The sequence below is a fragment of the Humulus lupulus genome, chromosome 9 (genome assembly GCF_963169125.1).
Source record: "Humulus lupulus chromosome 9, drHumLupu1.1, whole genome shotgun sequence".
NCBI classification, from domain to species: Eukaryota; Viridiplantae; Streptophyta; class Magnoliopsida; order Rosales; family Cannabaceae; genus Humulus; species Humulus lupulus.
In genome coordinates, this window is record NC_084801.1 from 138,986,665 (window position 1) to 139,130,843 (window position 144,179).

The window sequence follows — 144,179 nt, forward strand, 5'->3', positions numbered from 1 at the left end:
CGGCTGTCGAATTGGTCTGCTCCACACCTGAATGGAGAAATACCAACATGCAAGCATTGCAACCATAGAAATACATTAAATGCCGGAACATTAATAACTACACTATTCCTTAACTTTAATATGTCTCTAAAAGACAATCGCTTGACTGATTCTTTCAAAGTTGAGGTCCAATTAGCTGGAATTGACCAAGATCTTTCTTCCATTGGAGCTACTCTTCACTACCAGATGGCATAACAGACTCCAAGATCACGCTCTGGATCTTTCTTTGTCAACAACTGAAGAAGCATTACCGGTCTTGATAGACTCTACCCAAGTTCCAACATGCACTCATATTGCAAGGGAATTCTCTACAGATTATCTTATGAAGATTTTGCTCAGTTCATGGATAACAAACTATGAGATGCTCCATCAACCTCAAAAAGTTGTCCAGACTTTTATTGAACCATCTTATCACAAGAAAGAAGATAGCTCTGTCGAAATAGTCTTTGACAAAACTCAAACAAAGACTCCCAGTTGCTTTACCACCCAGTATATGACGACTTCTGTCACACCAACTGATGTGGAAATCCATTCCTTTGATTCTCAAGGAAGCCCTATTTATGCTTTCAAATCTTCGAATGGACATAAGTATTGGGATGTTTGCGACTGCAAAAACTGCCTAAAAATAGAAGAAGACCTCCCAAAGCCAAAGCGGCATCCTAGCTTAGGAAAATGACTTAAGCAACATCTAGATAAAGGAGGAAAAGGAATAGGATTGTTAGGCCAACCCTCTGGAAAGTTTGACTATATAGTAAAATATTCTACTCCCAAAGGCTTACCTGACTCTCCTCCAGAACCAACTGGATGAGACATTAAGCTTCCTCCAATAGACGCCCAAGAGCCTCCACTTTCAGCTACTCAACAGAACATTTTGCCATGCTACAAAAAAGCAGCATAACGGATGCGACATCATGGAGAAGCTTTTCCTGCTCAAAATCAGTTCCAACAAATTCCACAAGTATGTATGATGACTACTACTGATTATGAGCAAGATTTTCCTCCTCTCAAGAAATTTGATAGACAAGATGACCAAGGTACGGTTTCTCACCAACCAAAGGCTCAAAACCCCACAACCAGGAATGTGGATGGATCTCTCAAAAAAGTATCTCTGGCTGAAGAAGTTCTCAACTAGCAATCAAAAAATATGATTGCCCAAAACAAGATCTTAAAACAAGTCAAGTTACAAAATACCAGAATAGAGACAATAGTAAAAAAATCTTAGACTACTGTCATCGATAAACTCACTGTAAAAATCAAATAGACTCATGAAGAGCTTATAGCCATCATTAAAGCAAACTTAGTCCCAATGCTGGTATTCCTAGCGAAAGAAGCCGAGATGAAAAGCCTTAAAACTTAATATGAATCCCTCAAGAACCGGTTCTGCCAGCAAGAACCGACGAAGGCACCTTCAACTAGATATTTGGGAACTTCGTATTTGTTCGGGATAACTACGGCATCGGTCCTTTGGCAGTTTGCTACAATACCAAAGACCTCTCAACCTTTTCCTATTATTGGATCTATGCAAGAGGACTCTGTTGTAAGACTAAGACACATGCTTGATGAAAGTCAACAACAGAAGACAAAAAAGGGGAAGAAGAAAGAATCACCAAGCCAACCGACATATGAACTTAAGAAACTTATGGTTCATCCAACCACAATTCCTCTGTCATGAATGATTCAACATACAAGAACTCTCCACATCGCAAAAATAGAAACGGACTCAGACGATCAAAGTTGTTCGGCTAGTTCAGACACTTTTTAAGATGACTGGTTTGAAGTTAAACTTTTAATGATACTATACCTAGTGATCTTGAAAGCCTATCTAATGAAAACTTATCAAGCGATGAAGATGGAGCATTTCCAAATTTGATGGTTCAACTTGCTGAATCAAACTCACAGACCGAACCAATTATCACAAGTGAAGACGAAAGTGGAAATGAATCAACAACACCACATGTTCCCCAAAAATGAAAGAGTAAAAGTTCAAACTTTCAAACTTTTACTTTAGATGACCTCCTTCCATCAAAATGGCATGAAAGGTTCCAAGAGTTTCAAGCTTGGCATAGCCTAGAATCACAAAGACCAGAAGCACAAACGGGGATGGTTCTCCTCAACTTTGTCTCTCGTTTTACAAGTACCCTAGAAGACTGGTGGACAAGTCTGGGCGATTATAGACAGATGACGTTTTTACAACTTCCATTTGTCAGCAATGCCCTAACCAATCTGTATATTGAATTATGCAGACAGGACGCTCAAGTCACTGAAAGACCACACGCATAATTATTCAAGCTAAAATGTTGTTCAATGGATAAGAGAGATTTGGAGAAGCATTACAAAAATATGACTCAACAGTTCTACCAAATAGGTGGAATTGATGATCCAAATCTAAAACAGACTTTCCTCTCTTCCATACCAGAACCACTAGGAGAAGAAACCTTTAGACTTCTCTCGGGAGCAGGAAGAACCCTAGCCGATGCTACGATTGGAGAAATCTATCAGCTAGTTCTAAATGCATTAGAAAAGATGTGCTCTCAGCACAAATTTATCCAAGAATTCATGAAACAATCCAAGAAGCTCAAAAAGGTTTGCAGCCAAAAGGACCTACGGATCAAATGTCGATCAGAATCAACATGTTCTTGTTTTCCAGAAAAAAAAAAGAAACACAACAAAAAGGTTTAAAACCTTTAAATCCTCAAAGGAAAAATGACGTCGCTCGTTCAAATTTCTAAGGAGGAAGCGCTCTTTCAGGAAGAAGTCCAACAGATGTTTCATCTGTGGAAACAAAGGACATTATGCCAAACAATGCCTTAAAGGGGAAACTGCCAAAATGGTCTCCCACATTCAACAAACAACTGGCGTATCTCTCAAAGAAAATGACCTAGAATCCATCTTCTCTACTGATGACGAGATAAATCTAGAGTCCCTCTGTGCATTCGAATAACTGAAGGCTTCAGATGAATTCTATCACATGGTAGCAATTAATACAATATAACCATCACCAATCATCTCCATGCAGATCCTCTCTACAAAAAATGCTCGGCCAGTCAAAGTAGTAGCCTTCTTTGCTATGGGAGCATCATGCACCATGATGAACTTGATGTTCTCCCTCTAGAATATTGGAGAAAAGAAAAACAATTATTCCATGTTGCAAACAGAAGCATTTTCTGTACAGAGCTGATCAGTAAACTAATTAAATTACAGTTCTTCTTAGGATGCTCTATCATTCGTAGAGTAATTGGCTCAAAATTACCAGGAAAAGATCTAATTATTGGTTTTGATGTCTACACCAAGAAAAATGGTTTACGAATCCTTCCTGGTGGCCTTGGCCACAAACAACATTTTGCTCCATGGGAATACATACCAAACTATTTTCTAATGCCTCCTGATCCATTCTCCAAGGCCAGCCAGACAAAGGCGCATAGAAAATTCCTGTGCTACAAGTCATGCCGAGTTCCTCCAAAAATTTGAACGCCCTCTATGGAAAAATCAACAATTCTTCATCATTTTACCATTCAAGCTCAAAGAAGATGTTACCCCTACCAAGGCAAGTCACCCACGCATGAACCCAGAGCATCAAAAAATGGCAACTGAGGAATGCAAAGAACTACAACAACAAGGATTGATCGAACCAACCACCTCTTCATGGGCATGCCATGCTTTCTACATCAATAAGAGATTAGAACATGCTCAGGGAAAACAAATTCTGGTCATCAATTACAAGCCCTTGAACGAATTTTTGGCAAATGATAAATTCCCCCACCAAACAAGAATTCCCTATTTGCAAGCCTGTCAAAGGCTCAAATATTTTTGAAATTCGATCTAAAGGCAGAATTTTGGTAATTGGGTATCAAACAAGAAGATAGGCCCGAAGCAGCCTTCTGCATTCCAAATCACCACTATCAGTGGACTGTCCTTCCCTTTGGTCTCAAAACAGCCCCATCACTGTTCCAAAAGGCCATGACCCCATTCTAGAAAAGGCCCTGATCTACATTGATGATATATTGCTCTTCTCACAAGATGAACAAGCCCATCAAAATCTACTAGCCCAATTCATCTCTCTCACAGAAGCCCATGGGGTCATGTTATCCGAAAAGAAAAAGATCACTAGACAAGCCCAAATTGACTTTCTGGGAATGAAGCTTATTAAAGGCCAATATGAGGCCCAACCTCTCATAGCCCAAGAATTACTAAAGTTTCCCGAAAAGGACTTCACAAAGCTCAAAATCCAATAGTTCTTAGGAATTGTAAACTATTTACAGGATTTTTTCCTGCGACTTTCAGAAATTACAAGACCACTCAGTGACATGCTTAAATATCAAACTCCACCATGGTCACAAGAGCAACCTGTAGCAGTAAAAAAACTAAAGGAGATGATGCAGACACTACCACCTTTGCAGATTCCTTCTGATCGAAAAATAATCTTGAAGATAGACGCTAATGATCGGTATTGGGGAGCTGTTCTACTTGAACAAGACAAGACAGGGAAAATAAAAATATGTGGATACAAGAATGGCCACTTCAAAGATTCTCAGCTCCACTATCATTTTACCCTAAAAGAATTATTGGCGATAAAGATGCATATTACAAAATTTGAATTCCATCTGATAGGTCATCATTTATGGTAGAAACAGAATTTTCTGCGTCAAAAGGAATGATCGGTCTAAAGAAGAGCAAGACGACAAATGCCCAACTTTTGAGATTGGTAGTCTGGTTTGACAACTACTCTTTTGACATTAAACACATCCAAGGCAAAGACAATACTGTGGCTGATTTCTTATCCAGATCACCCCTTGCTATAAATCTAGCCTCAGGATACTCACCAAGAACCATCCCCATCGTCGCCCAAAAATCATCACATACCATCCCATTCATACTCTTGATGGCTTCTTCCTCTTTTGTCAAACACAATCAATCTTTTCCCCGAGGTGCAAAAAATATCCTTTCAAAGACGTCCCACATTTCAGCCAGAGAAAGAGCAACTCACAGAGCAATCTTTCTTCAGAATTTTATGATTTCCAAACTTGGACCTTCTATACAAAATGAATTTGGAATCCATCCAAAGTATCCATTTGCCCAAATCCTACTTCTTCGAGATGTTATCTTCACACAAAAACCAGTAGCTCACTTTTTCTAGTATTTGGCCAGTGATTTTACCATAGTAGTCGAGGTACAAACTATGGCCTTGCACACATCAATAAAATCATTCTTGGACCAAGAAAGGTTCAAACCGGCTTACCAAGTCTAAATGGTCATTCTGTCCTGGTTCGCTCCATTGGAAAAATGGAAAAAGGTCCTATCGGTTGAATGGAAAAAGGTCCAAAATAATAGGCCCACCTTTATCTACCCACGAGGCCCAAATGTTGCCAACCTAATGAATTGTTATACTATTCTCTTTCCTATTCTTAATGCCGAACTTGATGCAGAACAAAATATAGTTATCAATCCAACATTCAAAGTCTATGGGTCAAAAGAAGAGCCACTATGTGGTCTTGGGGGCCAAGAATACATGGACATCCAAAAAAGTCTGTTTGAGAAAAATTAGACTATACCTCCTGAATTATGGCCCAAGCCAGAAGAAGACGCTCCTTGGGAATCGTTCCCTTCTAACTATGCTTGCAAAATAACGAGGGCACTTGAAGCCTTCCATATTACAGAAAATGAAACAAATCAGGCTGCCAAACTCGAAGAAACTTTAGAGCAAAAATATCCGTCACTATACAAATTGACCGACACTGAAGGCGTAATTTTGCAAAAAAGTAATTACTTTGAAGATTCTCAATACCCACATGCCGACACTGCAGATATGCAAGATCCTTTTCTCTTCCAGTACACAAAAAAATGGGATATGGGATATACAGACTACGACACCTGCCCTCCAGCTGGTAGTGATCAGGATGAAGAAGAACCAGCAGGATGGAACCCACTTCATGACGACCATACATATGATTTTGACTATGGGGCCAGCCATGAAACAATTTTTAAATAAAAAATCTGTCTTTTAGCCTTTTGCTTTGGTAAGGGAATCTTATCCCTTATCTTGTATGTTTTACTTTATGCTTTTGTCGTTTAGCCTTTTGCTTTGGACATGGAATCTTATCTCTTATCTTGTCTACATTACTTTATGTTTTGGTCAGGGAATATTATCCCTTATCCGGTCCAAACTATGGTTGGTTTTTACTAGGATGGGTTAAGTTTGTATGCTTGAGTACATGGCTATATAAGGCCTTCATCTCTCTTTGTGTAAGGCAGAGAATTACAAAGTAATAAAATATCAGAGTGTTTATTATATAAAATGTTCTTATAAATCTTTCCTTCAGAGAAATCAGAAGTAAAGATAGTATGCAATCTGAAGGCAACTATTGTTATAAGTTATTAGATTAACCTTCGATTTAATTGTTCTAGAAATCTATCCTTTATGATCGTAAGTCATGCAGTTTGGAGTGTAAGTCGTGCATATCCGTGTGAGAAATTGTTGGGTTTATTAATTCGTTAGTTTGTCTAACTAACATACAGCAGAAACCCTAAGAAAGGGACTTAATGGATTTGGGAAAATTATTTTGATGAGGGAACATGTGTATTTTTAGCCAAGGGCAGTGTATGTTTTAGAATAGTTTAATTGTATTGATTGATTTGCTTTGCATGCTAGTTGTAATATTAAAATTCATAAAGTGTAGAAACAGGTTAGGTTAATTTGTTAAAATTGTTGAAAATGATTATGAGTATGTTAAGAATGTTGTGTGAATATATGCTTGCTGATTTTTATTATTTTTAGAACGGTGATTTGAAAAAATAATTTAAAAGGAAGCAAAATATGTCTTGAGTTCATATTTTAAAACTAAGATGGGAAAATGTGTAATTTTGTACATGTGTCTTGCATTTTGTTTAAATATGACATATTCTGAAATTTTAGTATTTAAAAGTTGTGAAAGTTGAAGTTTAAAAGTGCTTAAAATTTGAATTTATTGAAAACATACATAATATGAGTTCTTTTACCAAATTTAAATAATTATGAATAATGTGATTTTATGACCTAACAATCTCTGGAAAAGAAAATAAATATGTGACATTTTATTAGTCTAAAGAAAAATATTATTTTCTTAATTTTGCCAAATTATAAAGAGAGCTTTTATAAAGTTAATTAATTATTTTGAAAAAGTGTGTTTCCAAAATAAGTTATTAAATAATAAACAAGTTTATTATTTTGAACAATTTAAGCTATGATCATTATGAGTAAATAAATTTTTGTAATAAAATTTATGTATGACATAAGTATGATTTGAGTTCAATAACCTCTCACTTCCAAAAGCCAACCCTTAAGAGAACCATTATTCAATTCCTCTCGGAAAAGTATAGATTTCATATCTGTATATTATGTCCCCAACCATTTACATCAATGAGTTCCCAAAACAAAAGTTTTCAGCCTGATCATTATGACAGACCATAATGAGTGAATTAAAGAACTCATATGACATAAACAAGAGTTCACAATAACATTAGGATTAAGATCAATTTGTATATGATCATCTTATTGATATGTTAAATTTATACTTATAAAGTAAACAATATTATTTAGTATTAATAACATATCAAGTCTTGTTCATGTATGACCACTTTATACAAAGTACCCCCAATAAGATGCCCTACTACATCAATAATCTGGATCTAGATTACATGTATTCATAATACTAGTGAACCGTACATGCAGTATTTAATTCAAATATTCCATATAACTTTGTTTTACTGCAAACTGTTTAAATTCGTTCTCTACAATCTTAATCCTCTTGTACCAATACAAGAATGTAGTCACAATTATGAATTTGAGAATTTTCTGATATTCATATAATATTATTGTATCGATAATAATAAATAATAAATATACACTAAAATTCATTTCAATTATTTATTTCATAAAAAATTGTTCAATACATATGCTTTAAAGGACGTTAATCCCAACACGAACGCTACGTCATGAACCAGGAGAAGATGTGTTGTCCATCGAGGAGTGTACTCCCAAAATTTCTCGGTACGAGTGTAAGACTATTACATTCACCAAGGACGACACCGCACATGTCAGGTTCCGACATAGCAACCCTTTGGTAATAAAGTCCTGAATTGCCAATATGATCATTGAATGAACCATGGTTGTAAAATTTCCTTAATAAGGCTTAGTGCGTTGATTAGGGGATGAGGTGCGTTGATTAGGGGGTGAGGAGGGAAATAATTGATTTAATTATGTATTACGTGATTACATGCATGATTATATGAATTATGTAAGTTATATTATAATATGATTATATTGTCATGTTTAGGTGTATAAAGCATGCATGTGGGCCCAATTCTTATTAGAAAGGTATTTTAGTAATTTTGGCCCGTTGATGGCATATTTGAATATATATATATATGTGTGTGTGTGTTTTATGATTGAGACCACATTATTATGTGGATATATTTGATTTATTTGACATGAGACGATCCTAGGGAGCAAGTTAGCGGTTTAGTCATAACGGGGTCAAATACCCAGCTTGGCGTGAGCCCAGGGGTATTTTGGTAATTTAGCACATTATCAGGATTTATCGAGTAATGGGAAATTATTTGGTGATTGTTGAGTATATTGGAAGTAACAGGAATTATGAGGCATTAATTGTGATTAGCGGAAAGTTTGGTAAAAACTGACTTTGCCCTTAGTGAGCTTTGAGAGGAAAGTTTGGACTTAGGGGCAATATAATCTTTTCATGCCCTTGGATAGACTTAGTATATTGGAAACCTCAGAAGTAACCAGAAAACACATCAAAACACCCAGCTATTTCTCTTTCTTGGTTATGATTTTCCCTCATACTTGCTTTGTTCAAAGCATTGAATTCTTGGAAGAATTAGTAATAAATTGAAGGCTTAAGGCTAGGACTGGATTCGGTGCAGCTAGAAGGTCAGAATACATAGTTGATGGTACTGCTAAGGCTCGAGACGAGATCGTGCTCGGGGGCATTGTTAATTAACTTGTGCTTGGACAAAAGGCAAGAAAACTGCACCCAATACGTGATATATGTGATTAGGGCTTGGCCTAGTTGTTAAATGTAGATATGATTAGGCTCGGGCCCATGTGAATGAGAATGATTACGATTATACATGTGATTGCTTGATTAAGCATTATTTGCATTATCTGTAAATGCTCTGTATCTAGATAATTTTAAATGATTTATGCATGTTTGCATTATTTTACTGAAAGGGGATTGACTTATAAGTCAACGACGACAATAGCGCGATGAGCGCTGGTCAAAAGAATTGACTTATAAGTCAAGGGCGGCAATAGCGTGGTATGCTAGTCGATATGATTACGCCTAATCAGGAGCATGATATACGCTTGACCGACCCTATGGTCGTTGGAAAATTAAAGCACCAAGTATGTTGGGCTAGCTCTAAGGCTGGTTATACAGAGGATACGGTAGTGGCCCCCAAGGTGACTCTATAGTCCCATATCCATGGGCAACAATCCTTGATTTGACTTATTAGTCATTTATTTAGGGCAGCGGCCTCGAGAAGACTCTATGGTCACGTATTTAGGGAAACGGGCCCCGGTGTGACACTATAGTCACTTATCTGAATAGAATGCATGCATGAGTACTGTTATTACTGCTAGGCATACTTATTATGATTCTGTAATATGTTATTAACTGCTTATGAGCATGTTTAAGTTTTCTTGCTAAGCCTTGGCTCACGGATGCTATGTGGTGCAAGTAAGGGGAAAGGGAAGTTGGACTAACCATGAGTTTGATAGCTTCGGTGGCGACGTGTACATATGCGGCTTCTCGACCACCACGAATGGGGTTTCTCAAATGAACTAGGTTCAAACTCTATTTTGTCGCTTAGGTCGGCTGGTTCTAACTTTTGAATTGCAATTAGCCTTTTAAACGTTATTTTAGGTTCCCAAGTATGAACGTAAACATTTTTATGAAATGGTTATTCCTTTTGAACAAAATATTTAACCCTAAACTTTTAACCACATTTAGTTACACGTTTATGGCCAAGAGATTCGTTTAGAGAGTCTAGCATTATTGAAAACACACAGTGTAACAGTCTTATATATCTAGGGAGTTACAACTTGCTATCAGAGCGTGCCAAGGTTAAGGTTTCCTGAAGACTGGCTGGGCATGTAGACTCGCCATTGAAGACAAGCTCGACTCAGGGTTTAGTAACTATTAATGTGGTTATGTGCTTAACTGCTTAAATAGGATATAAATGCCTTATCTGCCTGCCTTTTTAGGAAGCATGAGATATTCTGATAGGGCCTGGCCCTTGATTGTTGAATGATTAATAAAGACATGCTTATTAGCACTGATATTGCTTGTGAACGTTAAAGAAACGCTTATTAGCGTTGTTATATGTATATGTAGGCTAGAAAATGCTTATTAGCACTGTTAATACTGGTAAATGTTAAAGAAATGCTTATTAGCATCGTCATTTGTCTATAAATGCCACAAAATGCTTACTAGCATCATTATTTTCTTATGAATGTTAAGAAGTGCTTATTAGCACCATGATTGGGTATGAATATGAATCGACATGCTTATTAGCATGATTTTTGAATGCGAATGCTTGTTTGTTTGGTCTTGGGCTGTAGGGCGGTAAGAGGTATTGTTATTACTACCTTACTGGCCGAATTGATTACTGCAGATGTTGGTATTAAAAGAACAAATCAGAGATACGTAGCGGGGAATAGACTCTTTTTAATAATTATTAATACCACCCAAGATCATCCACACACACATATATATATTAAACCACATACAATCAGATTAGAGATTACCTCTTGTAGCCTATCAAGTGTCCTCAAATCTTTTTGTATAAAATCAACAATCTTCCTATCCAAATTCTGAAGACTCACACCTTGATCTTCTAGACCAATCCTCAAACACACAAGATGTGTGTGGGAACGTAGGATTCAAAAGGTTGATTTATGAATCTAGATGTACTCAACACATGAAATCTAGAGAGGTTTGATAGAAAGAAGATGAATTGAATAGTTTTTCAAGTTTAAGAAAAACTATTGCTTCTGTTTATGAGAGAGAGAGTCTGTGTCTAACAATAATTTATTTTTAGGTTTATAAAGATGATTGACTAATTTAATTAATCTTTATTTTTATTAAAATAAAATTGACCAGTTATATCCTATTTAATTATTTAATTTAAACCATATTTAAAAAATAATAATTAAATATATAAAATGAAATAAAAAATTATTTGAAATTCAAAATTAAAATCACATGGATAGGAAATATCAATGTGTGGTGCCACTCACTGTGCAGTACATTGAGTGGCATGAGCCACATTAGGGTTTTCCCTAATTTTCTTATTTATTTATTTAAGTAATATTTAAGACAATATATTTATCCCAAAATAACTATCAATCAATTCAAAATTAGCTTTATCTTAAAATACCAGTTTATCCCAAAATAACTATCAATCAATTCAAAATTAGCTTTATCTTAAAATACCAGTTTTAATTAAATAAATAAATAAATAAATATATTATTCTAAATTAGATAATTATTAATCTATCTTTAAATATTAATCCAAACAAGACTAATATTTATTTTAACCTATAGTATTTCAAAATAAAAACTATATTGTTAAATAATTGACTAATTCATAATTAATCAATTGCACATAGTCATCACATAATTAATTAATTGCCCTGGAAAATTAATTCCTTTGCATTTAAGTCATCTTTACAAATCTTTCTTTTGACATCCTTACCCTTGACAATGTAGGACAGAGGTGATCTGAGGACCACGTACCTATAATACGAAGCTCCAGTAAACCACATTATTAATCAAACTCTTTAATCCAGTAATCTTATTTATTAATTCCATGATTACTCCGCTATAAATATGAAATTGCACTCTAAGTATTTATAGAATTATATTGATAGAGTTTTCTCTTGTAGTCCATTGATATAATCAATAAATGTAGTTATGTCCTCCCTTTATTAGTTTGTTTATTAGAGTTGGTCAAGATTATTTTTTTACCCTTCTAATTACACCTTGATCCTTAAGTATCATTAATTCACAAGCGAATAATTAATCTATAATCAAATTGTAGATTTGAGCTCAATAACTATTCAGTTCCAGAATTAACCCTTAAGGGAACCAATATTCGATCCGTTATGGATTTCATTATTGTAATTCTTGTTCCCAGCCATTCATGATATTGAATCTCCAAAACAAAAGTCATTAGCCTCATTATACTAAGAAACCTTAACGAGTGAATCAAAAGATCCAATAAACACAAACAGGAGTTCATGAATACTCAGGATTTAGAGTGATCTGCAAATGATCATCTATTATGATAAGAATAAAATCTTTATGCCAAACAGTAAGTTTATAAAGATAATTAATTCTTATCGGTCTAGTCATATACAATCTCTATTATATACAACACCTTTACTAAGATGTCTATCCACATCAGTAATCCGAATCTAGCTCACTTGCATCCCGTGTGCTTAGTAAACCGCACTAGTAACCATTCATTAAAGATCCATTGTTTTAATATGCTACTGACAATTTTATTCATTATATATGATATGAATTCTCTCGTACTAATACAAGAACATATTATCATGAATGAATAAAGAATTTTTTTAATATTATTATATAATTAATTCAAACAATAATTACAACATTCAAATATATAATAAAATTGTTCTTTTTATTTAATTTAATATAATAAAATGTCTTTACATGCTTTTAGAGCATTAATCCTACCAGCAACAAGGTATAAGCTTGGAAGTATGCTTCTAGGGAAATAAGATCTGCATGCCAACCAAGGAATATAGGCCGAAAATGATAATCAGGGTTAGACCCCTCCGCCAGCTCTTCAGAACTGGCAGGAAATGCTGGCTGAAATGCAAGGCAGATTATAGAGGCAGGAGGAAGAGATTTGCCTCCTGAGACAGCAACAGGTTCCTGCAGGGAGCATTCAGCCAGAGGTGCCACCTGTGTTGGTGTCGGCAGTAGTATAGCCGCCAGAGGCTAGGAATAGATGGGAACCTCTCTATGAAAGGTTCAAAATGCAGGACCCTCCAGGTTTTTAGGGCGGTGTAGATCCGGCCAAGGTCGAACAGTGGATTAGTATGGTTACCGCTATCCTGGATTTCGTAAGGGTAGTTGGTAATGTGAGGGTGGCCTGTGCCACATACATGTTTTGGGAGGATGTCCAAATTTGGTGGGAAGTAATATCCCAGACCAAGAACGTGAACACCATTGATTGGGAGGAGTACATAATGGTATTCTATGAAAAGTACTATAATGATGTAGTTAGGGTTGCAAAGGCAGAATAATTCAGCAAGCTGCTACAAAGAAACATGTCAGTGACAGAGTATGCACTAAAGTTTGACAGATTAGCCAAGTTTGTTGCAAACTTGGTACCCACTAATTGGACAAGGAAGGAAAGGTTCCTTTAGGGGCTACAACCTATGATAGCCTGGGATGTTCGCATTACCACCATTCCTAGAATGAAAACATATGCACAGGTGGTAGAGAAAGCCCTTATTATAGAGGGCGCATAAAACAAAATTTGGCGATAGAACGCGACCAAGAGAGATACCAGGAGGATGGGACCACCATTTATGGGTTCAGGTAGGGGCGGAGGCCCAAATGACCAGAAAAGGAAGGCTCCAGATGCCTTTTCAGCTCCAGGCCTTGACAGAAGGCCACGTGGTATACAGATAGGGTGCCAGTGCGACAATGAGGGCTGGAGGACTTACCCAGAGTGCGCTAGATGTAGGAGGTGCCATGTGGGAGAGTGTCGGGAAAATTCCTGCTTTCTATGCTGGATAGTGGGACACTTAGAGAAAGATTGCTCGATAGAAAGAAAGGAAGAATCAAGGAAGGCAGAAAACTCGACCCCAGCTCGAGTGTTCGCATTGACGTAGGCAAAGGCTGTGGCTAATCCCTCAGTAGTAACAAGTCAGCTTTCTAGTGTTGGAAACACTTATACTGCTTTGATTTATTCTGATGCTACACATTCTTTTGTTTCTAGTATGATAATTGATAAACTGTGTAGGCCATGTGATTATTATACTGTGGGTTTCGGAACCTTACTGCCCACTGGGGAGTTAGTAGTTTCCAAGAGATGGGTTAGATCACTGCCAATGATGATGGATGGTAGAGAATTGTTAGTTGGCTTGATAGAGTTGGTTATGAGCGACTTTAACATGATCCTGGGTATAAACGGTTAGTTAAATATGGGGTAACCATAGACTGGAAGAAAAAGATGATAACCTTTGAGCCTGAGGGTGAGGATCCCTTTGTATTTGTTGGCACTGTGCATGGACCCCATGTACCTATGATATCAGCATTGAGGGCTAGATACATACTGGGAGGTGGTTGCATAGGATTCCTAGCTAGTGTGGTGGATACCACTCAGGTCAAGCCAGTGGAACTAGAAGAGACTAGATTAGTCTGTGAGTTCCTGGATCTGTTTCCTGAGGATTTATCAGGGTTTCCGCCACACAGAGAGATAGAGTTTGTTATAGAACTTGCACCAGGGACAGAGCCAGGGTCTAGGGCACCGTACTGAATTGCCCCAACAGAGTTGAAAAAACTAATCGTACAGTTACAAGAGTTGTTAGACTTGGGTTTTATTAGACCCAATTTCTCTCCATGGGGTGTGCCAATCCCATTTGTAAAGAAGAAGGATAGTTCTCAAAGGATGTGCATTGACTATAGGGAACTGAACAAGTTAACCATTAAGAATAAGTATCCTCGACCACGGATAGATGACCTGTTTGATCAGTTGCAGGGTAAGAAAGTATTCTTGAAGATAGATATTTGATCTGGTTATCACCAATTGAGGATCAAGGAGGAGGATATATCAAAGACTGCTTTTCGCACAAGATACATGCATTATGAGTTCTTAGTCATGTCATTTGGTTTGACTAATGTCCCAACAGCTTTTATGGATCCTCAAACAGGGTGTTTAAAGATTATCTGGATCAGTTTGTAATCGTCTTCATTGACGATATTCTAGTTTATTCTCGGTCACAGGAAGAACATGAGCAACATTCAAGTTGGTATTACCGAGACTGAGAGAGCATAAACTGTATGCGAAGTTCAAGAAGTATGATTTCTGGCTACCACATGCGACTTTCCTTGGTCACATTGTCAGTAGAGATGGGATCAATGTTGTAACGCCTTGGTTACTCCAAGACCGTTATTGTGAACTTGAAAGAGTGCTTAACTTGCTAAATGATTCATTTGGTTATAAACGTGCATCTAGGTGTTATTAATAGGCTAAGGTCAAAAATCTTGATCAAAAGGAATGGATAAATTTTATTTAAAACATAAAACTGTACATGGGTCCATGAAAGTGTTTACAAAATTATTTACAATCCAAAATGATCAATACAGTGTAAAAATTACAACCCATCGACCTAAGCGGAAAAATAGGGTTAACCCCTAGTTCCTCTGAGAAACACCTTGGTTGTGGTGGTCAAGCGGCCGCATATGTACACATCTCCACCTAAGTTCTCCACTCAAGGCTGGGTGAGCTTTTCTTTTCCTTTACCTGCACCACATAGCACCTGTGAGCCAAGGCTCAGCAAGAAAATTTATTACTGCATGTATGTAATATCAATAAATGATTATGATAATCATTCTGAGGCTTGTAGCCCAATCAGATAAGTGACTATCAATATTGATTCTAGTAATCATGCTTGGGCTTCCAGCCCAATCAGATAAGTGACTATTGAGTCACATGCTGTGCAGGTAACTAATAAGTCAACCTCTAAGGATATGTTCCCTGTATAGATGACTAACAAGTCCATCTCTAGGGTTTTCCTCCTTAAATAGATGGCTAATAATTCCATTTCTGGGGATCTGCTCCCTAAGCCATGTGATGTATCAGTCACCTTAGCCTTTTGGCTCTGGCTCTAAGTAACTAGCCTTTAGACTAGACAAGCGCTTTTGTTTTCATCGAACTTAAGGTCGGTCAAGCATTTCATGCTTATGTTGATTGGATCTAATCTTTTCGGCTTCCGTTAAACACGCTACTGCCATTCTTGACTCATAGGTCAATTCCATACGACCACTGCTCGGTACTACTGTCGAACTTGACTAATAAGTCACAGCTTCACAGTCAACATTGACACCATTGCTAATTCTGAATAATAAGTCACTACCACTCATAAGTAAGCAAGACTGCAAAGCATTTAATATGCAACCAATGTCCACATATAGAGCACTCAACATGCCTCATCAATAACCATGCATGCCACATATTGGGTGTAGTTTTCTTACCTCTGGTTCAAGCGAGAAATAATAAAAGAATGACCTTTGATAATGATCAATCCTTTGGTCCTTTATTAGTCACCTAGTCATAACCAAATATGTAATTCCATTAATAAAATAAATCATAAAAGGTTCATGTTCTAAACCTCACTCCCGGGACCTCGAATCCTACTAACACAGTTAGCAGATTCGATCCTGACTTAAGAATTGAAACCTCGAGCCTAAAACCCTTGAAAACTCCTCCCTGGCACAAAAGGAAGGGGTGGGCTACGACTTGGACTAGTGAGTCGCGGCGTGCCCCCAAGACAGAGAGCACTCTGCCTAGGTACCAGGGGTGGGTCGCGACTTGCCTGGGCCAAGTCGCGACTTGACAACACGAACACAGCACCCCTGCTATTTTCTCCATTAAAGCTAGCCAAAAACCTTCACCAAACAACACAGAAAATCACTCCCAAGCATTACCACAACTTACCGATCATTCAACCAACAAAACCCAAGCTTTAAACCATTTAAAACCTCATCAAATTACCATCTATTCAGTCCAAAATATAAACTAAAAACTAGCTGAAAATAGTGCAAAAATCAGAAAAATAAAGCTTAGAATTCTTACCCTTGGCCTGAATTGAACCCCTTCCAAAGCTGAACCAATATCTTAAGCTCACAAGCCTTGATTCCCTCAATCTTAGCTTCAAAATTTCCAACCTAGAAGAAGATAGAGGAGATGATCATGGGAGAGGAAGGAGAATCTTTGTTTTGCTTTAGCTTTTACCCTTCTACATCCATCTATTTAGTTTAAATATATCCTAAGGTCAAATGACCAAAATGCTCCTAAGCCTAACTTATTTCCTTAACAGCCACCAAGGGCAAAAGTGTCATTTCTCCTCTAATCATGTTAATCATTATTAACAACCACCAATTCCCGTTATTCCCAAATAGTTAATAAATCATATCCCATTACCATTTAATTCCCGGTAATGTACTTGTTGACTGCGTTTTTAGCCAACGACGTGAGAACGTCAAATACGACAAACCTTCAAGAGAATGTAAATGACAACAGACGGTATAAACAAGAAAAGTAAATAACACACATCATTTTTATAGTGGTTCAGCCCCGATTGTCGGTAATAGCCAAATCCACTTAGAGTTGTGATTTATAGTTCTATACTCAAGATCAGATGGACTGAGCCAACTGAGTTTCTTCAGTACAGATTGTGAAAATACAAGAGTTCTCTCAAATATCAGCACTTTCTCTCTCTAGAATACACATACCCAATTTTCTCTCTCTAGAAAGAAGAAGCAACAGAAGCCCGTCTCTAATCCCATAAGCCCTCTATTTATAGGCCTGGGATACTCAACTTATATCCCCTTTAGATAGGGATATTTTATTATTCATCTTATATTTATATTACAAGAAATATTTAAAATACAACTAATTCCTCAATTTGAGTGAGGAATGAGAGATTCCCGGGTGCCTAGACCAATTCTTGCTAGAGTCGCTCTGGGGACTTTGACGTAGTCTCACATGCATGTTGATTACTCCTTCAAGCTTTCCTTGGACCAAGATGAAACAAGCTTGGCTCTCCTCGGACCAAGGTGGTCCGAGGCAACACCCTTGCTTCTCACCTCGGACAAGTCCGAGCTTACCTTCTCCAATCAAGGTTCGATCGGACCTTGTGGCCTTCTCCTTGGACCAAGGTGGTCTAAGGCATCCTCCTCTTGCCTTATCCTTGGACCAAGGTGGTCCAAGGCATCCTCCTTGACATCTCTCCTTGGACAAGCCTGAGGCACTCCCCTTTAGCATCTCCCAACTATGTCCGATCGGACATTGTGTAGGCTCTCCTTGGCAAAATATAAGTCTCCATTCTTGGCTTGCATGGGACTCCTCCTCCTTATCACTTACCTTGGACACGTTTGAGCAAACACTTAGGAAACCTTGGGAGGCTTACCTCAAACACACCCTTGGGGTCTCCTAGGACCACATCTTGAGTTCTCCTCGGACCTCATCCTTGGGTTCTCCTAGGATCACTCTCTTGGGGTCTCCTAGGACCACATCCTCCTTGGGGTCTCCTAGGACCACTCCCCTTAGTTCTCCTAGAATGCATTATCCTTAGCCTCTTAGGATGCATTCTCCTATTTTTTGGGTATATCATTTGCCCCCCAAGTTTATTATACGATTTTCCTCGTATGATAAACTTTTCTTCTAGCAAAATGTTCTCAAGGTCATCAAAAAACTCCTATCCGGTTGATAACTTTCACGTAAACTCCCACGACAGGACTTGCCTGGTGATTTCTTCAAACTCCATTTTCTTGATATAATGAAAACACAACCTTCCTTTTGATTCTCCCTTTGTCTATTTTATCATCGTATAGACAGGTTGTTGAATATCTTCAATTTGGTTGCGCTAGGATTAGAAAATCTAAGTTAATCTTTTGGGCATGCATGGGACCTCTCCTCAGACTTGGTCCGAGCCAACCTTTTGGCACACATGCATGGTCTTCTCCTTGAACTTGTCCGATCAGAGCTTTCATGACCTTTCCTTGAACCAAGGTCCAAGCCAATGACTTGGCTTCTCCTCGGACATGGCCCGAGCCAAGCATTTGGCTCCTCCAACTGCAGTCCGATCAGAGCCTTTGTGGCCTCTCCTTGGCCAAGGTTTAAGTCTATTCTCTTGGCATGCATGGGCTAGGGTCCGAGCCATGCCTTCCTTGGCTTTCCTTGGACTAGGGTCCGAGCCCATCTCTTGAGGTGCCAAGGACCTAGGTCCGACCGGACACTTCTTGTCTCCTCTTGGTCGGATGTAGCACCTTAGGCACAAGATTTATGGGCCTAGATCTTTGGACATAAGCGAGATGCTCCTTGGATCTACATGCATCCGATCGGCCATCTCAAGGTATGCTTGGACACCACATTTTTCAAACACTCTAAGCACCTGTATTGATCGTGAGCATGGAAAAACAGGCATAAGCCGTGTTGACATGAATGCAATGCAATGCATGGAACAGTAGCCAACCTTATAAGCATGCACATCCGATCGGACATAGGCAGCATCACCATTTGGACGCTTCTCCTTGGAACTAGACACACCTTTCGGACCAAACATGGTATACTCCATGCTATAATTTTTTCAAACTTTTCACCTTTAGGCACTCTTAGGACCTTTTAGGAAAAACCATCAAAGCACCTTGTTCGAACCTCCCATAATTATTTTGAAAGATTGATTTCTCTCAATCAATCTTAGTGAAAACTTGACTTCTCCTCCCAAAGACAAATTTTCACCATGTAGCATTTATTTTGCATGCATTTGTTTGATTCACTCCAGGGAATGTTGATCGATGATACATACTTTGTTGACCAGGGAAGTTGTATCTGCTCTCCTGAGCAAGAAAACTTTGCACCTGATCAGCTAAACTTGTACCTGTTGGCATTTATACTTTACTTCTCCTTGCTAACTTAAAACATTCTAAGTCTCCTCTAGACTTAAAAAGTTATAAGTTTTTCGTGAAGAGTAAAGTCACTCTGGTGTACGCCTTATATTTTCGCATGAGTACTTAGTTTTCTAACTTAGAAATTCTAGACATTTCATAAGTCCATGCTAAGTATACTTTCTCACACTCTTATTGCTCTAACATTTTATGAGCATGATGTTTATGGTGACACGAATATCTGCTCCTAACTTGAAATTTTAAAAAATTCCAAGTTACTTAAGCTTTGCCAAGCAAGTTAGCTTAATGGCCTTTTTGGACTTCAAAAATTTACAAGTCAGCCTAAAAACAGATATATTAACTCGTGCTCTTATTGCCTGTGTTAAATTATATACTAGCATACCCCATGTGCCCCCCAGGTGGTTGAGGGTTGAAAGATCCTTAGTCACTTGCTACCTGACTGAATCTGTTCGAGCAGTTAATTACTAATGAAACACATAGAATATATGGAAAATACTCAAGTAGTTGAACACTGCTTGAACATATCGACCAGTTGAACACTGCCCGATTCTACCGACCAGTTGAACACTGCTCGGATAACTAACACACATGCATATTTGTAGCAAGAATCGACCACGCTGCGCGTAGTCTCTTTTATTACTCGTAAATTAAAAATAACAAAACATGTCTAACAACGAGTCTTAAACAACCAAAATTGTTCAAAATAAAATGACTGGTTAGCAAATAACCAGTTCATACACCAAACTTAAATAACAAGTCTAAAAAACTCGAAATCAAGCTACCACTCTGAAAGCGGTATTTAAAAATAATATCTCCTTTGATGCTTTATGTGCACGCCACTCCAGTGGTTCCTGCTCCCAGCACTCCTCCTCAGCATACTCCTCCTCTTGCTTCGTTGCTCTCCTCAGCTAAGGGTGGACCTCCACATATAGTGTCTACGGTGAAGTCCACAGGTCCAGGCTGCAAGGGTGGAGATCTTTGACGCTTGAATCCGGAGTTGCTTCTACCTCCTTCTCCTAGGGGTGTCTCTGCTCGGTACTTCTTCAACTTGCCCGACCGGAGAAGAAATTCTATCTCGTCCTTGAGGTGGTTGCATTCATTCGTGTCGTGACCATAATCTTCATGGAAGCGACAAAACTTATTCATGTCTCTCTTCCTCATCTCTCTCCTGATGGGTGGAGGCTTCTTGTAAGGAACCTCCTCTTGACTAGCAAGATATATCTCTGCTCTACTGGTTGAGAGAGTAGTGTAGTTGGTAAATTGAGGCTCATACTTGGTTGGCTTCTCACTTGAATCCACCTTTGCCTTCTTTTCTTCATGGTGGTCAGACCCATTACTTCCACGTTTCTTTCCACCATCACTAGGAGAGTCAGTTGGTTTGCTTGGGTTGTTTATGCCATTCTCCCCTTTCTCTATCGCATCATCCAAATTCATATATTTTTCCGCCCGGTCAAGAAATTGTTGAAGTGTTGAGATTGGATGGCGATGGATGCTGTCCCATAGAGGACTCCGATAAATTATCCCAGCAGATATGGCAACCATCTTCCCCTCGTCTCCTACAGCGGTTGCTCTATTGGCTTCTCTCATGAATCTCTGTATATAGCTCTTTAGAGACTCATCTTTTCCTTGTTTGATATCTGCCAAGTCATTGGCGTAAACTGGCGGAGTCCGGGCAGTGCTAAATTGTCTGCAAAACTCCTTCCTGAATGCCTCCCAAGAGGTAATGGAGTTTGGTTTAAACCTCCAATACCACTCCAGAGCAGTGTTCGTCAAGGTGGTGGGGAAGACTCTACACCGATAGTCATCACTCACTCCAAGCAGTTCCATCTGGTCCTCAAACTTCTCAACATGTCTTATCGGGTCTGCCTTTTCGGTATAAATTGGCAGTACCGGTGCTTTGTACTTTGCTGGTGGTTGGGCTGCTCTAATCCGAGCACAAAATGGGCTACCACTCTGGTAGTCGATCGCATCTATCTCGGAAGGTCGTTTCGACAAACCTTGCACTGCAGCTGCTAGCATGTCAAGCTGGGCTTGGATGGCTGGTGCAACTGATGAGGTTCCAAGGTTTTGACCGCCTGGTCGGGCATTACCATCTGGCGCGCCACCGTCAAGTATTTTTACTTGACTGGTAGGGCGGTCCAGATTTTGCCCTTCGACCGAGACAGTCCTCCTCTTGTCGGTGATAACATCCCTTAGATCCTTCGACTTCCTAGAGGGCTTACTATGCGGGACTTCCTCTCTCCTGCTACGCTGCTGGTCTGGGTGCAGTGGAGGCTTTTTGGCGCGCTCTGGGCAGTTTTCTCCTCCTTGTGGGTTATGGCCCTCCTTTTCCTTTGACTGGTTGGTGGGATGACTATCAGCCTCGTCACGACCATGCCCATCTTTGAACTGTGAGGTCCTCTTCTCTCTAGGAGCTTTATTTTGCTCCTGCCCAGGTGGAGTCTTTTTACTGCCCGATCGGTGACTTCTGGAGGAGGTTCTAGAGTGCCCCCCTTGGGTTGAGGTAGTGTGCGATCGGACTCCATCTCCCTCACCAGGTGGGTTATTACCACCCTTCCTTGGTCTATCATTGTTCTTACCACCAGCTTCTATGGTCCTTGCTCCTGGAGGGGGTCCTCCTCGTGCTGCAGCTTGGGCATTGGCCTGGGCCAACTGGGTAGCTGCCTCTAAAGCAAGTGCTACTTCACAATGTCTTCGGTCGACCTCCTCCTGTTGTTGTTTGAGCTCCTCGCTCCTAGCCTCCATATCGCGTCTTTGCTGCTCTAACGCAGCTCTCTGCCTGGCCATCTCTTCAGCAAACACCTCTTGCCTAGCGTGGAATTGTGCCATCTCCTCCTGGAAGGCCCCCATGGCCTCTTGGAGCTCTTCAACTCCTGGAGTCACGTCCTCGAGCATGACTCTAGGCTCATTCTCATGATATTGTGGGCTAGGACCTTCAGATCTAGCGGGCTCTTTAGAGGAGCTTGTCCTCTTGGAAGCAGCAGTGGTGCTCTTAGGTGCCATCTTGCTTCAGGGACCGTCTGTTCTTCTCTTCAGGCTCTCAATGAAAGCACCAAAATGTTGACTGCGTTTTTAGCCAACGACGTGAGAACATCAAATACGACAAACCTTCAAGAGAATGTAAACGACAACAGACGGTATAAACAAGAAAAGTAAATAACACACAGTATTTTTATAGTGGTTCAGCCCCGATTGTCGGTAATAGCCTAATCCACTTAGAGTTGTAATTTATAGTTCTATACTCAAGATCAGATGGACTGAGCCAACTGAGTTTCTTCAGTACAGATTGTGAAAATACAAGAGTTCTCTCAAATATCAGCACTTTCTCTCTCTAGAATACACATACCCAATTTTCTCTCTCTAGAAAGAAGAAGCAGCAGAAGCCCCTCTTTAATCCCATAAGCCCTCTATTTATAGGCCTGGGATACTCAACTTATATCCCCTTTAGATAGGGATATTTTATTATTCATCTTATATTTATATTACAAGAAATATTTAAAATACAACTAATTCCTCAATTTGAGTGAGGAATGAGAGATTCCCGGGTGCCTAGACCAATTCTTGCTAGAGTCGCTCTGGGGACTTTGACGTAGTCTCACATGCATGTTGATTACTCCTTCAAGCTTTCCTTGGACCAAGATGATACAAGCTTGGCTCTCCTCGGACCAAGGTGGTCCGAGGCAACACCCTTGCTTCTCACCTCGGACAAGTCCGAGCATACCTTCTCCAATCAAGGTCCGATCGGACCTTGTGGCCTTCTCCTCGGACCAAGGGGGTCCGAGGCATCCTCCTCTTGCCTTATCCTTGGACCAAGGTGGTCCAAGGCATCCTCCTTGACATCTCTCCTTGGACAAGCCTGAGGCACTCCCCTTTAGCATCTCCCAACTATGTCCGATCGGACATTGTGTAGGCTCTCCTTGGCAAAATCTAAGTCTCCATTCTTGGCTTGCATGGGACTCCTCCTCCTTATCACTTACCTTGGACACGTTCGAGCAAACACTTAGGAAACCTTGGGAGGCTTACCTCAAACACACCCTTGGGGTCTCCTAGGACCACATCTTGAGTTCTCCTCGGACCTCATCCTTGGGTTCTCCTAGGATCACTCTCTTGGGGTCTCCTAGGACCACTTCCTCCTTGGGGTCTCCTAGGACCACTCCCCTTAGTTCTCCTAGAATGCATTCTCCTTAGCTTCCTAGGATGCATTCTCCTATTTTTTGGGTATATCAGTACTAAACATCAAATTACCCCGAGACTCACCCCGAGCCTGGTAAATAACCCTGTTACGACCAAACCGCTAACTTGCATTCTAAGATCGTCTCATGCCGAATAGCTCGAACAAATCCACATTATAATGTGGTCTCATCCATAAGTCATAAACATGCATGAAAATGTACAAATATGCCATCAACGGGCCAAAATACCCTTACAATGAAAAGTGGACCTACATGCATGCATTTATTATCATATAATAATATAACTCACGTAATCATGCATATAATCATTAATTGCATAATAAATCAATTATGGCCCTCCTGGCCCCCTAATCCAGGCTTTAAACCACATTAGGGATTTTGGGACATTACCAAGGTGGACCCAACTAAGTTTGAGGTAGTCAGAGATTGGCCCTAGCCAAGGAACGCCTCAGAGATCAGGAGTTTCCTTGGGTTGGCAGGTTATTACATGCATTTTGTGGAAGGGTTCTCAAGGATTGCTACCCCACTAACAGAACTGACATGCAAGACCAAAAAGTTTGTGTGGTCAGATAGGTGTGAGAACAACTTCCATGAGTTGAAGTGGTGATTTATTACAACTCTTGTATTGTAGTGTACTGTGATGCCTCGAGACAGGGTTTGGGTTATTCCCTTATGCAGGCAGGGAAGGTGATTACTTATGCATCACGTCAGTTGAAGGATTATGAATAGAGATATCCTACTCATGATCTGGAGTTAGCAGCAGTGGTCTTTGCATTAAAGGTATGGAGGAATTAACTTTATGGGGAGAAGTGTGAGATATACATTGACCATAAGAGCCTAAAGTATTTCTTCACGTAGAAAGACCTGAACATGAGACAGAGGCGTTAGTTAGAGCTGGTGAAGGATTATGACTGTTAAATCTTGTATCTCCTAGAAAAAGCCAACGTGGTGGCAGATGCCTTAAGATGGAAGGGATCGGGGCAATTAAATAGTGCAAGATAGATATCCAAGGAATTGGCAAAGGATATGACTAGAGGTAGAATATAGTTAGTGGTGGGCCAGTTAGCCAATATAACACTACAATCTACTCTTTTGGATAGGATAAAGGAAAACCAGTTGAGTGATCCACATCTGATGAGGATTAGAGGGGACGTCCTAGCTAGAGTGGCAAGGGACTATATAGTGTCAGGAATGGGCTTACTGAGATACAAGGGATGGTTCTGTGTTCCGATGGATACTGTTATCAGACAGGAGATTCTGGATGAATCTTATACTACCCATTACTCTTTACATCCAGGCACCACAAAGATGTATCAGGATCTGAGGACTTTGTATTGGTGGCCTAGGATGAAGAAGGATGTAACTGAGTATGTGGCTAAGTGCCTGATGTGTCAGCGGGTCAAGGCTGAGCATCAGAGCCCAGTAGGGTTATTACAACCTCTGGATATCCCATAGTGGAAATGGGAGAATATCACAATGGATTTTGTAGTTGGGTTACCCAGGACCATGGGTCAACATGATTCGGTGTGGGTTATCGAGGATCGATACACCAAATCAACTCACTTCTTACAAGTGAAGGCAAATTATACAGTTGATCAGTAGGTAGATCTCTATGTGAGAGAGATAGTGTGCCTTCATGGGGCTCTGAGGTCGATTGTGTCAGATTGGGACCCCACATTTACTTCCAAGTTTTTGGGAAGTCTGTAGAAGGCTATGGGTGCACAACTGAAGTTTAGTATCTCATATCATCCTCAAACAGATGGAAAATTTGAGAGGACGATACAGATTTTAGAGAATATGCTGCAAGCATGGGTAATGGACTTTGAAGGGTCATGGAGTAAGTATTTTCCTTTGATAGAGTTTTCCTATAATAACAGCTACCAGTCGACCATTGGAGTGGTTCCTTATGAGATGCTGTATGGTAGGAAATGTAGCTTGCCCATTCACTATGATGAGATGGGAGAAAGGAAATACTTGGGTCCTAAGGCAGTTCAGATGACCAATGGGGCTTTTGAGAAAATTTGACCTTGGATGCTCGCATTTTAGAGTTGACAGAAAAGTTATGCAGATCCGAAGCGTAGGTACGTGGAGTTCCAAGTGGGAGACTATGTCTTCCTTATAGTTTTACCATGGAAAGGGGTGGAGAGATTTTGAAAGAATGGCACGTTGAGCCCTAGGTTTGTAAGACTATTTGAGATCCTGGAGAGGATTGGTCAAGTGGCCTATAGATTGGCCTTACCTCCGACATTGTCGGCCATACACAATGTGTTTCATATTTCAACGCTTCTGAAGTATGTGTCAGATGTGACTCATGTATTGAGTTACAAAGATCTAGAGCTGCAGACAAATCTTCCCTATGATGAACAACCAGTCCAGGTACTAGATAGGAAGGACAAGGTCCTGAGGAACAAAACCATACCTTTGGTTAAGGTATTATGGAGGAACAGCAAGGTCGAGGAGGCAACCTGGGAATTAGAGTCCAACATTGGGGATCAATATCCTGAGTTGTTTAGGTAAATTTTCGAGGATGAAATTCCTGTAAGGAGGGGACGATTGTAACGTCCCAATTTCCAATAAGGTTTAGTGCCTTGATTAAGGGGTCCGAAGGACAATAATTGATTTAAATATATATTACATGATTATATGAATTATGTGAGTTATATTATAATTTGACTATATTGGCATGTTTAGGAGTATTGAGCATGCATGTGGCACCGTTTCTTAAAAGAAGGATATTTTTGTAATGTTGGCCCATTGAGGGCATATTTAATATATGTATGTGTGTGTGTCTTGGTGTTTTATGATTGAGACCACATTGTTATGTGGATATATTTGAGTTATTCGACACGAGGCGATTCTAGGGAGCAAGTTAGCAGTTTACTCATAACAGGATCAAATACCCTGCTCGGGGTGAGCCGAGTAGTATTTTTGTAATTTAGCACATTACCCAAATTTATTGGGTAATGGGAAATTATTTAGTGATTATTTAGGATATTGGAAGCAATGGTAATTATGAGGCATTAATTGTGATTAGCAAGATGTTCGGTAAAAGACGTTTGCCCTTATTGGGCTTTAAGAGGAAAGTTTGGACTTAGGGGCATTATAATCTTTTCACGCCCTTGGATATACTTAGTCTACTAGAAACCTCATAAGTAACCAGAAAACACATTGAAACACTCACATATTTATCTCTCTTGGTTCTCTCTTTCTCTCCTACTTGCTTTTTTCAAAGCATTGAATTCTTGGAAGAATTAGTAATGAATTGAAGGCTTGAGGATATGATTGGATTAGGTGTAGCTAGGAGATCATAATTCACAGTTAAGGGTATTGCTAGGGCTCAGGACGGGATCGCCCCTGGGGGTCATTGTTAATTAACTTGTGCTTGGACCAGAGGTAAGAAAACTGCACCCAATACGTGATATATGTGATTAGGGCTTGGCCCGTTTTCCAAATGTAAATATGATCAGGGCTCGGGCCCTTGTGAATGAGCATGATTATGATTATGCCTGTGATTGGTTGATTAAGCATGCTTGAATGCTCTGTATCAGGATAATTGTTAAATGATTTATGCCTGTTTACATTATTTGAATGAAAGGTGCTTGACTTATAAGTAAAGGGGGGCAATAGTGCGCTAAGCGTTGGTCGATATGGTTAGGCCTAATCAGGAGCATGATATACGCTTGACCGACCCTTTGGTTGTTGGAAAATTAAAGCACCAGGTACGCTGGGCTAGCTCTAAGGTTGGTTATACAGAGGATAGGGTAGTGGGCCCGGGGGTGACTCTATAGTTCCATATCCTAGGGCAACAAGCCCCGGTTTGACTTATTAGTCATTTATTTAGGGCAGTGGCCCCAGGATGACTCTATGGTCACGTATTTAGGGAAACGGGCCACAGTGTGACACTGTAGTCACTTATCTGAATAGAATGCATGCATGAGTAAGGTTATTATTGCTAGGCATGCTTATTATGATTGTGTAATATGTTATTAACTACTTATGAGCATGTTTAAGTTTTCTTACTGAGCCTTGACTCATGGGTGCTATGTGGTGCAGGTAATGGGAAAGAGAAGTTGGACCATCCATAAGTTGGAGGCTTGGCTTCGGCGGTGACGTGTACATATGAGGCTGCTCGACCACCATGGCCAGGGTTTCTCAGAGGAACTAGGGTCAAACTCTATTTTTCTGCTTAGGTTGCTTGGTCGTAACTTTTGAATTATAATTAACCTTTTAAATGTTATTTTGGGATCCCATGTATGAACGTAAACATTTTAGTGAAATTGTTATTCCTTTTGAACAAATTTTTTAACCCTAAATCGTTAATCATGTTTAGTTACATGTTTATGGCTAAGAGACTCGTTTAGAGAGTCTAACACTATTTAATACACACAGTGTAACGGTCTTGGCTATCCAGGTCATTACAATAGTGGATTGTGGTTCTTTTGTTAATATCCTTTTTAAGACAACTCTTGAAAGAATGAAACTTTCAGTTCAAGATCATTAGCCCTGCACGTAGACCTTATATGGTTTTACTGAAGAAGGAACGACTCCAGTAGGGACAATTAGACTAGCAATAATTATTGGAGCTACAACAATGAATAACACGGTCATGACAACTTTTGTTCTGGTCGATCTTCCTTTGGCTTTGAACGCCTTGCTTGGAAGGCCAATACTTATTGATTTGAGAGTTATTACATCCATTTTCATCTAATGATGAAGCTCCCAACAAATGTTGGAATTTGATGTGCTAAAGGGAATCAACATGAATCTCGATAATGCTACAACTCTTCCATTACAACAGCTAAAAAGGCTTAATAACGACCAACATGATTTTCGCTGGACCAGCAGAAAATACACCAACAGTAGTAATGGAGATGAGCATATTAGAGACACAAGAGCAAGCTTCCCCATATGAGCAGAACACCTCAAAATAGGATGCTTCTCAAAGTGAAGAAGTTGTATTGATCCTCTCTTTGGGAATTATGACACTGGAGTGGGACCAATTGAGGACCTTGAAGAGGTTCCGCTCGCCCAGGAAGATCCATTATGAATTGTTAAAATTTGAAAAAACTTAGATGAAGAGGTCAAACTTTAACTCATATGTTTTTTAAAACACAACCAAGATGTGTTTGCCTGGTTGCAAGATATTGGAATGGAGAACATCTCAGAAAGTATTATCAGTGACACTGGTTTCCAGGGACCTACTTGCCCATTTTTTTCGACTAGTGTATTTCTTGTTTTTGTTATTTTTGGTTGTAAACCCATGATTTTGCCCATTTTTGTAATAATCAATTACTTTCTAGACTATTTGTTTGTGCTTGGTCGTAAGACATGTTTATTCCCTTTACAAATGACAAGTCATTTAATAAGATTCAATTTAAGATGTTTTCATTAAAAAACATTCATTGCTTGAACAAATTTTTTAATTCAATAGACACGGTTTTGTCCTTTTTATTATGAGTTATTTACAAGGGAGTGTGCTTGACACATTCAAATTTTGCCAATTTTTGTAATTTTAACAAGTATTGCATAACATGTGTGATTTTTCTTGACAAGTATACTACTTTATGAATATTAATTCAAGCAGCAGGTTTAGCTCGAACAGGCTTAGTTATTTTGCAAGTGACCAAGGACTTACCTCATCGATCACTTGTGGGCATATAGGGTATACATAATCTCACATAAGCAAAAGAATAACAAGCATAATTGAGTAGTACTTAGAAATTTTTTACAATTTTTAAAGTGTTGTGCTTCATCCAAAAAGAACATAAAAATTAAAAAATTTGCTTGTTCATACGAGCAGGAAAGTTAGAAAACTTATATAGCAATTAATTTTTATATCTAGTCAAAATTAAATGAGTAACATAGTGTATGTAATGCAAGAAAAATATTACACAAAATACTCGAGATGAAAAGCTACTCGGACAACCAATGTTTTTACAACACGAACATTAATTCGCGGGTGATCCAAAGTAAAAAGAAAGAAAAAAAACATCATTGGTCGACCACATCCTCCTCGACCTCCTCACAAGACAGGTTGACCCCCAGATTTATGGAGATTTTAGATCCAGGAGTCTCAGGAGATGCAGCCTCAACAGATTCAGCAGCCTCACAAGCAAGGCATCTTGCAATCTCCTTCACTCGGAGCCTATTTGGCACGTATTCAAAATCTACCCCTTTATTGTTTTTCCAGAACATGAAAAAACAATTAAAGGTGTAATTCTTGAATCTAGACATACCTGATGAGTATTTTTCTTTTTGCTGAGAAAGTTCCTCCTCAGGCCTCTTTATCTGTTCTTCGTTATCCATTTTCTTCTGCTCATGATCCTCGAGGAGGAAAGTCTTTGTCTCCTTCTCTTGGAGAGCTTTAATAACTTGGCTCTTCCCCTTAATCTCAGTGATCTTCACCTGTAGATCCTTCTCGAGCTATTTAGCCGCCCCATGGTTCTTTTTATATACCTCTTTGAATTTCTCCAAAGTGGCACTGGTCTTCTTCAGCTCGTCGAAAACAACCTTTGCTCGAGGCTGAGTATGGGTAAGTGTCATCACACCCTGAAGAATTAAAAGAATTAGATGTAAGCAGCAAACTTTGATCAAATACATGAGAGATAATAATCAAAGTGCTTACCAACAACACCTATGAGATAGCGCGACCAAAGGCTGCATCCATAGAGGTCTCCTCGAGGGTAGCGAAGGCCTCGACACTTAAGCGATGCTGAGACAACTTTGTGGCGTGGTTGTCGATTTCTTTAGCCGCAGAGTTAAGCTTCTCAAGTATGACTCGATAGGTGCTGGGATCAACTACTGAGCGAGCAAGAGAGCTAATCGTAGGTGGTGGCTTATGATTGGTGGGAGGAGGAGCCTGGCTTGTTGCAGGTGAAATAAATGGAGCATGAGGATCTTGCCTAGGCTGCTTGGACGGAGGCTAGTCTCTGCTCGATCCAATGTTAGTATGGGTTTTTATTTTTGACACTCTCTTGGTCGAGGCAGGAGGAGAGGCTGAAGTGTATAGCTCGAAGATCTCAGAGTCTGACATGGATGTAATAAAAAGAAGATATGTTAGAAAAATTCAAGGAAATATAAAAGAAAAGCGAGCAAAACAGCTAAAGTAAGCATGGTACCTATATCTACACTATTGTTCGAGCAGGGTGAATAAAAAAGCCTACGTATACATTTAGCTACTGGTGAAGTTATACTGTAATTTAAATTATTACTTGGGATGTCCTCCTCCTCATCATCAGAAGAAAGTGAGATATTGAGACGATCTTCATCCTTGACCAACACTTGTTTCCCATTCCCTTTAACCTCTGAAGGTGCTAGGAATTTGGTGTGAGGAGCATCTTCCTACTCCCTTATACTTATTCCCCTTGCTCTCCTCCTCGTAGGAGTAGGGGTTGCCTGGGGCTGCTAATTCTGCCCTTTCTCTTCACCAGTTTCTTGCTCGGTGGCTTTTCCATTAGTAGCGCTTTCGGTGGTGGCGTCCTTGGTAGTTTGGTGGGGCTCGAGTAGGCCAATCAACCTAAGATTGGAATTATTCACTAACAGCCTACAATTTTTCTCATCGTTCATAAGGCTGTCTAGCAAAGCTACTCGAGTGAGCATGCCTAAAGTAGGAGGAGGTCATTCCCATTGGCCTAAAACAATGAAGGGAAAATAAGCTAAGTATCAACTTATAAAAGAAAAAGAAAAATGAGAAATGAGAAATAAGAAAATCTCATTACTTATTTATTGAAAGGATAGATTTTTTGTGACCAGGTCGGTCATCAGAATATACTCCCTAAAGTATGCGCCCACATTGCTCCTAAATGTTGGCTTGGTCAGGAACACTTTGGTCGTGTCCTTGTGGCAAAGATAGAAAAATCCAGTACCATGCTAACTCATATTGGACTTAAGATCGAACAGGTAATGGACTTCGTGGGGAGTTGGAGGTTCCCACTTGCGAAGGTGGTAGATGATATATAATACTGAAAGCATTAGGTATCCGTTTGGAGTAATTTGGAAATGGGAAATACTGAATTATTCAAATACACCCCTGGAGTACTGATGGAGCGGCAATGTAGCACCAGCTTGTACATGGAAGTGTGACCTGGCGCTAAAGGCTCCACTCTGAAAGTTAGCTCGATGGTCGCCCAAGGAGTCACCATGCTAATCCTCGAATATCGTACCTTTCAGGGTAACCTTCAATAGCACTGCTCAAAAGAGTGCTTACTGGGACAACATGCCTTGCCACGTTTTTCTTCTTCAAAGGATTGAGCTTTCCCTAAGTCTAATGGTGTAAGTCACCTCCACAGCTGGTGCAACCCTTTAAGTCTGCTCATTCAGCCCTTGTTGTTAGGCATTATTCCCACTGGTCTGTTGCTTGCGACATGGGGGTCTGTAGCTATTCATTCCCTAGTCATATGCTTTACTCTGGCCATATCTGGAGAATAGAATGCAACAGTTACAGCCTCTTGAACAATTGAATTTCTAATTGTTGCCCTCCTACTAGTCGGGATTGCGATCGAGAGAGTATCAACATAGTCATGATGAACAACATAGGTACAATCTTTTGGAAGGCATTTCTTTATTCCTTAGTGCAACTCATCAACCTTACGGCGATACTTCTCATTGGGGACAAATTGAAAATCATATTGATGGGATTGCTCCCCAGGTTGAGTAGGATTTTTAGGAGTATCGCGGTTGAGATCAATATCAGGTTGATTTTGATCCACCTCATCAACCAACATTTGGAGTAAATCTGGGTAAATTGAATAATCACTTATCCGATGATCACATGCATACATCTGGTAACAAAGAACGGGGAAGTGAATTATTCGACCAACATATGTGTGCCTAAACAGAGTGTGTTGCTCGAATAAACACAATTTGTATTCGACCAGATGTAAAAATTGATCCAAAAGGCAGTTTAAAAGATTTTTCTCAAACATTTCCACTTACCTCGAAAATTCCCACTATTTTTCAGAAGTTGAAAATTGAAAAATTTTCAATCTACAAATTTTTCTAGCATCCAATACATAATCAAACATACCCTAATTCTAGAGTTCATCTTTCTACTCCCAAAACACTTATTTTACAAGAAAGTGAATAATTTTTTCAAGAAAAAACCCAAAGATCTCACGGTTTGCTCAAGAACACCAATAACTCAAAAGTGAAAATTTTGAAATTACCACTGAATTTGCAGAAAATTAAAGAAAAAAAAATATGAGAGAGTGATCGGGAAACTTACTTGAATGATGATCTTGAAGAAAAGCTTGATGCAAAATTGGATTGAAGAACTAGAAATTGGGGAACAAGAGCTTCAGGTTTGAGAAAGATTTTGAGAGAGAGAGAGAAAGAGTTTGAGGAATTTGACAAGGGTGAAATAGAAAGGGAAAAGGCATGGCTATATCTAGCCCATGCCCGCAAGCGAGCAACTGGCATAATCAAGTTAAAATTCATCATAGTTTTTTGAGATGATGTGACGTCAGCTGCATTGAAAGTTGTACCGTTTCCTCTTTTTTATTACAATAAAATCATCATTTTCTTATTTGATGTGACTAGAACATGCATTGGAAACATGAAACCGCCTCTTACTTTATCAAAAAGTATTATCATTGCTTGTAAAAGTGGGACTCCATTTTTTGATATGTTAGAATTTGAAAAGGTATCAGCCTGGTCGAAGCATGCAAGTTTATTTAAACTTGGGCGGAAAATGTTTAACCCAAAATTAGACACGGTGATGTGACACATGAAAATGACATTTGGAAACATAAAGTATTCAAGACTGCAAGTACTGGTCGAGCTGCATGAGCTGGTCAAGCATAATCAAATTGAAGGAAGTTTTCTTCCTTGAAGAAATTGAAGTTGATTACACAAAGAGTGCTGGTAGAACATAATAGCTTGCTCGAGGGTCAAACGATCTCATAAAGCTGCTCAAAGGTGGATACTATTCGTAGGGCATGCCAAATAACAAGATTGATCCTAATTTCAAGGGATATCTATGTAACCGATACCTAAATGTACCTTTTGTATTATTTTAAATATGTAATCAGTTGTAATATTCCCACGCTACATGTGTAGGACCTAGATCATGTTTGTAAGGCCCGTGACCCATCAAGGGACTCTATAAATAGAGATCTCTCACAGTCATAATTTTCTTATGCGCACTTTACATACAAAATACCTATCGAATTGTATTCTCTTAGACTTACGAAACTTAGTTGATCCTCGTTCTTCTTGATCTTGAGTCTAAGACATTCTTGTTTAATATAAGTGCAAGTGGATGTAGGTCATTACAAACTCCTGGGGCCAAACCACTATAAATTCTTTGTGTCATTTTACTTGAATTCAACTCTTTAAATTATTTACTATCGTTCAAATTGACTCAGTGGCATTGACTAAAATGTTGGTCAACAAATGAAAATTGAAGACATTATAACCATGGTGTTCCAAGATCTTTTCTTTGGTAGAATGGCCCCTCATAGAAGTACACACTTTCACAATGGAGTGGCCCCGATACATCGTACTCCACATCAACAATCAAACGTTCTAAGTATAAACCTGCAAGGGGGAAAGTAAGGGGGGTTAGCTAAAAGCCGAGTAAGGAAGTACAAACAATGAAGGAAAAACACAGCATAAAAACATAAACGACATGTCTCAGAGATTCATAACATGCCTTTCCTATAGGAATCATTTATCAACATAAGTCATATGAAAACATAACCATGATAACATAAGTCATAATCATAATCATAAGATTATATGAAACATAGCATAATCATACAACATAAGATCATGGCACCCCTATTGTCCATGTCACATGTGAGATTATATGAAACATAAGCATAATCATACAACATACGATGTTGGCACCCCTATTGTCCATGTCACATGTCACTCTCCTTTGGTCACTTACATGACGCCCCTATTGTCCACATTTTACCTGACACCCCTATTATCCAGACTTTAGGCATATCTGCCTTTAATAATGTTGTAGCACTAGGCTAAGCAAAGACAAACAAATCTTTACATATCTCATAACTAGAATCCATTAAAAAACAAAACAGAAATCTAGCTAACTTTCTTACATCAAGTCCAAGCAAGCAAACATACCAAGAGTACAGGAACACTTAACAAAGTGCCTAGAATTTATACCAAATACTTTTCTTAATATTACATTCAATTTATTCCAAACTTCCATGTAAAAATACGTTTGTATGTACCATACTTGCAAAAAAACACCCAAAGTCGGGATCACATTAAAACCCAGCACCAATAATATGAAACACATTAACATAAACAAAACGATTATCAAACTTTGAAATATAGTTTTGCCAACCTATGCATTACACAAAACATTTCATTTTGACATGTCATGCCAAATAGGACCCTTAGAATATTTCAACTCAAACCCTACTAATAGCACATGGCTATAAAAATTCAAAACATTAGTCATTGGCCTAGGCCGAATTTATCATGCATTCCATAGGCTCCTAAACTTAATAACTTATCACATGTAATAGTAGTTTAAACACATAGTGATAGTTTAAACACATAGTGAGATACATGATCTAATATACTTCCTAACACACAATGAATCACACTTTAATTCATTCTCACAGAATAAAAACAACAAGAATGGCATCAGGGTCTAAACATGCTTAATATTCTTTATACCAAATAAATCACATAAAGTCATGTCCTATGATAAAATAAATTTTAACAAGACTATCATGCCTACTACATTACATTATATATATACATATATTTCTACAAATAGAAATTCAACATGCTTTCATAAAACCATAAAATAGCAACCAAGTCCCTAAAATGAACTATGAGCCATAGCCACCACTGAAAATAATCACAAAATTATAATCAAAACTAAACATACTCTTATCCCTATCTCCCACTAAAATAAAAATTATATAACTAGCATGTGTACTAGATTAACCCTATAACATAGTAACAACAACATTCATTCAATTCATATAAAATAAATACAATGCATGCTCTTAATATGCTTGTGCCGAGAGTCTATATGTGTGTACCCAAAACAAGGCTTTCACTATTATAACAACAACGACATGCTCATCTTAAAAAAAATATAAAATCCAATATATATATAGTCATCACCGAAACTTATAGAGAATTAGCAGCCAAAGTTCAAGCAACAATTTACAACATGCTTTCCGTATGAACAATAACACCAAAATCATTATTACAATATATTCATGCTCATTACATCATAGATCATACACGTAACTCCAAATAACAAGCCCATCAGAAAACACATATTCCAAAACACCAAAATATCACAGATCAATGACAAAGAACCTAGCATGCTCCTAAGGAGGTGAGATGAGAGAACAACAAATAGAACTCCACTTACCTCTTGGATGAGCCTTGGCCGAGCACTATAATGCTTTCCCTAGATTGGCTTTCTTTTCATAGCACTCCACCCTAGTGCAACCATCAACCATTATAATCTTAGATTAATGAGGAGAAGAATTAGTAGAAGAGGGAAAAGAAAAATAAACTACATAAAATTAACGACACAAACCTTTTTACCAATATAACACTATCGATTTTTAGCTTATCCTTCTCTCTCTCTCTCTCTCTCTGTGGGTGGGAGGCTAGCGTTTCAAAAACGAGAGAAAGAGGCTTAGGAACCTATTTATTGGTGATTACTTGGTTATGGAAACCAAAATGAGAAATTCTATATTAATTTTTGTAATTATTGGGTATTGTAACGTTGAGCCAAGTTTTTGACCTAGATATCTTATGAACTAGGTTGAGTTTCTTCTATCATTATACCCATTTTACCACTGCTGGGTCTAGAGTTACGGAATTTCTAATTAATGCATCAACCATTGACTTTCCCTTTTTTTTATTTCTTCTCACTCTCTTCCATTTCCTTTGTTCAAATTATGAAAATAGACAAACAAAGTGAAAAGAATCTCTTTTGCATAATTACACCAAGGTCAAATTTTCATATAAGGTAATTACTCAATTCCTTTTCCTTGCTCCTTAATTAAGACCACACAAACCTTGTTCTTTATCTGACTCACACACAATCACACCCATTACAATCACACACATACACAACAAGCACACAAAATGGAAACAATAAATAATATCATTTAATCAAGTAATTCAAATATTAAAACAATAAATAAACAAGACCATATTGTCTACAATAAATTCAAACATTTAAAATAAATAAATAAATATCATGGTCGCTACAATTATCGATTGAACCATCTGTTTCGTTAAATGACAATTCAAATCCTGAATTTTGAAAAATAGAACAAAATAATACCTTGAGCTTGATTTTGGTCAAAGTAATTTAAAATATAAGATCAATTGTTGGGTCCTTAAGGATACGATGAGTTCAGAGAAGCAAATAGTGTCTGAGGAGTAGAGGGAAATAATATATTTTAAATTATTTTGACTAAAATCAGGCTGAAGATATGATTTTGTTCTATTTTGCAAAACCTAGGGTCCAAATTGTTATTTAACAAAAAAGATGATCAATTGTTAACTTTTGCATAATATAATGGGCCAAAATGGTATTTACACTTATAGTTTTGTATTGTTTTTTTTTACTCTTTCGAGTCATATATATATAAATACTAGATACAAGAAACATGCAATGCATGTTTGCTTATTTTTATTTACAAAATTTATTAATTATTTCGATTAAATTTGTATCATTGTCATATAAATTTTAAATAAAAAAATAATATTATATATAAAATGATGACATAAACATATTAAATGAAAAATTAAATCAAAATATTATTTATGATTTTTAAAATATATATAATATGATAATCTTTTAAAACATAAATGATAATTTTTTAATAAAAATTAAGATTATGTAATTGTTGACGCGGTTCTTCGCCAACAGGTAATTAAGAAAATAAGAGGAAGGGATTAGTGCTTATGTTGAACCGAAATAGATGAATGATCTTTGGAAAATGAGCTGGTGACACAATCACGTTTTAGGTGGTTCAAAGGTTAAAATCCTTCTACTCCACCAGTCAATATTATTGTTATATCCTCGGTATTCTTTTACAGGGTATTTCTTACACAATAGAATCCAACCCTTTGCAACTCCCAGGGTCTCCATATTTATAGGAGAGGGCACCTGGGAGTTGGTAAGAAGGTCTTCCCGTGACCTTGTTACCTATCATGTCAACTCTGTGACATTCATGATTAATTCCTAAAACCTGACACATGAAGTGTGGTCTAATCAATAGGTAAAGGGGGATAATGGACCACACGGCTCAACCCAGTCGTGGGTGCCAGAATGCGCACGTTCATGCTACGTGTCCGAGAAGTTAGGGATATATCAGACACGTGATGTCTGGTATATGCACGTTTACCTTGCGTGGTTGACTTTATAAAAGGTCACAGCCTCCAACTCTAACTCGTGGTTAACAACGAGCTGGATGCTTCCCTCAACCTGTGGCCTTCAGAGTCCAAACTCAGTCTAATCTTGACGAACCCTTAGGTTACCTCGAGCTGAGGAGGTAGGATCTTTCGATGGCGGCTCCGGTCTTGGGGATGTCCACGTGGTAGACATGATTAGGCCGTATCTCAGCTTGCTAACAGCCCGTGGGAAAACCAGGGCGTACATTTGCCCCCCAAGCCCCTGCTCGTGGTACACGACGTTCCATAGGGCCACAGTAGGGGCTTTTAGGCTTCCCCATGAACTCTTCATATTCCACATTTTACGCAGGCGCCGAATACGTGGAACATCGTGGTTGGTGACGGTACGTCTTCCGAGAACCGCATTTAATGGCCTAGCCTATACTCAGCCGTCGTTTCGTCTTTCGAGTGGAGAGCCTTGGATCCCACTTCAGGGCAATCCAACGGCCCTCCTCACGTGGCCCTTCACATATATAAAAGGGGTGGCCACCTTACGCATGGGCCACCCGTTCATTTGAAATTTTTAAGAAATTTTTTTCTTCTTCTCTCTTCCTTTTCAAAAGAAAAAACCCTCTTCTTTCCGGCTGCCATTCCCAGCACTCAAGAAGTTCAGGTGCAAGGGCTCCCTCGAAGCTTTGGAATCAACTACTCCGACGAAGCCCCAACCCAGGCGATCCCTTCATCCTCTTCTCTACCAGAACATTTTGCAAGTCTCCTGACTGTGCATGTTTTGAAATTATTTTTCACTGTAGCTTAGGTAAATATTTACTGTAGCCACATGCAAGGTTTTGTTGGTTTTTTGTGGGCATGAAGGGTGAAAGCCTTTTAGGTTAGGGTATCGTTTGCAGTAGAAAACCATTTAGGAGCATTGTTTATAGGGTGCGTTTTCTGGGGAAATTTTCTGGGTAGGATTTCAGGTATGCTTGTTTAAAATACCCAATACTTTGGGTGCAAAACCGGGTAGCTTAGGGGACACGCTTCACAGGCGGTTTTGCACCTCTCGCCTATCGAGACTTTCCTTCCAAGGAAAATTCTATCCTGACCCTCCTGACACACGAATTCCGAGTAATCGGGGATCTGTTGGGAGCTCAGGTGCGTGTTCATAGAACCGCGTGGTCTCACTCTCCATGGGTTGGGCTTACCTCAGCTCGTGCCAAGGAAACACACTCAGATTCTTCTCCATTTGAAGGTCGCCTTTTTCTAAAATTTCTTCTTTTTGTTCGCTAGGCGACCAGATGGGACCCAAGAAGAATGCTCCCAAGAAGTCCATAGGCAGCTCGTCCTCCCAACAAAATAAGGGAAATGAGGTGATGGCTGAATCCCCGATTCCCAACTTCGGGCCAGCAGTGGAACGGGAGCTCGAGGTGGCCCCCAACGCGTTCTTCAAGGCGGAGAAGATCATCTTGAAGATCACTGACCAGGCGAGGGTAAACAAAATATTCCTCTCCCACAACATCGAGCTGGGGAGAGGAACCGTGATTGCCCGACCTCCCTTAGAAGGCGAGCGGAGCTGTGCGCCGCTTGATGAGGTGTTCTCGGCCTGGAGCGACGAACATTTCAAGGCTGGGGCCTTCCTCCTGCTGGACCAGTACTTCGCCGATTTCCTCAACTACGTGAGGTTGGCCCCATTCCTACTCCCCCCCAACTCTTAGCATTTGTTGGCGGGGTTAAGATACCTGTCCTTGAAATAGGAGTGGGAGGTCCCCACTCCTGCAAACATTCTGTATTTATTCTACCTCAAGGCCAGCCTGGAGCAGCGGGGGCGAGGTGACGGGTTTTATTACTTGACCCGGTTCCCCAACACGGCTGCGGTCATTGAGCTGCCCAGCCACCCCAACGACTTTAAAGACCAATTCTTTATGTCGACGGGGTTCCGAAACTGCGAGCTGCACTACTTCAACCGTCCTCGTAAGTGCCCTTCAACCTTAGCTCGTAAGCTAAGTATCAGTTAGCTCTTCCTGTATCCATTTCTGACTTAGATTAATTCTGCAGCTATCTTCGTGAGGACAGAGAAGTTTGTGATCCTCGGGAGCCAGTACGAGACACTGGCGGGCTTGTCCCCAGTGAAAAGGACTATCGTCAGCTCATGACAGACGAGACGATGTTGGCCAGTAAGCTGATCTCCCCAGGCCAGACTCTGAACCTGAGGAGGCCTCGGGTGCCTCCCCCAGCTCGCGATATGAGGCCTATCATCGTGGAGGAGGTGGCGGGGGATGAGGATGAGGAGGACGAGGAGGACGAGGTGCCCCTCGTGAGGACGAGGAAGCGAGCATTGGAGGTCGCCAAAAGAATGAACGAGGAGCAGCTGCAGGTCCCTCCGGCCAAGGTAACCCATATATGTTTAGGAACTTAGATAGGGCCACTGCAGACCCCCGGCTAGCTAGGTTCAATCCTAAACAGATCGTCCAATGCCATCGAAGTGACCCAGACTTCGATGAAACCCTGCTCCACTGCGTCGACCAGCTCGTGTTGGATTATGAAAGTAGCCGCCCTAGGGGTACCATAGTTGTAGACAACACCCTAGCCTTTAGGTCGGTCCTATTCGAGGAGTATGGGACTAACCTTCTGCATGGCCATCACTCCGGGAGGGTGCCGTAGCTCCGGGTCTTAGGCAATACGTAGAAGAGTCTAGTCCTGAGACAGCCTCGGATCCAGAACCTGCGCCAGCCCGAGAAGTAATTGTCTTAGATTCCCCCGCGGAAGCTCCGGGGCCGATGGTCGTGACCATAGATTCCTCTTCTAGCTCGGGGGGTAGGATTCCCATTAGTATATATATACTTGAGTTTCGCTTTTTTCCCCTTTGTTTTTGTTTTTGCATGACTGCTTACTGATATATTGAAGTTGTCTTTGTTTTGCCAGAGGAGATGTCTTAGCCCGGGGGAAAAAATCTGCGAGCCATGTTCACCGGAGGGAACTCCTAATCTGGGGCCTCTGGGCCCAAAATGAAGAAGCTCCGGGTGGCGAAGAAAGCCGCTGGGACCCCAACCAAGTCTCCTGCAAAGGAGAAAGAGCAGCCCCCAGCCGCCCAGGCCGAGGAAACTGCACCTCCTGCTACAGGGGGAGCATGCCCCCACCACCTCCGCGAGCTCCGACCTTCATCCGGGACATAGGGGTGGAGCCCGGGGTTTCGGAGATTGCGCCTCCCGAGGTGCGCATCCCAGTTGACCCCCAGGACCTGGAGAAGATTCCAGATGTCTTTCGGGGGACGGTGTATGAGACGGTGAGCTACGCCGTCAGCCACTTCTACCGCTTCAACGAGAGGGAGCTGCGGGCCATCGAAACCAGGAGCCCGGTGGGCGAAATGGAATCATAATTGGGCATGGCCTTAACGGTAAGCTCACTTTACCCTTATTTTTGACTATCATGCCTTGCCTGTTTTTCCTCTCTTTTTTTTTTCTAAGGCAGTTGCCTCTTTGTTTTCGCAGAGCGTCCTGGTCCTTCACCGGAGCATAGCCAGGGCCAAGGCCCAGCTCGAGGATATGAGGGGCGAGCACTAGGCGGTTGTGGCCACCCATCAAAATTCCTTGCAGACGGCCCAACAGCAAGAAAAAGAAGCCAAGGATGCCCTGGTGACTGTGCAGGACGAGCTGGAGGAAGCCTGTCCCAAGCTTCAAGAGGTCGAGGCTACCAAATCCGCCCTCGCCGCTGCGAAGGCTGGGGCCGAGGAGGCCAAGGCCGCCCTGGAAGCCGAGAAGGCAGCCTCCAGCACCGCCATGGAGGACATGGTCTACCACTGCTGGGTCTAAAACTCTGACGGTGATTTCTCCTTCTTGGGAGCGGATTTCTGGGAGCCCTTGCTGGAGGGGTTTAAAGCTCGCCTCCAGAAAGATGCACCTTCTGAGACCGGGGAAGCCTTCGTCGTAGCCAAGCAGGAGGGCGAGACGGCGGCCTCCACGGGGCCGACTGGTGGAGCCTAGGGCCTTTCCATTTTTCATCCACTCTTTTATTATTCTCATTTTTTTGTTGTTGTAACTTTGCATGAGGTTTTTTACCTCGAGACATCTAACTATCAATTTTATTTTTAATCGATTTACTTCCTTTTGCCTTTATGCATTTTAGTTACTATTTTGAAAAACGTAGTTCGCGTTAATTTTTATCAATATCTCGTGCTCTTTAAGAAAAACAACGATCAATCAATTTAAATTAACTTCTAAGTTTTGTGACCTGGTTATGTCCATGAACTTAGTTTGAAAACTTAGTTCGCGTTAACTTTTATCAATATCTCATGCTCTTTAAAAAAAAAAACAACGATCAATCGATTTAAATTAAAATTAAAATTAACTTCTAAGCTTTATGACCTGGTTATATCCAGGAACTTAGTTTGAAAACTTAGTTCGCGTTAACTTTTATCAATATCTCGTGCTCTTTAAGAAAAACAACGATCAATCAATTTAAATTAACTTCTAAGCTTTGTGACCTGGTTATATCCAGGAACTTAGTTTGAAAACTTAGTTCGCATTAACTTTTATCAATATCTCGTGCTCTTTAAGAAAAACAATGATCAATCGATTTAAATTAACTTCTAAGCTTTATGACCTGGTTATATCCAAGAACTTAGTTTGGAAACTTAGTTCACGTTAACTTTTATCAATATCTCGTGCTCTTTAAAAAAAAACAACGATCAATCGATTTAAATTAACTTCAAAGCTTTATGACCTGGTTATATCCAGGAACTTAGTTTGAAAACTTAGTTCGCGTTAACTTTTATCAATATTTCGTGCTCTTTAAGAAAAACAACGATCAATCGATTTAAATTAACTTCTAAGCTTTATGACCTGGTTATATCCAGGAACTTAGTTTGGAAACTTAGTTCACGTTAACTTTTATCAATATCTCGTGCTCTTTAAGAAAAACAACGATCAATCGATTTAAATTAACTTCTAAGTCTTTAAGGCGACCTGGTTATATCCAGGTACCATATGCCCCCCAAGTAACTGGGAAAGGGTCTTTCGTGGTTACTTTAGATTACACTTGTAAATATGTACAATCATAAACGAAAAATTTAATTCTCATTGCTTAATAAAAAATGGCCCTTAGGCCTTACAAAGGGGGTCATTGATAATATCTCTTCAAATGGATGGCGTTCCAAGTTCGTGGGACTGCCCCTCCATTAAGCCGAGCTAATTTGTAAGTTCCTTCTTTAATGACCTCAATGATTTGATATGGTCCTTCCCAGTTCGGTCCCAATACTCCGTCTTTGGGATCCTTACCGGCTAAGAAAACCCTCCTGAGGACCAGGTCGCCCATGCTAAAGGCGCGCTTTTTGACTTTTGAGTTGAAATAACGAGTGATTTTTTGCTGGTAAAATGCGACCTGGAGTTGCGAATCTTCTCGTCTTTCATCAACCATGTCAAGGGAAGTGCAAAGTAGCTCGTGGTTGCGGTCCTGGTCATATGCCTGGACCCTGTGCGAAAGTACCTTAATCTCCACAGGGAGGACTGCCTCACTCCCAAAGGTCAGGGAGAAAGGAGTATGACCCGTAGGAGTCCGATGCGAGGTCCGGTATGCCCACAGAACCTGGGGGAGCTGTTCTGGCCAGACCCCCTTCGCTTCGTCTAGTCTCTTCTTGAGGCTCGCCTTTAACGTCTTGTTGACGACCTTGACCTGGCCATTCGCCTGAGGATAGGCCATAGAGGAGAAACTTTTCACAATTCCGTACCTTTCGCAAAATTCGGTGAAGAGGTCGCTGTCGAACTGAGTCCCATTGTCGGAAATGATTTTCTTGGGCAGCCCGAATCGGCAGATAATGCTCTTAACCACGAAGTCGAGGAATTTTTTGGAAGTTATCGTTGCCAATGGTTCTGCCTCAACCCACTTCGTAAAGTAGTCAATGGCCACCACGGCGTAACAGACCCCGCCTTTTCCAGTAGGGAGGGCGCCAACCAAGTCGATCCCCCAAACTGAAAACGGCCATGGGGACGAGATCACCTTCAGTTCGACCGGGGGAGCTCGGGCAACAGTGGCGAATCACTGGCACTTGTTGCACTTCTTGACATATGAGATCGAATCCTTGGACAGAGTGGGCCAGTAATATCCTTGCCTTAGGACCTTTAGGGCCAAGCTTTGCCCCCAGTGTGATCTCCGCAAAAACCCTCATGCACTTCCTGCAGGATGGCCTTTGCTTCGCCTGGAAGAACACATCGTAGGAGAGGTAGGGAGTACCCACGTCGGTATAGCATCCCGTCTACCACCGTATACCTTGGGGCCTGGTACAGTACCCGCTGCGCATCATTACGCCCTTCAGGTAGTTTCCCCTCAGTGAGATACTCAAGGATGGGGGTCATCCAGGTCGGCCTAGCGTTGATCATCTTGACCTCCGCCCTGGCTTCTTCTATACTTGGTTTTTCCAAGAACTCTACCAGAACTAATCCCAGAGCTTCCGTCTCCAATGAGGTGGCAAGCTTGGCAAGAGCGATTCCCACCATGTCCTCGTGTGACCACACAAACACATCCAGGTTATCCCAGTTTGTGCATGATGACACTTAGACTGATTCCCACCATGTCCTCGTGTGACCACACAAACACATCCAGGTTATCCAGCAGAAATCTGATCAGCTCCGCTTTCCTCTTGTTATAGAGGTTTTTCCCGAGTTTGACCATCTGTGAAGGGTTCTGCGGATCGATGTTTACTTCCTCGAGCTCCTCAATAGCCTGGAGCTCGGACCTGTCCTCGCCTATTCGGGGGTCAATATCCTCTCTTAAGACGATATTTTCCCCCTCGGCTCTCTGAGGTTTTTCAATCTCAGGATCAGCTAAGAGTTCTTGAGATTCCTCTCCACCACCTTGGATGGCCATTGCTAGCTGCCCGGGTTTCGATTTTCCCTTCATGAAAATGTTGTAGTATTCCTTGGCAGCGAGCTGATCGCCATGGACCGTGCATACTCCCGTGGAAGTAGGGAATTTCATCGCGAGGTGACGAACGAATGTGACGGCCTCAAAAGCTATGAGTGTGGGTCGTCCCAAAATAGCATTGTATGCAGCGGAGCAGTTGATGACCACGGACTCGAGGAGTTTGGAGACTGTCCGAGGTCCTTCTCCTAAGGTGATCACCAGCTAGATAGTCCCTCTGGTCGCTGATCCTTCTCCCAAAAAACCATACAACATCATGGATGTCGCCTTTAGCTCGGCGACAGTCAGACCCATCTTCTCCAGTGTGGACCGGAATAGAAGGTTTACCGAGCTCCCATTATCGATCAGCACCCTCCTAACCTTCCGATTAGCGAGCTGAACTGCTACGACCAGAGGGTCGTTATGAGGGAACTGGACATGGTCTGCATCTTCTTCTGTAAAAATGATCGGTTGCCTCTCCAATCGCTGCTGCTTTGGCAGACGCTGCTCCGGGGCGAACTCTACTCCATTATGCGCCTTGAGTTCTTTTACGTACCTCTTCTGGGCACCCCTGCTCATGCCGGCCATATGCGGACCTCCAGATATTGTGGATATCTCTCCTTCTATCACGGGAGGTGGGATGTCCTGATCTATCCGAGATTTGGGCTGACTGACCGGGACTTCTGGAGCTGGTCAACTTGCTGGAACCCTGTTCCGCACGTACTGAGCCAAGGGGCCAGCTCTGATGAGAGTTTCGATCTCATCTTTCAAATGCCTACAATCATCAGTATTGTGGCCAACATCGTTGTGAAAACGGCAAAACTTGGAGGTGTCTCTCTTCCCCTTCTGGTGTTTTAATGGCTCCGGCCTCTTCCAGGGGAGGCGAGTAGAGTTATCTAGGAAGATGTTCTCCCTAGAGTGGGTGAGTTCTATATAAGTCGCGTAGATCGACTTGAACTTGTCTACGGAATTATTCTTCTTTGGGCCATGCTGGCTGCCCTCGCCGTTCCCCTTTCTCTTGCCTCCGCCGAACTGGTTATTCTATGTGACATTTTGGGTCACTCCAGTGGGCTGCTCAGGGACCTGGCTGGTCCCTGCAGCTGAGGCTTCGGCCTCCTCCAAGTTGATCCATTCCTAGGCCCTATTTAGGAACTCGTTCACCGAGCTACCTCCCTTCATTTGTATATCTTTCCAGAGTCCCCCTCCGATGAGGATCCCAGAGAATCAGCCTTGACGCGGCAGCTGGGAGGATCAGAATGCCCTTTTGAAGTCAGCAGAGAAAGTCTTCCAGGAGCTGATTGAATGTCTTTTGCTTTGTTTGAACCACTGCCTGGCTCGTCCAGTCAGTGTGGAGGGAAATATCAGACACCTCAACTCGGGGCCAATGTTGTGGGACATCATCAGGGTGTTGAACATCCCCAGATGATCCGACGAATCTCCGTCTCCATTGAATTTGGACAGGTGCGGCATACGGAAACTGGGTGGGTAAGTCGTTGCTGCTATGCTGGGGGCGAAGAGCTCCATCTCGTCCCCTGAATCATATTCATCTTTCTCTTTCTCCGACAGGAGCTTCCTCATCAGCTCCTCCATCTGAGTTAGGTGCTAGAGGGTTTTGTCCTGATTTTCTTGGTTACTCCGGGGCTGCTCAACAGCTCCGGATCCATTGTACATATTTGGTGGGTTATTGCCCCTCCTATCTTGAGATAGGTTATTTGGGGCATTCCCGCCATTACGTACTTCGGACAGGTCCCCCCCTGAGCAAGCATGGCTGCCACCTCCTACTGGCTCTCCTCTATGAGAGTTAAGGCGATCTCGAAGGTCGCCCCCCTGGGTGGTTTGAGGACTTTGTGCCGAGCTTAAACGCTGACGCAGGTCTCCGCCAGAAAGGACGCTCCAGGGACTTCCGGTCCAGTAGTTCCCATTAGAAAAGCTCGGAGTCCGCCTTTGGGGGTGAGGATTCGGGCTCCCTCCCGGCGCCCCGCTACGTCGGGAAGGTCCCACGGACGGCGGGCTTCTCCTACTGCTTCCATAAGTTGGGATATCTCGGATGGGCCGAGGTGGAGACGGATATCTTATTGGTGAGGGAGGATGCCTGACCAGAGATGCGATCCTGGTTCCATCAGGGTGGATCAAGTTAGGTGGGGGCCTCACGACCCTGCCAACCTGCGGGTCCCGTGCTTGGTGATCTGGACGAGGCGCAGGATGGCTGGTGGGGATGGGCTGATGCTGTGAGTCCTCCCCGGATCTCCTTCTGGACTTTCCTCAAGCTCTCCTGGGCGCGCTCGAGGCTGGTTGGGAGCTGGGAGTTGAAGTTCGGACCGAACGGCTGTACTGTTGTTCGGCTTTAGGCATTTCTTCGAAGTTTGCCTCTCGATGGTGCGGCGAGGGAATAAAGTTGGCTATCGGAGGTCTGTCCAAGCGGCTAGGCCTGGATCGATTACCCCGGTGGGACTTATGAGTCTCGCCTTGCCTCTTTTCGACGTTAGCGTCGGTTGTAAGAGGAGGTAGTCGGGCCAAGACATCCTTGATCTACTGATTAGCTTTCGCTAGTTGGCTCCTCAGCTAAGCGTTTTCCATCTCTACCGCAGTGTAAAAATCTGGGTTTGGATTAGGTGGCCGGGGCGCCGAACTTCCAGTGTCATCCTGGCCCACCGGCTGCTTGCCCGGCCGCTGTTGGACCTCAGGAATTTGTTCACCGGGGATGGTGATATGATGAGCCTCCTGCCCATCATGCTGTTCCATCTCGTTACTGTGTCTGGATCGAGTGGTCACCATAGTGAATGTTTGCGACAACACCAATCTGACTAGCTCTCAATGAAAGCACCAATCTGTTGACGCGTTTCTTCGCCAACAGGTAATTAAGAAAATAAGAGGAAGGGATTAGTGCTTATGTTGAACCGAAATAGATGAATGATCTTTTGAAAATGAGCTGGTGACACAATCACGTTTTAGGTGGTTCAAAGGTTAAAATCCTTCTACTCCACCAGTCAATATTATTGCTATATCCTCGGTATTCTTTTACAGGGTATTTTTTACACAATAGAATCCAACCCTTTGAAACTCCCAAGGTCTCCATATTTATAGGAGAGGGCACCTGGGAGTTGGTAAGAAGGTCATCTCGTGACCTTCTTACCTATCATGTCAACTCTGTGACATTCATGATTAATTCCTAAAACCTGACACATGAAGTGTGGTCTAATCAATAGGTAAAGGGGGATAATGGGCCGCATGACCCAACCCAGTCGTGGGTGCCAGAATGCGCACGTTCATGCTGCGTGTCCGAGAAGTCAGGGATATATCAGACACGTGATGTCTGGTATATGCACGTTTACCTTGCGTGGTTGAATTTATAAAAGGTCACAGCCTCCAACTCTAGCTCGTGGTTAACAACGAGCTGGATGCTTCCCTCGACCTGTGGCCTTCAGAGTTCAAACTCAGTCTAATCTTGGCGAACCCTTAGGTTACCTCGAGCTGAGGATGTAGGATCTTTTGATGGCAGCTCCGGTCTTGGGGATGTCCACGTGGTAGACATGATTAGGCCGTATCTCATTATTAGGCCGTATCTCAGCTTGCTAACAGCCCGTGGGAAAACCAGGGCGTACAGTAATATAGTGATATTTTATAATATTTTCCCTTACAAAAATAATAATATTTAAATTTACATTAATATAAGTATTGTATATTTAGTCTTGTATTAAATATTATTTTATAATATTTGAATTCATATTAATACATATTATCATAATAATATTTTATAACATTGAAATTTATATAAATATAATGCTTAAATATCTAATCCTATATTATATATTATTATAATAAGGGTTATTTGCTACAAAACCTCCTATTCTTTTACAAAAGTTGCGACAAACCCCCCAATAAAAAATTTTGGTGGCAAAATCCCCTTCCCTTAATGGTTTGTTGCAAGTTACCCCTTTCAGGTATTAAATGCCATGTAAGCAAGTTAAGTGCCAACTAAGATACACGTTACCCCATATAAAGTGTTGTAACGTGTAGAGTCTCAGAACTTTACTTAGCTAGCTAGATAGTAGTAGTAGTAGTAGTAGTAGTAGTAGAAGTAGTAGTAGTAGTATTAGTAGTAGTAGTATGTTTATTACTGTGGATTTTGGTTCAAGCCGGGACTTAGTTGAACACTCGTAGCAAAACTTATAGATTTTATAAGTTTAACCTATATTTTAAGAATATTAATTATAACATAAGGTTTGATTGATATAGCTGATTATGAAGATGTCATTTATTATACTATAAGGTTTTGATATAACCAATAAGATCATGACACTTGTCGTGTGCATGTTTATTGAGAAATTAAGTATTTTTGAGGAATAATTTTATAAGAGAAATATTTGAAAACCCCAGATTCTGCCAGCAACTTTAAAAACGTTATATGACTTAGTCAAAGCTGTTTACCCAATTCAAATTAGGTTGAAAAAGTACAATTACGTGTATAACATTTCAGCGTATGCCGATATATCGCAGCTCTAGGGGCGATATATCGCCACACAGAGAATACGAAAAACACGCATCTTCGCACAAACGCATCGTCGAGCCTCAGGATATAGGCCCAGGCGGTACATCAGCACTAGGGGAAGATTTTCAAATTATTTTGAAACCGAGCTCAATTCAACACTCAACCTCTTTGCAAGCCTCTGAAAGTTTTGACCAAGTCTTAAGCCTCTGCTGAACGAATATTCAAATGTTTTTCAAGTAATATTCATTATTTTTATTCAAGCTAAAAGAAGATCTCTATAAATATGACCTAGTACCTAGCCATTTCTCTCATTCTTCAAGCTGTGATCAGAGCCTTCAAGCTGCTAGGTTTACTTTTGAGTGATAAACACTTGGGTTGGGGTTATAAGCTTTATCATTTGAAGCTTTAAAAACACTTGGGAAGTAAGGTTAATAGTGTGTTTTTCGATATCGAGGTGTAGTTCGGTTCTAGTACATTCAAAGGTATTCCTATTCCTATTTCATTTCTGTATGTTTCATCAGTTTCTTATAGTTTTCTATACTCAAATCCTAACTCGCTATTTTCCATTCTCGGTTAGGTATTTAAGTTCTTTGAACTTAAGGTTTTCTTTCGGTAAGCTCTTCTTCTTGGTGGTTTAGTTCATTTCTTTTCATCTCTTTCTTTAGAAATACTCACCTTCTCATTATTGGTTTTTAGGAGTGTCCCAAATTCCGTCCTTGTTCTCATATCCCGGTATTGGTAAGGAAAATAGGATAGAATTTATATGTTTATATGATATGTTGTGCTATCATATGTTATGATAAGTTTATGTTGTGTTATGTTTTTATGTTATCTAGGGCTCATAATTGCTTAGCTAGAAAATCTTAGTGTTTATCATTTTCATGGTTTAGGGTTATGATTTACCCTACCTCGATTAGTAGACTGAGGACCTAGATGAGTAATCATATACTACCATGTGATTACTATCTCAATTATTAGACAGAGGACCTAGATGGTTTATCACATGCCATGTTAATGAGTTAATGGCCATTAATATTGTAGTCCTATATACGTTTTATAGTCATATGTTTATAGTTTATGTTTATGTTTTTGTTTTATGCTTTTAGTAGATTTTCCTTACTGAACGTTAGGCTCATTCATTTATTTTTATGTATGCAGGAAAATAGTTATGGCGGCGGAAAGATTCTTGGCAGCTTGGGATTGTGTATTGAGGAAGAATGGATTCGGTGGACTGCGTGAACGATTCGAGGACGACGTTGTTTCAGTCTTTTTAATTATGTTTTCTATGTATTTTCCGCACTTGATTTTATAACAAATTTATTTAAGATTTAAGTTATGTTTTATTTTCAAACAATGGGATCCCATACCCTGAATTTATGTACTTCAACATTTACTTAGAGTTTTTAATAAAGTTTGTGAATGTTTCTTTTGTAAGTTTTCGTGACAGTAGTGTCTATGTATAGTAGTTTTAATGGTCCAAAGTCTTATAATTAGTTGGGTCATTATAGTTGATATCAGAGCAACGGTTCATTTGCATGAAGTTCTCCTTGATACACACGCTCAAGCTTCGATTTTAACCGCCAAGTAAGTGCCTATGATTATAGTTATTATGTTTATATGTATAGCTAATGATTTTAGCCTTTATGTTTTCAGTTAAGAATGAATGGAGCATTAACTTATGAGGATATCCGAGCCATTAAGGCTTTGAAAATAATTAGAGAACCAAGAAACACCGTAGGAGTGCTAGAAAGAATCACTCAGAGACTACTTTTCTTCCACAGGGAGATAGGTCACCTCCAAGAAACTAAGCAGATCATGATGAGATCAACGGAGCAATGCGTTTAAGTAATTTGACTTTTTAGAGATTATCCTACTGTGATTGTAGCCTTAGAAGATATTTGGGAGACGATAGATGATGAAGATGAATTTCCTGTAGCTATGAGATATTATTTTCTCATACTTAGGTTTACTTCTAAAATGGAATTTCAATTTACAAAAACATAGAATTTTTACGAATCTTCCTCGAGGGCACTTTGAGGCTCAAGATAATGATGACTATGAAGAAATAGATGATGACATGTTAGATGAAGGATAGGATGTTGAAGATCCCGATTTCTAGAATAGATTAGTTTTTATTTATTATTTGTTTTCTTTTATGATTGTACATAGCGAAAAATGTTTTCCAAATAAATACCATTGTTATTATGTTAACATGTATGAGTTTGATTTTCTTTTGCAATCATAATAAATAATAAATTTAATAAATAATGACTAAGTTTGGTGAGGGTGGATACAAATCAATGAACCGGGTTCACTATATTGAGAGTTAGGGGGCCATAGTAGTGGGAATGATTTTACTGATCACAACCCTCCCTCAATATGGTTAACTTTGAACAACGACGAGTTTCGAGCCTGAGAATTAAGTCATATAGGATTATTAGAAACAGACTTAGAAAATAATAAAGATGACTTATTTTTCTAAGTATAGAAACCCACTCTAATGATAAAGAAGGCTTATATAATTTTCATAAGAAATCATAATTAATAGGTCCGAGTTATGTTTGTTCAGATTAAGTGTTTGCCTTAGAGCCTATTAGGGTAAAGTTCTAACATGTTTTTCTCAACTGTTAGAACTCTGCTGAGATGTCGCTCTGAAGATCTTATCACACCAATGCTAATGCCTCCAACGCTGCTCTTGAGAGCAATGAATCCCCTCTAGTTCGCAGAAGGGGAGTGCGTGCTACTAATCAGAATGCGCCACTGCCGCCAGTTGACAACACTGCAGAAATTGCTAAACTGCAACAACAAGTTGAAGAATTACTGCAACAACAACGACAACAGGCTCAGCCTCAGACTCAGCCTTCGCCTCCGCCACAGCCTCAGCAAATGGCCCCAGCACCCCATCAAGTTGGTCCATATGAGGGATGGCCAGTGGCGAACTATGTGCCATACCCAGCTCAGCACATGGAGCCAGTTTATGAGCGGTTTCGTAAGCAACATACTCCGAACTTTGAAGGGACTACATACCCCTTCGAGGCGGAAGAATGGCTCAAAAATGTGTAGCCAATCCTAACGCACATGAATCTCGGCAACGCAGACCGCATATCCTGCGTTTCGTCTCTGCTCAAGAAAGATGCCCGAATTTGGTGGGACTTAGTTCAGCAGACTCACGATGTCGCCACCATGACCTGGACCAGATTTATGGAGCTGTTCCACAAAAAGTACTATAATTCGCTTCAAGAGTCAAGGAGTTCGCTGGTTTGAAGCAAGGGAGTTTATCGGTGGCAGAATATGCTAGGTAGTTTGACCGATTAGCTAAGTTTGCATTGGAAATGGTTCCAACTAACTTTCTAAGGGTGACCAAGTTCGTTAGAGGACTTCGACTGAAGATTGAGCAAGGGGTTAAGCAAGCAAACCCGGGAAATACTACCTATGCCGATGTTCTAGAAACGGCAATAAAAGTCGAAAGGCTGCAGGCTAATGTTAGTAAAGAAGAAGCCAGTTGACACTGTGTATTTATAAAGGTGTAGGACTTGCTAATCAAGTCATTTACTTAAAACGTGTCACTAACCATGAATGTGCTAGGGTTAAAAAGGGTCTTTTGGTCTCAAAAGACACATTTTATATAATTAAACAATTTTACACTTGGAATCCCACAAAGAAACAGTGTTTAAAAGTCGGTTTACAGAATTTCCAAAATACAGACAACCATCAGCCATTCTAAGGCAAAACAGACATTTCTGGTTGCCCTGTTCCTGCCTTCCCCTCAACCGTGGCGGTTGAGCAGCTGGTCATTTACAATCAGCTCACAGAGCTCTCAAAGTCAAGGTTGATCAAGTTTTCCCTTGCCTTTACCTGCACCACGTAGCACCCGTGAGCCAAGGCCCAGCAAGAAAAAATAATATGCATCACAAACAACAATAACATATACTTAACCCTTTAGGCATGATCAAATACTTAACACTCATATTAACCACATAACATGTGCTCAGAATCAAATATGCAATTAAACGTTAATAACAATCAGGTTACATGATTATCAAGGCCGACAACTTAGGCCGCACCCTGTGTTTACCCCACTGACTCTGGCCCGCTTAAACCGAGGTCAGTGCATAATAAGCTGTCCTCGACTACCAGTGGCTGAGTCGCGCCCTGTGTGCTAGTTTAATCTTGGCACTCTTAGGTCATTGGTTTACTGTTTACATGGCATAATACCATCCTTTCAAAGCATACATATTAGGGAACCCTTAGTCCCTTTACAATTACACAACCGGGTGCAGTTTTCTCACCTTTAATTTCCACATTCACTGACTACAAGCGATGTCCCTCAAATTCTTGACAAAGGTTTCCGGGTATAGTTCTAGCATTCGGGACATCGAATTCCGCCAAGTACGGTGGTGGAATTGATCTCGAGCACCCTACGTTAGATTCCCGCGCTTAAAATCCCCAAAAGATCAAGAATGCACCTAAGGGCTACGACCCTTGAAACCTAGCCGCGGCCCGCCCCTAAAACAGAACCCAAGCCCCTCAGTAGGAAGACACGCGCTGCAGCCCTGCCCTATGGCGCCGCGACGATCCCCTTTGGCCAAGCCTCCCTTGCTTCTTTGCTTCATAGGGCCGCATCGCTCTAGAACAGAGCCGCGGCCCAAACCTTCGTGCCCAGAAAATCCACCTTATCTAACATCCTAACCTTATTCAAAACCACCCCAAAGCACCCTAATTCAAAACCCATTAATCACAAAACTTTTAACATGATTCTAACAGCATAATCCAACAGAAATTCAGCATAAAAACCTACTAAAATCCCATTTTGATTCCTGAAACCCAGCAGCTCAAAACACCAAAAACCAGTCATGCAAACTCAGATTTTAACCTCTAAATTACGAATTGAAGCTTACCTTCTTTATTGAACCACTTCCTTAACAGATTCCTGAGCTAAAATCCAAGCATCTCACCTTTAATTCAACCCTTAAACATCAAAACCATAAACACCCTTATTACTTAGCCCAAACTCAGAATTCTAATGCTCAAAAATATGATTCAACCCTTACCTTAATCTTGGTTGAGTTTCCTTAGCTGAGCACTAGATTAAACCTTCAAGATTCCAGCCCAAACCACTGAATTCCCAGCTGATTTCCCTTAAATTCCAGTGGTTTTTTCTTTGAGAGAGAGAAGAGAAGGAAGAGAAGAACAAAATAGGTCAGTTTGTGTTTTATTCTACCAGTTTATATTTTGTTTAGTCTAACCCTTGGTTAATTAAGTCAATCCCGAGGCTCGGGGTGCCGGAAACGTCCCCGAGGGCGAAACGGTAAAATTCTGCAATGTTCCCGCCTAAGATTCCTAACCTCAAATGTATCTTCATATATTTATTTCCATAACCCGATAACCAAGATAATCATCTAATACCTGAATTACCCCTTGACTTGCCCCAAGTCAAATATTAAGCTCCGTTGTGAATTTCCCGCTATCTAGCTCTCTAGGATCGCCTCAAGTCGCACGCTGCAGATCTACCCACATATTAATGTGGTTCTCACAGATATAACATTTAACCACACTTACATTCATATAATCACACAAGCATGCTTATCATACAATCATGCATTAATTCAATGAATTCACACATAAACCAATTATGCCCTCCAGGCACACTAATCAAGGCCCTTAAGCCATATTAGTGATTTTGGGTCGTTACAACTATCCCCTCCTACTGAGAATATCATCCTCGAAATTTACCTGAATAGCTCGGGATACTGATCCCGCATCGCTGTCTCTAACTCCCAGGTCGCTTCCTCGACCTTACTATTTCTCCACAACACTTTAACTAACGGAATTGTATTATTCTGTAAGACTTTGTCCTTCTGATCCAAAATGTTAACTGGTTGCTCTTTATAGGACAAGTCTGAGTGCAACTCTAAGTCCTCATACTTCAGCACATGTGTTGTATCTGAAACACACTTTCGCAACATGGAGACATGGAACACATAATGAACTCCTGATAGCGACGGTGGCAAGGCTAACCTGTAAGCCACCTGTCCAATCCTTTCTAGAATCTCGAAAGGTCCAACAAACCGAGGGCTCAGCTTGCCCTTTACTCCAAATCTCCTCACCCCTCTCAATGGTGAAACTCGCAGAAACACATGGTCCCCAACCTGGAACTCCACGTCCCCACGCTTAGGATCAGCGTAGCTTTTCTGCCTACTCTGCGAGGCAAGCATTCTAGCTCGAATCTTCTCAATAGCTTCATTAGTCTTCTGAACCATATCTGGCCCTAAGTACCTCCTTTCACCCATCTCATCCCTATGAATGGGTGATCTACACTTTCTCCCATATAACATTTCATAAGGAGCCACTCCAATCGTGGATTGATAATTGTTGTTATACGAGAACTCAATCAATGGTAGATACTTACTCCAAGATCCCTCGAAATCAATCACACACGCCCTAAGCATGTCTTCCAACACCTGAATCGTCCTCTCAGACTGTCCATTAGTCTAAGGATGGAAAGATGTGCTAAACTTCAACTGGGTCCCCATAGCTCTCTATAGAGCTCCCCAAAACATAGAGGTAAAGATAGGATCTCGATCAGATACAATAGACTTTGGAACCCCATGGAGACGAACTATCTCCCTCACATACAACTCTGCATACTGTTCCGCCGTATAGGTCGACTTCACTGGCAGAAAATGAGCTGACTTGGTGTATCTGTCTACTATCGCCCACACTGAGTCACAAAGTCCCACTGTCCTGGGTAGTCCTCCCACAAAATCCATCGTGATGTCCTCCCACTTCCACTCTGGGATGCCCAGAGGCTGAAGCAATCCTGTTGGTCGCTAATGCTCAGCCTTTACCTGTTGACATGTCAAACATCTAGACACATACTCTACCACATCCTTCTTCATGCCGGGTCAATAATATAATGTCGGTATATCCTGATACATCTTCGTGGTACCCGGATGAAGCGAGTACGGTGTAGTGTGAGACTCATCCAGTATCTCTCGTCTGATCCCCTCATCTGCCAGAACACAAATCCGTCCCTGATATCGAAGCATACCAGTCACAGAAATAGAATAATCCTTAGCTGTCCCCGCTAAGACATACTGCCTAACATCCTGCAACTGCGCATCCACCAATTGTTCATCCTTGATCCATTCTAGCAGGGTCGACTGCAAGGTAAGATTAGCTAACTGGCCTACCACCAATTCTATCCTTGCCCTGGCCATCTCATCAACTAACTCTCTCAATATCTGGGTGGAACTATACAATTGTCCTGGGCCCCTCCTACTCAACGCATCTGCCACCACATTGGCCTTCCCTGGGTGGTAAAGGATATCGCAGTCATAATCCTTAACCAGCTCCAACCAGCGCCTCTGTCCCATGTTCAGATCCTTCTGAGTGAAGAAGTATTTCAAACTCTTATGGTCAGTGTATATCTCGCACTTCTCCCCATACAAATAATGCCGTCAAACCTTCAATGCGAATACCACTGCTGCCAGCTCCAAATCATGGGTAGGATATCACTGTTCATACTCCTTCCGCTGTTGTGATTCATAAGTTATAACTTTCTCATTCTTCATCAGCACGCAGCCTAAACCCATCTTCGATGCATCACAGTAAACCACAAACTTTCCTTCCTCTGAAGGAAGACTCAGCACAGGTGCAGAAATAAGCGATCGCTTCAACTCTTGGAAACTGTTCTCACACTTCTCCGACCAAAAAAACCTCTGATTCTTTCTTGTCAACTCTATCATCGATGAAGCAATCTTTGAAAATCCCTCCACAAATCGCCTGTAATAACCTGCCAACCCAAGGAAACTCCGCACCTCCGAGGCGTTCCTTGGCCTCGGCCAATCTCTCACAGCTTCTACCTTGGACGGATCCACCTTAATCCCTTCTGCGCCAACTATATGTCCAAGAAAAGTCACCTCCGACAACCAAAACTCACACTTCTTAAACTTCGCATATAACTGGTGTTCCCTTAACCTCTGTAAAACCTGTCGAAGATGTTGTTCATGCTCTCCCTCTGAACTGGAGTTTACAAGAATGACATCGATGAAGACAATGACGAACTAATCTAAGAAGTCCTTGAACACCCTGTTCATCAAATCCATAAAAGCTTTCGGGGCATTGGTCAAACCAAAAGACATGACCAAGAACTCATAGTGCCCATATCGAGTTCGGAAAGTCGTCTTCGGTATATCCTCATCTTTGATCCTCAGCTGGTGATAACCAGATCGTAGATCAATCTTTGAGAACACTGTCTTTCCCTGCAGCTGATCGAACAAGTCATCAATCCTTGGTAGAGGGTACTTATTCTTGATAGTCAACTTGTTCAATTCTCTGTAGTCTATACACATTCTCAGAGTCCTGTCCTTCTTCTTAGCAAACAACATTGGAGCGCCCCATGGTGAGTAGCTAGGTCTCATGAATCCCAAATCCAGAAGCTCCTGCAACTGTATCTTTAGTTCCTTCAACTCAGCTGGTGCCATTCTATATGGTGTCCTTGATACTGGCTCTGTCCCCAGTGCTAACTCAATCTCAAACTAAATCTCCCTGCACGGTGGCAACCCTGGTAGATCCTCAGGAAATACGTCTAAAAACTCACACACCAATCTGGTCTCTCTCGGACCTGCTGGGATAACCCTAGTGGTATTCACTACACTGGCCAGAAAACCTATGTATCCCCCCTGCAACAAGTCTCTGGCTCTCAATGCTGAAATCATGGGTACGCGGGGTCCACATACCACACCCACGAAGACAAAAGGATCCTCGCCCTTAGGCTCAAAAGTCACCATCTTCTTCCTGCAGTCAATAGTAGCCCTATATCTGACCAACCAGTCCATCCCTAAGATCATATCAAAATCCTCCATGTCTAACTCAATCAGATCTACCGAAAGTTCCCTACTATCAACCATCAATGGCAGTGCCCTAATCCATTCTCCTAGAAATTACCAGTTCCCCTATAGGCAATAAGGTCCCAAACCTTGCAGTCTGATATTCACTAGGTCTAACAATCTATAAATCACTTTACTAGAAGCAAAGGAATGTGTGGCACCAAAATCAATCTATACAGTAAAAGGAGAGCCAGCGCTAGAAAGCTGACCTGTCACTACCGAGGGACTAGCCTCGGCCTCTGCCTGCGTCAAAGTGAATACTTGAGCTGGAGTCAAGCTATCCACCTTTCCTACTTCACCTTTCTTCACTGTTGGGCAGTCTTTCCTGAGATGCCCCACAGTTCCGCACACAAAACAAGCTTTCGCTCGACATTCGCCCAGGTGACGGCTTCTACACCTCGGGCAGTCTGGATAGGTCCGCCATGCCTCGCCGCCACCCTGACCACCCCGACCCCTCTTATCAAGACCAGCAGCGGTCGAAGTGTCAGGAGTCTTTCTCTTGAAGTCACTGGGGCCTCTGCCCCTACCTACCCTTGAATAAGGAGGCACCACTCTGTGGCCCTTGCGCCTTACCATACTTTCCCTCCAAATCTTGTTCTCCACTTCCTCAGCGGTAAGAGCCTTCTCAATGGCCTGGGCATAAGTTGTTCCTCCAGGTACCGTTGTAATCCTAACATCCCGGGCTATCATAGCATTAAGCCCCCTGATAAATCTATCCTGCCTAGCAGCATCAGTAGGCACAAGATCTGGTGCAAACTTCACAAGCCTATCAAATTTTAGGGCATACTCTGTAACAGTCATATTGCCCTGCACCAAACCCACAAACTCATTAACTTTTGCTACCCTCACGGCAACATTGTAGTATTTCTGGCTAAACAAGTCTCTGAAGCCTTCCCAACTCAGAGTAGTGACATCCCTGGTCTGTGAAGCCACCTCCCACCAGATGCGGGCATCCGCTCTCAACATATACGTGGCATAGGCCACTCTGTCATGTCCCTCTATCCTCATAAAATCTAGGATAATAGTAATCATAGTCAGCCATTGCTCGACCTTCAATGGATCAGGTCCCCCTTCAAAGATTGGAGGTTGCTGCTTCCTGAACCGCTCATATAACGGCTCCCACCTATTCCCAACCTCCCCAGACTGCACAACTGGTACCAGTACAGGTGGTACAATAGGGGCAGCGCTCCCTGATGGAGTCTGCTATTGCAGTAGACGAATCTGTTCATCTTGGCTCTGTAATCGAGCTTGCATGTCTGCCATGAGCTGCTGCCAATTCTCAGGGACTGGCGGAGGAATCCGGTCTTAGTTATCACCCCAGGTCCCAGACCTAGTGTCGGCTAGTCCCGTAGATTTTCTTGGACGCATAACTATCCAAGTCAATCTGCAATCAACGACTCGGCAGTCAGACCATGATGACAGGGTAAAAGCTTCTCCAAAATCCACCAAGGGAACATAGCCAATCACAAATAATCAGAATATAGGCATTCATCCACATGCACCAGGTGCTGATAAGCATGCCCCAACGTTACCACATGACAGCTAAGACAAAAACATTCATCCATGCTCAATATACAATTAATCATTCAAATATTCATTTACATGCACATCAATGCTAATAGGCATGCCTTAATATTTCCATACAGTAGTCAAGGGCCAGGCCCTATCAGTATCCCATACATCCTATTAATCCAATGGACAACAACATTCATAATCCATTCCAAGCAGATAAGCATATAAGCATACATACACATTACCAAACCCTGAATCGAGCTTGTCTCTAGCAGCAAATGTACATGTCCAGCCGGTCTTTAGGAGCCCTTAAACCTAGGACGCTCTGATACCAAGTTGTAACGCCCTGGATAGCCAAGACCGCTACACTATGTATTTATAAAGGTGCAGGACTTGCAAATCAAGTCATTTAGTTAAAACGTGTCACTACCCATGAATGCGCTAGGGTTAAAAAGGGTTTTTTGGTCTCAAAAGACACATTTTATATAATTAAACAGTTTTACACATGGGATCCCAAAAAGAAATAGTGTTTAAAAGTCAGTTTACAGAATTTCAAAATACAGACAACCATCAGCCATTCTAAGGCAAAACAGACATTTCTGGTTCCCTTGTTCCTGCCTTCCCCTCAACCATGGCGGCTGAGCAGTTGGTCATGTGCAATCAGCTCACAGATTTCTCCAAGTCAGGGCTGATCAAGTTTGCCCTTGCCTTTACCTGCACCATGTAGCACCCGTGAGCCAAGGCCCAGCAAGAAAACATAATATGCATCACAAACAACAATAATAGATAATTAACCCCTTAGGCATGATCAAACACCTAACACTCATATTAACCACATAACATGTACTCAGAATAAAAGATGCAATTAAATGTTAATAACAATTAGGTTACATGATTATCAGGGCCGAAAACTTAGGCCGCACCCTCTGTTTACCCCACTGAATCCGGCATAATAAGCTGTCCTCGGCTACCAGTGGCTGGGCCGCGCCCTGTGCGCTAGTGTAATCTTGGTGCTCTTAGGATGTTAGTTTACTGTTTACATGGCATAATGCCATCCTTTCAAAGCATACATATTAGGGAACCCTTAGTCCCTTTACAATTACACAACCGGGTGCAGTTCTCTCACCTTTAATTTCCACGTTCACTGACTACGAGCGACGTCCCTCGAGCATGATCTGTTTCCCGAGCTCTAGCTTAACACCTAGTCACAACCAAGGTAATAAATTCCATTAATATCCTAATAAAGGTTTCCGGGTATAGTTCTAGCATCCGGGACATCGAATTCCGCCAAGCACGGTGGCGGAATCGATCCCGAGCACCCTAAGTTAGAATCCCGCGCTTAAAATCCCTAAAAGATCAAGAATTCACCCAAGGGTTGCGACCCTTGAAACCTAGCTGCGGCCTGCCCCTAAAACAGAACCCAAGCCCCTTAGTAGGCAGACACGCATCGCAGCCCTGCCCTGTGGCATCGCGACGCTCCCCTTTGGCCGAGCCTCCCTGGCTTATTTGCTTCGTAGGGCCGTAGCGCTCTAGAACAGAGCCGCGGCCCAACCCTTCGTGCCCAAAAAATCCACCTCATCTAACATACTAACCTTGTTCAAAACCACCCCACAGAACCCTAATTCAAAACCCATTAATCACAAAACTTTTAACATGATTCTAACAGCATAATCCAACAGAAATCCAGCTTAAAGACCTGCTAAATTCCCATTTTGATTCCTGAAACCCAGCAATTCAAAACACCCAAAACCAGTCATGCAAACTCATATTTTAACCTCTAAATTATGAATTGAAGCTTACCTTCTTTGTTGAACCACTTCCTTAACAGATTCCTGAGCTAAAATCAAAACTTCTCAGCTTTAATTCAACCCTTAAACCTCAAAACCTTAAACACCCTTATTACTCAGCCAAAACTCATAATTATAATGCTAAAAAATATGATTTAGCCCTTACCTTAATCTTGGTTGAGTTTCCTTAGCTGAGCACTAGATTAAACCTTCAAGATTCCAGCCCAAACCACTGAATTCCAAGCTGATTTCCCTTAAATTCCAGTGGTTTTTTCTTTGAGAGAGAGAAGAGAAGGAAGAGAAGAGAAAAATAGGTCGATTTTTTTTTTATTCTACCGATTTCTATTTTGTTTAGTCTAACCCTTGGTTAATTAAGTTAATCCTGAGGCTCGGGGTGTCGGAAACGTCCCCGAGGGCGAAACGGTAAAATTCCCCAATGTTCCCGCCTAAGCTTCCTAACCTCAAATATATCTCCATATATTTATTTCCATAGCCCGATAACCCAAATAATCATCTTATACCTGAATTACCCCTTGACTTGCCCTAAGTCAAATATTAAGCCCCATTGTGACTTTCTCGCTATCTAGCTCCCTAGGATCGCCTCAAGTCGCACGCTGCAGATCTACCCACATAATAATGTGGTTCTCACAGATACAACATTTAACCACACTTACATTCATATAATCACACAAGCATGCTTATCATACAATCATGCATTAATTCAATGAATTCACACATAAACTAATTATGCCCTCCTGGCACACTAATAAAGGCCCTTAAGCCATATTAGTGATTTTGGGTCGTTACACCAGTAAGCCTGAGCCTAGACAACAGAGTAAACCTCAGACTAGTCGGAACAACAACCACAACAACAACAACAATCAGTCAGAAAAGAAGGCATCTGGACAATAAGCAGTCCCATAGCGATAAAAGGGCATGAACGAATAATGGAGGTAATAGACCGAGTTATGTAGAATACCCGTAATGTGCTAAGCGCCAGAAGAAACATCCTGGTGAATGTCGGGCAAACACTAAGGGATGCTAAAATTGTGGCCAGGAAGGATACCGGAAGAGAGAGTTTCCCCAGCTCAAGCTAGAGGGGAAAAAGGAAGACAAGATGGTTCCTGCCAGGGTATTTGCCTTAACCGAAGGAGAAGCTGATGCTAGCAATAAAGTGGTCACAAGTCACGTTTCTATCCTCAATAATATATGTTCTGTATTATTTGATTCGGGAGCCACTCATTCGTATATCTCGTTAGGAATGATATAAAATCTAGACAAACCTTGTGAAAGATTTAGAACTAGGTTTGTAACAGAGTTGCCTTCGGGAAAAGTAGTTCTATCATCACGGATAATACGAGGCGTACCAATCAAGATTGAGGACGAAGAACTAGAAGGAGACCTGATAGAACTAGAGATCAAAGACTTTGACGTAATATTACGCATGGACAGGCTAGCAAGGCATGGCGTAACCATTGACTGCATACACAAGAAAGTGACGTTCGAGACTCTTGACGGCTAGAGACTGTGCTTCATGGGACAAGTTTCAGGATTACGCACTCCACTAATATCATCTCTCAAAGCTCAAAGGATGATAGAAAAAGGATGTCAATAATTCTTAGCTAGCATCACAGATGTGGTAAAGGAAACACCACTTAAGGTTGGATATGTCTGCATTGTAAGAGAATTCCCAGAAGTATTTCCCGATGACTTACCAGGGTTGCTGCCAACTCGGGAAATTGACTTCACGATCGAAATAGTACCAGGTATCGAGCCTATCTCCGAGGCACCATACCGGATGGCACCTACAGAACTCACTTGGGTTTCATTAGACCGATCCATTCGCCATGGGGAGCACCGGTTCTATTTGTGAAGAAAAAGGACGGAAGCATGCAGATGTGCATATATTACCGCGAGCTAAATAAGGTGACGATTAAGAATAAGTACCCGCTACCCTGGATTAACGATTTGTTTGATCAATTTCGAGGTGGAACCGTGTTTTCAAAGATTGATCTACGGTCAGGGTATCACCAACTCAAGGTATGGGAAGATGACATTCCTAAGACAACTTTTAGAACTCGTTATGGGCATTACGAGTTTTTAGTTATGTCTTTCGATCTTACCAATGCTCCAGCCGCGTTTATGGATTTAATGAATAGGGTCTTTAAGGATTACTTCGATAAGTTCATCGTAGTGTTCATCGACGACATCTTGGTGTACTCAAAGGACGAAGTCGAGCACGAGGAACATTTTAGGATGACCTTGTTACAATTAAAGGAGCATCAAATCTACGCTAAGTTCAAGAAGTGTGAATTTTGGCTTTCGCAAGTAGCATTCCTCGGGCACATTGTATCCAAGGATGGAGTTGCAGTAGACCCATCTAAGGTAGAGGCTGTAAAGGATTGGCCAAGACCAAAGAACGCATCAGAAGTACGGAGCTTTCTGGGATTAGCAAGTTATTATCGAAGGTTTGTAGAAGGCTTTTCTAAGATAGCCACTCCACTCACCAACCTAACCCGGAAGCAACAAAGGTTCAACTGGACTGATAAGTGTGAAGAGAGTTTCCAGTTGCTTAAGGATAAGTTGTGCTCAGCACCAGTACTCTGTGTACCGACACCCAACGACAAGTTTGTAGTCTACTGCGATGCGTCGAAGCAAGGGTTGGGTTGCGTACTGATGAAAAATGACAAGGTAATAGCCTACGCCTCAAGGCAGCTGAAGGAGTATGAGCAACGCTATCCAACACACGATTTAGAGTTGGCAGCGGTGGTCTTTGCGTTAAAAATCTGGCGCCATTATCTTTACAGAGAACAGTGTGAGATTTATACAGACCACAAAAGTTTAAAGTACTTCTTCACCCAGAAGGAGCTCAACATGAGGCAGCGCAGGTGGTTAGAACTAGTGAAGGATTACGACTACGAAATCCTATATCACCCGGGAAAGGCAAACGTATTTGCTGATGCACTAAGTAGGAAGAGTTATGGAAGTCTAGCAGCACTAGCTGGAATAGAAAAACCGCTACAGCAGGAGCTGATCAGTGCCGAAATAGAAGTAGTCATCGGTAAGCTGGCTAACTTGTCTATCCAGTCAAGTTTGTAGAAGATATACAGATCAGGCAAGGGCATGATGGCACATTAGTAGCACAAATGGATGCAGTTATAGAAGGGAAGGCCACAGATTTCTCAATATCAGGTCAAGGGTTATTGATATATAAGGATCGGGTATGCGTGCCAAATGATCAAAGGATTAAGATGATGATCTTAGAAGAAGCACATAGTACCCCATTTTCAGTTCACCCAGGGTCGACCAAGATGATGCACGACATCAAAGCAATATATTGGTGGCCAGGAATGAAGAAGGATATAACGGAATTTGTGTCTAAATGTTTAGTATGCCAGCAAGTGAAAGTAGAACATCAGCAGCCTGCAGGCTTATTGGAGCCACTTAGCATACCAAAATGGAAATGGGATGATATAGCTATGGATTTTGTGAAGGGTTTGCCACGAACAAGTAAGCAGCATGATTCAGCTTGGGTAGTAATAGATCGACTAACCAAGTCAGCTCATTTCCTACCTGTTAAGATATCATACATAGCGGATCAATAAACAGACATCTATGTCCAAGAGATTGTACAGTTGCATGGAATTCCCAAGACAATAGTGTCTGATAGAGGATCGGTGTTTACATCGAGATTTTGGGGAAGCTTACAGCAAGCCATGGGTACTAAGTTAAGTCTTAGTACAACATTTCATCCTCAGACTGACGATCAGTCCGAGCGTACCATACAAATTTTAGAAGATATGTTGCGTGCTTGTGTACTTGATTTCGAAGGATCATGGAGTAAGTATTTGCCGCTGATAGAATTCTCCTACAAAAGTAGCTACCAGTCAACGATCGAGATGGCACCTTATGAGTTACTTTATGGAAGAAGGTTTCGATCTCCATTACATTGGGAAGAGGTAGGAGAAAGACAACTTCTTGGTCCCAAAGCTGTTAGAAAAGCACAGGAAGCAGTAGCGCTAATTAGAAAGCGTATGCTCACTGCTCAAAGCCGTCAGAAAAGTTATGCGGATGCCAAGCGGCGGGATGTGGAATTCAAAGTCGGAGATCAAGTCTTCCTAAAAATATCTCCTATGAAAGGTGTGAAGCGGTTTGGGAAGAAAGGCAAGCTTAGTCCCTATTTTATAGGTCCTTTTGAGATATTCAACAAAGTGGGAGTAATTGCATATAGATTAGCCCTACCGCCAGCTCTAGCATATAGCCACAATGTGTTCCACATCTCGATGCTGCGTAGATATGTGTCAGACCCATCTCACATCCTCAAGTATCATACAATAGCACTCCATAAAGACTTGAGTTATGAGGAACGACCGGTTAGCTTCCTAGATAGAGGGATGAAGCAGTTATGGTCCAAAAGTATTCCGATAGTCAAAGTCCTATGGAGTAATAGTTTTGAACGAGAGGCGATGTGGGATTTGGAGGAGGACATGCAAACTCGGTATCCGGAATTGTTTGGTAAGTAAATTTCGGGGAAGAAATTCTTTTTAGTAGGGAAGAATTGTAGAATCCCAGAACTTTACTTAGCTAGCTAGATAGTAGTAGTAGTAGTAATAGCTAGTAATAGTTATAGTATGTTTATTACTGTGGATTTTGGTTCAAACTGGGACTTAGTTGAACACTCGTAGCAACACTTAAAGATTTTATAAGTTTAACCTATAGTTTAAGAATATTAATTATAACATAAGGTCTGATTAATATAGCTGATTATGAAGATGTCATTTATTATACTATAAGGTTTAGATATAACCAATAAGATCATGACACTTGTCGTGTGCATGTTTATTGAGGAATTAAGTATTTTTTAGGAATAATTTTATAAGAGAAATATTTGAAAACCCCAGAATCTGCCAGCAGCTTTAAAAACGTTATATGACTTAGTTAAAGGTGTTTACCCAATTCAAATTAGGCTAAAAAAGTGCAATTATGTGTATAACATTTCATCGTATGCCGATATATCGTAGCTCTAGGGGCGATGTAACGCCAAAAGGAGAATACGAAAAACACGTAACTTTGCACAAACGCATCGTTGAGCTTCGAGATATAGGCCCAGGTGATATATCGCCTACAATGGGTGATATATCGGCCCTAGGGCAAGATTTTCAAATGATTTTGAAACCGAGCTCAATTTAACACTCAACCTCTTAGCAAGCCTCTGAACGTTTTGACCAAGTCTTAAGCCTCTGCTGAACGAATATTCAAATGTTTTTCAAGTAATATTCATTATTTTTATTCAAGCTAAAAGAAGATCTTTTCACTCCTTGAACTCTATTAATAGGACCTAGTACCCAGCCATTTCTCTCATTCTTCAAGCTGTGTTCAGAGCCTTCAAGCTGCTAGGTTTACTTTTGAGTGATAAACACTTGGGTTGGGGTTATAAGCTTTATCATTTGAAGCTTTAAAAAAACTTGGGAAGTAAGGTTAATAGTGTGGTTTTTGATATCGAGGTGTAGTTCGGTTCTAGTACATTCAAAGGTATTCCTATTCCTAGTTCATTTCTTCATGTTTCTTCAGTTTCTTTTAATTTTCTCTACTCAAATCCTAACTCGTTGTTTTCCATTCTCGGTTAGGTATTTAAGTTCTTTGAACTTAAGGTTTTCTTTCGATAAGCTCTTCTTCTCGGTGGTTTAGTTCATTTCTTTTCATCTCTTTCTTTTAGAAATACTCACCTTCTCATTAATGGTTTTTTGGAGTGTCCCAAATTCCGTCATTGTTCTCATATCCTGATATTGGTAAGGAAAATAGGATAGAATTTATATGTTTATATGATATGTTATGCTATCTTATGTTATTATAATTTTATGTTGTGTTATGTTTTTATGTTATATAGGGTTCATAATTGCTTAGCTAGCAAATCCTTGTGTTTATCATTTTCATGGTTTAGAGTTATGATTTACCCTACCTCGATTAGTAGACTGAGTACCTAGATGGGTTATCATATACTACCATGTGACCTAACCTACCTCAATTAGTAGATAGAGGACCTAGATGGTTTATCACATGCCATGTTAATGAGTTAATGACCATTAATATTGTAGTCATATATACGTTTCATTGTCATATGTTTATGTTTTATGCTTTTAGTAGATTTTCCTTGCTGGGCATTTGGCTCATTCCTTTATTTTTATGTATGTAGGAAAATAGTTATGGCGGCGGAAAGATTCTTGGCAGCCTAAGATTGTGTATTGAGGAAGAATGGATTCGGTGGACTGCGTGAACGATTCGAGGACGACGTTGTTTCAGTCTTTTTAATTATGTTTTCTATGTATTTTCTACACATGATTTTATTGCAAATTTATATAAGATTTAAGTTATGTTTTATTTTCAAACAATGGGATCCCATACCCTGAATTTATGTACTTCAACATTTACTTAGAGTTTTTAATAAAGTTTGTGAATGTTTCTTTTGTAAGTTTTTGTGACAGTAGTGTCAATGTATAGTAGTTTTAATGGTCCAAAGTCTTAGAATTAGTTGGGTCATTACATAACGTGCATCTTAGTTTACACTTAACTTGCTTACATGACATTTAACACATAAAATTGGTAACTTGCAACACACCATTAACGGAATGTATTTTGCCACCAAAATTTTTGATTAGGGTGTTTGTCACAATTTTTTTAAAAGAATAGGCAGTTTTGCTGCCAAAATTTTTTATTGGGGGGTTAGTCGCATCTTCTGTAAAAGAATAGGGGATTTTGCTGCAAATATCCCTTATAATAATGATATTTTATAACATTTCAATTTAAATTTATATTAATACAATTAATATATATGCAGTCTTATGTTAATATTTGAATTATATTAATATAATTAATAAGTATTTATTTATTTAGTGTTAAAAGTATATTATGTTAAATATTTAGAATATTCTGTTAAAGTTAAGAAAACAAACCGTTAAAAGAAAAAATTTATGTTATCTACACAGTTTTTATATAAAAGAGATATATTTGAAAAAATAAATTAGGCAAGGGACTAGAACATGCATTTTGCCTCATGTGTTGAGAAACTTAATATTGACTATTTTGTTTTATCTCATATAGTGAAAGTTATATGTAACACCTTACTAATCAGGGACCGTTATGACGTCTGTTTAAAATAGTGATGGACTCGCTAAACGAGTCATTTGGACTAAAACATATGATTAAGTAACTAATGGCTCACGTATTAAAGATTTTGGTCAAAGGAATAAACATTTCCATTAAAAATTTTAGTCTTTACATGGGATCCCAAAATAGAAGTTTAAAAGTCGTTTAAAAATCAAGGATTACAAAATAAGCTGACCTAAGCGGCGAAATAGGGTCCAAGCCTAGTTCCACTGCAATATCTCGACCATGGCGGTCAAGCATATTGCATATGTACACACCGCCCCTAATGCTCTCCAACTCATGGCTAGCCAAGCTTCTCCTTACCTTTACCCTGCACCACATAGCACCCATGAGCCAAGGCTCAGCAAAAAACTTAATTAAAGTAGTTTAGATAGTCAACATAATATAAACAACATGCTTAACAATAATAACCTTAACCACGTAAACACATTATACAAGTATGCGACCACAGAGTCACACCAATGCGTCTCACCCTTCTATTTATTCAAGTGGCATCCGAGCCAGACAAGTGCGTAATGCACTCCCATGGTGGCCTAGCCATAGCGGCCTACGTTATGCATGCATAGTGTCGACCACAACTTTCCAATTAGGAATAATCATACATGTAGTATATTCATCATACAAAAAAACAAGGGCCCAAGCCTTAGTCATATTTACATCTAATAGTCGGGCCAAGCCCTAATCATATTTACATTTAACAGTCGGGCCAAGCCTTAATCATACTCACATTTAACAGCCGGGCCGAACCCTATTCACATATCTCACGCATTGGGTAGATTTTTCTTACCTCGAGCTTTGTGTGAATAAAGAAATGACCCCGAGCACTATCCCTGATCCGAGCCTGGTGTAAACCCTAGTCACAACACAAGTATATGTTCATAAGGAATCAACCCCAGATCCTGAGTCACAATCTAAACTCTAACTCCTAGAACCACTGCTCCCAGTGAACGAGGCACTAAAAATGTCCCATGTACCCCCAAGCAGGCTCCCAAACTAGATTCCTAGGCCCCCGGACCTTACTCTTAAAAATTTAGCTAAACCTCTACTCGAGGCACCTGGTGCGTTCACGCTTGCCCTTGGTGCGGTTGCGCCCACATAAAATTTGGGATTTCCAGGGCATTGGCGCGATCATGCCAACCCCTAGCGCGGTCGCGCCCCTCAACTCGAGCCACCAAATTGAAGTTCAATTTCATTCTTCCTATGACACTAGCGCGGTGACGCTACAACCTAGCGAGGTCACGCTAGGTCGCCAGAATAAATTTCGTCACATAGTCCCAAATAAATCTATCAAACCAAATATTCATCAATTAAATCCCATTACTCAATGATTCTCGGTAATTTACCAAATTACCAAAATACCCCTACGCTCACCCCGAGCTAGGTATTTTACCCTGTTGTGACTTTTCCGCTAACTTGCTCACTAGGATCGCCTCGTGCCGGGATACTGATACTGTATAGTCCCTAGCTACTCCAGCTAGGACGTCCCCTCTAATCTTCATTAGCTGCGGCTCTTTCAATTGACTCTCCTTTATGGTCTCTAGAAGAGTAGACTACAGGGTAATGTTGGCTAACTGGCCCACCGCTAACTCTATCCCTACTCTCGTCATATCCTCTGCCAATTCCTTGGATATCAGCCTCGAACTGTACAATTTTCCCAGACCTTTCTGACTTAAGGCATCTTCCACCACGTTTGCTTTCCCAGGATGATAAAGGATTTCACAGTCATAATCCTTCACCAGTTCTAACCAACACCTCTACCTCATATTCAAATCGTTATGTGTAAAGAAGTACTTTAGAATCTTGTGGTCAGTGTATTTCTCACACTTTTCACCATAAATGTAATGCCTCCATACCTTTAGCGTAATGACCACAACTGCTAACTTTAGATTATGCGTAGGGTACCTCTATTCATATTCTTTCAACTAACGTGATGCATAAGCAATCACCTTCCCTGCCTACATAAGGACATAGCCTAACCCTTGTCTTGAGGCATTGTAGTATACCACGAACTTCTCCCAACTTGTTGGAAGACTCAGGACTGGAGCGGTAATCAAACGCTGCGTCAACTCCTAGAAGTTATTCTCACATCTGTCTGACCACGCAAACTTCTGGCTCTTGCGTGTCAACTATGTCAATGGGATAGATATCCTTGAGAACCCTTCCATAAATCGTCTGTAATAACCCACCAATCCAAGGAAGCTTCTTATCTCTGAGGCATTCCTTGGCCATGGCCAATCTTTAACTACCTCAATCTTAGCTGGTTCCACCTTGATTCCATCTCTGCTAACAATGTGACCCAGGAAAGTCAGCTAAGGTAACAAAAGCTCATACTTCCTTAACTTCGCAAACAGTTTATGCTCTCTCAGCCTCTGCAAGACAAACTTGAGATGTTGCTCATGCTCTTCCTCTGACTGTGAATAAACTAGAATATCATCGATGAAGATGATCACAAACCTATCCAGATATTCCTTGAACACTCTGCTCATCAGATCCATAAAAGTTGCTAAGGCATTAGTCAAACCAAATGACATGATGAGGAGCTCATAATGCCCATATTTGGTGCAAAAAGATGTCTTTGGTATGCCTTCCCCCTTGATCCTTAACTGGAGATAACCAAATCGAAGATCTATCTTTGAAAATACCATCTTACCCTGCAATTGATAAAACAGGTCATCTATCTCTGGCAGAGGATACCTGTTCTTAATGATTAACTTATTTAGCTTCTTGTAGTCAGTGCACATCCTCATAGAACCATCATTCCTCTTCAAAAATAGGACTGGTGCACCCCACGGCGAAAAACTGGGTCTAATAAAACCAAAGTATAACAACTCCTGTAATTGTGCCTTCAGTTCTTTCAACTCGGTTTGGGCCCTTCTGTATGTTGCCCTAGACACTGGCTCTATCCCTGGTGTCAGTTCTATAACAAATTATATCTCTCTATATGGCAACAACCTTGGCAACTCCTCTGGAAACACATCTAGGAATTCACAGACTAATCTAGTCTCTTCTGGTCCCACTGGCACGACCTAAGTGGTATCCACCAAACTGGCTAGGAATCCTATCCATCCACCTCACAGTAGGTCTTTAGCCCTCAATGTTGATATCATGGGAACACGGGGTCCATGCATAGTGCCAAGAAATACAAAGGGATCCTAACCCTCGGACTCAAAGGTTACCATTTTCATTTTACAATCAATGCTTGCCCCATATCTAACTAACCAGTCCATTCCCATAATCATATAAAATTCGTTCATGGCTAGCTCAATCAATTCAACTGACAACTATTTGCCATCTATTGACACCGGTAATGTTCTAACCCATCTCCTAGAGACCACCAACTCACCCTTAGGAAATGGGGTTCCTGTAACGCCCCACGTCACTATAATTGCTTCCTGGAATGACGACTGTCCCTGCAAACTAACACGAGTCTTTCCAGCTTTCTTTGTCCTCACTCGCACGCTTCTTGGGAAAAGTTCCCAAGAGGTCGCCCATCATGAGACTACTCCAGGTTAAGCATGATTAACTTTGGAATTTTCAACTGATGGGCTATCGATAAGAAGATGCATCTTGTTTTAAGTAGCCCATCAATTGAGAACACTAAAGTTAAGAGTACTTGACCTGGAGTAGTCTAACGATGGGTGACCTCCTAGGAAGTTTTCCCAGGAAGCGTGTGAGTGAGGATAAAGCACGCTGGAAAGACTCATGTTGGTTTGTAGGGCCAATTGTCATTCCAGGAAGCAGCCATAGTGACATTGGATGTTACTAAAGGTATCAATGCCTTGACCAAGGCAGAACTGTGGCCGACGGGGACGTCGGACCCCTAAGGGGGGGGGGGGTGATTGTGACAACAAGACTCCCATGATCCGCAGGGAGAAAGACCATGAAAAATCTGTGCAATCCCACATCGCCTGGGGAAGGTCAAGTGTGATGATTCTAAGACTGTGTAGGTATGGGACAACACAGTTGAAGATGGCTTAAAAGGATTGATGGGTACTACCTGATATGAACCTCACCAACAATTGTGATGAAACACGATTACAATGATGGTTTGGAACCCCAAGATCATGTAGACAAGATTTGTTGAGCCTTGACCCGTCACCTAATTAGATGAAAACCAAGGCTAAAAAGGATAGAAAACGCCACACCGGGAAACCTAAGAATATCTCAAGGATCAAGGTGATAAGTTTGGTTGTTTGAACGCCACAAGATTAACTTGATAAGTTCAAGAGTTCTTTCAAGAACGAAGAGGAACACACCTCACAATAATAATAATATTTCTCAAAACATAATGTCTTACAATGTTCATAAAAACCTTATATATACTTGGAACAATCCTCCAAGAATAGGAAAAGTCATAATTCAGCCTTAAAAGCAACACAAACATAAAAATAATAACTCCCCACGTTTTTAGGCATTTTGGACTTCAAAAGGCAGCCAAAAATAACTTAAATGACTAAATTCAATGCATTAACATAACCAGCCAAGGCCATTGGCATTCCCCTATTTAATATCCTTGAAACTCATCAAATTCATGCCCTTTAATGACTAAACCATGCTGATTACGTTTTTGGATGTTAATAAGCCTCTTCACTTGCTTTGATGACACGGACTAAGCCTTGATTATTATTTGAGTCCATCTTGGTCTTTTTAGAATCAACCCAAATCTCTTGGATTAGCCCATTTAGTGCTTCCTTGAAACGCTTGGCTCTAAGTCTTGTAATTGGGCCACTAGGAAGTGACAAAGGGTCTAGTGTAAATCCAGCTCCATTCCCACATGTATGATCAGCATGTCCAGCTCCTTGGTTTGCATCATTCTCCCCCTCTTAAGAAGGATTTGTCCTCAAATCAGCACCTACATCAAAAGGAGACAAATCAGCAACATTAAAACTTGCACTAACACCATACTCACCTGGTAGGTCAAGCTTGTAGGCATTATCATTGATGCGTGCCACTACTTGAAATGGTCCGTCACCACGTGGTAGGAGTTTTGAACGCTGTTTCTCTGGAAAACGGTCCTTCCTTAAGTGAAACCAAACCCAATCTCCTGGTTCAAACACTACCTTCTTGCGTTCCTTGTTGGTTTGATGGACATATTGTTTAGTCCTCCTTTCAATGTTCAACCGTGCTTTTTCATGAATCATCTTTACAAATTCTGCCTTCTTTTTGCCATCTAAGTTCACACGTTCACTCAAAGGTAACTGAGTTAAATCCAAAGGCGACAATGGGTTAAAGCCATAAACAATTTCAAATGGTGAAAACTTAGTTGTAGAATGTGTACTTCTATTGTAAGCAAATTCAACATGTGGCAAACAATCTTCCCATGTTTTCAAGTTCTTTCAAGATAGCACGCAACAAAGAAGACAAAGTTCTATTCATTACTTCACTTTGACCATCCGTTTGTGGATGACAAGTAGTAGAAAATAACAACTTGGTTCCCAACTTTCCCCACAAAGTCTTCCAAAAGTAACTCAAAAACTTTGCATCCCGATAAAAAATAATGGTCCTAGGCATGCCATGTAACCTAACAATTTCTTTGAAGAACAAATCAGCTATATGTGATGCATCATCAGCTTTATGACATGCAATGAAGTGTGCCATCTTGGAAAATCGATCTACCACCACAAAAACTGAATCTCTCCCCCTCTTAGTCCTAGGTAAACCTAAAACAAAATCCATAGAAATATCAGTCCAAGGTTCATGAGGTATTGGCAAAGGGGTGTACAAACTATGGGGTTTTAATTTAGACTTAGCCTGCTTACACGTGATACACTTCTCACAGATTCTTTCCACATCACGTTTCATATGAGGCCAAAAAAAATGATCATGCAAATTCCTAGTCTTAGCTACACCAAAATGACCCATCAAACCACCACCATGAGCTTCTCTCACAAGCAATTCATGCAAAGAACACATAGGCACACAGTTTATTTTCTCGAAACAAAAATCCATCATGCCTATAAAACTTACCAAACGCCACTTTTTCACATGCATTGAACACATCACCAAAATCAGAATCTTGTGCATACAAATCGTTAATGTATTCAATGCCAAGCAATTTTGTATCTAGAATGAAAAGTAAAGCATACCTGCGGGACAATGCATCAGCCACCACATTTTCCTTACCTTGCTTGTATCTGATCACGTAAGGAAATGTTTCAATGAATTCCACCCACTTGGCATGGCATTTGTTCAACCTTTGCTGTCCTTTCAAATGCTTCAAAGATTCATGATCTGTGTGAATCACGAATTCCTTTGGCCATAGATAGTGCTGCCAATTTTCCAAAACCCTTACCAAGGCCTACATCTCCTTATCATAAGTGGGATAATTTAGGGCTGCCCCACTCAACTTTTCACTGAAATAAGCAACTGGACGTCCTTCTTGCATCAAAACAACTCCAATACCTATTCCTGAAGCATCACACTCAATTTCAAAAGTTTTAGCAAAGTTAGGTAAAACAAGCAAAGGTGCATTAGTTAACTTTTCTTTGATCAGATTAAATGCCTTTTCTTGTTCTTTCCCCCACTTAAACTGCACATTTTTCTTGATGACTTCAGTAAGAGGGGCGGCTAAGCTACTAAAATCACGCACAAACCGTCTTTAGAAGCTAGCTAAGTCGTGGAAACTCCTCACTTGGCTGATTGTTGTAGGCGTTGGCCACTCTTGGATTGCCTTCACCTTTTCCTCGTCCACCTCAATTCTGTTCTTACTAACAACAAAAGCAAGAAATACAAGCTTATCTGTGCAAAAGGTGCACTTCTTGAGGTTTGCAAACAACCTTTCTTTTCTTAGAATTTCCAAAACAGATTTCAAATGCATTACATGCTCTTCCAAGTTTTTGCTATAAATTAGGATATCATCAAAATACACAACTACAAATTTGCCAATAAATGCATGCAAAACATGGTTCATCAAACGCATAAATGTGCTCGAAGCATTAGTTAAACCGAAAGGCATTACTAACCACTCATACAAACCATATTTAGTCTTAAAAGCAGTTTTCCACTCATCACCTTCCTTCATATTAATGTGATGATATCCACTCTTAAGATCAATTTTTGTAAAGACACAAGAACCATGCAATTCATCCAACATATCATCTAATCTAGGAATGGGATGACGATACTTTACCATTATGTTGTTGATGGCTCGTCAGTCAACACGCATCCTCCATGTTCCATCCTTCTTAGGAACTAATAGCACCAGAACAACACAAGGACTCATGCTTTCACGAACATATCCTTTCTCTAATTATTCACCTACTTGCCACTGAAGCTCCTTGGTCTCCTTGGGATTGCTCCTATAAGCAGGTCGGTTTGGAATGGATGCACCAGGTATGAAATCAATTTGATGTTCAATCCCTCGAATTGGAGGTAAGCTATAAGGTACCTCTTCGAGAAGGACATCTTCAAACTCCTGCAAAAGAGAAACAATATCACTCGGCAAAGTACCGACGAGATCATTAGTACATAAAAGAGCCTCCTTGTACATGAGTACAATAAGGGGCTGGTGTGAAAATAATGCTCTCTTGATCTCACTTTTTTTTGCAATATAACTGAATTTTTCCTCTCTTGCTCTCACTATGGCTGAAATCCTCTCTCTTTCTTTTTCACTCTGATCAATGTTTTTCTCTCTTTCATTATTTTTAAACTCTTTTCTTTTTTCTATTTCAGCCTTCCTTTATTTATTTTTTTTCATTTGATCTTTGTAACTTTAGTTGATCCTCCATGACCTGTTTTGGAGTTAATGGAACAAGAGTAATAGGTTGCCTTTTAAGAGGGAAAGAATACCTATTCGTGAATCCATCATGCGTAACCCTCAAATCATACTACCACGGTCCTCCCAACAATAAATGGCATGCATGCATAGGAACCACATCACAAAGCACCTCATCCTCATATTTTCCAATGGATAACGCCACCAACACTTGCCTTGTCACCTTGATTTCGCCACAATCATTCAGCCACTGAAGCCGGTAAGGGTGAGGATGTTTCAAAGTGGTTAAGGCCAATTTCTCCACCAAATAAGTGTTGGCTACATTTGTACAACTCCCTCCATCGATAATGACACTGCAAACTTTGTTATTTACAAAGCACCAAGTATGAAATAAGTTCTCCCTTTTGTTACTTTCTTCCTCCTTAACATGCACATTGAGAACTTGCCTTGCTACCAATAAATCTCCAACCACAGCATTTTGCTCATCATCAGCATCCTCCAAAGGTGGCATGGCAGCATCATCTACTTCTTCCTCATTCTCTGACTTAAGCTCTCCTTGGGCATTAATCACCATCACCCTTTTGTTTACACACTAGCTAGTTATGTGTCCCCGCCCCTGACATTAAAAACACTTAATATCACGTGTTTTAGAATTAGAAGAATCAGTGTTACCTAAAGTAGTGGCGGTCGTTGGCTTGACATTCTTAGAGGGTTCAAATTTTGGAATATTTTGTAGCTGCTCGTCCCTTTTTGGAGTTGTCTTCCATAGACTGGTGGTAGCCATAGGTTGTCCCCTCCTTGCCAATCCCTTCCATTTGAATTGTTCCTCCACCTTTATGGCTTGATGCACCATATCCGTCAGCTCAACATAGTGCTGCAACTCAACTATATCCGTAATCTCTCGATTTAAACAGTGCAAAAACCTAGCCATGGTGGCTTCCCTGTCCTCTTCTACATTAGCCTGGATCATAGCTCCCTCCATCTCCTTGTAATACTCATCCACACTCTTGGAACCTTGATTTAACCTCTGCAACTTTTGATACAATCCCCTATAATAGTGGCTAGGTACAAAACGCTTCCTCATAAGAATTTTCATCTCCTCCCAAGTGTCCACGGGTGGCTCTCTATTCCTCCTCCTATTAATCAGTAATTGATCCCACCAAACAATGGCATAATTGGTGAATTCAATTGCTGCCAACTTAACCTTCTTTATCTCCGAGTAGTTATGACAATCAAACACCATCTCCATTTTAGTTTCCCACTCCAAATAAGCTTAAGGATCATTTTTACCTTGAAAAGATGGGATTTTAATCTTTATGTTTCCTAAATCATTATCCCTCCTAGGCCTACCCATCCTAGCTTCTCTATTCCCATACCCACGCTCAAACCTGCCCCGATTCAAATATGGCTCATCAAACTCCTCTGACTCAGCCTCTTCCTCAACATTCTGCCACGGAACACGCCCACCTTGTTGCCTACTGGGTTGTCCTATTGTTGTTCCCTAGGATTTCTCGCTTCTACCCTATCCAACCTCTTATGAATAGGTTCCAATTCAGCCCTCATCATACGCCTCATCTCCCCTAACAACGTTTGCATTTGGAGGTTCGGACCTGTGGGTTGTCGAAAGTCTCCGGCTGTGTCTTCTTTATTATTATTGGACATGTTTAGAATCTGCAAAACAAAGTTAGAATCCTCACAAGCACGCTCTCACGTGTTTCACTCAACAATTGATACCCTTGCACTCGTGTTTTCACTCTAAATGTCCTTTATCCTCTTATGGCCTCACACACTCTTGCCTTTTTGCACTCTTTCGTGTCTTCTTTAGTTCTTAATTGAGCTTCAAGAAACTAATCCAAAACAATCTAGCAACCATTCAAAAAGGAGAAGCAACCAAACTCATCAAAAGATCAAGATGGGAAAAAGGACTCATCAAAAGGTCAAAGATCAAGAACTTGAATATGGTGAGAAACAAGATTGAAAGGAATAAATTTTTCTTAATGGAATCGTGTACTTTATTTTTTCTTTTTTTTTTTTTTTTTGCTGTTGTTCTTTTTTTTTTCAAGTACAGTAGGGAATATGAAAACGAAAATAAAAGATAGTCAAACTTGCCTTAGAACCAAAGCTCTGATTCCAAATGATATGAACCTCACCAACAATTGTGATGAAACCCGATAACAATGATGGTTTGGAACCCCAAGATCGTGTAGACAAGATTTGTTGAGCCTTGACCCATCACCTAATTAGATGAAAACCAAGGCTACAAAGGAAAGAAAATGCCACACCAGGAAACCTAAGAATATCTCAAGGATCAAGGTGATAAGTTTGGTTGTTTGAACGCCACAAGATTAACTTGATAAGTTCAAGAGTTCTTTCAAGAACGAAGAGGAACACACCTCACAATAATAATAATATTTCTCAAAACATAATGTCTTACAATGTTCATAAAAACCTTATATATACTTGGAACAATCCTCCAAGAATAGGAAAAGTCATAATTCAGCCTTAAAAGCAACACAAATATAAAAATAATAACTCCCCACGTCTTTAGGCATTTTGGTCTTCAAAAGGCAGCCAAAAATAACTTAAATGACTAAATTCAATGCATTAACATAACCAGCCAAGGCCATTGGCATTCCCCTATTTAATATCCTCGAAACTCATCAAAATCATGCCCTTTAATGACTAAACCATGCTGATTACGTTTTTGGATGTTAATTAGCCTCTTCACTTGCTTTGATGACACGGACTAAGCCTTGATTATTATTTGAGTCCATCTTGGTCTTTTTAGAATCAACCCAAATCTCTTGGATTAGCCCATTTAGTGCTTCCTTGAAACGCTTGGCTCTAAGTCTTGTAATTGGGCCACTAGGAAGTGACAAAGGGTCTAGTGGAAATCCAACTCCATTCCCACATGTATGATCAGCATGTCCAGCTCCTTGGTTTGCATCATTCTACCTATGCCAACAAGATGCATCCTCTTTTAGGCAGCCCATCACTTGAGAACTCCAAAGTTAAGTGTGCTTGGCCTGGAGTAGTCTCATGATGGGTGACCTCCTAGGAAGTTTTCCTAGTAAGTGTTTGAGTGAGGACAAAGCACGCTGGAAAGACTCGTGTTAGATTGTAGGGCTAGTCATCATTCCAGAAAGCAGCCATAGTGACATGGGGTGTTACAGTTCCAAACCCAACAATATAATAATCACATGACCTACACAGTCTATCAATTACTTTACTAGAAGCAAAGGAGTGTGTAGCACCAAAATCAATCAGTACAATATAAGAAGTGTCAGCACTAGAAACCTGACCTGTCACCACTGAGCAACTAGCCGTAGCCTCTGCCTGCGTTAGTACGAACACTCGAGCTAAAGTTAAGAAGTCCACCTTTTTCGGCTCCTCTGTCTTCATCCTTGGGCAGTCTTGCTTGAGATGCCCCACTATTCCACATAAAAAGCCGGCCTTCGCCCGACACTCTCCCAAATGACGTCTTCTACATCTGTCACACTCTAGATACGTTCTCCAGTCCTCATTTCTGCCCTGGTGGCCAATCTATACACCTCGTGGCCTCATATCGGGGCCTGAAGCTGAAACAATATATGGGGTCTTCCTTTTCTGGTTGCTAAGGCCTCCACCCCTACAAGAACCTATAAAGGGAGGTCCCATCCTCCTAGTATCCCTTATTGCCGCGTTCTTGCACAGATCTTGTCTTCAGCACCCTCTGTAGTAAGGGCTATCTCTACTACCTGAGTGTATCTCGTCACTCCAAGCACTGTAGTAATTCTGACATCCTGGGCTATCATAGAATTCAGCCCCCTAAGAAATCTCTCATTCCTGGTTACATCAGTAGGCACCAAGTCCAAAGCAAACTTGGATAGTCTATCAAACATCAGGGCATATTCTATTACTCACATATTTCTCTGAACCAAACTATTGAATTCATATGCCTTCGTAGTTCTCACTTCATCATTAATATATTTTTCATTAAATAAATCTTTGAAATCTTCCCACTTAATTGTATATATGTCCCTAGTTTGTGACACCACCTCCCACCAGATTCGGGCATCCTCCCTAAACATGTACATGGCACAAGCCACCTCTCGTTGCCCACCACCCTCATAAAGTCTAGGATGGATGGCATCATGCTCATCTACTACTCAGCCTTGAGTGGATCCGTGCTACCCTTAAAATTCGAAGGGTGTTGTTTCCTGAACTGTTCATATAATAGTTCCCAACGATTCTCAATCTCTGACTGCCGCTGTATGGTCGGTACTGCGACAGCAAATGGTGCTACTAATGTAGCGTTCCTTGTCGGAACCTACTGCTGCCTCAGCTGGTGAATTTCTTCTTCCTGCCTCTGTAGCCTAGCTTGCATATCAGCAAGCATCTGTTGCTAGTTCTCAGGGATTGTCGGACAGTTCTGACCATGGTCATTATTTCCGACCTGATTTTCAACGCCGGTTGGCTCAATTGATTTCCCTAGAAGAAAACTTCCAAGTCTATCTGCAATCAATGACTTAGCTTATCAGGCAATAATAACAGTATTTCATGCCAACCCACGGTCCAAAATTGATCAAATAAGGATTCACATGCATCGACAAGGCTAATAAGGATTCCAATATCTTCACACATATATAGTCATACTAATAAGTATAGTGATTCATATTCATGCTCAATTAGGGTGCTAATAATCACGTTCTTAACATTCATAAGAATTAGCAATGCTAATAAGCACATTCCTAGAATTCATATACATATAATATTGCTATTAAGCATTCCTAGAATTCAGAAGCAATAATGATGCTAATAAGCATTTCTATAACATCTACAAGCAACAATTGTGCTGATAAGCACATCTTTCACATGCATACAACACTCAAAGGCCAGACCCTATCAGAATAGCTCATGCTTCCTAATTAGATAGGCAAGTAAGGCATATATATTTCATGTAAGCAATTGCACGCATAACTATATTAATAGTTACCAAACCATGAGTCGATCTTGTCTTTAGCAGTTAGTGTACATGCTAAGTTCGTCACTAGGAACTTTTAAAGCTTGGCAGCTCTGATACCAAGTTGTAACCCTCTACTAATCACGGATCGTTATGACGTGTGTTAAAAATAGTGCTAGACTCGCTAAACGAGTCATTTGGACAAAAACATGTGATTAAGTAACTAATAGCTCAAGTATGAAAGATTTTGGTCAAAAGAATAAAAATTTCCATTAAAAAATTTAGTCTTTACATGGGATCCCAAAATAGAAGTTTAAAAGTCATTTACAACTAAATGATTAAAAAATAAGCCGGCCTATGCGGCAAAACAAGGGAAAGTCAATAAAATCATGCTCTCCCACAACATCAAGATAGGGAAGGGCGCCCTGGTTGTCCGTCCTCCCCTTGAGGGCGAGCGGAGCTGCGCACCGCTCGATGAGGAGTTTGCGGCTTGGAGCGACGAAGACCTCAAGGCTGGGGCCTTTCTCCCCCTGGATCAGTACTACGTTGATTTCCTGAATTTCGTGAAGCTGGCCCCCTTCCAACTCCCCCCTAACTCCTACCGTCTATTAGCGGGGTTGAAGTACTTGTTCCTGAAGCAGGAATGGGAGGTCCCCACACCAGCGGACATCCTCTACTTTTTCTGCCTCAAAGCCAGCCCGGACCAATGGGGGCGAGGTGATGGGTTCTACTACCTAACCTGTTTTCCCAACTCGGTCGCGGTCATCGAGCTGCCCAGCCACCCCAATGACTTCAAGGATCAATTCTTCATGTCAACAGGGTTTCGCAACTGCGAATACCATTACTTCAACTGTCCTCGTAAGTTCCTTCTAACTTTAGCTCGCAAGATCGTCGCTGGTTAGTTTCTTCCCATTCGTTATTGACTTGAAAACTATCGTGCTACTATTTTTGCGAGGACGGCCAAGTCGGTGACCCTTGGGGGTCAGTACGAAACCTTGGCGGGGCTCCCCCCAAGTGAAAAAGACTACCGCCAGCTCATGTCTGATGAGACGATGCTAGCGTGTAAGTTAATTTCTCCGAGCCAGACTCTGGCCTTGAGGAGGCTGCAGATCATCCCCCCAGCCCGCGAGATGGCGCCCATCCCTGAGGAGGAGGCCGCGGATGAGGACGAGGAGGATGAGGTGCCCCTCGTGCGCCGGAAGCGGGCTCTTGAGATCGCCCAGGAGGTCAACGCAGAGCGGACCCAGTCTGGGGCAGTAGCCGGCCCCTCCGGCCAAGGTAACCCTTACTTGTTTAGGGATTTATACAGGGCCGCCGTAGACCTACGGCTTGGTAGGTTTAACCCCAGCCAACTCATTCACCGCCACCAAAACGACCCAAATCGCAACATCACTCTACTCCAGTGTGTTGACTTGCTAGTGTTGCATTATGACATGGGCCGCCCTAGGGGTATTGCAGTAGTAGATAATACCCTGGCCTTTAGGTCGACCTTTTTTTAGGAGTACGGAACCAATCTTATGTTGTGGCCCTCCTTTCTGGAGGGTGTAGTAGCTCCGGGTCTTAGGTAGTATGTAGAGGAGTCCAGTCCTGAGGCGGATCCGGACCCAGAGCCTCCTCTCACTCATGAAGTCATTATCTTAGACTCCCCCATAGAAGCTCTGGGGACGGAGGTCCTGACAATAGATTCCTCCTCTAGCTTGGAGGGTAAGACCTTTTTCAATACATACTTTAGATTTTTTTGTCATCAAAGTATTTTTACATGCATACTAATGATTCGCTCTTTGTTTTAGACGAGGAGATGTTGCAGCTCGGGGACAACGTTCTGCGGTCTATGTTCCAGGGGGGAAATCCCTCCTCCGGGTCGTCTGGACCCTTGGTGAAGAGGCTCCGGGTGACCAAGAAAACTCCTCCCCCCGGGACCAACTCCAAGTCTCCTACCAAGGGGACAAACTAGGGTCCTGCTGCCATAGAGAAGGTGCCTCCACCCCCTTCTGCAGTGGAGAAGATGGCTCCACCTCCCCTGCGACCTCCTATCCCTAATCGGGAACAGGAGGTACCAACCGGGACCTTGTCAGCCACGACTTCCGGCGTGCGCGTCCCGGTCAATCCTCAGGCCTTGGAGAAAATCCCCGAGGTCTTTAGGGGGACGGTTTATGAAATCGCGACCTACATGGTGGACCACTGCTAGAATACCACCTCGAGGGACTTGCGGGAGATCGAGACAAGGAGCCCCGAGCATGTGATGGAGTCTTCACTGGGGATGACCCTCGCGGTAAGTTTGCTTTACCACGGGTTCTTTATGTTGTTTTTTCTTTTCTCTAAGACACTTGCCTTATTATCGTTTTGTCTTGCAGGCGGCTTTGGCTCTCCATCGGAGCATATCTTGGTCCAGGGCCAGGATTGACGAGATCTGGGGTGAACACCAGGCTGCCTAGGCCGCCCTTGCGTCCGCTCGACAACAAGAGCAGGATGCCAAAGCTGCCCTGGCGACTGCCCGGGAAAGCGAGAAGGTCGCGCAAGCCGCCTTGGTTGCTGCGAAAGCCGAGCTGGAGGCTGAGGCTACTAAGGTCGCCCTGGACCCCACGAAGGTTGAACTTGAAGAGGCCAAGGCCGCCCTTGTGGCAGAGAGGGCATCATCCAGCTCCTCCATGGAGTCCATGCTGTACCATTGCTGGGCCTTTAACCAGGATGGTGACTTTTCCTTCCTGGGGCCGGAGGTGTGGGAGTCCTTCTTGGAAAAGTTCAAAGCTCACTTTCAACAAGAGGCGCCCTCTGAGACCGGGGAGACTTCCATTGCAACCGAGCAGGACGCCGAGGGAGTGACTTCAACGGAGTGGCCTGGCGGGGCTTAGGATTTTTGCTCCTTTTTCTTTTATTTTTATTTGTAACTTTATATTACGAGGTCTTTTATCCTCGAGACAATTGATTTCCTTAGATTTATTTAATCTATTTATATATATATTTGTGGTGTAACTTAGTTTCTGTTGGTGTTATGATTGATATGTTATGCTTTTTAGGAAAAAACATCTGCTAATCAATTTGAACCAACTTCTAAGTCTTAGGACCTGGTTGTACCCGGGACATTAATTTTAAAAACTTAGTTTGCGTTAATCTTTTATCGATATCTCGTGCTTTTTAAGAAAAACATCGATCAATCAATTTGAATCAACTTCTAAGTTTTAGGACCTGGTTGTATCCAGGACATTAATTTTTTAAAAAAACTTAGTTCGTGCTAATCCTTTATCGATATCTCGTGCTTTTTAAGAAAAACATCGATCAATCAATTTGAATAAACTTCTAAGTTTTAGGACCTGGTTATATCCAGGACATTAATTTTTTAAAAAACTTAGTTCGTGCTAATCCTTTATCGATATCTCGTGCTTTTTAAGAAAAACATCGATCAATCAATTTGAATCAATTTCTAAGTTTTAGGACCTGGTTATATCCAGGATATATGCCCCCCAAGTAATCAGGAAAGGGTCTTTCGTGGTTACTTGACGTTACATCCACAAACATATACGATAATGCAAAAAGATTAAATCCTATTACTTAATAAACAAAAGATGGCTTTTCTAACTAAGCCTTACAAAGATATTATTGATAATATTTCTTTAAGTGTATAGCGTTCCAAGTCTGTGGGACTGCTTCTCCGTTAAGCCGAGCTAGCTTGAAGGTTCCTTCTTTCACGACCTCGGTTATTTGATAGGGTCCTTCCCAGTTTGGTCCCAACACTCTGTCCTTGGGATCCTTGCTGGCTAGGAAGACTCTTCTGAGGACCAGGTCGCCAACGCTAAAGATGCATTTCTGGACCTTTGAGTTGAAATAACGAGTGACCTTCTGTTGATAATGCGCGAGTTGCAGCTGTGAAGCTTCTCATTTTTAGTCAATTAGGTCGAGAGACGCACAGAGCAATTCGTCATTCCGATCTTGGTCAAATGCCTGGACTCTATGCGAGGCTACCTTTACTTCGACAGGAAGGACTGCCTCACTCCTGAAAGCTAGGGAGAAAGGAGTATGACCCGTCGGCGTTCGATGTGAGGTCCGGTATTCCCACAGTACCTGGGGGAGCTGTTCGGGCTAGACTCCCTTGGCTTCATCCAGTCTTTTCTTAAGGCTCGCCTTTAGCGTCTTGTTGACAGCCTCGACCTGCCCATTGGCCTGGGGATAGGCCACAGAGGAGAAGCTTTTAGCAATGGCGTGCCTCTCACAGAATTCGGTGAAGAGGTCACTATTGAACTGTGTTCCATTATCCGACACGATCTTCTTTGGCAGCCCGAATCGGCAGATAATACTCTTGACCACGAAGTCGAGGACTCTCTGTGAAAGTTATCATCGTCAGGGGCTCTACTTCTGCTCACTTGATGAAGTAGTCAATAGCCACCACCGCGTAGCGAACTCCTCCCTTTCCAGTAGGGAGGGCACCAACCAGGTCAATACCCCAGACCGCGAACGGCCATGGGGACATGATCATCTTCAACTCAACCGGGGGAGCCCGGGCAATTGTGGCGAATCACTGGAACTTGTCACACTTCTTGACGTAGGAGATCGAGTCCTTTGACAGAGTGGGCCAATAATACCCTTGCCTTAGTATCTTCAGGGCTAGGCTTTGCCCCCCAGTGTGATCTCCGCAAAAACCCTCGTGCACCTCCTGCAAAATGGTCTTCGCCTCGCTTGGCAGAACACACCGTAGGAGAGGTAAAGAGTGCCCACACCGGTATAATATCCCATCTATCACCGTATACCATGGAGCCTGGTAAAGTACCCGCCTTGCGTCATTTCGCTCCTCGGGTAACTTTCCTGTTGTGAGATACTTAAGGATGGGGGTCACCCAGGTCAGTCTAGCGTCGATCATCTCGACCTCCGCCCCGACTTCCTCGATGCTTGGTCTTTCCAAGAACTCTACTGGCACCAGCCCCAAAGTTTCTATCTCCCCAGAGGTAGCGAGCTTTGCCAGGGCGTCCGCGTTGGCATTCTGCTCCCGAGGTATCTGCTCGATTGAGCCGCCCTCAAATGCGGATAGCTCGTTCTTTACCTTGGCCAGGTAAGCAGACATCTTGGTTCCCCATGCTTGGTATTCCCCTAACACTAGGTTTACCACGAGCTGGAAATCGCTATAACACTGGACAGAGCTGGCCTTCAGCTCCTGGGCCACCCTTAGCCCAGCAAGTAAAGCTTCATATTCAGCCTCGTTGTTGGACACTTTGAATCCGAATTGTAACGCCGAGTGGAATCAATGTCCTTCTGGGGATATCAATATGATTCCAGCCCCAGAGCCATTCTCGTTAGACGAGCCATCTACGAAGACCTTCCACGAGGCCTGGGCTAAGGAGGCATGGGCTGACTCTTCTACAGGATCTTCTCGGAACCCTGTGCACTCTGCCACAAAATCAGCTAGGGCCTGGCTTTTTATTGCAGTTCACGGTATGTACAATATCTCAAATTGGCTGAATTCGATAGCCCATTTCAACAGACGTCCTAATGCTTCAGGTTTTTGCAAAACCTGCCTTAAAGGCTGATCGGTTATGACGTGTATTGAGTGGGACTGGAAATACAGCCTGAGCTTTCGGGAGGCCATAATGAGGCAGAAAGCCATCTTTTCCATCAATGGATACTGAGATTCAGCTCTGAGAAGCCTCTCGCTGATGTAATAGACTGGCTTTTGAGATCGGTTTTCTTCTCGGACTAATACGGCGCTAGCTGCATCCTCCGTGACAGCTAGGTAAAGGAAAAGAGGCTCTCCTACCGTCGGTTTGGACAATACGGGCGGCTCGGCTAAATGTGCTTTTAGGTCGAGGAAGGCACGTTCGTATTCCTCGGTCCACTTGAATTTTTTATTTCCCCGGAGCAGGTAGTAGAATGGCAGACATTTGTCAATTGATTTAGAAATAAATCGATTGAGGCCCGCCACCCTTCCTGTCAGACTTTGAACGTCTTTTCACGACCGGGGTGAGGGCATCTTGAGTAGTGACCTGATCTTATCGGGGTTTGCTTCTATTCCCCTGGTATTGATGATGAAACCTAGGAACTTTCCTGACGCGACCCCGAAAGTACACTTTTGGGGGTTTAGCCTCATGCCGTATTCTCTCAATATCTTAAAGCATTTCTCCAGATCGGAGACATGGTTATCGGCAGTTTTCGACTTGACCAGCATGTCTTCAACATACACTTCCATAGTCTTCCCGATCTGGTTGGTAAACATCCTATTTACCAACCTCTAGTATGTAGCCCCAGCGTTTTTCAGCCCGAAGGGCATGACCTTGTAACAATAAACGTTAGTTAGGATCATGAAGCTAGTGTGTTCCTGATCTTCCAGATTCATGGCAATCTGGTTATAGCCCAAGTATGCATCCATAAAAGACATGAGCTCGTGCCCCGCCATGGCATCTACTATTTGGTCGATCCTCGGCAAGGGGAAGCAATCTTTGGGGTAGGTCTGCCCTTTCCCGTTGGGCTTCGGGACCAACACAGGATTGGCGACCCAGATCGGGAACTTTTCTTTGCGGATAAAGTCGCACTTTAAGAGCCGGGCTACTTCCTCCTCTAGGGCCTCAGCTCGGGTTGTCCCTAGGCACCTTTGTTTCTGGGACTTTGCAGGCACGCTTTTATCCAAGTGGAGGGTGTGCATGATGACGCTCGGACTGATCCCTACCATGTCTCCATGAGACAAGGCGAACACATCTAGATTCTCCCACAGAAACTTAATCAGCTCTGCCTTCCTTACGCTACATAGATTTTTCTCGAGCTTTACCACCTTCGAGGGGTCTTGTGGGTCGACGTTTACTTCCTCGAGCTCTTCGATGGCCTGGAGCTTGGATCTATCCTCGCCTACTCTGGGTTCGATATCATTATTTAAGATGATATTCTCCCCTTTGGAATTCTGAGGGTTTTCAATCTTAGGACTAGACACAAGTTCCTAAGATTCCTCATTCCCGCCCTGGATGGTCATCATCTGCTGCCCGGGTTTTGATTTTCCCTTCATAGAAATGCTATAGCATTCCCTGGCAGCGAGCTGATCACCTCGGACAGTGCATATCCCTGGGGAAGAGGGGAATTTTAGCGCGAGGTGGCGGATGGAGGTTATTGCTTCAAACACTATCAAAGTAGGTCAACCCAAAATAGCATTGTACGCGGCAGGACAATCGATGATCACAAACTCGAGGAGCTTTGAGACAGTCCGGGGTCCTTCTCCCAAGGTGATCACCAGCTCGATTGTTCCTATAGCTGCCGACCCTTCTCCAGAGAATCCATATAACATCATGGAGGTGGCTTTCAACTCGGTGACAGATAAACCCATCTTTTCCAGCGTAGACCGGAATAGCAGGTTCACCGAGCACCCATTGTCGACCAGTATCCTCCTAACTCTCCTGTTAGCGAGCTGAGCAGCTACAACCAGAGGCTCATTATGAGGGAACTGGACGTGACTGGCATCTTCCTCAGTGAATAAGATTGGTTGTTTCTCTAATCGTTGTTTCTTGGGTAGATGTTGCTCAGGGACGAACTCCACTCCATTATGAGCCTTAAGTTCGATGACATATCTCTTCTGGGCACCTCTGCTCGTGCCAGCCAGATGGGGGCCTCCGGAGATCGTGGAGATCTCTCCTCCTATCACAGGAGGAGGGATGTCCTGATCTATCCGAGACCCGGGCTGACTTATCGGAGCTTCCGGAGCTGGTTGGCCGACGGGAACCCTATTCCGCGCATACTGAGCCAAGGGTCTGGCTCTGATGAGAGTCTCGATCTCATCCTTCAGGTGCCTACAATCATCAGTGTTGTGGCCAATGTCGTTGTGGAATCGACAAAACTTGGAGGGGTCTCACTTACCCTTCTGGTGCTTCAACGATTCTGGCTTCTTCCAGGGGAGGCGAGCAGAGTTTGCTAGGAAAATGTTCTCCCTAGTGTGTGTGAGCTTGGTATAAGTCGCGTAGACTGGCTTAAACTTTTCCACGGACTTGTTCTTCTTCGGGCCGTACTGGCCGCCCTCGCTGCTCCCTTTTCTCTTGCCTCCACCAAACTGGTTATTCTGTGTAACGGTTTGTGTCGCTGTCACAATATCCGTTCCTACTCCAGCGGGCTGTTCAGGGTCCTGGCTGGTTCCCGCGGCCGACGCTCGCGCCTCCTCCAGGTTTATCCACCCCTGGGCCCTATTTAAGAATTCGTTCACGGTGCTGACACCTTTTCTCTGTATCTCTTCCCAGAGCCCGCCTCCGACGAGGATTCCAGTCCTCAAGGCCATAAGCTTGGAACTGTCTCTGCGTCCCTAGCCCGAGCCGCGACGTTTGCGAATCTGCTCAGGTAAGCTTTCAAAGGTTCGTCGGGCTTTTGTCTTACGTTCGCCAGGGTGTCGGTTTTGACGCGGGCAGCCTGAGAAGGTCGGAATGCCCTCTTGAAGTTGGTAGAAAAGGTTTTCCACGAACTGATGGACTGCTTTTTACTCTGCTTGAACCATTGCCTGGCCGGCCCAGTCAAGGTGGAAGGAAATATTAAACATCTTAGCTCGGGACCGATGTTGTGGGCCATCATTAGAGTGTTGAACATACCTAGATGATCCGACAGGTCCCCGTCCCCATTAAACTTTGACAAGTGAGGCATACGGAAACCAGGTGGATACGCCGTAGCTGCTATGCTGGGGGCGAAGAGCTCAAGTTCGTCCCCCGAGTCGTACTCATCTTTCTCTTTTTTCGATAAGAGCTTCCTCATCAGCTCCTCCATCTAAGCCAGTCGCTCCAGGGTTTGGTCCTTGCTTCCTTGGTTGTTCTGGGGCTGTTCAACAGCTCCAGTTCCATTATACGTGTTGGGCGGGTTATAGTCCCTCCTATCTTGAGATAGGTTATGTGGGACATTCCCACTGTCACATACTTCAAATAGGTCCTCCCCTTGGCGAGCACGACTGCTATTTCCAGTTGGATCTCCTCTCAGAGAGTTGAGACGATCTCGGATGTTGCCCTGCGGGGTGACTCGAGGGCTTTGAGCCGAGCTCAAACGATGGCGCAGGTCTTCGCCGGAACTGCCACTTTGATTACTCCCGATCTAGTAACTTCCATTTGAGAAGCCCGGAGCCCGCCACTGAGGGTGAGGATCCGGGATTTCTCTGGGCGCCCGGCTGCGACGGGAAGGTCCGACGGAAGGAGGATTTCTCTTGCTTCTCCCATGAGCCGGAATGTCTCAAACTAGACATGGAGGAGATGGATATCTTATCAGTGATGAAGGATGCCTGACTGGTGACGCGATCCTGGTCCCATCAAGGCAGATTAAGTTAGGTCGCGGCCGCTCCGTTCTACCATCCCCCACGTCCTGCGCTTGGCGGACTAAGCATGGTACAGGACGGCTGGCCTGGGCGGGCTGTCGTCGCGAGCCCTCCCCGAATCTTCTTCCCGAGCTGCCACGAGCCCTCCTAGGTGCACTCGAGGGTGGAACTGAACTGGGAGTTGAGGTTCGGACCAATTGGCTGAATGGCTGATCGACCCTAGGAAGTTCCTCAAATATAGTTTCCTGGTGATGCGACATGGGAGTAGAATTTGATGTCGAGGGTCTGGCCGACCGACTGGGCCTGGGCCGATTACCCCGGCGGGACTTATGAGTCCCACCATGCCTCTTTCCGACGTTAGCATCGGTTGTAAGAGGGGGTAATCGGGCCAAAACCTCTTCGATCTACTTGTTTGCTTTCTCCAGCTGACTCCTCAACTGTTCATTCTCCATTTCTACCGCCGTGTAGAAATCCGGGTTAGGATTGGGCGGCCGGGGAGCCGAACTTCCAGTTTCGTCTTGGCCCATTGGTTGCTTCCCCAGTCGCTCCTGAACCTCAGGGTTTTGCTCGTCGGATATGGCGGCATGGTGGGCCTCCTACCCATCACGTTGATCCGCCTCGTTACCATTTCTCGAGCGAGTAACTACCATGGTTGGGTTTTTGCGATAGGACCAATCTAAGAACTCTCAATGAAAGCACCAAACTGTTGACGCGGTTCTTCGACAACGGATAATTATATGAATAAATGAGATGGATTAGTGCTAAATGATGAACTGTAATATGTGAATAATCTCAAAGGAAGGTTATGACTCGCGTACTCTTTTTAGGTGGTTCGAAGGTTAAAATCCCTCTAGTCCACCAGGCAATATTATTGATATCTCTCTGATCTTCCTTACAGGGTGTTTCTTTACAAATTAGAAGCCAACCCTTTGCAACACCCATGGTCTCCATATTTATAGGGAGAGGACACCTGGGTGTTGGCAAAGGGGTTCATCTCGTGGCCTTCTTACCCATCATGTCACTTCTGTGACATTCATGATTAATTCCTTAAACCTGACAATGACGTGTGGTCTAATCAATAGGTAAGGGGGATAATGGGCCACATGGCCCAAACCAGTCGTGGGGTGCCTGAACACGCATGTTTATGTTGCGTGTCTGAGATTTCAGGAATAGAGTAGACACGTGATGTATGATATGCACACATTTACATTGCGTGGTTGACTTTATAAAGGGTTGGAGGTGTCAACTTCAGATCACACCCCGAGCTTGATGTGGTCTCAGTTCGTGGTGTCCACGCTGCTGACCCAATGCCTTCAAGTATTCTCACTAAACCATTGGCTACCTCGAGCTAAAGAGGTAGAGACTCGTAACAGCAGCTCCGGGTAGGTGGCTTCCACGTGACTGATAGGATCATGCCCTTTTTCAGCTCGCTAATACCCCGTGGATATTTAGGGCATACAGTAGTATGCAATTTTCTAAGTACAAGTTACCTTCTTATGAAACCATGAACGAAACTCTTTCTTTTGTATCAATTTCTGATTAACAGCCAGATCTCTTTGTTGCATCTCAGTTAGGTGTTCCCTGTTAATTAATTAACAGTGTCAATATTAAGAAGTAGATTGAACAAAGAATAAAATAAATATTAATTTTGTACTTACTCTAAATACACTTCAGTTTTGGGAGAATTATCCAATATGAACCACTCAGCTTTATTCTGAGTATTTTCGTCGAGGGGCACGGGAATTTCCTTACTAAGAGGACAACATTGAGATTCAAACATTGTGAGGTGTCGATTCACATACGGTGCATCTTCATTATGATCAGGTTGATTAAATTTTGTTTCCACACCTTTGAAATACATTGAAAAAAATGTCAAAGCCTCATCTGCAACATATCCTTCTACTATAGATCCTTTAGGACGAGCTTTATTCCTAACATAGTTTTTTAATTTTTTTCATGTATCTTTCAAAAGGATACATTCACCTCATAAATACAGGTTCTCCCAATATTTCTTCATCAGGCAAGTACAAAACCAAATGGATCATTATGTCAAAGAATGCTGGAGGGAAAATCAACTCCATCTTGCATAAAATAATAATCAAGTCATCCTTAGCTTTCTCCATATCAGAAACGTTCAATGTCCTAGAGCACAATTGTTTGAAGAAATTACACAATTCAGTGATGGTAGTGGATATAGATTCTGGTAAAAACTTGCGAACACCTACTGCAAGTAATCGTTGCATTATCACATGACAATCATGGGACTTCAACCCAACAATGTTTGACTCATTGTCTGTGACTTTTTTCTTTAGATTAGAACAAAAACCATCGGGAAACTTCACTCCTTTTAAAAATTGACAAAAATCTCGCCTCTAATCAAAAGTGAACACGTATGGACATGCAGTTTCATTAGCCTTTTATTGGCATCCTCGTAAACTCACAACGATTTCCTAACCCTCATATTCTTTAAATCATGCCTTGCATTAGTGGTGCCTTTATATTTATCATTATCTAACAAAGTGCCAGGAGACTGTCGCACACATTCTTCTCAACATGCATCACATCTAGGTTGTGTTTTAATTGGTTTGAACTCCAGTAATCAAGTTCATAGAAAATACTTTTTTTTCCTCCAATTACTTTCCTCTACACCTGGCTTGTGCTTCACCCCCCCCAAATCAGTCATGTTTACCAAACACTTGAAGCGGTAAAGCATTGATTTGATCTAAAACTTGTTAACAAGTAAACTGTTGTGGAGGATTTATTTTCTCAACGTTGCCATCAAATTCTTTGTCCCTTCTATACTTATGATTACTCCTCAAGAATCACCTATGATTGACATACGATATCTTACCAATCACTCGAATGGAAGTGGTGTCTTCATTGCACGTTGGACATGCGTTGTACCCCTGCCCACTCTAACCAGACAAGCTACTACGAGCAGGGAAATAGTTAATTGTCCACAGAAGGGCCACACGGATCTTGAACAATTCATTCCTTGTGCCATCACTTGTGTCGATCCCTTTAATCTACAATTGTTTTAACTCATCCACCAAGGGTTTCAGAAATACATCCATGTCTTTACCCGATGATTTTGGCCTAGGAATAAGCAGAGTTAGCATAAAATACTCCTCCTTCATGCATAGCCAGGGGGAGATTGTAGTTCATCAAAATCACAGGCCACATGCTGTATGATAAGATCATGTTGCCAAAAGGATTAAACCCATTAGCAACCAAGCCTAGACGAACATTTCTAGGATCTTTTGCAAAATCAGGATGTGTGGCATCAAAGTCTTTCCATGTAGATCCGTCAACCGGATGACGCATCACCCCATCTTCTATTGATCTCCTAGCATGATGGCATAACATGTCATTAGAAGTATGTCTTGAACTGTACATTTGCTTTAATCTGGGACTCAACGGAAAGTAACGCATCACCTTGTGTGGAACCTTTTTCCCCTCCTTCTTTTCATTGACCCATCGGCTACTCCCACACACATGACATGAATCTTTGCTTACATGCTCATTATAAAATAAGGAACAATCATATTTACACACATGGATTGATTGATATCCCAACCCTAATTTACTCAACTTCTTTTTCGCCTCGTAGTGTGTTGGGGAACTTTTATTATCTTTCGGAAATGCAAAATTTAGTAACTTCAACAATTCATCAAAAAGGTTATTTGGCCACTTCCCCCTAACTTTCAAATTCATCAACTTTGCCAAAAAGTTTAACGATGATATCCAATCACAACCCGGATACAACTTAGCTTCAATCTCGTCGAACAACTCGTCATAATACTATCCCATTCGACTGCCAGACACACCATCTGCTTCCTCTGTATTTGCGGTAAGATGAAATCGTCAACGACGTCAACCATCTCATCTACATCTTCATTCTCCTCAAGTACCTCATTGGTGACATCAGCTTCCACCTCACCGTGGTAAACCCACTTTTGATAATTCTGTTGAAAACCCTTGTCAAATACATGAGCCTCCACTGTATCTATAATTTGTAGTTTAACATTCAGGAACCTTACACACGAGCATAAAATTCTCTCGTCGCAGTCTACATGTTCTCTTTCCATTTTCAAGAAGGCTTGGAGACTGTTCCAATAAGCATCATAGTTATTGTTGATGCGATTTTTCGCTAACAGTGAATTACGTAATTAGCTGGAATAGATTAGTGCTTAAGGATAAACCGTAATAAGGGAAATATCACTTAGGGATGCTAGAAATGAAAGGTCAAGAATACTCGTTCCTTTTTACGTGGTTCGAAGGCTAAAATCCCCCTAGTCCACGAGTCGATATTATTACTGTATATCTCTCTATATTTTGGCAGGGTATTTGCATTACAGAGAAAAAAACTCAAGCCCTTTCCCTACCCAGGGTCTTGGTATTTATAGAATAACCATCCCAGGATAGGTGTTGGGGTCATCACGTGAATAAAAATCCTTCCTGTGACCTATCTTGCACAAATGATGAATATTACAATTTACATTAAGGTATGGTCTAATCATTAGGTAAAACTGATCATGGTTCGCCTGGCATAATCGAACATGTGATGTCTGATCATGCATGTTTATGTTACGTGTCCGAGACTTCAGGGATAAACGGACATGTGATGTCTGATCACACACGTTTATATATAATGTATCCAGGTTTATAAAGGTTCCTGAAAATGGCAAATCTTTAGGGTACCCCGACCTGAACATAACGCCAGATCGCATATAAGATGATGTGCTTCATATGCGTCTCTAGCTCGTGTCTTATTGCTTCATATTCATCATCTCGTGTTATTTACCTGGGGAGTCATACTGCCTTCGTAGAGGAAATATGAACTCGTGGATCATCTAGTATTGTTCTTGGCTAGCCAGCTATACTCGAGCTGCCTAAAAAGACCCGGGCTGAAATATCAGGACGTACATTTTCCCTCCAAGTCCCTGCCCATGTCTTATGATGTCATCCTCTGACTGACACGGTGGGGGCTTTTAAACTTCTTCCGCGATTACCCAGGTTCGGCACTACTTGAGTATGGGACATGTGGAACGTCGTAATTGACGTATGTTCAGGTTTTGAGGATTGCATTAAATGGCCTGGCCAACTTTTTGCCGTCGTTTAATCTTTCAAAACATGATCCTCGTATCTTGCACCAGCCTGATCGAATGGTCCACGGCGCTTTATGCCTTTTACGTATAAATAGGGTTGGCAATTTTCAGTGTTCACCACCTTTCATTCGAAAATTTTCCCCATTTTCTCTCTTTTGCACTTCAAAACCCTTCTTCCTTTTCAAAGAAATACCAAAATCCCTCTGTCGCCAAACTCTCGGAAATCCATTCATTCATGATTTTTCCAGGAACTCTTCTCTACGCCGTCTACTTCTTTTGCTGAAGAATGCGCTGTAAGTTTTCTGGTTTTGCCGAGACTTTTCTTTTACTGGTTCTCGTGTGTTTCTCTTCTTCTTTTTTTTTATATCATGCTAATCTGCACTTCATCGTAGTTAGCATTAGGTTGCTCCCCAAATGTCTTTGGCACATAGGCTTCAAATTAGGTTGATCGAGTAGGCCCTAAAATGTTCCTAGGATTGTGATGTTCATAAAATGGGCAATTTTTTGGTGATCCCTGGGTAATTTTAGGAAATATCCATTCGGTATATAGAAGACAAAAGGTTTTTAGGGCTCGAAACTATGTTGCTTAGGGGCTACGTTTGTAGGGTGACATTGGTCCAAACCGTCCCCTAAGGAAAATAGTGGCCTGAGCGTCTGACATGCGGATCCCCAAATATCAGGGGTTTGTTAGGAAACCTAGGCGCATAGCATAGGTAGCACATGGCAATCATGCCGCGGGCTGAGATTACCTCAGCTCGCGGACTAAAAACCTTAGCCTTCTTGCTTTCATTCCTTTATCTAAATTCTAGGTCACCTACTAAGTGATTCACCGCTCTTGTTCGTTAGGCAATCTAATGGTGCCCACGAAGAATGTATCCAAGAAGAGTGCATCTGGCTCATCGTCCCAACAAACTAGCAAGGGAAAGGAGGTCACGCCAGAATCCCCTATCCCTCAGTTCGGCCCTACGGTGGAGAAGGAGGTCATGGTGGGACTTGATGCCTACTTCGAGGCGGAGAGAATAGTCTCCAAGATCACGACCCAAGGAAGGGTCAACAAGATAATGTTTTCCCACAACATTGAGGTCGGGACTGGCGTTCTCATCACCCGACCTCCCTTTGAAGGGGAGAGGATCTGAGCACCACTCCAGGACAATTTCGCAGCTTGGAGTGATGAGCACTTAAAGGTAGGGGCCTTCCTCCCCCTCGACCAATACTTTGCCGACTTCCTCAATTATGTGAAGTTGGCGTCGTTCCAACTCCCCCTGAACTCGTACCGACTGTTGGCAGGGCTGAAGTACATCTTCCTGAAGCAGATGTTGGAGGTCCCCACCCCTACGAACATCCTATATTTCTTCTGCCTCAAGGCCAGCCAGGATCAATGGGGACAAGGTGATGGGTTCTACTATCTGACCCGATTCCCGAACTCACCCACAGTCATCGAGCTGCCCAGCCATCCCAACGACTTCAATGATCAGTTTTTTATTTTGAATGGATTTTGCAACTGCGAACACCGATATTTCAACCATCCTCGTAATTCTTCTTTCCTTTCTTAGCTCATGAAATTATTCTTATCGTACTTAGTCTTCTCGCATGTATACTGACTGGAGTATCTTCGTGCAGCCATTTTTGCAAGGACAGCCAAATCAGTGACCCTTGGGGGTCAATACAATACTTTGGCAAGGCTTCCGCCTAGCGAGAAGAACTACTGCCAGCTCATGTCTGATGACACAATGTTGGCGTGTAAGTTAATTACTGAAGGCCAGGCTCTAGCCTTGAGGAGGACTTGGGCTAATTTCCCGATAGTCCGCGAGCTAGCGCCTATCCCCGAGGGAGGAACTGAGGCCGACGAAGGCGAAGAGCAAAAAGAAGCCAAGGTGTCGCTCGTGCGAAAAAGGCGAGCTCCTGAGGCTGCTCGGGACCTTGACGTGGAATGAGCTTCATCGGGGGCAGCAGCCAGTCCCTCCGGCCAAGGTAACCCATACCCTTTTATGGATTTAGATAGGGCGATCGCCGACCTTAGGCTAGTTAGGTTTCACCCAAACCAGCTCGTGCATCACCACCCCAATGACCCCGACCATAACATAACCTCGCTTCAGTGTGTGGATCACTTAGTGGTTCTCCACGACATGGGCTATCCTAAGGGAACTATAGTCGTAGATAACACCTTATCCTTTAGGTCAGCCCTTTTCGAAGAGTACGGGACCAACCATAGGCCGTGACACTCCATTATCGAGGGTGTCTTTGCCCCTGGACTTAGGCAATATGTGAAGGAATCTAGCCCCAAGGTAGAACCTGAGCCTGAACCTCCCCTAATCCAAGAAGTTATAGACTTAGGCTCCCCTTCTCCTATAGCAGTTCCAATGGCGGAGGTCGTGGCAATAAACTCCTCCTCTAGCTCGAAGGGTAGGACTTCTTGTTATGCCCTAAGCATGTATACATATTTTATGTAGGCTAATGATTTTGAATGTACATTAACGTCATTTCCACTCTTTGTCAGGCAAGGAGATGGCACAATCTGAGGCCCCTGACATCCACGCAATTTTCCAGGAGGGAAAATCCAGCTCCGGGCCGCTCATGAAGAAACCTCGGCCTACACCAAAGAAGACGCCTCCCTCTGCTGCGACTACCTCCAAATCCCTGGCTAAGGGGAAAGGCCAGAGCTCAGCAACTCCAACTGCGGTAGCTCAAGAGAAGAGGGGTCCGGCTGCACCTCCTCCCCGATTTCCTTCAGCTCTTGCTCGGGACTAGGTAGCACCAACTGGTCCCCCAGCTCCGATGGTCCCCGCCACCACCGTGCGCATTCCGGTCAACGCCCAGGACCTGGAGAAGATTCTAGACACTTTTTGGGGGACTATCTATGAGACAGCGAACCACACAGAGTTGCACTTTTATAAGGCCAGCCCGAAGGACCTAAGGGTGATCAAGGAGAGGAGCCCGGAGAATGTCATGGAATCCGCGCTGGGGATGAACCTCACAGTAAGCCAACTTTCCTTAACCTAACATACTCTTTTGATTTTATCCTGGTATGTGCCTAATTGCTCTCTTACTCTTTGCAGGCAGTCTTGGCTCAGCATCGCAGCATAACTCGGGCCAAGGCCGAGCTCCAGACCGCTCAGGCCGCCCTGACTGCTGCCCAAGCTGCCCTCGCAGCTGCTCAATAAGGCAAACTAGGTGCCAAAGCTGCCTTGACGGTGGCCTAAGAAGGAAAGCAGGCTGCAAAGGCTGCCCTAACAGCGGCTCAAGACGGCGAGCAGGCTGCAAAGGCTACCTTGGCTGCTCTTCATTACGAGCTCGCAGAGGCCAAGGCCGAACAGCTGGAGGTCGAGGCGTCTACTAAGGAGGAAAAGGCGGCCTCGATATCTTCCATGGAGAGCATGCTGTATCATTACTGGGCCTTCAATCAGTACGACAACTTCTCCTTCCTGGCCTTCGAAGTGTGGGCGCATTACCTCGAGAAGTTCAAGGCTTGGCTTCAACAAGAGCCACCGTCCAAGACTAGAGAGGCCTCCACCGCTGGCGTGACGTCCTCAGAGCGCCCTGGAGGGTCCTAGTTTTCTTTTGTCTTTGTTTATCTTACATTTTTTTTTTGGTTTTTGTAAACATTTGCTATTTTTTGGCTTGGTACGAGGTTATTCTCCTCGAGATAATTTATTTATAATTCCAGCATCTACTTTTTTTTATCTATTCCTTGATTTTTTCTTATGCACATGACTTGTACATTCAAAATCTTAGGAAATGACTCTTAGGTCGAGATAGATACTTTAATTTTGGTTGTGACAAAAATTGATGTTGATTTATATCCTACCTGTTAAGTATCAGGCCTTGAACCCAGTTGTATCCGGGATTTTGAATGTTCCAAACTTAGTTTTTCGTTAGGTTTTATCGTTATCCCGAGCTTCCGAGGAAGCCACTAGATCTTAAATTTTGCCAACTTCCAAGTTTCGGACCTGGTTGTATCCAGGATTTTTAATAAAAACTTAGTTCGTGTTAGTTTTATTAGCACCTCTTGTTTTTTTTATAAAAAACACTGGTTAATCAATTTTACTAACTTCCAAGTTTAGGACTTGGTTGTATCCAGGATTTTTAATTAAAACTTAGTTCGTGTTAGTTTTATTGACACCTCGTGTTTTTTAGAAAAAACACTGGTTAATCAATTTTACTAACTTCCATGTTTTGGACCTGGTTGTATCAAGGATTTTTAATTAAAACTTAGTTTGTGTTAGTTTTATTGACACCTCATGTTTTTTAGAAAAAACATTGGTTAATCAATTTTACTAACTTCCAAATTTTAATCCCCTTCTCGGGTTATATGCCCCCCAAGTAATCAGAAGGTGAACTTTCTTGGTTGCTCTGGACAAACGCTATCATCCGAACTAAAACATATATGAAACCATATGAAGATACAAGAAATACACAATGATTCTTTTGTCTCTTAAATTAAACGACTTTTAAAACTAAGCCTTACATAGACAGGTGGTATGATCATTGATAATACTTCTTTAGGTGTATAGCATTCTAGGTTTGTGGAACTGTTTCTCCATTAAGTCGAGCCAATTTGAAGGTTCCCTCCTATATGACTTCCACTATTTGATAGGGCCCTTCCTAGCTCAGACCCAAAGCACCGTCTTTGGGGTCCTTGCCTGCCAAAAATCCCTTCTGAGTACCAAGTTGCATAAACCAAAGACACGCCTCCTGACCTTTGAATTAAAATAACGAGTGATTTTTTGCTGGTAATGCACGAGCTGTAGCTGCGAATCCTCTCATTTTTCATCAATTAGGTCGAGGGACGCACTGAGCAACTCATATTTCGCTCCTGGATGAAGGTCTGGAGTCTGTGCGTGGCTATCTTTGTTTCAACGAGAAGGACGACCTCACTTTCGAAAGTCAGGGAGAAAGGGGTGTGCCCCGTAGAAGTTCGGTGGGAGGTCCATTATGCCCATAATACCTGTGGGAGCTGCTCGGGCCAGACTCCCTTGGCCTCGTCTAACCTCTTCTTAAGGCTTGCTTTGAGGGTTTTATTTATGGCCTAGACCTGCCCGTTGGTCTGTGGGTAGGCCATCGAAGAGAAACTCTTAATTATGCCATGCCTCTCACAAAATTCAAGTAAGAGATCGCTATCAAACTAAGTTCCATTTTTTGATACAATCTTTCTTGGCAGTCCGAATCAGCAAACAATATTCTTGACTACAAAGTCAAGGACTCTTTTTGAGATGATTGTTTCCAGGGGCTCCGCTTCTGCCCACTTCGTGACATAATCAATGGCCACCACCACATAGCGAACTCCTCCTTTTCCTGTGGGTAGGGCTCCAATTAAATCGATTCCCCATACCGCGAATGGCCATGGGGATGAGATCATTTTCAGCTCGACTGGTGGAGCCCGGGCGACTGTGGCAAACTGCTGGAACTTTTCACACTTTTGGACATAGGAGATGGAATCCTTTGATAAAGTGGGTCAATAATATCCCTGCCTTAATATTTTTAAGGCCAAGTTTTGCCCCCCCAGCGTGATCCCCTCAAAAGCCTTCATGCACCTCCTGCAAAATAGTTTTGGCCTCCTCTGGCAGAACACATCGCAGAAGAGGCAAGGAATGGCCACGTCGGTACAGCGTCCCATCCACGATTGCATACGTTGGAGCTTGATAGAGTATCCTCCTCGCATCTTTTCGCTCATTAGGAAACTTCCCTGTCATAAGATACTCTATCATGGGAGTCATCCAAGTTGGCCTGGTATCGATCATCTCGACCCCCATCATACTTTCTACCATGCTCTGATTTTCCAAGAATTCCACCGGTGTTATGCTCAGTGTCTCGGCTTCCTTGGAGGTAGCGAGTCTAGCCAAAGTGTCAGCATTGGCATTCTGCTCATGAGGGGTCTGCTCGACTGGGCCATATTCAAACTCGGACAGCTCCTTCTTCACTTTAGCTAGGTAAGTTGCCATCTTGGTCCCCTGCACTTGATATTCTCCAGACACTTGGTTTACCACGAGCTGGGAATCGTTGTAGCATTGGACGGCCCTGGCCTTCAACTCCTTCGCCACTCTAAGCCCGGCCAATAACGCCTCGTATTCGACTTCATTGTTGGACGCCTCGAACCTGAACCATAGCGTAGAGTGGAAATGGTGCCCTTCTAAAGAGATCAAAATGATCCCAGCTCCGGACCCGTTTTTGTTAGATGAACCGTCCATGAAAATTCTCCACAATGCCTGTACCGGTTCTCTCAAAGGCTCCTTCTGGAATCCAGTGCATTCAACCATGAAATCAGCCAGGGCTTGGCTATTGATCGTAGTTCGGGGTATGTACAGTATTTTGAACTAGCTGAGCTCGATTGCCCATTTTAAAAGACGTCCTGATGCCTCAAGTTTCTGCAATACCTGCCTTAAAGGTTGATCGGTCATGACGTGGATTGAATGGGATTGGAAATACGGCAGAACGCCATCTTTTCCATTAAGGGATACCATGATTCAGCTCCTCTTCCCGAACCAGCACGGCACTGGCTACATTTTCCGTAACAGCTAAATAAAGAAACAGGGGCTCCCCCGCCGTTGGTTTAGACAATACTGGTGGCTCGGGAAAATGTGTTTTTAGATCGAGGAAAGCCTGCTCGCATTCCTTAGTCCATTCAAACTTTTTGTTTCCCCGGAGCAAGTTATAGAATGGCAAACACTTGTCAGTGGACTTAGAAATAAACCGATTAAGGGCTGCCACTCTTCGTGTCAGACTCTCGACATCTTTATGTGACCTGGGCGAAGGCATTTCTAGTAGCGATCTGATTTTGTCAGGGTTCGCCTATATCCCTCTGGTATTGACTATGAACCCCAAAAATTTTCCTGATGCCACTTCGAAAGTACACTTCCGGGGGTTTAACCTCATACTATACCTCCTTAGGATCTCAAAACATTCCTTCAGATCGGGAACATGTTTATCGACAGTTTTTTACTTGACCAGCATATCATCAACATACACTTCCATGTTTTTCTCGATCTGATCAACGAACATTCTGTTGACCAATCTCTGGTAGGTAGCCCCAGTGTTCTTCAGTCTGAAGGGAATTACTTTATAACAGTAAACATTGGTTGGAGTCATAAAGCTAGTATGCTCCTGGTTCGTGGGGCTCATAGCGATCTGGTTATATCCAGAGTACGCATCCATGAAGGACATGAGCTCGTGCCTCGTGGTGGCATCCACCAATTGGTCAATCCTTGTCAATGGGAAGCAATCCTTGGGACAGGCTTTGTTTAAATCAGAGAAATCGATGCAGGTCCGTCATTTTCCATTTGGCTTTGGGACCGTGACAGGATTGGCAACCCAGATCGAGTATTTAGCCTCGCGAATAAAATCGCTCGGGTTGTACCCAGACGCCTCTGTTTCTAGGATTTCGCACGCATGATTTTTTCCAAGTTAAGGGTATGCATGATGACACTCAGGCTGATTCCTACCATGTCCTTATGAGACCAAGCGAAAACATCTAGATTTTCTTGTAAAAATTTTACTAGCTCCGACTTTCTCTCAACTTCAAGATTTTTCCCGAGCTTAACCACTCTCGAAGTATCTTTGGGATCGATGTTTACTTCTTCGAGTATTTCAATAGCCTGGAGTTCAGATCTATCTTCTCATATTCGTTGATCAATATCATCATTCGGGGTGGTCCCCCTGCCACTGGCTTGCTGAGGTTCTTCCATCCCAGGATCAGCACTTACTTCTTGGGATTCCTTGCCTCCATGTTGTACGGCCATCGTCTACTGCCTGGGTTGTGATTTTCCCTTCATGGAAATGCTATAGCATTCCCTAATAGCAAGCTGATTGCCTCGGACAGTACATATTCCCATAGATGAGGGGAACTTGATCACAAGGTTGCAGATAGATGTTATGGCTTCGAATGCCATCAGCATGGGTCTACCCAAGTGTAATGCCCCAAATTTCCTAATAAGGTTTAGGACCTTGATTAGGAGGCCGGGAGGGCCATAATTGATTTATTATGATATTTAATGATTATATGCATGTTTATGTGAATTATATTATTATATGATGGTGTATGCATGCATATGGGTTCATATTTTAATTGCAAAGGACATTTTGGTAATTTGGCCCATTGAGGGCGTGACTGTGTATTTTTATGCATGGGGGTGAATTATAAATAATACCACATTATATGTGGATTGGTTCGAGCCATTTGGCATGAGACGATCATGGAAATGCAAGTTTTCGGTCTAGTCATAACGAGTTTAAGTTCGGGGCTCGGAGTGAGTCTCGGGGTAAATTGGTGATTAGAACATTGCCGGGAATTAATGGGTAATGGGTTATGATTTATTGATATTTGAGAATATTGGGAATAACGGGAATTGGAGAGTGTTAATTATAATTAACGAGATAGGCAGGAAAGGACGTTTTTACCCTTGAGAGACTTTAGAAGCCTTTATTTGACCTAGGGGCAAAATGGTCTTTTCACCCCTAATATTTATATCAGCCTTTGAGTTTAGAAGTCTGTGGAATGGTTAAAAATAGAGCATCATTATCCTCATCCTTCTCCCTCACCCGTACACCATTTTCTCTCTTTTTCTCTTTGGAATTTTGAGAGCCAACTTGAGGTAACAAGCTAGGAGATCAAAGGTGGGAGCTTAGGAACTTGATTCATCCATTGAAGGGGATTGAAAACCAAGCTTGAGGTAAGATTTCATCCTTGAATATAAGCAATACTCTGTTTTTCCTTATGGTTTTCAGTTGAGAATTTGAGGTGTTACTGGTGGGAATTCATGAAAGTTTTTGTGTAAGTTTGAGTGGATTTTGATGAGGGTGTGATATAGATGATGATTTGGGGTTGAATTGGATGTTTGGGTGATGTTTGGGATTGGTTTGGATGGTTGTTTTCAAGAGAAATCGCAAGGAAGAAGAACCAGAAAGTTTCTGGTCTGTAATTGGCGCAGCAGCGCCATTCAGGGTGCAGCAGCGCTAGGTAGGGCAGAGAGCAGGGCTCTCTGACTTGGGAAATAGGGCTGCAGTGCTGGTCCATTTTTTAGCAAACCTATTTTAGGGCTCGAAATGATTCTTAAGGCTCGAGGTTTGGTTCCTTTGCCCCGTTTGAGTATATTAAGATTCCCGAGAGTGGGGGATTGATCCCGGGAGTGTGGTTATAGATTGTGAACCAATTATTGATTTATTTTATTGATGGGATTCCATATTTGGTTATGACTAGGTGACCGCTAAAGGACTAAAAGTTGATCGTTCTCAAAGGTCGTTCTTTTAATCATTCTTGCTCGAACCCGAGGTAAGAAAACTGCACCCCATGTGTGACATGCATGGTTATGATTGATGCATGTTGGATGTTTAAATGTGAACATTGATAGCATAATGAATGCTTAGCAATCTTGCTCATTTGCATATGATTATTACTGAGGCATGCTGGATGATTAAGTATGATGCATGTGATGCACAAGAAACATGTGATTAGGGCATGCCATGAATGATGAATGTGAGATTGGTCAGAGCTTGAGTCTCTGTGTTTGTGCATGATCATAATTATGCTAGCAACTGTTAAGTAAGCGTGATGAATACCCTATTCTTGGATAATTGGCATATGATACACATTGATAGCATTGCTTACTTATGCATGGTAGTCAGATTTGGCAAAGGTGTTAGTATCAACTGTGAAGCTGTGACTCATTAGTCAGGTTCAGCTGTGGTACTGGACACTGGTCACATAGCGCTAACTCATTAGTCAGGACGGCCTTAGCGTGTTCCACGCAAGCCATGTCAATTAGATCAAATCGACCTTCTGCATTGAATGACTCAAAGAGCATTAATGCAGGACCGACCCCAAGTTCGATGAATATTATAAGCGCTTAAAGGCTAGTGGCTTACCCAACAGCCACTCTTACATTTGAATTAGTGACTTGCTTGTCAGTCACTCAGTATGGTTTACCAGAACCTGTTGAAGGCTAGTGGCTTACCTAGCAGCCACTCTTCCACTTGAATTAGTGACTTGCTTGTCAGTCACTCAATATGGTTTACCAGAACCTGTTGAAGGCTAGTGGCATACCCAACAGCCACTCTTCCACTTGAATTTGTGACTTGCTTGTTGGTCACTCAGCATGGTTTATCAGAACCTCAAGTGTTGCGACACTCATTTGATTAGTAAGCGCTTGAAGGCTAGTGGCTTACCTAGCAGCCACTCTTCCATTTGAATTAGTGACTTGTTTGGAAGTCACCATCTGATTAGGATTGAATTGATAGTCCTCTAATCAGAAGAACAGGATTTATTATTCTGGATACCCCAACATCGTTTGAACTCATTTGCATGCTGAATAGAGCTATGTTTGCTAGGCATGCCAGATATGATTTGATATCATGGTTTGACTGTTTATGAGCATATGAGTTTTCTTGCTGGGCTTCAGCTCACGGGTGCTTTGTGGTGCACGTAAAGGCAAAAGAAAGCTGGACCATCCTTGAGTTGGAGAGCTTAGGTGATGATGTGTACATATGCAGCTGCTCGACCAATACTTAGGCAATGTTTGAAAGAGGAACTAGGGTTAAACCCTGTTTTTACCGCTTAGAACGGCCTGTTGTAAATATTCTTTTGTAATAGACTCTGAAATTATATTTTTGGGATCCCAATGTATAAATTAAACATTCTAGTGAAACGTTACATCTTAACTGAAATTTTTAATCCCTAAACTGCTAATCACACTTAGTTACACGTTTATGGCCAAACGACTCGATTAACGAGTTTAGCACTGTTTGCAATGTGCACTGTAGCGGTCCCTGGAGTTGGGGCATTACACAAAGATTGCATTGTACGCAGTCGGACAATCAACGACCACAAACTCGAGAAGCTTAGAAATAGTTCGTGGTCCCTCACCCAAGGTTATCACTAGCTCGATCGTTCTGATAGCTGCCGATCCCTCACCGAAAAGCGCATACAGCATCATGGAGGTTGCCTTCAGCTCGGTCACAGACAATCCCATTTTCTCCAATGTGGACTTGAATAGCAGGTTCACAGAACTCCCATTATCCACTAGTGTCCTCCTAACTCTACGATTGACAAGCTGGACGGTTATGACGAGAGGATCGTTATGCGGGAACTGGACATGACTAGCATCTTCTTCAATAAAACTGATTGGTTGTTTCTCTAATCATTGTTGCTTAGATAAATGCTACTCCGGGATGAACTCAACTCCATTGTGAGACCACAGCTCATGGATATACCTCTTCTGGGAACCTTTGCTCGTGCCTGCCAGATGAGGGCCTCCGGAGATGGTTGTTATCTCTCCCCGTGTTATCGCAGAAGGGGTATCCTGATTCACCTGAGCTCTGGTCTGATTTGCGGGGGCTTCCGGAGCTGATTGAATGTTTTGCCCAATGAGCTGATTAGGAGTGATTCAATTTCGGGCATACTGAGGCAAAGGTCAGGCCCTGATGAATGTCTCGATCTCATCCTTCAAGTGCCTGCAATCATCGGTATTGTGACCAATGTCATTGTGGACTCGACAAAATCTTGAAGGGTCTCTCTTTGCCTTTTGATTTTTTAAAGGCTTCGGCTTTTTCCACGGAAGGCGGGCCAAATTTTCCAAGAAAATGCACTCTCTAGTATCCGTGAGGTCGGCATAAGTCGCATAGATTGGTTTGAACTTCTCCACAGGCTTATTTTTATTTGAACCATTCTGGCCGCCCTCACTACTTTCCCTCCTCTTGCTTTCTCCCCCTTGGTTATTCTGGGTAACGGTTTGAGCCGTAGCTGCACCAACGGGCTGGGTAGGGACTAGGCTGGTTCCTGCGACCGAAGCTCGCACCTCTTCCAAGTTGATCCACCTTTGAGCCCTGTTCAGGAACTCATCCACGGTGTTGACGCCCTTTCTCTGGATTTCTGTCCATAGGTCGCCCCAACAAGGATTCCGGTTCTCATCGCCATAAGCCTAGAACTTTCATCCGCATCTCTAGCTCGCGCAGCAATATTGGTGAACCTACTCAAATAAGCTTTTAGAGGTTCTCCGGGCTACTGCTTTACATTTGTAAGGGAGTCTGCCTTGATACAAGCCAATTGAGAAGCCTGGAGAAGCTCTTCCACGAGCTGATTGTATTGCTTGAACCATTGCCTAGCCGGTCTGACTAGATTCGAAGGGAATACCAGGCATCTCAACTCAGGTCTGATATTATGGGCCATCATCAGAGTATTAAACATTCCCAAGTGGTCGGACGGATCCCCATCTCCATCGAATTTTGATAAATGGGGCATCCTGAAACCCAGCGGGTACGTTGTTGCTGCGATGTTGGGGGGGAAGAGCTCGAGCTCATCCCCTGAGTCATATTCGTCTTTTTCCTTCTCTGATAGGAGCTTTTTCATCAGCTCCTCCATCTGGGCTAACCTTTCAAGGGTTTGGTCCTTGGCTCCCTGGGGCTATTCAACAGCTCCTATTCGATCGTACACGTTTGGCGGGTTATTGTCCCTCCAAGCTCGAGCTTGGTTTGGTGGGACATTCCCGTTATCATGTACTTCGGAAGGACTTCCCTCGCGATGAGTGCCACTGACTCCATCGCGAGCTGGATTTCTCCTTTGTGAATTCAAGCGATCTCGCTGAACGGTTTACTGATCAACTTGAGGGTTCTGAGCTGAACTCAGCTGATTTCTCAAATCTCTGTCGGTCCTATCTCTTCGACAGCCCTCCGTCCAATAGCTTCCATTAGAGAAACTCAGAGCTTGTGGTCTAGGATGAGGAATTGGGATATTTCTGTGTGCTTGTAGGGCATGAGTAGGGGCAGCAGGGGGAGGATTCCTCCTGCTGTTTCTGTAGGTAGGAACATTTCGAGAAAAACAAGGTGGAGATGGATGCCTTATCGGCGACGGAGGATGTCTAATCGGTGAGGCCATTCTCGTCCCATCAGGTCAGACCAAACTAGCCCGCGGTCGCTCTGGTCTACCATTTCTTATTCCCTGTGTCTGGCGATCTGATCGCGGCATAGAGAGGTCAGTCGGGACATGTTGTCTTTGCTAGTTTTCCCTTGACCCTCTACGTGGGTTGCCATGGGCACTTCAGGGTGCATTTGATGGTGGTGCTGAACTCGGAGTCGAGGTTCTAACCGACCGGCTGATTCGTTGATGATCCATGGGAAAGCCACCAAACGGGGTTTCCTGGTGATCGTGCGACATGGGCGTAGAACTCGGGGTTGAGGTTCTAACTGATCAACTTGGCCTGGGTCGACTTGGCCTGGGTCAACTATCCCGGCGGGACTTATGAGTCCCGCCTTGCCTCTTTCTGACGTTAACGTTGGTTGTAAAAAGGGGTAGTCGAGCCAAGACCTCCTCAATTTGCTTGTTTGTTTTGGCTAGATGGCTCCTCAAATGCATGTTCTCCAACTCCACCGTAGTCAAGTAATCCGGGTTCGGATTCGGTGGTAGAGGCGTTGAACTTCTAGTGTCGTCGTGGCCCATCGGTTGCTTTCCCGACCGCTGCTGAATCTCTGAGTTTTGTTCATCGGAAACAGCGGTATGGTGAGCCTCCTGCCCACCATGCTTATCCATTTTGTTACCGTGCCTTGAACGAGTGACCACCATGATGACTTTGTTCTGAATCTTTTTCAATAGCACTAATTTGCAGCTCTCAATGAAAGCACCAAACTGTTGACGTGGTTTTTCGCCAACAGTGAATTACGTAATTAGCTTGAATAGATTAGTGCTTAATGATAAACCGTAATAAGGAAAATAACACTTAGGGATGCTAGAAATGAAAGTTCAAGAACACTCGTTCCTTTTTACGTGGTTCGGAGGCTAAAATCCCCCTAGTCCACGAGTCGATATTATTATTGTATATCTCTCTATATTTTGGCAGGGTATTTACATTACAGAGAAAAAACCCAACCTCTTTCCTTACCCAAGGTCTTGGTATTTATAGAAGAACCATCCCAGGATAGGTGTTGGGGTCATCACGTGAATACAGATCCTTCCTGTGACCTGTCTTACACAAATGATGAATATTACAATTTACATTAAGGTATGGTCTAATCATTAGGTATAACTAATCATGGGTCGTCTGGCATAATCGGACATGTGATGTCTGATCATGCATGTTTATGTTACGTGTCCGAGAATTCAGGGATAAACGGACATGTGATGTCTGATCACGCACGTTTATATATAACATATCCAGGTTTATAAAGGTTCCTGGAAATGGCAGATCTTTAGTGTACCCCGACCTGAACATAACGCCAGCTCGCGTATAGGACGTTGTGCTTCATATGCGTCTCTAGCTCGTGTCTTATTGCTTCGTATTCATCAGCTCGTGTTATTTACCTGGGGAGTCGCACTGCCTTCGCAGAGGAAATATGAACTCGTGGATCATCTAGTACTGTTCTTGGCTAGCCAGTTGTACTTGAGCTGCCTCAAAAGACCCGGGCTGAAATATCAGGACGTACAGTTATGATTCCTTAATGTCGTCCAACTCTTATCGATCGGCATCTACGATACATAAATAAACAACAATTAAAAATTATTGACTATGTATGTGTGTGCCCTAATCCATCTTTTCACTCCACTTTTATAAGGGTAAATAACCTATCCCATTCAGATTTGTAATATACATATAATTTAATCTACACTCTTAAAATTGTATCGTTTATGTAAAAAACTCGGCAGCACCTCCCTATGGTTCTCATAAGTGGCAGACTAAAATTAAGTTTTCCCTCTTACGAGAATAAATAAGGAGACACATATTGAAATCTCTATTAACGAAACAATCAAATGAGTAATAGATCAAATTATAGGTACACAACAAATCCAAACTATCCATGCAGACACATGTCGTCTTGGATAATTCGGAGAAGCATATTTAAGAGTTCTTACTGACTCAGCCTCTCCGAACGGGTCTAAGGCTTTTTGTGATTAAAAATAATTAAGAAAACATTATCACTAGGTGATAATATGTAAAACTTCTATCCTACCTTTGGTGATCAAATTTTATCACCAAAGAAAAGCAACAAAAGATGAAATATTTTTTAACTCTAATTGTTTTATGATGTCTTATAAAATCTTATGATATTATATTATAATTTTGTAATTTGTTTTGAAATTATTTATCTAATTTTTTAATTTATTTTTAAATTACTAAATTTCTTATTATTGAATAAAAATATATTTTTTTATTTATTTTTAAATTACAAAATTTGCTAATATTAAATTAGATTATAATTTTTTAATTTATTATGAAATTATTTATCTAATTTTTTAATTTATTTTTAAATTACTAAATTTCTTAAATTAAATTATATTTTTGTAAATTATTTATCTAACTTTTAATTTATTTTTAAACTACTAAATTTGATAATTAGTTAAATTAAATTATAATTTTAATATTAAATTAAATTATTTATCTAATGTTTTAATTTATTCTTTAATTTATTTTGTTAATTCTAATTATTCAATGTTTTATTTATTATATTATTATTTATTTAGTCGTCTAACTCTACCAAAATTTCAGCAGCATAACATCTATATTCTAACATATCCCAAAAATTTAAAACCCTGTAAAAAACACTCAAAAAATTTCCAGAACATTCACAATATACATATTATTAATCAAATTCAAATACTAACACATGATACAATTTTATACACATATATAAATATATCACTAAACACATCTTACTTTCTACACACATTCACATATTAATTAAATTAATTAAACTAATAACATAATTAAAAAATAATTACCTTGATGCCACAAAATTATAAATACCCCAAAGACCGAATTTTCAAGAGATACTCCTTCAATTTCTACACAAAATCAACCCAAATAATTAAATTTAAACAAAATTAAATCAACTTATATCAATTTTTGGGTATGATTGTTTTGATAGAAAAAGTATTCTTTTTTTAACATTAAAACCAACCCATATAATGATTTCCCAGATTTTGGATTGTGGGTTTTATTTATTGGTGATTGGAAATTTTTCTATCTATTGCATCTTTTTCATTTTGAAAGCTAATGTTTTTATCAAAGAGAACCTGGCGAACACATAATCAAAATAAAGGTATGAAATTTCAAATTTGGTATTCACTTACAAACCTCAAATGCCCCTCAAATGCTTTGGTTGAGCTCAGTAAGCCTTTGTGTCAATTTGTCCATGCTTTGTACTGAAAATGTGATAACAAAATTACATCTCAGGAAAACCAAATAAATCAAAAACAAAATTTCGGACCAACCAATGATTACCCAGAAATTTTTTTGTCAAATTCCAACAACCAAAATATTATACATATATCAAATAAAAAAAAACTCAAACTTTCGGCTGGACATATATAATTTAATCATAGTTTTTCAAATACAACCCAAATAATTTGTACATATATAATTTAATCCCAGTTTTTCAAATACAACCCAAATCATTTAATCACACATTTATATATATATATATATATTATACATATATATATATAATCAGTGGGTGGGTTTCGGGTTATATATACTATACATATATATATATAAAATGAGTGGGTGGGTTTCGGGTGATACATATTATACATATATATATATATAGAATATGGATTAGTTTTATTTATATATTATACATATATATATAAATACATATATATATATATATAGAATATGGGTTATACATATATATATTATATATCAAAATATATATTTAGAATATGGGTGTTACCTGTGTTGCGTCCGAGAGACAGAGGGAAGGAGCCGACCATCTGGAGAGAGAGCCGAGAGGGTATCGCCGACAGTTTGGAGAGAGATCCAAGAGGGTGTCGACCGTTTGGGAGAGAGACCCAAGAGGGAGTCCGAGCATAAGGGAGAGAGAGCCAAGAGGGGAAGAGGGAAGGAGGGAAGCAAGGGGCGCGGCTGGGAATTTGAAGCTCTGAAAAATTTCAGAGAGAAAGGAGGGAAGGAGAAGAGGCGCAGCTGAGAATTTGACAGAAATGGAGAAGAGGTTAGGTTATTTTAACAATATTATGGGTGATATGTGTTGCCCCTAATATTATAACATGTGCCAAAATTAATCTTGTCAGGGGCGATGTGTCAGAATATTAGGGGCGACACATGTCGCCCCTAATATTTAGAGCTACTGCCAAAAATGATATATATCAGGGGTTATGTGTAAGAATAGTATTAGAGGCGACTGCTACCCTGTTGCCCCTGATATTGCCACTTTTAGTGGGGACATAGTATCCCCTCATATTGTCGCTCCTAAAATTGGTCTTTGTTGTAGTGATATTATAGGGTATTTAAAGGCATGAGCCTCCATAGGAAAAAGAAGAATAAGATTGATCATAATTGCACAGATGATCGTTGACAAAAATTTAGATGAAAATGAGTGATCTCCAACTTGGAGGGAGAATATGGTCTTAATTTGTATATATACCTTTATTTTTTATGAGTACAGGCCCTAGAAATTGATCTTTAATATTCATTCGACTAGTTAAAGGTTTTGTTTTTTATTTATAAATTGGGTTCTTGATAATTCAAGAATTTGTTTTCTATTTTATTAGTTAACTAATCACAAGCGTATAATTCTCATATACCATTTGTTTCCAAATTTGTGGCTCAATGTGCCTTTCTATTTTGCATCGCTGACTTTGATTTTAGATTTTTCTACTAGTGCTATGATTTAACTGATTTTATTGTTCTGTACAGTTGCTGCTCTGTTAGACAAAGGCAAGTTATTGAAGGTGGCAGATTGCTCAATATCAGCTTTGGAGCCCCTGGAAGGAAGGTGTGGCAAGGAAAAATGTGGTTTCACTATTGGCCAAGTAAGTTAGTCATCTTTGGACAACATAATCACTTAAGTTAGTCAAGTCTTATTGTGATTTCAGTTCATTTTATAGCAGTATTTTATTTTACTAATATTCAGGGAACATATGCGTTATATATACAAAGGTCATGTCTCTTGCAGCATCATTTGTTGCCATGGTACAAGATCTTTGTTCTTTTTGAAACAAACATATAGGAGCTATCTAGGCTAGGAACAAGCTCTCTATGCTCAGTTCATTTTTGGTAAATTAATTTTATATGTGATGATTTTGCTTGATTCAATAGAGGCATCTTGGTTGGTTGTCTTCAATGTTTCTATCTTTTAATTTGGGGACTTATTCATCCATGGTGCAACTTTATAGTAAGATTTTCTACTTTTAGTGTTGCTTAATTATATATTGGTTTTCATTGGCTCAATGCTAGTTCTGATTTTTGACATTTACTAAAATACTTTATGCCAAATTATATGGGCAAAAATAATAAAGAAAAATCCAAGTGACTAATACAATTATTGATTCAGTGACCATGTCATTATGATTTGTTTATATATATATATATATATATGTTGACGCCGTTTTTCATCAACTTAAATTGTAGAGCAATTAAACAATAAAACAATGAAGCAAATGAATAATGAGGAAAAACAAGAGGATTTTTACGTGGTTCAACAGTTAATTCTGCCTAGTCCATGAGTCTATGTTATTAAGACTTGGGAGTTTTCTGGAAATTCTTCAAAGATGAATTACCCAGAGTTTTCTCTCCAGAAAACCAAAAATCTATCCTTTACAAGTGGCGATTCCTTCTCTATTTATAGAGAAGGTTGCAGAATTCATTCCCACATATTTCGGGAACATATTATGTAAATCAATTGAAATAATGATATTAAATGCATTATCTCCTATATACACGGAAACGTCCCATGAAGATCGGGAACGGATAACAAATTAAATGATATCCCTTAAATATTGGTATTGCACAACAATAAACATGTTCACACGTAATGGGCTATCCCAAGTGATTCATCAGATCTTCGAGATCAGCAATTGGCATTGAGTCTGTCAAGACTTATGGGTCATTCACGAGCTTGTCACCCAACTTCATGCTTTGCTCTGGATAGTTTGCACTTCCCTAGCTTGAGCTATCCTGCCTGAAGGCAATTGATGAAAAATATATTTAAGTGTCATGTCATTGCCCATCGCGAGCTCAGAGAATATTCGAGGTTACACATCCTCGAGGTCGTTGTTTTACTTCAGAGAGGTTGAACAGTTGGACCATATGATGTCTTCATACATTTTGAGCTCACACCTGACGAGCCTAGTTTTCGGGGTCATAACTTCTTATCTCAAAATATGGGTGGAACATTTTGCCCCCTCAAAAGTGTCAGTTCGAATCCTATGAGAAGGAAACTTTTGAATTGTCGTTCTTGGAAAGTGTACCACCAATTGCACTCGAGTGTGGACACGCGTCAGCCAAGTATTGACTAATCAGAGTACTTGAGTGCCTTTTACACCACATGCACGTCCATCCGCCTGCCAACTTTATGGCGCCAGTCTCTCATTTGTCCCTAGCCATTTGATCAGATATCAAAATTGGCCAAGGGTTCAGATCATTTCGTCGTTTTGTATCCTTTGGGGACCTATATATATGCCATCGTCTTCTTCATTTCACTTTTACATTTTCAAGCTTCCAAAGAAAAGAGAAGAACAAAATCCCAGAACTTAAAAACCCGTTCTACTGTTGTATGTTCTCCAAGCCGAGGAAACAAAGCACCGTCGGCCTGTTCGACTATGTGAGATCGTTTCTGCAACCTCTCCTTCGGTCATCCATTTCTCTGTTTCCACCATCTACATTGTGTAAGTGTTTATTCTTGATCCCCATATGTTTGTGTATATACTTTGTTTTTTTCCATGCATGTTTATTGTTGGAGTAGCATTTAGGTACATTTACTAGTTTTATACTAGAATGCTTCAATCAATACCGTGTAGGTTTTAGGCTCTTCTATTGTTAAGATTTTTCATACCCAGATTTTTGCATTCTATTTGGTTGTCTTGATTTCAACTATCGTATCGTGTAGACCAAGAAATTTGGTACAGGATTAGGGTTTTCAATTTGCACGTTTCCCAAAAATTTCACTTTTTGGGTACCGCCAACTTTTTCCCTGAAAATCCGGGATTCTCAAAAATAAATCCAATTGTCCCCTTTATGTGGAATACATGTGCCGAGCCTAATCTCACTCTTTTGACTGAGATCCTTCCATAGTCTCGAGTATTCGAGCTCAGACTATCTTGAGTTTTATGATTATTCTTCTTGTTCGTCTGGCCCTCACCCTTTTCCTTTCTTGCTAGATGTCGCAGAATTTGGAAAAGCAGTGGGGGTCAAAACTCACGATTCCTTACTCACCGGCAACTCCGATCCCTGAGTCACCTTTTACTCGGAATCAGAGCTTGATTCGGGAGCACGAACTAAGGCGTGAGCAAGAAGACACTCGAGCTCACTTTCGTCGTCAAATTGATGAGGTCGAAGAGAGAAAAAGGAAGAGACTTAGGGTCGCCATCTACCCAGATCCAGGCCCCGAGCCTAGACCAATCCCCCTCGATCCCACTCTTAAAGTGACCATCGCATTCAAACCGGGCGATCTCCAATTTTCACTGATGGAAGAACCATCAAATCCCCCTTCTACTTCGCAGCCAACCACCATTCCCATCGCGAGGGGAGAATTTTTCGAGGCCGAGCATTATTGGAGCTCGATTTCTTCACTAGGGTAGATCTCTGACATCTTGGCCCTTCACGGAATTGGACTAGCAGGCTCACTGAGGTGTCGAGCTCCAACCTCCCACGAACGAAGTTGTCGCGCCCCGGAAGATGGTAATCCCTACAATAAGTTAAAATATGCGGCTTAGAGCCATGAATACATGAGGGCAGGGGCCTTATTGCCCTTGAAGTCCTTTTTCAAGGACTATTTGGATTTCGTCGGGCTCACTCCCTTCCAACTCAACACCAACTCATACAGGGTTTTGTCAGCCCTGAGGTCGCTTTACCACGAGCTAAAGTGGGAAGGACCTTCACCAAAGGTGATTTTGTATCTCTTTTGATTGAAAAGAAATCTTCCCAAGCTCGGGGAGGAGACGACTTCTACCATCTCTCGAGTTATCCCAAGGAGAAGAAAATCTTCGAGGATCTACCGAACCATCCCCCCATCTTCAAGCTGGCTTTCTTTGGGACAGATGGCCTAGCTCCCTCCAGATACTATTCGTTCAGACGAATCTGTAAGTATACGATTTTTTTCTTTTTGCGCTCGAATTTTTTGCTTAGGCTCAAACCACTCATAATATGTTCACTTCTTTAGCCAATTATCATCGACCTAATCCCACCAATGAGATGAAGGAGGACAAGGAGACCTTTCTCCAACTCCCTTATGGTAGGCGTACCCTTTCCTATCTTCTTCATGAAGATAGGCTTCGAGCCTGTGGTCTACTAGAGAAGGCTCAATCCACAAATGATTGGTCCAACAAGAAATACACCAAGTGGGAGTTTGTGCCTCTCCCAACCGGCAGCCTTCCTTTGAGGCGAAGCTCTAAGACACTATCCCCAGCTCAACATCGCAGGAGTTCGCGGTCAGGGAACGAGGCCAATGACGAGGCTTCGAGCTCGAGCGACAGAGGTACGGTCATGCTTAGCTCGGACTTATGGTCTCCTTTGCTACTTAAGCATAAGCCCGACACTTTAATCTTGAGTGAAGATGATAGGAACCACTTTTATGTATGGTCCTGGGTAGATGAGAGGGTTCATAGGTTTGATAGTTGGCTAGGTAAGTACGATACTATGTATAGTCTGAACGAGGTCTGGGATGGAATAGTTGTCCAATACGAGACAAATGATTATAGTGACCTTTCGAGGTTGAATTCCACATATAGGGAAGGGACTCCCCCTACCTCTTCCGAAGATGGGGGAATTACGTGGTCGCCGAGCACGAGCTCAAGGGAGAGTTCCAGTTAGGTTCTTCATTACTTGTCTTGTTATTCCTTGACTGTCTGCGTTATGCTAACTTTTTATGTCTTAGAATTTCTTATAATGTGGTGTGATTGTGCAGGTACTATGGACTCCGATCTCGACACAGTGCTCGCCAGTGGTGAGGGGGCTAAGAGGAGTAAGCGCCCAAGAGCCTCGTAGAAGTCTGATCGGCCTGCCAAGGTCTCTAAGAGGACTGAGAAGACCCCTCCTCCCCCAGCTCCCATTGCTACGAGCCCGGCCGTGGACCCTGCCTCCTAGGTCAAAGCTTCCACCACAAGTGTCCCCCTGTGCCTCCTGCCATCATGGTCCGCTCGACGCTCGGCCCACTTCCAAAGAAGCCCACGGCCTCCAACACATGCATGTTGTCAATTTCTACTCATGTTGATGAGTATGTAGTTGACAATGGTGCCGGGACCCATGGGGCTACACTTGGCTCGGATGTCCTGTCTCGGGTAAACCAGAGCATTAGCGGCTTTGAGGCTCCCCAGTGGCAGTTTTTGAATAATGCTCGGGACTGCAACACTCTTTACGACAAGAGTGCTGAGCTCGCTGCTGCGGTAACCTCTCCCACCTTATTATTTGTTGTAATTATGCTTAGTGTATGTTCTAACTTGATTTGTTTGTGTTTCAGTCTCTTACTGCCTTTGTTCAGCTTAATTACAAGTTGAACAATGAGGTCCACTCGAGCATGTCCTATGCCCAAGAGTCGAAGGATCTTCAAATCAAGCTTGCTGACGAGTTCAAGGCCGCAAAAGCAGAGATGGAGGCTGAAGCTCGAGAAGCTGAATGCCAGGCTCGAGGAGCTTGAGAAGATCAATGCCAAGCTTGAGGAGGAGAAAAAGGCCATCTTCGAGATAATGGAGGGCGAAAAGGCTCGTCTTCTCGAAGAGTTTAAGGAGAAGAAGGATCGGGCGGTTGACCTGGCCATGTACAAGATCTGGGCCAGTAACGCCGATCTCAATACCAGCTTCCTAGGCTCTTTTGAGGAAGAGCTCGTGGCCAAATGGCAAGCTCGGCTTGATGTGAAGGAGGCTGCTTGGGAGGAGGTAGAGAAGGCTAAGAAGGATGTTGAGAAGGCTAAGGAGGGCACTCCTTCCTCCTAAATCTCGATCCGAGGCTGCGTCCCTTTCAAACCTTTGTAATAGTTTTTATCTTTTGTTTTCTATGCCCTTGGGGCTAAGACAATTTATAGCTCGTAAAAGAGCTATTTTCTTATGATATTTATAATACCGTATTTGACTTTACTTTAATATTTTTGCTTTACATTTCTTAAGTCGAAATATTTCAAGAAATTTATATTAAAAGTGTCCTTATGTCTATTTATTCATACAAACATGTGGTGGATTTAAGCTCGAGCTTCAATGCATTCATGCACATTTTACTCGATGTATCTGTGTTTGATCTCGTTACTTGTCAAGGTCGGAACATACTTTTACCATGCACTCGAAAGTACTTATATGGCGTGTAATGTAGGTAGTTTAGTTATATCCTACTTTTCTAGTTACTTTTCCTCGTCCTCGGGTAACTCCCCAAAGCTATGAGGTTGAAACTATCTTTTTGCAAGATATTCCAGCCTCGATCTCGACTTAGCTTGAAGTAGGTTTATTTATATTCCAACTTTCCATTGATTAGTTTTAGTTGGTTTGTTCCAAACCTATTTAGGTCATGTTTTTGGTTCGTAATCCATACACAAATATTTTTTATCTAGTTATGTCTAGATCACGCATTTGGTTTTATCCAAATTACCTTGCCTCGCGCATTTAGTTATATCCAAACACTTCTATTTTTTAATAATTTGGTCACGTCCAAATTATGTCGAAACTATCTCAGCTTGCGTATTTGGTTATATCCAAACACTTTTATTCTTTAATAATTTGTTTATGTCCAAACTATCTTAGCTCGCATATTTGGTTATGTCCAAATACTTTTATTCTTTAATAATTTGGTTATGTCCAAGCTATCTTAGCTCGCGTATTTGGTTATATCCAAACACTTTTATTCTTTTAATAATTTGGTTATGTCCAGACTATCTTAGCTCGCGTATTTGGTTATGTTCAAACACTTTTATTCTTTTCGTGTATGCTATTTTTTATTTTTTCAAGCTTACGGTATATATACCACTAATGCCCCCTTAATATCCTATGAGTGTGACCATAAGTTATTAAATTAAGAGAGTTTGCAAAAAATACAACATATTGAAACAAAAATGAACTTTATTCTGAATTGAATATATTAACAGAAGCATAGTAAAGATAAACAAGCACGGTTACAGGTGACATCATTCCTACACTATTGATAGTAAGGTCGTAGATGTTCGCCATTCCATGCTCGTGGTACCAAATCCCCGTTCAATCTTGCCAATTTGTAGACTCCAGGTCAAATAACCGATTTGATCTGATAAGGTCCTTCCTAATTAGGCCTGAGCACGCCAGCAGTCGGGTCCCGCGTAGCTAAGAACACACGCCTTAGCACCAAATCTCCTAAACCGAATTTTCTGTCTCAAACCTTTTTATTGAAATACCGGGTAGCTCGCTGCTGATATGCTGCATTTTTTAGTTTAGCCTCATCCCATCTTTCTCCAATCAGGTCCAGACTTACTTCGAGCTGGGATTGGTTCGAGGCTTGATCATAAGAGTGGGTACGAATAGTGGGTATTTCGACCTCGATTGGTAGCATCCTCGCATCCATATGTCAGAGAAAAAGGGGTATGTCTTGTTGAAGTACGAGCTGTGGTCCGATATGCCCACAAGACTTGGGGAAACTCTTTGGGCCATTTTCCCTTAGCTTCTTCCAATTTCTTCTTCATAGAACTCTTCAGGGTTTTATTCACAGCCTCGACTTGGCCATTCGCTTGGGGATGGGCCACAAAGGAGAAGCTCTTTATTATCCCATTTTTCTCACAAAAGTTGGTAAACAGTTCACTATCGAACTGAGTACCATTATCCGATACTATCTTCCTTGGCATTCCATATTGGCAGATTATATTTTTTACCACAAAGTCCAAGGCTTGCTTTGAGGTAATTGTTGCCAGAGGTTTGGCCTCGGTCCACTTCGTAAAGTAATCTACCGCGACTACTGCGTACTTAACTCCACCTTTGCCAGTTTGCAACGAGCCTATGAGGTCAATTCCCCAGACTGCAAATGGCCATGGGGAGGTCATCATAGTTAGCTCGAAAGGTGGAGCTCGTGGGATTGTGGCAAACCGTTGACATTTATCGCATCTCTTGACATAATCAAATGAGTCTGCTTTGATAGTGGGCCAGAAGTATCCTTGGCATATAATTTTCTTAGATAGGTTATGCCCCCCAGTGTGGTCCCCACAGAATCCTTCATGTATCTCTTCTAGGATCTTCTTAGCCTCGGGTGGAGTCACACATTGGAGTAGTGGCATAGAGTATCATCTTTGATATAGCCTTCCTTCCACAATAGTGTATCTGGGAATCTGATACATCAGTTTTCGAGCCTTGTTTTGTTCTGCTGGGAGAATGCCAGTTTCAAGGTACTCAATTATTGGGGTCATCCAAGTTGGCTCGGAGTTAATCATGTAGACATCTCCCTGTTCAGGCTCGCTTATACTAGGCGTCGATAAATGCTGGATTGGTACAACGTTCAATTCGTCGACCTCGGTGGATGTGGCGAGCCTGGCTAGGGCGTCTTCATTAGAATTTTGTTCTCAGGGAACCTGCTCTATTGTGTAGAACTCGAAATGTTCAAGAGCTGCTTTTGCTTTTTCTAAATATGCAGCCATTCTTGTCCCACGAGCCTAGTATTCCCCTAAAATTTTGTTGACCACCAACTGGGAGTCACTGTAGCAATGTATCGCCTTAGCCTTGAGTTCCTTGGCTATTCGAAGTCCTGCCAGTAGAGCTTCGTATTCAGCCTCGTTGTTAGACGTTTCGAAATCAAATCTCAAAGTGGAGGGAAATCGACTCCCAGTTAGGGTGATCAGTATGATTCCTGCCCCCGATCATTTTCGTTGGAAGATCCATAGACATAAAGTTTCCACAGCTCACGGGCTGGGGTTATAACTTCATCGTCAGTCATTCCAGTACATTCCACTGTGAAGTCTGCTAAGGCATGTCCTCTTATGGTTGTCCTCGGATGATAAGTGATCTCGAATTGCCCGAGCTCAACAGCCCATTTTAGTAATCGGCGTGAGGCTTCTGGCTTGGATAAGACTTGTTGTAGTGTTTGGTCGGTCAGCACATGGATGGGGTGAGCTTGAAAGTAAGGTCGGAGCTTTCGAGATGAGTGAATTAGGTTGAGAGCCAACTTCTCCATCAAGGGGTATCTTGATTCTTCCCCCAGTAACCTTTTGTTGACATTGTATACTGGCTTTTGCACCTTCTGTTCTTCTCGGACGAGCACGGTGCTAATGGCGTGCTCGGTTGTAGCGAGATATAGGTACAAAATTTCTCCTGTGACAGGTTTTGACAAGTTAGAAGGATCCGCGAGGCGCTTCTTGAGCTCCTGAAATGCTAGCTCGCATTCCTCTGTCCACTCGAATTTTTTCCCCCTCTCTAAAGGTTGAAAAATGGAAGACAGCAGTCTGTAGATTTCGAGATAAACCTACTTAATGCTGCCATTTGTCCATTCAAACTCTGGACATCCTTATGCTTTTGAGGTGAGGGCATGTCAATTAACGCTTGGATCTTGTCAGGATTAGCCTTTATTCCCCGAACGTTCACAATGAAACCTAGGAACTTCCCCGACAATACTCCAAAAGAGCATTTCTGGCAGTTGAGCTTCATGTTGTACTTCCGTAGCACGGCAAAGCATTCTTCAAGGTCGTCCACATGGTTATTGTTATGTTTAGATTTAACTAACATATCATCAACATAAACTTCCATGTTATTACCTATCTGTTCGAAGAACATTGTGTTTACGAGCCGTTGGTATGTGGCTCCAGCATTCTTGAGCCCGAACAGCATGACATTGTAGCAGTACAGTCCTTTATCTGTCACAAAACGTGTATGCTCTTGGTCCGGGTCATGCATGGCAATCTGGTTATATCCAGAATAAGCATCCATGAACGACATAAGTCCATGCCCAGCTGTGGCATCTACGAGCTGGTCGATCCGAGCTAGGGGAAAGCAATCCTTAGGACATGCTTTATTGAGGTTTGAGTAATCAATATAGGTTCACCATGTTCCATTAGGTTTCAGAACTAGTACTGGGTTAGCGACCCAATCTAGGTAGAAGGTTTCTCATATGAATTGATTTGCCTTCAACCTGTCGACCTCTTCCTTCAGGGCCTTCTTCCTGTCATCGTCCAAGAGTCTTCATTTTTGCTGCTTCGGGGGGAAGCTCTTGTCAATATTAAGAGCATGGCTCATCACATTTGTACTTATCCCTACCATGTCCGAATGTGACCACGCGAAAACATCCTGGTTCTTTTTCAAAAAGCAAATTAATTGCTATTTCGTTTCTTCCGGAAGGTTTTTCCCCACCTTCACAGTTTTCGGGGGGTCAACCTCTTTGAGCTTGACCTCTTTGAGCTCCTCTAACAGCTCGAGATCAGCCCTTTCTTCTATTCTTGGATCAATTTCTTCGTGTATCTCGAAGACTGTCCCATCTTTATTCTGAATTACGACAAGTGCTTGTGCACTTGTATGTTTCTTTCCACTAACGAAAAGGCTATAGCATTCTCTCCCTATGAGCTGGCCCTTTTCAAAGTCCCGATGCCACTAGAAGTCAGGAGCTTGATGGCCAGATGCCTTACAGACGAAACTGCCCCCAGCCCTACTAGGGCGGGTCTTCCGAGCAGTACGTTGTAGGCCGATGGCAGATCCACTACTACGAATTCCATCATCTTGGTTGTCGAGACCAGGAAGTCTCCCAAGGTTATGGGGAGTTCGATGGATCCCATACAGGAAATCCCTTCTCCTGAAAAGTCATACAACGTTGTTGCACAGGCCTTTAGGTCGTGAAGCATGAGTCCCATCTTTTCTAAGGTGGCCTTGTAGAGGATATTTACTGAGCTCCCGTTATCAACCAGGACTCGGTGTACCCTCTTGTTTGTGAGTTGAAGGGTGATGACCAACGGGTCATTGTGAGGAAACTGTACATGAGACGCATCATCCTCAGTAAAAGTTATGGATTGAGATTCAACCCTTTGTTGTTTTGGAGCTCTGGGTTCGAGTTCGTAGGGAGACCCATCACCAGTTTTCAGTTCATTCACATATCATTTCTGGGCGTTCCTGCCCAATCCTGCAATATGTGGTCCCCCCAAATTGGTTATGACATCTTCTCCATCAATCGGAGGGGGTCATTCGTCCTCCCTTGCTCAGGAGTTGTTATTCTGGGCAGGTGGAGCTACTACTGCCCTCTGGCTGGTGGAAGCCTGATTGGGGTTTTCATTTCTAACATTTTGCCTGAAATATCCTCTCAAGATCAGACCTTCGATCTCATCTTTTAATTTCTAGCACTCATCGGTTATATGTCCGATATCTCTATGGAATCTGTAGTACTTGCTGGAGTCTCTTTTCACTTTTTGGTTCCTCATGGGGTCCGGCCATCTGAAAGGGACCTGGTTTTCATTAGCCAGGTAGATATTCTCCCGAGACTCATTGAGCTCGGTATACACTTTGTATACGGAGAAATATCTTTCCCCTTTCTTCTTCTTTCCTCCTTCCATGTCGGGGTTATTCCCTTCATTCTTCTTCCTTTTAGAAGGGTTGTCCCCAGGGGGTTTTGAGGTCGTAGGATCCGCTGAGGTCGAGGCAGAGTTTGTGTTTGTTGTTGTAGTTATGGGTGAGAGGTCATATTTAATGCTGACCTCACCTCTTCTACATTAACAAACCTCTAAGCTCGTCGATTGAACTCGGTTAAGGACCTTACGGGCTTCCTCTGCATATCCTCCCAAAGAGGACTTCCAGGCATTACTTCGGCTCGGAGAGACATTAAATGGCCACTGTCATCGACGTCACGAGCTCAGGCGACTTCCAAATTAAACCTTGTGAGGAAACTTTTCAATGTTTCATTCAGCTGCTGTCGGACATTGGTCAAGGCAGATGCCTCAGGCCTAATTCTGACCATGGCTTTGAATTGCTTCTTGAAATCTCTAGATAATTGATCCCAAGAAGCAATCTAATGTCTCTTATACTTCTCAAACCAGTTCTTCGCTGGTCCCGTGAGCGAGGCTAGGAACAACATGCATCTGAGCTCGTATCCCACATTACTGGCTCGCATGATTGTGTTGAACATACTTAAATGACTGTACGGATCCGAAATCCCATTAAATGGTGGGACATGAGGAATTCGGAATCCCTAAGGAAATGGGGTGCTGGAAATATGGGGGGCAAAGGGTTTGAGTTCTTTGTCGAACTCTTCGTCTCGTTCCCAACCTCGTTCATTTTGTAAGAGCTTGAATGCTCTTTCCGATTGCTCAATCCTTTCTTGGACTGGATCCACGGGGGGTCTGACTTGAAGCAGTGGGAACTAGTTATCGTTGATTACAACCCCAGTTTTACGCCTTGGTACGGGGTTCTTGTGCCCATTGAGATGATCCCTTAGAACTAGGTTCGATGGATTATCATTCCCCTAGTTATGGTTCAGGTGTTCTCATAAATCTGGGTGATCCCTTCGATTCCCAGTATCTCTACGTCCCTGGTCATACATATTGACCGATCTAGTGTCTCTCGAGCCTTCACTGACATGGCTCGTTGCACGGTTGTTTCGAGATGGGTTCCTTGCCGGTTGCCTCGTCTCAATAGTGTGACACCGAGACATTTGGCTTCTCATGGGTTGGGTACCTCTATGCTCCCTAGCAGTCTTCCCATTTCCACGCCTTCGCCCAGCTCGCCTTTCCCTATCACCCTGGGTCGGTTGTGTGTTTCTTCGAGTTAGTGAGGGATACCTTATTGGCAATGGTGGGTGCCTTATGGGTGATGGTGGCTGCCATCCATTACTTCTTTGGGGCCTTGACGGAGCAGGCTTTTCTGCTGGCGGCGGAGGTTGCTCCGTTCTTCGGGTGGCAGCGTTTTTGCGCGGTCAGCCTTGAGGCCTACGTTGTGGAACATGAACATCCCATGGAGGCGGAGCCTGGGCCTCTAGCGGAGGTGGGGCTTGAGCTGCCTGTGCCTCAGCAGCTAATCTGGCTAGCTCCTCGGTACATTTCTTGGCTTCTGCCAACTGCTTACGCAGTTGACGATTTTTGAGCTCCACTATCGCGACATATCATTCAGGATTGTAGCACATGTCCTCATCGTCCCTGCGGGCTGGTGGTCCCCGAGAGTCGGATGATCCACTCCTCTCATCAGGGTCCGAATTCACCATGGGCTGCTTTCCAGGGCGTCGGGGGTAGTCAGCTTCATCTAAAATTTCCTCCTTAGGAACATTGGGATCATTCGCTATCATTGTTGATTCAGGAAGGCTTTTTTGACTGAACAGACTCACGCACGTAATGCTTAATGCTCTCAATGAAAGCAGCAAACTGTTGACGTTGTTTTTTCTCAACTTAAATTGTACAGCAATTAAACAATAAAACAATGAAGCAAATGAATAATGAAGAAAAATAAGAGGATTTTTACGTGGTTCAGCAGTTAATTCTGCCTAGTCCACGAGTCTATGTTATTAAGACTTGGGAGTTTTCTAGAAATTCTTCAGAGATGAATTACCCAGGTTTTTCTCTCCAGAAAACCAAAAATTCTTCCTTTACAAGTGGTGATTCCTTCTCTATTTATAGAGAAGGTTGCAGAATTCATTCCCACATATTTCGAGAAGATATTATGTAAATCAATTGAAATAATGATATTAAATGCATTATCTCCTATATACACGGAAACGTCCCATGAAGATCGGGAACGGATAACAGATTAAATGATATCCCTTAAATATTGGGATTGCACAACAATAAACATGTTCACACGTAATGGGCTATCCCAAGTGATTCATCAGATCTTCGACATCAGCAATTGGCATTGAGTCTGTCAAGAATTATGGGTCAATCACGAGCTTGTCACCCAACGTCACGCTATGCTCAAGATAGGTAGGTGCTGACGAGGCTGTCACACCCGAGCTTGCACTTCCTGAGCTCGAGCTATCCCGCCTGAAGGCAATTGATGAAAAATATATTTAAGTGTCATGCCATTGCCCATCGCGAGCTCATAGAATATTCGAGGTTACACATCCTCGAGGTCGTTGTTTTACTTCAAAGAGCTTTAATGGTTGGACCATATGATGTCTTCATACATTTCGAGCTCACACCTGATGAGCCCATTTTTCGGGGTCATAACTTCTTATCTCGAAATCTGGGTGTAACAATATATATACATACTTGCGAATTATAGAAGTAAACTATTTATTTACTCAAAGTGATGTTTAGATGGTCATTATTATTTGTTTATATTTATATATTGAACTAAATATTCATTTGCTCAAATGTTTAGAGTTGATAAGCATCAAGAAGTACATTTAATGACTTTTTCTTTTAGTTTTATGATGTTAATTAGAAAGTTTTGAGAAATTATTGGATGTTAGTTGTATTGAAAACTTTATTTTCAATGCAGACGTTTTTTGGATGTTAGTGATCATTGAGTCAGATAATAACATGTATTACTATCTCGATCTACTTAGAAACTTTCCTCCAAATGATCTGACGAAACTGGTAATATATTTTGAACTTATTCTAAATTATAATATGGTGATACAAAAAAAAATATATGTTCTTCATATTGATGTATATATAGTGTCTCTTTGCACATTAAGAGAAAGACCATGAGGAATGAAAAAAGTTACAAGTGGAAAATGGTCAATTGCCCTCGTCATACCTCATTGATAGAGTGCGACTTTTATATCATAAGGATGATGAAGGAGTATTGCTTGCATGAGGCACCCATCCGATGGCTAACTACAATTGTAAGTATATTTATAATAGTTGAACTATATTTCTATTCAATTTAGAAACTAACTTAATTTTTATTTTTGTAGTGTGGTGGGAAGAACGCATATAACCTTGAGGAAATTAATGAAATTCAAAATGAATGGGCAGCTAAGCTCCTTGAGCGGATGAGCCGAAGCTAGGGTACTTTTGAAATCATAATTCAAAAACAAACTAATTATAGTTAAGGCATGCACTTACATAGTTAAGACCATGGTGTATTTACATAGTTAAGGCAAGAAGTATACATTTTGATCTTGTAACTTTAGTTTTATAATATACTGAATTTTGTTGATTTTGTATGATGGGTGATTTTGACTTGATTATATTGTAATTATTAAGGAAATTTTGCATGAATATAGTGGTTTAAAATAGGGAAAAAAATTCTCATTTTTTTTTGTATGGTACATCAGTTTCCAAAGAGTTGTTGTACAAGTGCATTCTTTTTTTTTTTTCACTTAGAAGACGTTATAGGACAATAGTTCAATACTTGATGTTGTCAAATGTAGCACATGGCACAATGTTTGCCTAAAACATATTGTCTCATGTAACGACGCTTGCCCATAAACTGTCATCTCTTTCTAGTGCATGACACTACACTGCATGGCATATCAATATTAGAACTGATATATGAACGTTCTTACCACAGTTTTGAACTGTCGTCCCACGTCAATTTTGTAGTAGTGCATGTGTCTTGCATTTTTTTTAATATGACATGTGCTGAAATTTTATTCTTAAGAGTTGTAAAAATTTGGAACCCAAAAATGCTTAAGATTTATTTTTCTAAAAAATGTACATGTTGTGAGTTCTTTTGCCAATTTTAAATAATATGATTTTATGACCTAACGATTTCTAATATATATATATATGTCACATTTTATTAGTTTAAAGAAAAATGTTATTTTCTTAATTTTTCCATATTAAAAAAGGAGCTTTAAATACAGTTAAATAATAATTTTGAAAAGTGGGTTTCCAAAATAAATTATTAAATAATAAACAAGTTTATGTTTTGTACAACTTATGAGTAAAATAAATTTTGGAATAAAATTTATGTATGATATTGGTATGCTTTAAGAGAATAAATAATAGCAACTAAGTTGGTAATTTATTTTGAGATTTGTAATGCTTGCTGAAATTTTTGTAAAATTAACAAGAAAATAAAGACGTTAATATTTTCAACTTTAAACAAGTTTTTTAGAATGATCTCACGTATGCATGTTACATGCAAGAGTACTTTCAAGTGCAATTACATGTTATTTGATTAAATTCATGATATTTGTTTAAAAATCATTAAGGATTAACTAGTAGAAACGACGTTATTCTTTTTGTGATTTTATGTGAGGCTTGATGTGTGAGTTAGGTGCATTTGTGCATGGCTCATGCACACGTGGGGTATGCTTGTATGTTTAAGTGTGGTTTCACATGACATTAAAACGAGTGTTTGATTGATTATTCTAGGCTCGTTGTGAAGTCGCCATTTTTAATAGCTCTAGAGGTAAGGAAGTTAGGTGGATTCTTATGCAATATGCTGGGATGTTTGAGAATTGATCTATTATCATGAGATGAACAAGATGTTATTGATATGTTTTATGATTGCACTCGAAGAGCATAGTATTGTTAGCATGTTGAACGCGATAGAACAATAGGAGTTACGAAGGTATAACATATAACTCAGAGGCGGACGCGCCAAGAGCCCTAAGGGCAAGATGAGGTTATATTGGGACATGCATTTTTGGTTACCTCATAGAGATATTGTTTATATGTTAATGTTGTTTTCATATAAAGATTATGCTTATTATGGAATGCCTATGTTATTTCAGTTTAAAGTTATGATGCTTAGACATTTGTTATTGTGATTATTTGTTATGTTTTATGCTTGTACTTCCTTATTGGGATTTTAGCTCACCCCCTTATTTTTTCCCTTTCAGGTAGACGATAGAATTTCTGTTTGGCACGCATGGTGAGCTCCGGGATTCCAAAGTCATGTGTGCATGTCGTGGGGAGCTATGAACGAAAACGATTTAGGAACACCAATATACTCACGTTGAGTTTTATCATGTTTATTTAAATTTCAGTGGGACTTTAGTTATTTTTCTCTTATGAACTGCACGAAAGACATTCTATTTTGTTTTGAACAAATGTGCCCATATTGCATGTTTTTAATATAGCTCCACTGAACCTTTTGGATAATTGTTATCATTTTTCAAAATAAGTATAAAATGATATTTTTGCAAAGATAGTTGAGAGAGGGCATTTTACAATATTATTTCCTCTGTTTCCTTTAATCTAATCTTTGTAATACTAAGCTCTGGTTTTCTTGTATGTTAATCATTTTTTTCTATTTCTCTGTATTATTATTTTTAGTTTTTATCCTTTATCCATTATTCAATTTCGGTACCAATTGTTCTCTTGATTTGATTTTATGTACTATTTATCTTGTACTGTTACAAATTCTATTTCAAAATTAGGTTATGCTTCTCTGGATTATCTGAATTTGATTCACCACTGTTCTATTTTCCTTTTCTTTTGTGCTTTTTAGTTTATTATATGATCATTTTGAGTTGGAATGCTCGGGGTTTGGGGAATCCCTGTGCATTTTCTCAACTTTCCCTTTTAGTTAAGCAACACAAACCGTTTATTCTGTTTATTATAGAGTCAAGACTATCTAGAGGGTCTATTCGTAGATCGAAAAAAATGTTGCATTTTGAGAATAAGATAGAAGTTCCAAGGGAAAATCTAGGGGGAGGTTTACTTCTTCTTTGGAAAAGTCATATTGATGTTACTGTTCTATCTTTTTCTCTTAATCATATAGACTGTTTTGTTTCTTATAATAATATATCATGGCATTTTACTGGATTCTATGGTTCCCCAGTTTCTAACAATTGAAAGGTTACTTGGTCTTTGCTTAATCGTTTGTACGATGTTGGTCAATCTTTGCCTTGGCTAGTTCTTGGGGATTTTAATTCATATCTTAATTTATATGATAAAAAAGGAGGACCTTTGCCTACAAATTCTCATTTGGCTGATTTTAAGAACTTTTTGAATAATTGTTCTATGTTTCCTTTACCTTATATTTGTAATAAATATACTTGGACTATAATAATCATCCTGGTATTGGTAATATTCATGAGAGATTAGATTGGGGTATTGCTAATTGTCTTTGGTGTCACTTGTTTCCTAATGCTTTGTTATATCATTTGGATTTTTATGGTTCGAATCATAGAGCTATTAAGTTTATTTTAGATAATAATGTTGTTTTAGCTTTTTACAATCGTCATTTTTTCTTCGAAAATAATTGGTTGACGTAATCCTATAGTTTGAAAACTATTAGTGATGCTTGGAATAGTTCTTCTACCTCTTCTATGTTTGCTTCTAGTAGTATTTCTAATATTAATAATCCTATTGGCGTATTACTTAATAAGCAAAAAAACATGTACTGTTTCGCTTACGAGTTGGAGTGCTTCAAAATTTTCTCATTTCAATCTTAGGCTTAAATCTACTCAAGAGGAACTTGCTTCTTTGAAACATTCTCAGAGAATAAATTTTCTTCAATCCCAAATAAATAGTATGTTATATAGGGAAGAAATTTACTGGAGGCAATGTTCTAGAATCAGTTGGCTTAAGGAAGGTGATAAAAATACCAAGTTTTTTCTCAAAGATGAGCAACCAATTCTATGAAATCTTTAACTTTGGATGATGGTTCTGATATATCTTCCGCTTTTAATATTAGTAATGTTAGAATATATTATTATATTAATTAGAATTATCAAAAATCATTAATTTTAATTGATTATGATTAAAATCAATATTGATATTAATTGACAGATATTCTCAATATGGTCAGCATTTAAGGTAGTTACTCAATATTGAGTTACCCAATATTTCATATCCTATTGAAAGTCAAATATTCTTATATTAATTGTGGCAGAGACCTTGATGGAATGTCTCATCTATATAAATATAGGGTTTTGGTCCCCAAGTTCATGGCTCATTCTCATACTCCATCTAAAGAGCTAGTGAGAGTTTGGAAGTCCATTACTCTCTCTAACTCTCTTTTCCTTTTCTTTTGCAGATCTAAAGACTTTAGATCGAGGTTATCAAATCAATGGCTGGAGGTATAATTTATCAATCTCCTTTATTTATTATTTTTGTAACAATCATATACAGTTTATTCCGCATATTAGAATTGTTAATGCATATAGATTAAATTAATCTTACATTTGGTATCAGAGCCAGGTTTGCATCTGTCTTGATATTGTTGCATGAATATATATATATGATTTATATATGTTTTGTCTTCATATATACACATATTTATTGGTGTATATGATTTGTATATTTGTGTTATTATTGCATTTTGATGTTAGAAATGCTTCATTCATTAAATTTCTAACAGTTTTTGGCAATACAACTAAATAATAGGTTTCATCATATATGCGCAAATTTTGTTGTTATTTCAATTTTATTTTTCCATAAAGAATAACATTAGAAATCATTTAGTTCATGTTTATAATGATTTTGTGAAAGAAAAAAAAATGAGTTTGAAACTTAAGAAAACAAAGCTTTTAAAAATTTGCATATTTATTCATGGTCAAAACTTAAGGAAAATCAAAGTTTGATTTCTAGTTGTTTCTTTAGCAACCTAAGGTTATAAATCTTCAAGTTCATGATTTTTTAATTAATTTGTGCATTAAAATTGAGTTTCCCCAAAGCAGAAATTAAAAGAAAAAAAAATTAAGAAAAATCTGAAAATTAAAGTTTTTAAAATATTTTTGGAATTAAAATTTTTCTTGATTTCTACATTAATTTAAGTAATAAATTTAATATTTTAATTTTTCTTATTTTAATTAAGCATATAATGTTAGTAATTTATATGTTATTTAGAAATTAATTAAAATATAATTTTTTTATTTGGTATATTTATTGCATGATTTATTTTTATTTATTGAACATGCAATAGTGATAATTTTACTAATTCGAGTATGTAATTACATTAATGTTTTACAATTAAGTATTAGTACAATTATTTATTAATTTACCAAATATTGAGTAATTGATTTATTGCCTCATTAAGCATCAATTTTTAATTTAATTCTGTCATTTAATTATTTATGGAATCATTGCATTTATTTTTATCATACATATAAATGTAGTGGATTGTACTAATTTTGTATGTTTATTTATGTTTTAATTCATGTAATATTTATTATTAGTACAATTAATTTTGAGATATTATATGTATGATTTTAGGGTTTAAATGCATGATGTATATATATATATATTCCATATGTATACTTTTATGCTTAAATACTATTAACATAATGTTATTCATGTTATGTAATTTATTACATTTTATAAGTATAGTTAAGTGCATAAAAAATTGATATAATATACATTCAATTATAATTAATTTTTGCTATATAAAATATACTCATAAAATTTCAGAAATTTGTAAGCATAAATAAAATGTGTCTAAGTGATTCATATATTTTATTTAATCATAGAGTAGCCACAATATCTTTAGTTAAATAAAATTATATATTATGGCAATAAGGATTACATAAATATTTTAGACATTAATTAATTTAAGTGCTAAATAAATTAGATTCATAAAATTTTAACATACAGTTTAGTTAAAAATTAGCACTTTAATATTCATAAAATATTCTCTAATTAATTAGAATAATTAATTGGCTAGAATAATTAAGTTATGAATAATACATAAACAATTTTGTAGTTAACATGGATAAGCATGAAGCTGAGACAATGCTCAATCTAGAACGGTTTTTAATGATCTTCGGACGACCACACTAGGAGCACTCTTAGTGATTGCCTATTATGTTGCTGCATAGTTGTTCTTAAGATTTAAGTTGAGCCTAAAATATAATGTCCAGTGAACCATATAATTTTAAATAATTAGGGAGTAGCCACAACATCTCTAATTATATAAAATTATATATTAAGCTGATTAGGATCACATAATGGACATAAATTGTGATTAATTATATAGATATAATAATTTTACCACACAGGGATTTTATTATGTTTATATAATTAATTAGGATATTATATTAAATTAATTTTTCTTAATCTACTTACAGTAGTTATGATAAATAATTTAATGGTTTTATCATATAGTTTATTTAGATAGAAATATCGAACCTTAAGATTTTCAAATGTTTGATTAAACTATCATAATGTACATATAATCTTATTAAATTAAAAATTTAGCCCACAGGAAATTTTTGTTTAATAAGATTTCATCTTCAGCATGTTTGTACATTGGTAAAAACATGAATTCATATAAACCTCAAAAACATTTATACTTTTAAACTTGTAATCATATTCATGCAACATCACAAACCAAATTATTCTAACGTTCCAAAAGAACTTTCCGAACTTTGGGGTGATAACTCCAAAGTGTAGGAGGAGAGTATTCTCCTCCATCCAAATTGCACATACATTTACTGTGCAATTAAGATCAATAAAATGCCTACCATCACCACTAGAACTGTAATTTCATATGTATGTTATGAATTTAATATGATTAATATTAATATCAACGCATGGTGGATTGATTATGGATCAACAATCCATATTTCATATTTCATTCAAGGTTTACAAATCTAATGAAGCCAGTAGGAAGTGAGCAAAACATCTTATCCGGAAAACAGATGGTCTCACATGTGGAAGCTATAAGAACATGCACTTTAGTTTTAAGTAGTAGTTTTATTTTAAAAGACCATTTATGTTCCAAGTTCTTCTAGAAACTTGATTTCAGTTTCAAGACTTGTACCTTTTGGATATTCTTTACATTTTCAGACAAATATTTTAACATATTGTATCAATCTGAATGAGCTGGGAACGGTACAATGTATGATGGTATTTACTACATTAATCTACAAAACAATACCACTCATGATGTTTTGCATGTTTAAATTGGCATTAAGAGATGTGTTAAGAATGAGGATTCCTCTACATTGTGACACTGGAGATTGAGACATATCTCCATTGATAGGATTAAGAGGTTAATAAAGGATGAGGTACTTAATACCTTAGATTTTACTGACTTTCATACTTGTGTGGATTGCATTAAGGGAAAGCATACCAACAAGTCTTAGAAAAGTGGTGTCCATGGGAGTTCTGAATTATTAGAAATCATACATACAATTATATGTAGTCTAAACATGGACTCATATGGTCAGAAATACTTCATCTCTTTTATAGATGACTACTCACGTTACATGTATCTCTACTTACTTCATAACAAAAGCAGAGTATTGGGTGTCTTTAAGACATTGAAAGCTGAAGTAGATAAACGATGCAATAGGCAAATTAAGATAGTGAGATCAGATAGAGGTGAAGAATATTACGGTAGATACACTAAGGATGGATAAGCACCTGGTCTGTTTGCGAGGTTTCCTAAAGAAAAATGGGATCGTTGCCCAATACTCCATGCCCGATACACCCGAGAAAAATGGTGTTGCAGAAAGAAGAAACCTAACACTATTGGACATGGTGTGGAGTATGCTTCCTAAATCTTTGTGGAGTAAAGCTCTAAAAATGGTTGTGTACATATTAAATTGTGTTCCAACCAAGGTTGTGTAAAAAATGACTTTTGAATTATGGAAAGGTTGGAAACCGAGTTTGTAACATGTACGTGTTTGGGGATGCCCGTCTGAAGTTAGGGTGTCTAATCCACAAGAAAAGAAACTGGACCCTAGGACCATTAGTAGGTATTTCATTAGAAATACTAAAAGGTCGAAAGGATACAGATTCTACTGTCCATCTTATAGCACTAGGAATGTGGAATCAAGAAGTGCAAAATTTCTTGAAAATGACTTGATTAGTGGGAGTGATCAATCAAAGGACTTAAATTCTGAGAAAGATCATTTAGAACCTTCCACCTCAGGATTAAGATTGATAGTGGTTCAAAACATCCCTCACATTCAAACGAATGTTGAACAACCACAACAATTCATTGAAAATCCACAAGTCGATGATGAAGTTCCAATGGGTTAAGTTGTTCACGAATTACCTACAGTTGATGTGAAACCAGCTAAACCACGTGCTCCCTGAGAGCTTACTGGTGTAGCCATAAGAAGATCAACTAGAACGATAAAATTGGAAATTCATAGTGCTACATTGTGTATTGAAGTCAGAAATGATTTAGAAATATTTTCACAACCCATGGACATTCAAGAATTGAAATTGTGGTACAATGCCAAGAATGAATAAATGAATTCTATAAAGAGCAACAAAGTCTGGGATCTTGTTGAGTTGCCTAATTGGGTGAGGATTATTGGGTTAGTGGGTCTTCAAACAAAGAAAGACTCGTTAGGCAACATTGAGATACATAAAGCGAGACTTGTTGCTAAGGTATTCACTCAAAAAGAAGGAATTGATTACACGGAGATCTTTTCTCCTGTTTCTTAGATAGATTCACTTAGAGTAACCATGGCATTAGTTGCTCATTTCGATTTACAGTCACAACAAAAGGATGTGAAAACTACTTTCCTAAATGGTGACCTAGAGGAAGAGGTATACATGAAACAAGCAGAAGGATTCTCCTCTAGTGATGGTGAGCACTTGGTATGCAAGCTTAAGAAGTCCATCTATGGATTAAAACAAGCGTCCTGCCAATGGTATTTAAAATTCCATGATGTCATCTCTTCCTTTGGACTTGAAGAGAATGTCATGAATTAATGAATATACCGGAAGATCAATGGGAGTAAGATTTGTTTTCTTGTTTTATATATGGACGATATTCTTCTTGCAAGCAATGATAGGGGTTTCCTCCATGAGGTGAAACAGTTCCTCTCAAAGAACTCTGAGATGAAGGATATGGATGATGCATCTTATGTCATTGGCATTAAGATCTATCGAGATAGATATCAAGGCCTTTTAGGTCTATCTCAAGAAGCCTACATCAACAAAGTTTTAGAGAGATTTTAGATGAAAGATTGTTCACCAAGTGTTGCTCCTATTATTAAGGGTGATAAATTAAATTTGAGCTAGTATTTGGATAATGATCTGGAAAGGGAAGAAATGAAAAAAAAAAAACATTCCTTATGCTTCTGTTGTCGGAAGCTAAGCTCAAAACCTGACATTGCATTTACTGTCACATTGATGGGATGATATTAGAATAACTTAAGTTTAGACCACCTAAGAGCTACATACAAAGTCATGAGGTATCTTTATGATACCAAGGATTACATGCATTTTTAGACGAACTAACAATCTAGAAATAGTTAACATAATCTGATTCAGACCTCTCTAGTTATATTGATACACATAATTTAACATTTGATTATGTTTTATATTTACTAGTAGAGTTGTGTCGTGGAAAACCATGATTGCTACTTCCACTTTAGAAGTCAGATTCATTTACTATTTTGAGGATACATCGTATGGTGTATAATTTTAGAGTTTCAGGTCTTAGAAATGTAGATTATATTTCTAAAGCCATTAAGAAAAATCTTGCGACAAATTCAGCTGTAGTATTTATGGCTTGAAAAATAGCAATAATTGTAGTCGAAGCTAGCTTATCGACATTAAGTATTTAGCCATAAAGGAGCGTGTTAAAGAAAATGAAAGTGGTCATTAAGCACGCAAGCATTAAAATGAATGATTTCAGATCCCTTGACTAAAGACATGCCACTACATAAATTCAAGGATCATAAGTGAATATATGCACTACAAGAAAAAATGCTTTTAATAAGACCAAAAATGTGCTATCAAAACATACCATAACACTTTTTGACGTGTTAAGACCGACTATGTTATCGTAGGTCAGGGTACTTTACATAACACTTTATCATTGTATACAGATGTGTTATTATACTGTCAACGATAACACACTTTCTGTGTTATTTAATAAATAGATAAGTATTTAATTATATTATTTATAGTCGATTATATAACACATTTCAATACTTATAAATTTGTGTTATACTACACTTTAGTATAACACATTTTTTGTGTTATATAATGAAGTTTGCATAACAAAATTCTTTACTTATAAAAAGTGTTATTGTAATAGATATTATAACACATTTGTCTTATTATTTTAATATTAAGATAAGTTTAAATTCTCATTATATATTCATTTATATAATACTAATTTATTCTATTATATTTTTATTTTTTATTTATATAATTAAAATTAGCTTTCTAATATATACTAGCATCATCAAATAAACTTGATTTTCAAATAACAAAAACTAAAAACATTCAACATTGTATTAACAATCCACAAATTAGTTTAAAGCATTCAACACTGTCATCAACAACAAAATATTATTTAAGTATTCAAGTAGTCTTAAATATCAACATATTGAAAAGTTACTACTTTTAGCACAAAATATTCTACAGCTGCCCAACACAAAGCCTTCAAAATTAAGTATCCTTTTCTATTTCGCTTGTCACATCTGCAAAATAAACAAAGAAATATTTTATTGTTATTATCTAGTAAAAGTAGGAATTCATGATCTTCTAAATGTCAGCACACCAAAGCCTTCCAAATTTGATTTTCTTTTGCACTTCACTTGTTGAATCTGGTAAATAAAACATAAGAAAAACTAATGAGGTCATGAAATATCATATCATTCATAGTGAGAGACAAAGAATATGGCAGTTATATGGAAACTGAAAGAATTCATCCTATTCATAATTACTACTAAGCTGAAAAGTATCACAATATATAAAGTGTGGTTATGAGGGAAATGTATAGATTTCATGATCAAAATCATAATCAAAGTGTCCAACTAAGATACAGGTAATAATCATGATCAAATTATATTCCCATTTATAAACGCAGAAAATAACTATCAGATCTTAAAAATGAAATGTTAACAACAACACATCAAATATCCACGTATTTAGTTGTGCCTATCTAAAAGTTTAGACCAATTTGCTAAAGACAGTATACAAAATACTAAATCCTAAACATTGTAATAAATTGGCCGCCGGTCGGTACTATTTAACCAGAATAAATACTGATATAATTAGTTTTTATACTACAGCTAGTGTATCTTAAGATATATACAAGTGTAAAAGCTGATAAATTTGACCATTTAGCAAATCAAATTCATAAGATGAATGTTTAGCTATTAATTAAAAAAACATATATAACAAACATGGTGCACCTGCCGAATAAAAGCGTGTGGTTAAACATACCTTGGCATTAAGCTGCATCTCTCCATTGTTATCTACAATAAGACATGCGCCATGTGCCTTCAACCACTCAATACATTCCTCTAATCCATCTTAATCTTTTTCATCATTGTCAGAAGCAACACTAGAGAAGCCCAGAACCTGAGCGATATAAGAAACAGGTAACATAGGCCAATAAGATCTTGATATGCAGCTCACTGCCTAAAACCGCATCTTTTCAACATATAGATTTGCAGAAATTTTACATACATGAATACGATCATTCTTTAATAATTATTTTTATTAAAATGGAGAGTGACTTAATCAAAACTCACCCATCAGGCAAGTGTTCAAATTTGGTGCTGTTTTGAAGAGCCTGAAGAACATAGCATCGTTTCCAGAAGTGACAGCTGCCCGAACTGCAAGAACGTGCCTTACTGCATTATCTCCTTTAGCTTCACTTGATAATCTGAACTCAATTTCACAACAAAGATTGAAGGTAAATACAAGTGTTTCAACACAGTACAAGGATGGTACATAGCGAACAAAATTCCCCCAATCATAACTGACCTCGACATAGATGATACAAGATCTCTATTGTTACTAGAGTGCAGGATAATACATAGTAAGTTGTATGCAGCAAACTCCATGTGGCATCCTTCAATTCCTTCAGCATAAAGGGATTGCAGCTAAGATTTGCAGTGAAATTGCATAGAAGAGTTCATCGAGACTATACTCAGGTAAGTCCCCAACTTCCAATGCTAACCGAGCATGAGTTTCATAAACCTAAAACAAATTATGGATAATGAATACAATGGTAAGTTATATACATGTTAAAAACCAAAGCTTCACTTGGCGGTACCGGTATAACTACTCTGTTTCATTGAACCCTCTAAAGTCATGGTGAAGTTAATTAAAATATTAAAACAAAATACACAAAAAATATGTTCTATGCTTTGATACTCAAAATTATAATTACTTATACCGAGCATATATGCATTAATATCCAGATTAAATGTTGCATTTAATGCATTCCTTGTTGCCTTGACATCACATATTAAATGTTAACATGTAGGAGTCAAATATAAGTAGATGTTTACATGAGAGAAATAAAGAGAGGTTTTGAAACAAACCTTTACTATTAGTTGATTTTGAATTATTTGCACAGTTAAATCTTGACGAATGGACTTTAACTTATCACACTTGTAGAGGTAATTCTTTTGAGAATTTTGAACCATAAGTAGAGCTTTTTCTAGTACTTCTTCCGGTGTTACTTGCGAGGGCACAAAGGATCAACAGCTAATTACATATTATGTATGAAAAAGCAACAGTAAAAAAGAAAAATCAGAAAAAACTTATTGTGTTTTGTTCTCCATAATCAACTTGCCATCCTCTCAAACAATACAACAATTTTGTAACCCTGAAATGGCAAGAGCATTCAAATCCCAGGAATTAGCGTGAGAAACAAATACACCTAACTAAGTATACCAACAGAAATACCCAACTTAACTAACTTCTTTTTCTATACATATAACTCTGAGCTTTAAAAATTTGAGACATGCTATACAACTTTTTAGAAAAGGTTTCTGATTCATGACCAAGACCATGCATGGTAGCTGCATATTACTACAGATAGCATTGTTCATGGCAAGTTTATGACCAGAGAGTTCTAAGATTGTATAATAAATTACAAATTGTTATGAAATTACATTGATTAAGTAAATTATTAAAATTTAAGGCAGTGCTTGGCTCTAAGTATCGAATAATTAGATTTACATTAATTTGCATATTATAATTAAAGTAAAAGCCTTTTAGTAAAGAGCTATACTAATAGAAACTCTTGCAAAAAGATTCGGTTAATAATAACAAAGATGTATAATAACTTATAATAACAAAGATTGTAATACTAATGAGGATCTTGTAATAACTTATAACAAATAAGCATCAGCTGAAGCTAAGCTAATTAGATATGCTGCTATGCTATGAACAACCCAAACTAACTTATACTTTTTATATATGAAGAGCATCTTAATTATTTCCAAATTATACAATTATGTACACAATTGTATATATATACTAAAGACAGAAAATCACACATTTCAATAGAGTTTTGCTCTAATTAAAACACATAATATGCAAGTGTGTCATAGGCAGTAACAGTCATGGTAAATTATCACAAAACAAATTAAGATCAATTTTTTTTGTATCAGAAACTTACCTTACTGCAGTCCTCTTTTCCTTATAGTTTTCTCACCTGAAATGACATCTTTGAACTTGACATATCATGAATTGAACATGTTAAAAACTTGGCAGAGCAAGAAAGTTGGCTTTGAGACATGAAGGGATGATATACCTATATAGGTATAAAATACCACCTATTATAGAAACTACATGATATAAATCAGCTTAAAATACATCAACATAGTTTATAAAGAATAAACAAGCTAAGTAAAAGTTCTCCAATCAAAAGAATCAAAACGAAAAGAAAAAAACTCAAAATCTTCATTCAAAATATTTGGTTATAGATGAGATATTGAAAATAAAAACAAAACAAAAATGGAACAACTCAGTATGAGGAAACTAATTCAGTGAAACAAAGACTTTATTGAAAATTCCATTCTTTTTTTTTTTCTTTTAATAGAAACATATAATAAATGAAAAGAAAGGACATTTCTTTCATTGCTAAAAAATCTAAGTCATTGCTATCAATACTAAAAAGAACTCAAAAATGGTTAAAGAGTCAAAAGTAATACCATAAAGCAGAGTATGCAGCCAAACAAAAATGAATATCACTATTATTGTTATGTAATAATTACTACAAAGCAGCCAATTAGCACTCAAACAAAAAATGCTTAACCATATAAATAAAGATGCATAAAATTTCCTCATGTTTATCTTGGTCAAGTAGGATAAAAAATGATTAAAGCATTGGTTCATATAGTAATATGATATAGAACCAAATCAATATAAAGAAAAGAAATTTTTTCAACAAAAACAAATCAATACGGCAGAGATAGTTATTAATATATTGTATTTCCAATATTTCAATAAAAATCAAACACATTAATCAATTACAAACATTTCTGACTCGATAATGAAATAACATAAGTAATAATGATTATCAAAATGACAACACTACAAAAGAATTGATCAAATACTGACACCTTTCTTTGCATCATTATCTATGATTTCTTTGCATCCTTTTTAAAACACTTACAAGGCATCGACCATTAGTTTATGATTTCTACATTAGAAAGTTTCCCTAAACTCCTATCTAGCTCAAGAAGACAAACAAGCATCTAAAACTAAGCTCAGAAACTATACATGAGTAATTTGTAGTGAATTTATAAATGAAATACTAAAATTACTAGGCAACAAACTTTAGTCTAAATGGTAAAATATATCAGTCAAATTATCATTTAAACAAAAAAATATAATAAGTACATATATAATCATTGAAAAAGATAAGATACACATCCTGTAGATCTGTAGTGTTCAAATTAATCTAGTTTCATTAACAAAAATTGCAAGAAATAAAATAGTGAAATTTGTTATGATATTCTCAACTATTCCAACTATAAAAACTTATAGTCTACTCTGTTATTTATTATTTAGTGTCATGGCCATGAAAAAGCATAAATTAGAAGATAATGCAGAAAACTTTCCTGAACAGATCATAGGCACTATTTCTTTAACTCCCATTATTAATACACAAGCCCGTGAAACTATAGCAAAATATTATAAAGCTGAAGCCCTCTTTGCAGGAAACTCATATATTGGCACAAGTAAACAATCCAAAAGCATAATAAAATATTTGTGCTATACCACTCCAACAAATATCGAGAAGGCATACACATATCTAATCCAAGCATGGTCCCCTTGTTGCATAGACTGCAAAAAAAATAGTAATTAAAGAAAAGTATAAGGAGCATGTAATCTCTAAGTAGTTAGTTACATAATCTAATATTAATACTTTTACTTTCCAAATAAAGGTTTCCATTAAAAGATTTCATCCTGAAGTTGTCAAAAATCATCTTCTTCCTTTCTAACCAGATCACTCATATAGTAGTATATACAAAACCTCTTCCCCTCACAAAAATAAATAATCACAACAACAACAATGCAGCAATGATTTATTTATGGAATTTTGGACTTATAAATCAGAATTAAAAACTTATGATTACCCTATTCTCCCCACCATGAACAAGCAGATGTCACAATAACAAGAAGCATCTCAGAACTAAAAATAAAATGAAAAACCTGAAGCATTTAGGACACATCTCTTGCAAAGTACTGATTTAAAGAAAGGAGAACCAACCAACCTGTAGAAGTTGATTCAAGATAAGAGGTCCCACAAATTGAGAAAGATCATTGCCAATCTACAAGTTATAAAGTGAACAAAAAAATAGAATATTAGAAAACATGATGCTTAAACTTTAGCAACACAGACACCATTACAAAGTACTGAATCTTCAAGATGCAAAAAAAAATGAAACAAAAACAAATGGTCTCATTGTACCCTTTTTTATTTATTAAAAGAAAAACACCCTCTCAATAATGAATGAGCTTAATACACTACGCAAAATTCACATCGCATTCCTACCTTTGAGAGGCTCACACACTGGTGACCATAGATTTAAAATTTCATTTCACAAGACAAGTAAATGTGTTTTGAAATATGAGCCTAATTGTAAGTGCATAAATCATATTTTGAAGGCTACATAATCAAAATTTAAATTTACCTTTTATCATACTTTTTTTTTTTTTTGACAAAGGTCACATGGCCTTTTATTATACTGTAAGTATGACAAAAATATGAATTTTCACTAATTCCACTACAATTTACCAATTCAACATTTGTCATCATCTTTGAATTACACTATTTATCTCCTTCACTTTACATTTTTTTAAAGAGAGTATTTATTTGGCCCTCAAACTGTAGAATTAGAATCTCATTTTGGCTTCAAGACCTTCAAATGTATGGTTTTACTACCCCAGACCTAATTTTTTTTGTCAACAATAAAATAAGGGGCCAAAACATGATTAGAATGGTAAAATGAGACAATTGAAAGTTAAAAGGGCCAAAGTTAGAATGGTAGTGCATAAGAAAATAGGAGCAATGGAGACCCGAGTATATCCACAACAGCAAAAAAGCCACAGCCAACAACAGATCATAAAAACTTCTGTAATGCTCTTTTTTAATGCAAAATGAATGTCCAAAAAGCAACATGCCACCTTCACAGATCAAAACAGGAAAGGGAAACTTTTCTAGAGAAATTATCATTACATTCATCATCTATCGCATATAACGGTTACATGAAAATACTGTAAAGCCAA

At 40.5% G+C, this 144,179-nt stretch overlaps 1 long non-coding RNA gene across 4 annotated transcripts; it reads right to left on the minus strand.

Moving 5' to 3' along the window:
• Positions 1 to 60,578: 60,578 nt before the first annotated feature.
• LOC133799279 (uncharacterized) lies at positions 60,579 to 113,070 on the minus strand. 4 transcript variants are annotated; one of them, XR_009876401.1, is made up of 7 exons: positions 112,698 to 113,070; positions 112,100 to 112,167; positions 111,745 to 111,807; positions 80,059 to 81,250; positions 75,166 to 76,456; positions 69,218 to 69,352; positions 60,579 to 60,805 (listed from the first exon to the last, which is right to left on the minus strand). It is a non-coding gene; the product is annotated as an uncharacterized LOC133799279 (long non-coding RNA). The 4 variants fall into 4 exon arrangements; XR_009876400.1 differs by having other exon boundaries at positions 76,831 to 81,250; XR_009876397.1 differs by having other exon boundaries at positions 75,166 to 81,250.
• Positions 113,071 to 144,179: the final 31,109 nt, after the last annotated feature.